This window comes from Schistocerca serialis, chromosome 4 (genome assembly GCF_023864345.2).
Source record: "Schistocerca serialis cubense isolate TAMUIC-IGC-003099 chromosome 4, iqSchSeri2.2, whole genome shotgun sequence".
In the NCBI taxonomy this organism is placed as follows: Eukaryota; Metazoa; Arthropoda; class Insecta; order Orthoptera; family Acrididae; genus Schistocerca; species Schistocerca serialis.
In genome coordinates, this window is record NC_064641.1 from 51,939,536 (window position 1) to 52,083,714 (window position 144,179).

Here is a 144,179-nt window from a genome sequence, read left to right on the forward strand (position 1 = left end):
TAGTATCATGGGGCCAGACTCTTCAGATCCGACTGTGATAACGCATTTAAGATAGAAGATACTCTATCAACGGACGGGATCTCGCACCCTATGCTATCTGTATGACTTCCAAAGTCCACAATTGTTTAATTTATTTCAGATCTTTGTGTTGCCACTTATTTCGGAAGCTTATCTCCGACTTTCTAACATCAAATGGCTCTGAGCGCTATGGGACTTAACTTCTGAGGTCATCAGTCCCCTAGAACTTAGAACTACTTAAACCTAAGTAACCTAAGGACTGCCCGCGGCAGCATTCGAACCTGCGACCGTAGCGGTCGCGCTGTTCCAGACTGTAGCCCACAGAACCGCTCGGCCACTCCGGCCGGCTTCGGACATCAGACTTTTCGCTTTGTACATATTAAATTCCCTGGTTCCACAGTTAGCTCCACTGCATTCGTATTTTTCACAGCTGTGATTAAAGCGAAGTCAGTTTGTTTAGGGTGGCTTCGTTCTGACCTAAGAGTATCTACAGAAATTGTACAATGTAACTTGGTCCTTAACTCCCGGCATCGTCAGTCTTTCAGTGTTCATACTCGAATAGTTATCTTAAATGCGCCGTTGTGGACGAGCGGTTCTAGGAGCTTCAGTCCGGAACCGCGCGACTGCTACGGTCGCAGGTTCGAATCCTACCTCGGGCATGGATGTGTGTGATGTCCTTAGGTTAGTTAGGTTTAAGTAGTTCTAAGTTCTAGGGGACTGATGACCTCAGATGTAAGTCCCATAATGCTCAGAGCTATTTGAACCATTTATCTCAAATGCGGTATTGTGTAGCCGTTTGTTCTTGTAATTATTATCATGCACGTTCCCATAAGCACCTGTGCATAGACTGCCCAGAAATCACCAACAAATACGACTTCCTGTCGTATTTATTGAAACGCCACTTAACCTAAAAACACAAACTAGTAATAGCTGTGTGTCGTGGAAGTTGTCCTTTAACTGCACAGTCTCCCCAAAGATCTTTCACTACTCCTGGCCGCGCACGCGCAGCAGTGAGCAGTACAGTTTCGAAGCTTAAGTTTCGCAAGTGTCTCCGTGTACACTGGGCTTACAGTAACGAGTTCCTAAACACCCAACATTTTTAATGGTGAGCTCTACGATCTGTCTTGTGGCAGTTCTTCGTCTAGCAGAGTGCACTATCTGCTGGGTGTGACGCGCGCAGCTGCGCTCTCGTGACGTCACCGGCGGGCAGTCCCCTGATTGGCGGCAGCCTCGTGGCGGCACACAGTGGCGGGAAACGGGAAGCGGGCCGACAGAGCTCCGTGCGCCTCCGGCCGGGCTGGACCAAGTGTTCCACGTTCACAATGGCGCCGCCTGTGCTGCCGCTTGCGTGTGCTCTGCTGACGCTGCTGCAGCGGACGACAGCACAGTCGCCCTTCTACACGGTGCCGCCGCCACTCATCGAGGCCCTCAGCCCGAGGGGACTCCGCATATCCATACCAGGTAAACTACCTGTTATATCTACTAGTATACCTGCGTGAGGCCGTTCAGTCAGCGAGCACGCTTCACTATCTGCTAGTTGTAATACTACCCTTCACTGCCAAATCTGATATCACTACAGACTTACTTAGTTTAGTTTTCGTGAGCTTGCATAGTATTTAATTCGTAAAAAATGAAATTTCGTCCGTTCGTTGCTTAGTGACCGACCACGTTCCTATTCTGTTGCACCTTCAGTGGGCATTACCTTCCATTCCGAAAAAATCAATAACAAACTTAAAAAGTGGTAAATATAATAATGTAGGATTTTTTGGCGAGCTTCATTGATGAAATCTTCTGTAGCTTGTGGTAACGTAGTCATGAATTAATATTTCAAAGAGTTTCCTACTCACCTTCAGCTGAAGGTGAAGAGTAATTTGTTGGAAACATGGCTTCAGGATGACACTGGCTGATAACCGTAGAAAATTTCATCAACTGGCTGGTGTTCTGTGCACGTTGTGTGACGAAAGGGGAAGTTATTTTCTTTGAAAACAAATATTATGAAGTTATATGTACGCTGTGTATGACAATAGTATCTAAACAAGAATTTACGCTGCAAGAAGTCACGTATCGGAAATTTTGTGCTGCTCGTTTACACAGTCAGCGTTTCTGTCAGGCTGTCCCCATAATACCACCACCTTAAATCTGCTTCCGTTGGGGTCCCTAAGGCAATGTTATAGTGTTATGGTACTCAGAAGTAGCTAGTTTGAGTCCTGGTGGTGGAAGAACCTTCTATTCCCAGTATTTGGCAATGAGAGAAGAGGTCGTGGCACAGAGTGCCTCATGACTAAAGTCGACACCTTTGTCGTCAATTAAATCCTATATCTCCCCGCAGCATTTAGTACTGTTGCTGACAGATTGGAACAGTAAAGCTTTTTGCTTCTTATGGGGGAAACTCCACACCACGCCCTCATCAGATTTAGTGATAAGATGGATTAGTGGACAGCTCGTCGAAAATTGAACACAGATCATAAAAACGGGAAGGTGTACTGAACTGTGAAAAAAGCAATATAGAAAGAGTGATCGGCCCAAGTCAAGATATGCGGCATCGAGCTAAGGCGAGTAGCCACGGCGTCGTAGTTATGTGGTCAGTGTTGGACTGCCAAGCGGGCGATCGGTGTTCAAATCTCCCTCGAAACCCCCCCCCCCCCCCCCTCCACCCCACCCCGCAGAATCATCAACTTCCATCCGCTCATTGACGTGTCTGTTCCCTGAATTCAAATTTGTGTCTGTCGTGGTGTACCGTTCGTCTGCAACACAGAGGTGTAAGGAATGGAACTCCAGACGTACGTACCTCCTGTTTGTTCCACAGAAGTACCATATTTTGTCTCTTGCGCTTCGTTTTGGAAGTTTCATCTCTTGAATTCCTTTGTTGTAACATAGTTCACACCCGTCTGTTTTCATTTCCGTGAGAGGTCTATGCAGCATCTCACCTGCTCTCAATTTTATCACATTTACTTGCGACAATCATATATTCTTACCACGTGACTCATACTCTGTAGCCAAGGTATAGTATGGCAATTGCCAAGACTACAGGAAGAGAATATTCACGTCAATAACCAGACGGGAAAGTTCATAATTTTGTGAAAAAATATGTATGAGGTAATTCTGAACACGGATCTGGCGCTTAGCAGTCTAACAACGTGATCACACAACCACAATAACATGGCTTTCCAGGGTCTCTCAACGTTGCTAATGCTGAGCTTGGACCGTTAACTGTTTCTATTTTGCTTTTATTTTTTATTTATTTATTTATTTATTTATTTATTTTTTTTTTACAGTTTAGTATACCATCTTTCTGTTTTCATGCTTGATCTGTGTTCATTGTTTGACGGGCTATGCACTATTTCACCACTAACTCTCGGAGGGAGGCCATGGGGTGTTTCCCATTCTTATAAGGAGTAGGCTGTGTCCTCTCGCTTCTCTACCTTCATCACCGTTGACAACACAAATACGACACTACTGTGTAAACTGTGATTGACTTTGATACTCATTCCTTTTTGTAGAGAACTTCCATTGTTGCTGAACTACTTCTATCGTTTCGGAAGTGTTCTGTTACGCTTCACTTCAAATGTATCTGTGTAGTTTTCGTGATGGAAGAGACAGCAAATCTGCAAACCACGAATGCTTTTTCTCAACTTTGGATTCTAGGCCTCGTATATGTCAACAGTAGGAAGAACGTCAGCTGGTTGGCCTATGCTCGGTGCATGTTTTTTGCTTCATTCACACGGCTGGATAATTGAATCTTATTAAGTTGTACGTGCTCTATTTACCGAGCGAGGTGTCGAAGGAGGAAGACACGGGAGTCGCATTCGGGAGAACAGTCGTCCTCTTCAAGGGTAGAGAGATGAGTTTACAAGTGTTATTTGCCAAATGAGCGAATATATTACTATATAAGTAGTTCTCATAACCAGAAGCTTCCATGAGTGACCTGAAAAATAACAAATTAGACATTTGTTACGGTGTGCAGTGAAATTATTTTTCTTTTTTTTTCAGTTCAAGTAGCCCAGCTATTTACCCTATAACATACTGTTATCTAGCCTATTTAGAAACTACATAATTATTTGACACGTTTTCAGTGAATTTTCGAGACATCTCTCTCTTCCTTCTGCATCATATGTTGGCACACCGAATAAGATATAATACTCAGTTTTTGACAAGTGAAACTAAGTCTTGGAGTGAGGATGCTCATAACAATTTAATGGTACTCTTAATACATTTTTGAGCTTCATAATTAGCGCTAAATTAGTGGGTCAACAGAAACCCCCGATCTTACTCGTCGGCTTTGACCCGTGACGTAAGCGTGTTGTGGTGTGTGACGTCATTACGGCGCGGAGTTTGGTTTGTGATTGTGGGGTGTTTGTCGTGACCTCTGGTGGTGTGTTCATGGTTTACGTTTGTTTGGTTTGTTGGGGTCAGTTTGCTGTTGCTCAGTGGTGAGTGCTGTGTTCGTGGTTTTGAAGCGGAATTTGTATTAGTGAGTTAACGGTTTTGTGTGATGGTTAATGTAATGGTAATTGCTGTACGTCGGGTGAGTTTGTTATTGAGTGTATTCGGTTTGATTTTTGTATTGGTGGATGGGATCGGGAGATTCTGTTGAGCTATATAGGTCAAGGGAAGTGTTCGATCCTAATTTATGGGATCGGGAGCTGTTGTAGATGTATGTAGGTTTAAGGGAAGTGTTTTTTGAGTTTTGTATCGGGGGATGTGATCGGGAGGTTCTGTTGAGCTATATAGGTCAAGGGAAGTGTTCGATCCTAATTTATGGGATCGGGAGTTACTGTAGATCTATGTAGGTCAAGGGAAGTGTCTGATTCTGGATAAGAATGTGTTTTTTGGTATTTGGTCAGTTTCGTGATGTTGATTTCTTTCGTCGTTTTGCGTGGTTTTGTATGGCGGTCGGTGGCTACATTTGTGTATATTTAGTTTCTCCCCACCCAAAAACCCCCAATTTCCCACGCTTGTCCCGTTAGAGTCATTAGGCTTTTTGTGAAACCTGTGTATTTCAGTGTTTATGATACGTACGCGATGTTTTTATATCCGCCATATTGGAATTGTCGTTTATGGTCGTTTCCGCCATATTTGTGACGTCATGGGTCAAAGCCGACGGGTAAGATCGGACGCTTCTGTATTTCCAAATTAGTAATAGACCAGGAATTTATACTCTGTATACAAATAATCAATTATAGAATGATTAGCTGCAGACAGTGTTTTCTTCTATCAGGTAACCAATGTACACTCGTCTTGGCTTGAATTTACGTGGCTGGCGTGGCTCGATGTCTTCTTATCTTGGAATTTCTAGAAGAACGTTTCTTTGAAGGTGTCTTGCGATTTGTAGATCTTAAGCTGCCGAGCAAGGTTCATAACACCTGTTGAAACGGAAAAATATCCAGTCCAATAACGGTCTTACGGAGTTTGGGCTGCTAATTGTATATGGTAATTGGAACATCAGACTAGTAAGTGGTTGAGATATGCCAGTTCTGAATGAAGATTCTGTGGAGTTGTGTAGGGTAGCACTCGTGTCCATTTTGTATTCTTGTTATTGATGTTGTGAATTTCACGTTCGTTTTGGAATGAACGATTGACTCCTTGCAAAGTCTCGTCCTCTGGTAATCTGAGAGGTTTTCCAGAACCGGGGCCATTCGTCGAACGCTTCCTTTCTCTTTCACAACTTCAAAATCTAAGTGATGTAGACGTATAGAAGAGTCCTCTCTTCGTTGGTAGTACTCTTTGCTAATTATTTGACGAATCAATGGTCTACAGCCTTTATTATCTTTTTGAAACGGATAACTACAGCTTACACTGTCAGCTAATAAGTATATTGTCGGACATAAAGGATACTTAACTTGTTGAAAAAACATGCTGTTAGCTCATTGGTCAGCTATTTCATTATCTATGAACCTGGTATGCTCTTTGACTAACAAGACGCAATCTTATGTGCTGATTGGTAAACTGATGAATCACTGTAGTACTAGCTCCTTTTAATTTGCAGTTTCTCTTCATGTTTCCAAACAGTGTCACTGCAGATCGCTACAAGCATCGTACATTGCCGTATTTTTCAGGACGCTCATGTGAACTTAGTCAGTTACAGAGAAAGTCAATTGCTTAGGTAGCTCGATAGATGAGAAGGTAAAGATTATTCATGGCGGAACAAATCACGCGTTTGAGGATCATCACCTACTGCAACGCTTGTTGTTGTATCTAATAAATTTGTAAATATTTTAGGTTATGAAGTCACGTTGTGCAGAAATTGCTTGGCCAATTGTGTTGTGTGACGCCAAAACTTGGCGCAGATGCTGCAGTTGTTAAGAAGTAAGATCCCCAAGAAACTGGACAAATACCAAGATAAATTTTCACCTTCTCTTATCTTTATAATGTGGTTAACTACAATTTTACATTTGTTACTTGCAATCATGCCTGGCCTCTGGCCAGCTAATGCCGGCATTGATTACGTTACTCCAGTCAACGAGGGAAAGTTAGGGGAAAATACTCGTGTAGTCGCAAATTTTTGTACAGTGGTAGGTGGGAGTGTCGTGAACAAGAAACTAAAAAATCTGACGGATAATGGGTGATCGCGGGGAGGGGGGAAGCAGACATTCAAGGTCTCTTTCCCAGTTTTTCTTGAATAATTCGGAAACCGAAGCTTCCCTCGAAAATCTTTCCTAATACGAAATTAAACTGCATTAAACTTCCCACAAAAAAGCTGCTGTTTATTTTTTCTCGAGGACTAATAGTTTCTGCGTTGCAGGGGATGGAAAAATAGATTAATAAATTGTTTTAGAAGTATACAATTATTGCATAAAATGGGTTAAGAACAAATATTAAACGTACCACAGCTAAGTGCAGCAGAACTGTTCTAAGGGATAAATTGTGTTCTGAGTGCATAACAGGGTGGAGCGTAAAGTCGCGAGGTAAGGTAGGTCGCCGTGTTATATTACTGAAAACTGAAGAGCGAGCAGATGAATCCTCTCTCTCTCTCTCTCTCTCTCTCTCTCTCTCTCTTGCACTGTCACAAAAAGCAACTATAGGGTGTTTCATAAAGTTATGTTGATAATAGTCAATAATAATAACGCAAGAAACGCATATAAACAGAATCTGCTAAAATCTCTGCACGAGGTTCTACATTGCTACAGGGAAATTGATTCTTGGTCACCCTGTAAGGCAGCTGTAGTGTTCTTCCGAGAGAGGCTGTTTCCCCCAGCGTCAGCGCTGCTCGCTTTTTAGTTTAGAGACTGACTATACCTCTCCATTTTCTGTGCAGCTCTCATGTGAGTAGACCCCCCCTGCGGGTCCGGGGTAAGAATAGGCCCGAGGTATTCCTGCCTGTCGTAAGAGGCGACTAAAAAGAGTTTCAACCGTTTCGACCTTCCATGTGATGGTCCCCCTTGGGGTTTGACCTCCATTTTTCAAAATTCTACAGAAGTACGAGCCTTTTGAGAAAGGACGCCTTATGTGGTGTATCACTGGTCCTCAGTGCACTAAGACCTTGGCACTCAGCATTGTAACGGCGTTGTAACCGTACCCACTATTCCTCAAATTGGGCCTAAACGCCTGATGGGTTGTACAAGTTACGCCCATAGTGCGTCCCCATCTGCACCTACGATCATGATGGACTTTCCATGGCACCCTAAATCCAGCACGGTAGCCAGCCCGTTGTGGTGGGGTCGTCATGTACCCTCTAGGTTGTAGCCCCCTGACAACACAGGGATCGTACTGCCGATACCTGAGCTGCACCCTCCCCACGTCGGCCAAGGAGTAGATGCCCGTCTCCTTGGGGCATCAGGACTCCCGGCAATGGTCATCCTGCCAGGTGGCCCTTGCTGAGGCTGGGTGGCGCCCGTGGGGAGAGCCCATGGTCAGAGTGGGTGGTATCGGGGTGGACGTTTCGCAGATGAAATGTCAACATGTATCAGGTCGCTCTGCGGCCGAGTCTTTTAAAAAGAAAGGTACTGTCTCTGGTTCTGGTTCTCCTGCCCTTTCCCCCTTGGCCACTCCCTGGGAGGAAGGACAGGCCCGCTGGCTTGAGGCGAAGTACTTCCCCCGCTATTTAGTCTGTTCCCAGACCGATGAGGGACATTTGCCACCTCCAAGCCCATGTTCTTTGTTCAGCACATCGAGGACATCTTCGGGGAAATCGAGGCTCTCAGTAAAATGCGTTGAGGGTCCGTTCTTATAAAGACCACCTCCGCCACACAGTCGGTGGCGCTCCAGGCGAGCGACTGACTAGGGGACATCCCAGTGTCCATTGTCATGCATCTGGCACTGTATAGGACGCAGGGGGTTATTTTTCATCGTTGCATCGACACCGGGGCCTTTATCCTCGTCTTCGAGGGGGACGTACTCCCGGAGAAGGTAAAGGTGATGTGCTACCGGTGCGATGTGCGACCTTACGTCCCGCCTCCTATGCGCTGCTTTCGGTGTTTGCACTTTGGGCACATGTCGCACGGTGTGAGGTTGAGCCCCTTTGTGGCGATTGTGGACGTCCGCTTCATGAGGAACATACATGCACCCCACCACCTCGGTGCGTTAATTGTCCTGGCATCCACTCGCCTAGATCTTTAGACTGCCCCACTTATCAGAAGGAGAAGAAGATTCAAGAACTCAAAACTTTGGATCGTCTCTCTTATTCTGAGGCCAGGAAGAAGTATGACCGCCTCCATCCCGTGCCATTGACAACTTCGTTTGCCTCAGTCGTGTCCACTCCTTCCACAGTATCCTCACCCCTATCCTGTCCCCCCTCCACCTCCTCACCCCATCCGGGGTCTATGCCTCCGCCTCCCAAATCCCACCCTTCCAAATCCTCCTCCCTCGCGGCCCCTGCCCTCTCTGCCCCAGGGGCCACCCTTCCCCCTCCTCCCCCCCCTGCCACCTGAGAAGTGATCCTCTTCTCAGGCGTCTATCGGGGAAACGTTCTGGACTCCGGATTCCGAGGTCCGGCGTTCCAAAACGGACCCCACGCGTGAGGACCTTCTTCGGGTCCCACCCACCATCGCTGTGCCTCCTCGGACTTCCAAGAAGGCCTCCAAGAAGAAGTCTTTATCCCCCTCTCCACCCCGGCGCGATTCGTCTGACGCTCCATCCGTGAGTCACTGCTCCCGGCCGTCCTCAGTTTCGCCGGGACACTCTGTTGCCAGGCACTCAGCTGGCCTCTCATCGGCAAATGATGCTGCCCCTCCTACGCAACCCAGGACAGCGGCTGCAGCTGGCGACGACTCGATGGAACAGGATCCGCCTCCCGCCGGTTGTAGCGTTGTTCTCTCGAAACCTGGCCCTCCACGGCCGTCGAGATGACCAGCTCTTCCCCCGTCTCGTTCCCCCCTTTTTTCTGACGAGCGATGGCTTTGTTACATTGGAACATAAGAGGTATTCGATCTAATTGGGAGGAATTACAGCTGCTCCTCCGCCTGCACTGTCCACTCGTCCTTGGTCTCCAGGAAACCAAGTTGCGCCCAACTGACCGTATTGCTTTTACCCACTATACCTCGGTGCGGTATGACCTCGCCACTGTGGATGGTATTCCAGCTCATGGTGGGGTCATGTTGCTCGTTCGGGACGATGTCTATTACCATCCCATCCCATTGACCACCCCACTCCAAGCAATAGCTGTCTGTATTACTCTTTCTGCCTTTACTTTTTCTGTTTGTACTGTCTACACTCCATCGTCATCCACAGTTAGTCGGGCTGACATGATGCACCTGATTGTTCAGCTTCCTCCGCCGTTTTTATTGTTTGGCGACTTCAATGCCCATCATCCCCTTTGGGGCTCTCCTGCATCCTGTCAGAGAGGCTCCCTCTTGGCGGATGTCTTCAACCATCTCAGTCTTGTCTGCCTCAATAGTGGCGCCCCGACTTTCCTCTTGGACTCTATTCATACCTACTCCCACTTGGACCTTTCGATCTGTTCTACCACTCTTGCCCGTTGGTTCGAGTGGTATGTCCTTTCTGACACCTATTCGAGCGACCATTTCCCCTGTGTCGTTCGTCTCCTGCACCACACCCCATCCCCATGTCCTTCGAGCTGGAACATACCAAAAGCTGACTGGGGACTTTACTCCTCCCTGGCGACCTTTCCGGACCACGATTTTCCCAGTCGTGACAGTCAGGTCGAATACCTCATGGCTATTATCATCAATGCTGCCAAACATTCCATTCCTCATACTACCTCTTCTTCACGTCGCGTTTCTGTCCCCTGGTGGAATGAGGCTTATAGAGATGCTATCTGTGCTCGACGATGTGCTTTACGCACCTTTCGACGCCATCCTACATTGGCGAATTGTATTGGATACAAACGACTCCGAGCGCAATGCCGTAGAGTCATCAAAGACAGCAAAAAAGCTTGTTGGGCCTCTTTCACCAGCTCCTTTAACAGTTTTACTCCCTCTTCTGTCGTTTGGGGTGGCCTGCGCCGGCTGTCGGGCATTACGGCCCACTCCTAGGTACCTGGCCTGACCTCAGGTAATGAGGTCCTTGTTGATCCTGTGACTGTCTCCAACGCCTTTGGCCGCATTTTCGCAGAGGTTTCAAGCTCCGCCCATTACCACCCTGCCTTCCTTCCCAGGAAAGAGGCAGAAGAGGCTCGGCGACCTTCCTTCCACTCGCTGAATCTGGAAACTTATAATGCCCCCTTTACTATGCGGGAACTCGAACGTGCACTTGCACTGTCCCGGTCCCCTGCTCCGGGGCCAGATGCCATTCACGTTCAGATGCTGGCACACCTTTCTCCGGCAGGCAAAAGCTTCCTTCTTCGTACCTACAATCGCGTCTGGACCGAAGGTCAGGTCCCCATGCGTTGGCGTGACGCCGTCGTTGTTCCTATACCCAAACCTGGGAAGGATAGACACCTTCCTTCTAGTTACCGCCCCATTTCTCTTCAAGCTGTGTCTGTAAGGTGATGGAGCGCATGGTTAACGCTCGGTTAGTCTGCATTCTTGAATCTCGACAGCTACTTACCAATGTTCAATGCGGCTTTCGTCGCCGCCGCTCCGCTGTTGACCACCTTGTGGCCTTGTCGACATTCATCATGAACAACTTTTTGCGAAAGCGCCAAACGGTCGCCGTGTTCTTCGATTTGGAGAAGGCTTATGATACCTGTTGGAGAGGAGGTATCCTCCGCACTCTGCACAGGTGGGGTCTACGCGGTCGCCTGCCCCTTTTTATTGATTCCTTTTTAACTGATCGACAGTTTAGGGTACGTGTGGGTTCCGTATTGTCCAACATCTTCCTCCAGGAGAACGGAGTGCCTCAGGGCTCTGTCTTGAGCGTAGCCCTTTTTGCCATCGCGATCAATCCAATTATGGATTGCATTCCACCTAATGTCTCAGGCTCTCTCTTTGTCGATCACTTCGCAATCTACTGCAGTGCCCAGAGAACATGCCTCCTGGAGCGCTGCCTTCAGCGTTGTCTAGACAGCCTATACTCATGGAGTGTGGCAAATGGCTTCCGGTTCTCTGAAGAGAAGACGGTTTGTATCAACTTTTGGCGATATAAAGCGTTCCTTCCGCCATCCTTACATCTCAGTCCCATTGTTCTCCCATTCGTGGAAACAACTAAGTTTCTATGGCTCACATTGGACAGGAATCTTTGTTGGTCTCCGCACGTCTCTTATTTGGCAGCCCATTGTACACGTTCCCTTAATGTCCTGAGAGTTCTTAGTGGTTCATCTTGGGGAGCGGATTGCACTGTCCTGCTTCGCTTGTACCTGTCCATAGTCCGATCGAAGCTGGATTATGGGAGCTTCGTCTATTCGTCTGTGCGCCCATCCCTCTTACACCGTCTCAACTCCATCCACCATCGGGGGTTACGTCTTGCGACCGGAGCCTTCTTCACTAGTCCCGTCGAGAGTCTTTATGCTGAAGCTGTCGAATTACCATTGACCTACCGGCGCGACGTACTGCTGTGTCGGTATGCCTGCCGGCTGTTGTCAATGCCCGACCACCCCACTTATCAGTCCTTTTTCGCCGATTCTCTCGACTGTCAGTACGGGTTGTATGTGTCTGCCCTGCTGCCCCCTGGAGTCCGCTTCCGTCGCCTGCTTCGACAATTGGATTTTGCCCTCCCTACCACCTTCAGAGAGGATGAGAGCCTGACACCACCTTGGCTCCAGGCTCCGGTTCATATTTATCTCGACCTCAGCTCGCTCCCGAAGGAGGGTACTCCTGCTGCAGTGTATTGCTCACGGTTTGTCGAACTTCGTGTGCGACATGCTGGTCACACCTTTATTTACACCGATGGCTCCAAAACTGACGATGGTGTCGGCTGTGCCTTTGTCGTCGGGGCAGTCACCTGTAAATACCGGCTCCTCGACCAATGTTCCAGCTTTACGGCCGAGCTTTTTGCTCTTCATCAGGCCGTTCAGTATGCCCGCCGCCACCGCCATTCATCGTATGTACTCTGCTCTGATTCACTCAGTGCTCTTCAGAGCCTTGGAGCTCCCTATCCGGTCCATCCCTTGGTGCAACGGATCCAGCAGTCCCTCCATTCTTTTGCTGATGATGGCCCTCCTGTCAGCTTTCTGTGGGTTCCCGGACATGTAGGAGTGCCTGGGAATGAGGCTGCTGATGCTGCAGCCAAGGCTGCAGTCCTCCTACCTCGGCCAGCCTCCCATTGTGTCCCGTCATCTGACGTTAGTGGGGTTGTTTGTAAGAGGCTTGTGTCGTTGTGGTGGGATACTTGGTCATCACTTCAAGGAAACAAGCTCCGGGCAGTAAAACCGTTCCCAACTGCTTGGACAACCTCCTCCCGACCATCTCGGCGAGAAGAGGTCCTTCTGACCAGGTTGCGGATTGGGCATTGCCGGTTTAGCCACCGCTACCTGCTCTCCAGTGACCCAGCCCCGCAGTGCCCTCGTGGTCAAGCATTAACAGTGCCCCATGTTTTATTGTCATGTCCCCACTTTAGTCAGTCTCGTGTTGTCCTGTCCCTGCCATCTACTTTACCGGATATTTTAGCTGATGACGCTTGAGCAGCTGCTCGTGTTCTTCGTTTTATAACTTTGACTGGCTTGTCCAAAGACATCTAACTATTTTCCTTATTTTATCTGCCTCTTTGTAAGGACTTTGTGGTATGTCCCCCCTCCCCTTGATTTTTATTAGATTCCATGTGCTCTAGCAATTGTGACTGGGTGCTAATGACCTCAGTAGTTGAGCGCCCTTAAACCCCAACAAAAAAAATGTGAGTAGACAAAATAACTTGAATGGGCTGGAATACATTGATCGCAGCTTGATAAGATTGAAATGCATCACTCCAGCCTTAACTGTGCCAAAACCTTAAGAGACCAGTAGGCTTGCATTGACTCTCTATGTAACAAAGTAAGCAGCCTAGGTGTCATTGAACTTTATGTATTTCAACTGAAGTCCAGCAATGCGTTACAGCAGATCTGACCATTGTTGTTGTTGTGGTCTTCAGTCCTGAGACTGGTTTGATGCAGCTCTCCATGCTACTCTATCCTGTGCAAGCTTTTTCATCTCCTAGTACGTACTGCAACCTACATCCTTCTGAATCTGCTTAGTGTATTCATCTCTTTGTCTCCCTGTACGATTTTTACCCTCCACGCTGCCCTCCAATACTAAATTTGTGATCCCTTGATGCCTCAGAACATGTCCTACCAACCGATCCCTTCTTCTGGTCAAGTTGTGCCACAAACTTCTCTTCTCCCCAATCCTATTCAATACTTCCTCATTAGTTATGTGATCTACCCATCTAATCTTCAGTATTCTTCTGTAGCACTACATTTCGAAAGCTTCTATTCTCTTCTTGTCCAAACTATTTATCGTCCGTGTTTCACTTCCATACATGGCTACACTCCATACAAATACTTTCAGAAACAACTTCCTGACACTTAAATCAATACTGGATGTTAACAAATTTCTCTTCTTCAGAAACGCTTTCCTTGCCATTGCCGGCCTACATTTTATATCCTCTCTACTTCGACCATCATCAGTTATTTTGCTCCCCAAATAGCAAAACTCCTTTACTACTTTAAGTGCCTCATTTCCTAATCTAATTCCCTCAGCATCAACCGACTTAATTAGACTACATTCCATTATCCTTGTTTTGCTTTTGTTAATGTTCATCTTATATCCTCCTTTCAAGACACTGTCCATTCCATTCAACTGTTCTTCCAAGTCCTTTGCTGTCTCTGACAGAATTACAATGTCATCGGCGAACCTCAAAGTTTTTATTTCTTCTCCATGAATTTTAATACCTACTCCGAATTTTTCTTTTGTTTCCCTTACTGCTTGCTCAATATACAGATTGAACAACATTGGGGAGAGGCTACAACCCTGTCTTACTCTCTTCCCAACCACTGCTTCCCTTTCATGTCCCTCGACTCTTATAACTGCCATCTGGTTTCTGTACAAATTGTAAATAGCCTTTCGCTCCCTGTATTTGACACCTGCCACCTTTAGAATTTGAAAGAGAGTATTCCAGTCAACATTGTCAAAAGCATTCTCTAAGTCTACAAATGCTAGAAACGTAGGTTTGCCTTTCCTTAATCTTTCTTGTAAGATAAGTCGTAAGGTCAGTATTGCCTCACGTGTTCCAGTGTTTCTACAGAATCCAAGCTGATCTTCCCCGAGGTTGGCTTCTACTAGTTTTTCCATTCGTCTGTAAAGAATTCGTGTTAGTATTTTGCAGCTGTGACTTATTAAAGTGATAGTTCGGTAATTTTCACATCTGTCAACACCTGCTTTCTTTGGGATTGGAATTATTACATTCTTCTTGAAGACTGAGGGAATTTCGCCTGTTTCATACATCTTGCTCACCAGATGGTAGAGTTTTGTCAGGACTGGCTCTACCAAGGCCGTCAGTAGTTCCAATGAAATGTTGTCTACTCCGGGGGCCTTGTTTCGACTCAGGTCTTTCAGTGCTGTGTCGAACTCTTCACGCAGTATCATATCTCCCATTTCATCTTCATCTACATCCTCTTCCATTTCCATAATATTGTCCTCAAGTACATCGCCCTTGTATAGACCCTCTATATACTCCTTCCACCTTTCTGCTTTCCCTTCTTTGCTTAGAACTGGGTTTCCATCTGCTCTTGATATTCATACAAGTCGTTCTCTTATCTCCAAAGGTCTCTTTAATTTTCCTGTAGGCGGTATCTATCTTACCCCTAGTGAGATAGGCCTCTACATCCTTACATTTGTCCTCTAGCCATCCCTGCTTAGCCATTTTGCACTTCCTGTCGATCTCATTTTTGAGACGTTTGTATTCCTTTTTGCCTGCTTCATTTACTGCATTTTTATATTTTCTCCTTTCAGCAATTAAATTCAATATTTCTTCTGTTACCCAAGGATTTCTACTAGCTCTCGTCTTTTTACCTACTTGATCGTCTGCTGCCTTCACTACTTCATCCCTCAGAGCTACCCATTCTTCTTCTACTGTATTTATTTCCCCCATTCCTGTCAATTGTTCCCTTATGCTCTCCCTGAAACTCTGTACAACCTCTGGTTCTTTCAGTTTATCGAGGTCCCATCTCCTTAAATTCCCACCTTTTTGCAGTTTCTTCAGTTTTAGTCTACAGTTCATAACCAATAGATTGTGGTCAGAGTCCACATCTGCCCCTGGAAATGTCTTACAATTTAAAACCTGGTTCCTAAATCTCTGTCTTACCATTATATAATCTATCTGATACCTTTTAGTATCTCCAGGGTTATTCCATGTATACAACCATCTTTCATGATTCTTAAACCAAGTGTTAGTTATGATTATATTGTGCTCTGTGCAAAATTCTACCAGGCGGCTTCCTCTTTCATTTCTTAGCCCCAATCCATATTCACCTACTATGTTTCCTTCTCTCCCTTTTCCTACACTCGAATTCCAGTCACCCATGACTATTAAATTTTCGTCTCCCTTCACAATCTGAATAATTTCTTTTATTTCATCATACATTTCTTCAATTTCTTAGTCATTTGCAGAGCCAGTTGGCATATAAACTTGTACTACTGTTGTAGGTGTGGGCTTCGTATCTATCTTGGTCACAATAATGCGTTCACTATGCTGTTTGTAGTAGCTTACCCGTATTCCTATTTTCCTATTCATTATTAAACCTACTCCTGCATTATGTCTATTTGATTTTGTATTTATAACCCTGTATTCACCTGACCAAAAGTCTTTCTTCCTGCCACCGAACTTCACTAATTCCCACTATATCTAACTTCAACCTATCCATTTCCCTTTTTAAATTTTCTAACCTACCTGCCCGATTAAGGGATCTTACATTCCACGCTCCGATCCGTAGAACGCCAGTTTTCTTTCTCCTGATAACGACATCCTCTTGAGTAGTCCCTGCCCGGAGATCCGAATGGGGGACTATTTTACCTCTGGAATATTTTACCCAAGAGGACGCCATCATTTAATCACACAGTAAAGCTACATGCCCTCGGGAAAAATTACGGCTGTAGTTTCCCCTTGCTTTCAGCCGTTCGCAGTACCAGCACAGCAAGGCCGTTTTGGTTATTGTTAAAAGCCCAGATCAGTCAATCATCCAGACTGTTGCCCTTGCAACTACTGAAAAGGCTGCTGCCCCTCTTCAGGAACCACACGTTTGTCTGGCCTCTCAACAGATACCCCTCCGTTGTGGTTGCACCTACGGTACGGCTATCTGTATCGCTGAGGCACGCAAGCCTCCCCACCAACGGCAAGGTCCATGGTTCATGGGGAGGGGATCTGACCATGAACAGTCTTATTCCATCAGACACCTTGCAAGACATACTGTGTATATACGGTAAGTGGTTCCATTCAGCGCAGCCCACTCTGCAAGTGCCAGCAGTTTGTGAATGGAGGGCGTGTATCAGTAACAGTTGATGGTGAGATAAGTGCAATAACTTTCTGGCCATTCATTAGTTCACCACCAAGTGAGTACAACAATTACCCATGTTACCAACAGATAAGAGCAAGAAATCACATTTATCAGTACAGTCCATTTCTCACCAACATAACGTAGATCACCGACATCATCACACTTACAAATTTTAAATTTTATTTATTAGCATTTGGCCGTCGACTTAAAGCCATCCATCTATTCACAAGTTACGCACTTCCCAACCATTGTTTGTAGGAACGTATTTTACGTAAAGTTCACTTAATAACTGAAAATAAGCACTGAATAAACTGAAAATAACTCCACTATGTAAATACTAGCTCACTGAGGTTGTTTTGAATACTTCCATAAGTGAACTGGATTGGGAATGCTGGGGAGGTATAGTCTGTTCGTAAACTGAAAAGTGAGTAGCATTCATGGTGGAAAAGTTGTCCCAGAAGATCGCTACGACTGCCGTACAAAATGGCAAGGAATCAGTTTACCATCTAGTAATGCAGAACAGAGTGCAGAGATTTACATAGAATCTGTCCAGATGCGACCTGAGTTAACTTAGCATCTCGTATCTGCCACGCCTGAGACTGTGTCGCCAGTAATTCACAAGGCGATCTGCTGAAAGATCAGTATAACTTCGTGAAACGCTGTGTAGTTGCTTTTTGTGACGTAGTGCGGTGAAGAGAATGGGGATGCGCCTGCTCTCTGCAGTTTGCGGACGTACACCACTTGATCAAAAGTATCCGGACACCTAGCTGAAAATGACTTAAAAGTTCGTGGCGCCCTCCATCGGTAATACTGGAATTCAGTATGGTGTTGGCCCACCCTTATCCTTGATGACAGCTTGCACTGACGCAGGCATACGTTCAGTCAGGTGCTGGAAGGTTTCTTGGGGAATGGCAGCCCATTCTTCACGGAGTGCTGCACTGAGGAGAGGTATCGATGTCTGTCGGTGGGACCTGGCACGAAGTCGGCGTTCCAAAACATTCCAAAGGTGTTTTATAGGATTATGGTAAGGACTTTGTGCAGTCCAGTCTATTACAGGGATGTTATTGTCGTGTAACCACTCCGCAACAGGCTGCACATTATGAACAGGTGCTCAATCGTGTTTAAAGACGCTATCGCCACCCCCGAATTGCTCTTCAACAGTGGGAAGCAAGAAGGTGCTTAAAACATCAATGTAGGCCTGTGATGTGACAGTGCCTCGCAAAACGACACGGGGTACATGCCCCCTCCATGAAAAACACCACCAAACCGTAACAGGCCGGCCGCGGTGGCCGTGCGATTCTGGCGCTTCAGTCTGGAACCGCGAGCCGCTACGGTCGCAGGTTCGAATCCTGCCTCGGGCATGGGTGTGTGTGATGTCCTTAGGTTAGTTAGGTTTAAGTAGTTGTAAGTTCTAGGGGACTTATGACCTAAGATGTTGAGTTCCACAGTGCTCAGAGCCATTTGAACCATTTTTGAAACCGTAACACCACCGCTTCCGAATTATGTTGGCACCTACGCAGTTTGGCGGATGACGTTCACGGGACATTCGCCATACCCACACAGTCATCTGATCGCCATATTGTGTACTGTGATTCGTCACTCCACCCAACGTTTTCCTAATGTTCAATCGTCCAATGTTCACGTTCCTTACATCAAGGGAGGCGTCGTTTGGCATTTACCAGCGTAATGAGTGGCTTATAGGCAGTCGCTAGACCATGAAATTAGTTTCCTCACCTCCCGCCTAACTGTCACAGTACTTGCCGTGATTTCTGATGTAGTCTGGAATTCCTGTGTAATGGTCTGGATAGATGTCTGCCTATTACACATTACGACCCTCTTCAACTGTCGGCGGTCTCCGTCAGTCAACAGACGAGGTCGGGCTGTACGCTTTTGTGCTGTACGTGTCCCTTCAAGTTTCCACTTCACTATCACATCGGAAACAGTGGACCTAGGAGTGTTTAGGACTATGGAAATCTCGCGTATGAAACAAGTGACACCCACTCACCTGACCACGTAGGAAGTCCGCGAATTTCGCGGAGCCGCCCCATTCTTCTTTCCCGATTTCTAGTGGCTACTGAGGTCGCTGATATGGAGCACCTGGCAGTAGGCGGCAGCACAATGCATCTAATATGAAAAAGTATGTTTTTGTGGGTGTCCGGATACTTGTGATCACATAGTGTACGAATGAGGGAAGTGCATGATCATAATCCGGCAACGTACCATTCGTCACACTTCTGTCCCACATTTCTGACCCTACTAAACCTCCAGAAAATAATTTATCCCTTAATGCGGGTCTAGTGCACTTGGATGTGGTGCATACATTTAATGTTTATCATTAACTCACTTGATTCGACAATAAACGTTATGTACCATTACAATGATCTGCGGTTTTTCATCCCCTACAGCGCGGAAACTACAGAACTAGAGAAATTATGAGTAGTATCTTTTTTTGTAGGAAATCTAGTGCATTTTAATTTTATACTGGGAAAAGTTTTCGCTGAAACTTGCTGATTTAGTTATTAAAAGAAAACTTTAAAAAGTCATCTTTCAACAACCCCCTCCATCCCCTCAGTCACAAACCACCCGTCAGGATTTTTAGTATGTCACTCCTACCAAGGTACAAAAATTTTCTAATACTGATTTTTCCATCTGTTCTAATTTGCTTGGTCTCTGTTGACTGGATTTCGTACTAAATACAATAAGCAACTATTGTGTACTCGTATTTATTACAATCAAAATAAGCTTACATAAAGTAGTATCAATATAAAACACAAGACGGAGAAAAGGGGAAAAACATAAGAGAAATTTCGGTATCCTATCGAATATCCTGCACCAACTTCTTTTACGAAATATTTTCAACACTTAGAAAACATAAAATTTACTGGTGTTAAAGCGACTACAAACGTAGCAGAAGGCATCAAGATTAGGTTCCGTCGATGATGTCATTAGAGGCTGAGCATTAGTTCGGGGTTTGGGGAAGGATAGGGAACGACATGGGTAGTATCCTTTCGATAGGAACCATTCTAACATTTGCATTAAAGTATTTAGGAAAACCTAAAACACGTATGGCCGGACGGGAATTTGAGCAGCCGTCCTCCAGAATGAGTGTTCACTGGGCCACCTCGTTCGCTCCCAATTTTGACAAAGTGTCGCTGTTTGGTCTTGGTTCCACCAGCTCCTGGACCTATATGAGGTCTTTTTTTTTAAAAAAAAAGTTAGCGCACTGCTCAGTATCTGCTTAAAGGAGGATTCCACACGATACCGACACGGGCATCAGGCACACGTACTCCAGAGGTGTCCCTTTTTTAGCGGATGTCATATTAGGATTCATCGAACAAATATGGTGTTGGCTCGGTCAGTAACTGGATTGTGGCAGTTCCCTATCCATTTCAACCCATAGAGGCAGAAGGCCCGTCACCCTCTGTCGCCTCCAGACAATGGAAGGCACCTGAGCGGCGTGAATGCTGTCCTTGGAACACAGCTACGAGGCTCTTCATCGTTTGCCGTTCGTCGTAACGAAGTGTCGTGTGGTAGGATATAAGGGTCTGCAGGGATTCCTGCAGCTCCGAAGATAGTCAATGTGGTCAAGCACACATTGAGCAAGCTGTAGATCTAAAAACAAGGTAGTCTTTATAAATGGTAAATCAGCAGACGTTTTCAAACAACTTTTCTGCCAGTTTGGTTGTTCCTTTATAGATTTCTTAGGCGGAAGTATGCTACAGGCATCGAAGTTAATTTCTGACTACTGCTTGTCTCCCATACCGTACTGTTCAGTGATGCGTATCGTAAGTGACATGGACATGTGTTAAATCGCTGAACTGCTCTTCTCACGAACTATTCAATGCCAATATATATCTTATTGTTACAGAATGCTTAAAACTAACGGATAACAAACACTTTGCGTGTCCGCGGACCACAATTACGACCTCTGTGATGTGGATCGTATTCTTTATTATACAATATTATAATACATTTTCCCATCGAAAACTATCTCATCACGTTGACAGTTTACGTGATAGTGTTTTACATTGTTTTAAGCAAATGTTCCTTTTTCTCATATGATTTTACATTTGATACGTAAAAGTTTTCATTATCAATCAGGTACCTACAACTTGCAGAAAATCGTTATACAGTGGAACCTCGCATAACGAGCACGTCCCATAATGCGCAGTTCGCATAACGAGAAAACAAATCATAAAAAAATTACTCGCTTAACGAACTGTTTCGCATAACAAGTAACGACGATTTAGTGTGACGCCACCAGCCGTTCGCATACGGCTGGGGGAACGTTCAACAATACGAACACCCTTCGCTGTCGGCAGCAACATATGCACAGTGTCTTCAGTGCGTACCGCAGTCTGGGTTTAGCGCTCTTTCTGCTACCATCTCTAGAGTGCAGCTTGTGATCTCTCATTTACCTGAACTTGTGTTCACGGTGTTCCTTGTGTGCAAATTTTAGTAACCTTCGTAGAAATGTCGCCGAAGATAAAACCGCAAGAAGACGACCATAAGAGAAAGAAAATGACCTCAGAAATAAAACGTAAAATCATTGAAAAACGCGAACATGGTGTGAGCATTGCTGATGTAGCACGCACATACAATCGGTCAACATCAACTATTTGCACCATCCTCGAGAACAAGGACAAGATTACCGAGATCGATGCTTCAAAGGCAGTGAAAAGTATTTAAACAACAGATAAATATAAAGCAATTGCAAGGAGCCATTATTAACGAGAGCATCACGTGTGAGAAGGCGGGAACGATTTTCACCGACCTCGTTAAGGAAACACCAGGATCATTAACGGCCGAAGAAATGTTTAACGGTAGCTGTGGGTGGTTTGAGGAGTTTAAGACCCGGCATCCACAGCATAGTTAGCCACGACGAAGCAGCCAGCTCCGACACAAAGGCAGCAGGGAACTTCATCTGAGGGTCATCTGCCGCAACAGGTTTTTAATTGTGACGAGACAGGCCTGTTCTGGAAAAAAGACGTCGAAGCGTACCTTTTTAACAGCAGAGGAGAATGCATTGCCCGGTCACAAGCCAATGCATGACTGTCTCACACTGCTATTCCGTGCCAATGCAACTGGCGATTTGAAAACTAAACCGCTGCTTGTTTACCATTCAGAAACTCCACGAGCCTCCAATAATTGTAAAGTCCAGAAGAGCACGTTCAATGCGATGTGGAGGTCCAACAACAAAGTTTGGGTGACACGTGATCTTTTTTGTGATTGGATCATTTTTTTCGATGAAAAAATATTTGCTTGAGATGAATCTGCCACGCCATGTCTTGTTATGGACAACACTTCTGCCCATTCTCCAGGCCTACAAGACCACTATCTAGAAGAATTTCAATTCATCAAGGTTCAGTTTCTGCCTCCCAATATCGCTGCATTACTCCAGCAGAATATTTCTAACTGTAAGAAGCTCCATACTAAAGCGCTCTTTGAGCATTGCTTTGAGTTGACTGAAGATACCAATGTCACTCTGAGAGTTTTGGAAATATCACTTCAACATCGTTGGCTGTTTAAAGGCGATCGAAAAGGCGTGGGAAGGGGTTACCAAGAGAACTCCCACTTCTGCTTGGAAGAAGCTTTGGCCAGAGTGCATTGTCAAATGTGACTCGGGCATTTGAATCAGTACCTGAGGAGCCTGTAGTCAACAAGATTGTGTCATTGGTCAAGAGCATGGGACTAGAAAGGGATAACAATGATATCGATGAGCTTGTGGAAGATCACAGCCAGAAATGACCACCGAGGAGCTTATGGAGTTGTAGTGTGTTTCACAGCAGGAAGTTACGGAAAGGAGCTTGCGGAGGCGGATACAGCAAAGCAGCAATCTCCTGCCGCAACAAAAGAAATGCTGAGAGCATGGGAATCGGTTCCCTTATACATTGAAAACCCCCCATGGACCATGGACCTTGCCGTTGGTGGGGAGGCTTGCGTGCCTCAACGATACAGATAGCCGTACCGTAGGTGCAACCACAACGGGGGAGTATCTGTTGAGAGGCCAGACAAACGTGTGGTTCCTGAAGAGGGGCAGCAGCCTTTTCAGTAGTTGCAGGGGCAGCAGTCTGGATGATTGACTGATTTGGCCTTGTAACACTAACCAAAACAGCCTTGCTGTGCTGGTACTGCAAATGGCTGAAAGCAAGGGGAAACTACGGCCGTAATTTTTCTCGAGGGCATGCAGCTTCACTATATGATTAAATGATGATGGCGTCCTCTTGGGTAAAATATTCCGGAGGTAAAATAGTCCCCCATTCGGATCTCCGGGCGGGGACTACTCAAGAGGACGTCATTATCAGGAAAAAGAAAACTGGCGTTCTACGGATCGGAGCGTGAAATGTAAGATCCCTTAATCGGGCAGGTAGGTTAGAAAATTTAAAAAGGGAAATGGATAGGTTGAAGTTAAAGTGGGATTTAGTGAAGTTCGGTGGCAGAAAGAGAGACACTTTTGGTCAGGTGAATACAGGGTTATAAATACAAAATCAAATAGGGGTAATGCAGGAGTAGGTTTAATAATGAATAAAAAATAGAAGTGCGGGTAAGCTACTACAAACAGCATAGTGAACACATTATTGTGGCTAAGATAGACACGAAGCCCACACCTACTACAGCAGTACAAGTTTATATGCCAACTAGCTCTGCAGATGACGAAGAGATTGATGAAATGTATGATGAGATAAAAGAAATAATTCAGGTAGTGAAGGGAGACGAAAATTTAATAGTCATGGGTGACTGGAATTCGAGAGAAGGAAAAGGGAGAGAAGGAAACACAGTAGGTGAATATGGATTGGGGCTAAGAAATGAAAGAGGAAGCCGCCTGGTAGAGTTTCGCATCATAGCTAACACTTGGTTCAAGAATCATGAAAGAAGGTTGTATACATGAAAGAATCGTGGAGATACTAGAAGGTATCAGATGGATTATATAATGGTAAGACAGAGGTTTAGGAACCAGGTTTTAAATTGCAAGATATTTCCAGGGGCAGATGTGGACTCTGACCACAATCTATTGGTTATGAACTGTAGATTAAAACTGAAGAAACTGCAAAAAGGTGGGAATGTAAGGAGATGGGACCTGGATAAACTGAAAGAACCAGAGGTTGTACAGAGATTCAGGGAGAGCATAAGGGAAAAATTGACAGGAATGGGGGAAAGAAATACAGTAGAAGAAGAATGGGTAGCTCTGAGGGATGAAGTAGTGAAGGCAGCAGAGGATCAAGTAGGTAAAAAGACGAGGGCTAGTAGAAATCCTTGGGTAACAGAAGAAATATTGAATTTAATTGATGAAAGGAGAAAATATAAAAATGCAGTAAATGAAGCAGGCAAAAAGGAATACAAACGTCTCAAAAATGAGATCGACAGGAAGTCAGAATGGCTAAGCAGGGATGGCTAGAGGGCAAATGTAAGGATGTAAAGGCTTATCTCACTAGGGGTAAGATAGATACTGCCTACAGGAAAATTAAAGAAACCTTTGGAGAAAAGAGTACCACTTGTACAAATATCAAGAGCTCAGATGGAAACCCAGTTCTAAGCAAAGAAGGGAAAGCAGAAAGGTGGAAGGAGTATATAGAGGGTCTATACAAGAGCGATGTACTTGAGGACAATATTATAGAAATGAAAGAGGATGTAGATGAAGATGAAATGGGAGATACGATACTGCGTGAAGAGTTCGACAGAGCACTGAAAGACCTGAGTCGAAACAAGGCCCTAGGAGTAGACAACATTCCATTAGAACTACTGACGGCCTTTTTAGAGCCAGTCCTGACAAAACTCTACCATCTGATGAGCAAGATGTATGAGACAGCCGAAATACCCTCAGACTTCAAGAAGAATATAATAATTCCAATTCCAAAGAAAGCAGGCGTTGACAGATGTGAAAATTACCTAACTATCAGTTTAATAAGTCACAGCTGCAAAATACTAACACGAATTCTTTACAGACGAATTGAAATACTGGTAGAAGCCGACCTCGGGGAAGATCAGTTTGGATTACGTAGAAATATTGGAACACGTGAGGCAATACTGACCTTACGACTTATCTTAAAAGGAAGATTAAGGAAAGGTAAACCTACGTTTCTAGCATTTGTAGACTTAGAGAAAGCTTTTGACAATGTTGACTGGAATACTCTTTCAAATTCTGAAGGTGGCAGGTGTCAAATACAGGGAGCGAAAGGCTATTTACAATTTGTACAGAAACCAGATGGCAGTTATACGAGTCGAGGGGCATGAAAGGGAAGCAGTGGTTGGGAAGGGAGTGAGACAGGGTTGTAGCCTCTCCCCGATGTTATTCAATCTGTATATTGAGCAAGCAGTAAAGGAAACAAAAGAAAAGTACGGAGTAGGTATTTAAATCCATGGAGAAGAAATAAAAACTTTGAGGTTCGCCGATGACATTGTAATTCTGTCAGTGACAGCAAATGACTTGGAAGAACAGTTGAACAGAATGGACAGTGTTTTGAAAGCAGAATATAAGATGAACATCAACAAAATCAAAACAAGGATAATGGAATGTAGTCGAATTAAGACGGGTGATGCTGAGGGAATTAGATTAGGAAATGAGACACTTAAAGTAGTAAAGGAGTTTTGCTATTTGGGGAGCAAAATAACTGATGATGGTCGAAGTAGGGAAGATATAAATTGTAGACTGGCAATGGCAAAGAAATCGTTTCTGAAGAAGAGAAATTTGTTAACATCGAGTATTGATTTAAGTGTCAGGAAGTCGTTTCTGAAAGTATTTGTATGGAGTGTAGCCATGTATGGAAGTGAAACATGGACGATAAATAGTTTGGACAAGAAGAGAATAGAAGCTTTCGAAATGTGGTGCTACAGAAGAATGCTGAAGATTAGATGGGTAGATCACATAACTAATGATGAAGTATTGAATAGAATTGGGGAGGAGTTTGTGGCACAACTTGACAAGAAGAAGGGACCGGTTAGTAGGACATGTTCTGAGGCATCAAGGGATCACAAATTTAGCATTGGAGGGCAGCGTGGAGGGTAAAAATCGTAGAGGGAGACCAAGAGATGAATACACTAAGCAGATTCAGAAGGAGGTAGGTTGCAGTAGGTACTGGGAGATGAAGCTTGCACAGGATAGGGTAGCATGGAGAGCTGCATCAAACCAGTCTCAGGACTGAAGACCACAACAACAACATACATTGAAAATCATCACCTCAATGAAGCCGAGGCTATGCGCGCTATAAATTTATTTGAAGATAACGCTGTGTCGCATTTTCGCTAAGTGTTGAATCGTCGGCAGAAACAAATGATTATACATAGCTTTCTAGTAAAAAAGTAGTCATGCATCGTGAATAATCAAGTACATAATACTATATGTATATATATATATATATAAAGCAGATATATATATAAAATCATTTTCTTTGAATCAGTGGCATGAATAAGATAAAACTTTTAGTACTCTTTCTGCATGGAAAGCACTATCGTATTTTACATTAATTTATATGGGATAAATTGCTTCACTTAACGAGTGTTTCGCACTGCGGGTAAGATTCTGGAATGAATTATGCTCTCTCTGCGAAGTTCCACTGTTTTCGAGCAGTGCACGATACATAGTTTCCTCGCTACGCACGGCATGCTGTGTACTAAGTAATGATCGTCAGCCAGCGTTCTTTCAGAATCTGTCTGCTCTTCCATTACTCAACTGTACACCCCTCAGCAGCTCCTCATCCCTGCACGCCTGTACAAGACGAAATAAAATGTTCTTTTTTATATTTTATTTTCGTGGAATCAACTACATACCAAATATCTACAGAAAGAAATGAAATGTGTTCGGAGTATCCAAATGAACCGGATTACTTTGTTCATCCATCCATATTAACGTTTTTCTTGATTTCCGTAAACCGCGTAAGGTAAAACCATGATTATATCCACGGGTTTGAGCAGAGTCACTAGTGACCTTGTCATCGACGAGACGTTAAATTCGAATATTCGTTGCTTTCACAGTTTGCCGTTGTAGTATACTGTTCACTAAGTTCTATGTTCGGGCGTTAAATTGATTGAAAAGCAGAGAATATTTGCGTAAACAAATAAGCGTAAGGGCAAATACACGAAAAGATTAAATTAATTCAGAAGCAGGATCGTATCTACTGAATTAAGAAAAAAATGTTAAAATGTTTATCCTTACATAAAAACGGGTAATCCGTCAAAGTCGCCTGTGCATATTCCCGTTGATAATATCGGCATCGTAGAAGAAAATACACACATAAAAAAAAGTTTTGCGTCACCCCGGTACACAGAATTCCTGAAGATACACGTTGACTGTGGATGCTGTATCACAGACACAGTCCCTCAGACTGTTCAGGGATGTCACTAAACTCGCCCAAAGGTGAAAGCTATGCTTGAGCAGCGCCTATTAGACAGAGGGGGTCCGACAGCCGATCAGTTCGTCATTCCACCAAGAATGAGGTACACGGCTCGTCTTGTCTGTAGTTCAGACATGCCTAGGACGGTCAATACCGCGGTTCGATCGCGCCTGCATTGTTACTTTGTTCCAGGAAGGGCTCTCAACAAGGGAAGTATCCAGGCGTCTCGGAGTGAACCAAAGCGATGTTTTTCGGGCATGGAGGAGAGACAGACAGACACACAGACACAGACAGACAGAGAGAGAGAGAGAGAGAGAGAGAGAGAGAACTGTCGATGACATGCCTCGCTCAGGCCGCCCAAGGGCTATTACTGCAGTGGATGACCGCTACTCACGAATTATAGCTCGGAGGAACCCTGACACCAACGCCACCATGTTGAATAATGCTCTTCGTGCACCCACAGGACGTCGTGTTAAGACTCAAACTGTGCGCAGTAGGCTGCACGATGCACAACTTCACTCCCGACGTCCATGGCGAGGTCCATATTTGCAACCACGACACCATGCAGCACGGTACAGATGAGCCCAACAACATGCCGAATGGACCGATCAGGATTGGCATCACGTTCTCTTCACCGATGAGTATCGCATATGCCTTCAACCAGACAATCGTCGGAGACGTGTTTGGAGGCAATCCGGTCAGGCTGAACGCCTTCGACACACTGTCCAGCGAGTGCAGCAAGGTGGAGGTTCCCTGCTGTTTTGGGGTGGCATTATGTGGGGCCGACGTACGCCGCTGAAGCTCATGAAAGGCGCCGTAATGGTTGTGCAATGTTCTACCATTGGGCACTTAAAATACTGTTCTTGCTACACCTCGCTCTACGAGGTATATGGTGATGCAGACATCTGATTTCAAATTTAGCACCGGGCTTGTGAAACCGCCCAGCATCATGGTAGCGTACCCATCTCCACCTCCAGCTGTGTAACATACCACCAAACTTTCGCCTCACGGAGTGAAGTCACCAGCTACCCAGCTGGCAGGCTGGAAAGGACAGAAGGGACTCTCCTGTGAAGACTCCCTGTGTTCCTCCAGCCAGCAACCATCTGAGTCTTCCTCTGCCACCCGGTAAGGCTCCTAGAAGTCAAACAAAGGTAAATTGTCTTCTTCACCGACTCGAAGATCCTCTTCGATGGTGTCGCCACTTGATATCCTCGCCCAGCCGACCTTCGAGTTGCTGGTGTGCATTACCAGCCGTTGTCCTGCCCTGGACTCCGCAGCCCAACAAAGGAGAATACTGACGCTTCTGCAGACTTAACGGAGCAGGATTGTCCAGCCTCTGTGCCCTGTAGCAGCGAGTCTTCGAAGGCTTCCTCTCGGCTGCCACCGAAGTGACACCCTTTCATTTTTTAATCGCCATGGCTCGCCTCCAGTGGGACGTTCGCAGTCTTCTATCCAACAAAGAGGATTTCCGGCTGCTCTTAGAATCGCAGCGTCCACTTGTTCTCTGCCTTCAGGAAACAAAAGTGCACCTTCACGACTGCTTTGAGCTCTCGCATTTCTTCCCGGTCCGTTTTGACCTACCCTCTTTGAGGACGGCATTCCATCTCATGGGGGAGTCATTCTGTTCATGCAGTATGACGTTCATAGTCAACCCATCTCCCTGACTATCCGCCGTCAAGCTGTTGCAGTTTACTTTTTCCTTCCTCACTTGATCTCTTCCCTTTGCAGAATTTACATCCCTCAGTCATTCGATGTCGCCAGGGCAGCTACCTCACCCCATTCTGCTGCTCAGTGACTGTAATGCACACCATCCCCTTTGGGGTTCTCCCAGAACCTGTCCGAGAGGTGCCCTCTTCGCTGATGTCAATCAACTTAACCTCTTCTGCCTAAACACAGGAGCTCCCATATTCCTTTCAGACTTCAAGCACACCTATTCCCATTTGGACCTATCCTTCTGCACAGCTCAGCTTGCCCATCGTCTCTACTGGTCCGTTCTCTCCGACACGTACTTGAGTGATCATTTCCCATGTGCTAACCGTTTACTGACTCCTAAGCCACCTACGTGCACACACAAATGGCAGCTTACTAAGGCTGACTGGAGGTTCTATTCCTTCCTGGCGACCTTCGATGAACAAAATTTCTCAGCTGTCATGATCAGGGAGAATATCTTACAAACGTTATCTTCACCGCTGCAGAACGTTCCACTCCTCGCACTTCCTCTTTACCACACCGTGTCCTGATCGCTTGGTAGACAGAGGCGTGTCGCGACGCAATTTGCTCGCGGAGACGTGCTCTCCTTTTTCTAACTATCATCAACGGTAACAAACTGCATTCGTTATAAACAGTTTCGTGCACAGTGTCGTCGCGTTCTTTGGGATAGCAAAAAAGCTATCTGGATTTCGTCCTCTAGTTCCGTTAACAGTTCCACTCCCTCTTCCGTAATTAGGGTCAACCTCCCGCGCTCGCTGGGACTAAGAAGCATTTCCCAAGTCCCGGTCTGACACTAGCAGACAATGTCATCGTGGACCGTATTGCTGTCTCCAACACCTCGGGCCGGCATTTTGTGGAGATTTCGAGCTCCTCCCACTGACCCTGCCTTCCTCTATCGGAAACGAGCGGAGGACGCTCGGGCGATACCTTTTTGTCAGAACAGTGCGTGCTGCAATGCCGCCTTTACCACGAGGGAGCTAGATCATGCGCTCACTTCTTCCCGATCTTCCGCCCCAGGGCCAGACGATGTTCACGTTCAGATGCTGCAGCACATTTCTCTTGCCGGCAAGCACTTTCTGCTTCATACGTACAGACATCTGGGCAGAGGGCACATTTCCCAGACGCTGCAGTGAAGCCACTGTCATATCCATACCTAAGCCTGGTACGGACAAACACTTTCCTTCTAGCTACCGCCCTATTTCTCCCACCAACTGTGTTTGCAGGGTGATGGAACGTATGATTCATGCGTGGCTGGTATGGTGGCTCGAGTCTCGCAATTTACTAACCACTGCACAGTGGCTTTCGAGCGCGCCGTTCTGCAGTTGACCATCTCGTCACTTTGTCCGCCATGTCATGCATGGCTTTCTGCGTAAATACCAAACTGTGGCCTACACCACCTCCATACTCAATACATGTGAGGCTTCTGCGGCCGCCTGCCCCTTTTTGTTCAGGAATTTTTAAAAGACAGTGTTTTCAAGGTATATATGGGTTCTGAATTGTCATACACCTTTATCCAGAAAAACGGTGTGCCTCAGGGTTCCGTCCTGAGTGTCGCCTTCTTTGCTGTCGCCATTAACCCTGTAATGGCCTGTCTTCCGCCGGGCATCTCCGGCTTCTTTTTCTTTGACGATTTTGCCATCTGTGGCAGTTCTCCACGGACTTGTCCCATTGAGCGGCATCTTCAGCGATGTCTCGATCGTCTTTACTCATGGAGTACCGACATCAGCTTTCGTTTCACAAAACCGTTCGTATGAATTTCTGCGAGTACAGTTGGTTTGTTCCACCGTCTTTACGTCTTGGGTCTGTCGCTCTTCCGTTCGTTGAAACTACGAAGTTCCTGGGGCTCATGCTCGATAGGAAACTTTATTGGTCCTCCCACATGTCTTACCTGGCAGCTCGCTGAGCGGTCCCTCAACATCCTGTATGTCCTCAGTGATACTTCCTGGGGAGCAGACGGAAACATCCTCCTCCGTTTGTGCTGGTCCCTTGCGCGTTAGAAACTAGACTCTGGGTGTTTCGTATAAGCATCTGCACGTCCGTCGCTCTTACTCCATCTCAATACTATCGACCAGTCATCCGTTTGGTCACTGATGCCTTCTACACGCCCAGTTGAGTCTACATGCAGAAACTTCCGAAATACTGCTGTCCTACCGCTGTAACCTTCTCCTCAGCAGATATGCATGCCGTTTGTCTGCCATACGTGGCCACGCATCCTATGCCTCCTTCAACGACTCCTTTAGTCGCCAGTGTGGGGTGTATCCCTCTTCCGTTACCTCGTGGAGGTCGCTGTCGGCTCTTGCTCCAGCAGCTTAACTTCACGCTACCTGCAGCTTTCCTGGTGACTAAACCCTTCACCACCTTGGCTTCTTGCGGCGGCCCGTGTTCACCTTGGCCTTCTTTCGCTTTCTAAGGAGACTACTCCAGCCTCGCTGTATCGCCTCCAGTTCCACGACCTTCGCACGGAACTTCGCGATAGTACCTTTGTGTATACTGGTGGATCTCGGACAGACCGTGGTATCGGGTGTGCCTTAGTCATTAGCGCCGACGTTTTACGGTATCGATTTCCGGAACGCTGCTCGTTGTTTATAGCAGAGTTCTTCGACCTGTATCAGCCCATGCAGTACATCCGGCGACACAGGCTTTTAAACTGCGTCATCCACTCCGACTCTATGTGCCCTTCAAAGCCTCTGTGTAGTGTACACCGTACATCCCTTAGTGCAACGAGTCCAGGAAAGCTGTCACCTACTCTCTCTTGATGGAGCGACTGTGGTGTTTATGTGGGCTCCCGGTGACGTCGGTCTGACAGGAAAGGAGGCCACTGACACTGCTGCCAAGGCTGCAGTCCTTGTACCTCAGCCCGCTAGTTCTTACATTCCTCCCGATGTGTTGCCGTCTGTCAGCAGGTGGTGTCACTTCGATATCACCACTGGTCCTCCCGTCATAGGAACAATCTCCGGGCTAAGCCTCTCCCAGCTTTTTGGACGACCTCATCTCGGCCCTTGCGCCGTTAGGTCATACCACGTCGTGGGTATCGGGCACTGTCTTTTTAGCCATCGCCGTTTATGCGGTGCCCCACCACTTTGTACTCATTGCGCTCAACCTTTGACGGTTTGCCATTTCCTGACGGAATGCCCTTTTTTAGTTTGTGTTATCGGCCGTTTTAGCGAGCGACACGCGGTGTGTCGACTGCGTTTGTTTTTATCCGTCGAAGCAATAAGGCGAAGGCCATTTTTAGTTCATGACCTCCGTCTCTCTGTGGGGGTATTTTATAGATCTTTCTCCACGTCCCTGTTTTTAGTTGTCTTATCTTCCGTCGATTGAGATTAACGTGTAGTCGTTTACAACTCCTCTCCTTGTCTTCGTGTTCTACAGTTCTGACTTGGGCCCGTATGATCCTAGTTGTTTTGCGCCCTAAAACAAACAAGATACAAGGGTAAATAGGAGTAAGAAATCAAAGAAAATAGTTACTGTAAGGAGCTACCGGAGACAACGGGACCTGCATACCAAAATATTAGGAACATATTCCTGGACAACTTCCGAAATTTTGCCGAAAATCGGTTACACACTGTAGATCAGTGAGCGCGGCATAGAAAACCTGAAGAAACCTGTTACAGGAAAGGCCACAGGACCTGATGGGGTACCAATTAGATTGCGTATAAAAAATGTGGGAGACCCATTCCCTCTCCCCCCTCCCCCCCCACAAAGTCTATCATAGGTGACCAGTGTCTCCTACTTGAATGGAACCGGCGCACGTCATTCTGGTCTTTACTCATTGTCGCAGAGCAGATGCACAAAACCACTAGACCTGACTCCCTGATCTCGTACTTTCATGGACACCGAACAACTCCCTTCTAGGAACGAACGCGGACTTCGCAGGCAACTGTTGTGAGGACACCAGTTTGCTCTGCTCGTCTCGGAATCGATAAGGGTTTGGAAAGCCGAGTGTTGTTTGTCGCCGTGTTTTCTTGTCTTTCGGAAAGTACTGAGTGACTAACAAACTGGACGTGTGTAGGTAGTCGTTTTGACCGATCGAGCAACGAACTTTCATAGTCGGGATGTCGGGCAGGTGGAACCACCAGACAGCCGACCACTCCCTCATCTTCCACCCCCACGCCCCGCACCGCCCAGCAAATTGTGATGTGCAGTGCTCTTCCGCCAACCGCCAAGCAAAACTTCGTATCTTGTCTTTGCGCGCGTGATTAAATGCTGTTTTAATGTACACGTCGTGCGGGTTGTACGGTGGTATTAAGCAGATGGAAATAAGATACTTTCTCACTTTTTTATCGAATCCACAATGGTTGTGTGTGGCACATAGGGAGAATAAGTCAGTCGACCTTCTGTATCTCTGTTTTTAGGCATTTGTTTCCAAAATACCGACATTCAACAGACGTTAATTCATAAAATATGCTTGCTTCGTAAATGATAAAAAAAATCCAACCTGTATCCAAGGCTCCCGCTATGAAGAGCAAAGTGTGGACTCTTTTCACAGTTCTAACATTTGCTAAATGTTTCAGTCTGTATGTATCTGTTGTATTTATTATATCATGTGCGCCATCACCATGTGCATGCAGTCTTTCTTCTTCGAATTTGAAATGAGTTTCTTAAACTCACAGATCTACATCTACATGGATATTCTGCAAATCACATTTAAGTGCCTGTCAGATGGTTCATCGAACCACGTTCACAATTCTCTATTCCAGTCTCGTATAGCGCGCGGAAAGGACGAACACCTATATCTTTCCGTGCGATCTCTGATTTCCCTTATTTTATCGCGGTGATCGTTTCTCCCTAGGTAGGTACGTGCCAAGAAAATATTTTCGCATTCGACGGAGAAAATTGTTTGGAATTTCGTGAGAAGATTCCGTCGCGACGGAAAACGCCTTTGTTTTAATTATGTCCACCCCAAACTCTGTACCATTTCAGAGACACTCTCTCGCCTATTTCGCGATAATACAAAACGTGCTGCCCTGCTTTGAACTTTTTGCATGTACTTCGTCAATCCTATCCGGTAAGACTCCCACACTGTGCAGAAGTATTCTAAAAGAGGACGGACAAGCGTAGTGTAGGCAGTCTCCTTAGTAGGTCTGTTACATTTTTAAAGTGTCCTGCCAATAAAACGCAGTCTGTGGTTAGACTCCCCCACAAAATTTTCTGTGTGTTCCTTCCAATTTAAGTTGTTCATAATTGTAATACCTAGGTACTTAGTTGAACTTACGGCTTTTAGATTAGACTGATTTATCGTGTAACCGAAGTTTAACGAATTCCTTTTAGCACCCATGTAGATGACCTCACACTTTTCGTTATTTAGGTCAACTGCCAATTTTCGCACCATTCAGATATCTTTTCTACAACGTTTTGCAATTTGTCTTGATATTCTGATGACTTTTAGCCGATAAATGACTGCGTCATTTGCAAACAACCTAAGACGGCTGCTCAGATTGTCTCCCAAATCGTTCATATAGATAAGGAACAGCAGGTCACCTTTTATTCTACATACATAGTTAAATTGACGTTTACACGAAAGTTTAAAGTTTTATTTATTTTGCTTCACGTTAAGGTTTCAGGAATCATTTTGGTTAATTATCGTGGGGATCTAATAGAACTGAATTTTGAGGTCTTCTTAACTTCTCCCAGTGGCTAGAAATCATAATGTAGCTAGCAGCCTCCCGTCACAGCCTACAGCCTCTTCCATGACCGTATTCTTTTTAGTTAGGAATGGACTGATGTGTTCAGCTGGAAACGCATAATTCATCCGTTCTTAGATAATTATGGTACGAAAATCATCGACTTTCATCTGCTTAAGTAACAGAACATGGGTAAACTTCTTTCCTTGCATTATTCACTTCTTTGCCCATAGCCTTCCCTCGTTTTTTTTTTTTTTTTTTTTTTTTGCCCTTGTTACCTCTAAAACATTCAAGGTAAATCCCCTTTCTTGTTTTACTTTAAAACAGTGTGCTCTCGTAGAACACGAACTCAATGAATGTAAGAAACAAAACATGGTGGCGCAGTAATCGCAGAGTGCAGTTGGTCCGGACTTGTGTAGGCTGCCACGGATTTGGTAGGTCCGTCGGTCGGTGGGTTGATAGATTGGTGCGCGTGTAGGGGCGTTGCCACACAGTTCCGCAGCGTCGTCTGTCCCGCTTACGGGATGTGTTTGGACTGAAGAGTTCGGTGGAAACAGAACTCTGTGCACCGTCGTTCATCAGCCTACGTCAGAGGCGAAAGTAGTGCGCGCTGTGCTTAAAGGTGGTGTGGTGGGCCAGTTATTACTCTTCACTGTGAATAGGCGTGTCATTATTAATATCCAAAACTGACACGGGTGAAATTGCACGTTAGCAGAAACAAGAGCTTTCCAGGAAACGTGGATCAGCAACAAGCCGTTTACGCGATAATTGTAAATCTGCGGTTAGGATCCGCCACAGACTTCATTATGTAATAACGTCCTAGTTAGTCGAAATGTGTTTGAAATATAAACTTTTTCAGTTAAGTCCTCGTATAATTGAGCGTATAACTCTATATCTAAAGCGACAAAATTGATAGGTGGGTCAGGGCCGATAGCTTGGCCTTTAAGATCACCTGACCTTAAGCCTCTGGTTAAATCTGTTTGGGGAATCTTAAAAATGAAATGTACAGCACTGCCGTTGAGACACATTTAAGGACTGGAGCAAGGGATTGTAAAGCTTTGTGAAGATTTACACGATGATAGATTCGTAGGTCACTGCAGAGAAAGAATATGGGATTGTGGGTCCGCCTTGATGCAAAACACTTTTGTTATTTATTCATTCCCAAAATAGTTTCAGCGACAATATCGCCATAAGCAGTGGGTTCTTTGATTCTAAAACATGCAAAAATAGCATACTTACTGAGATTGTAAATCGTTACATGCTTACTGTTTGGTTCCAAATACTGTTTTCTGCGAATAAATTCATAGCACCTTATTATACGTCACAGCATGGTTTGTACGATTGTTGCTGCTGTTTCCGGCGTACTTCCTGCTTTTCTTTGTCGTTGCCGTTTTTCTCGGCGTACATCATGGCACCGGCAGTTGTACAAATGACAGTAAATAAATGTCAGCGTTATGCAATTGGGATTGTGGTAGTGTTGTGGATTGTACTAGGTTGTTACGTAGTTTGTCATGTAGTCACGTTTGTTAGACGGCTTGCAGCTACTTTTAGACACGGAAAAACAAACTTAGGACCATTTTCTTCTATTGTTAGTTTTCGGAAAAAACTGTTGCTGTGTTTCAGGATGTGTAGATCATTTGCGATATTAGTGGCATTGTGGTTTTTGTTAACTATTTTATAAAATGCACAACACCGTGCTGTCTGCGACGTCATTAATTCTGTTGCCGGTTATGGTCTTGAACCATCATCATCGCAGTTGTACAACATAGAAAAGTGGACAATGTGACAATGCGAAACAAGATCAAAACAGGAAAAACCGCTAAATCAATCGAAATACAAAAGTTATCGCAGATGTATTACATGTCATACATACTTTGACATACGTTACCACTGGAAACCATAATTGCCAGTAAAAATGAAAAATTGTAGCAAGATGAAATATGATGGCCCATTGACAAAATAACATGTGATGCATAGCAGTACAAGCGAGAGAGCCTCAGAGTCGAAGATAACAGCCTTGAGCAAATCCAAAGAAGTTGCCAATAAACGCTTCTGTGGTAATCAGGTTACAAAACTGAAGTATTAAGTTCTAAACTTGCTTGATATTACATAAAAACATTAATAAAATAAAGTGAGAGTAACAGGATTGATGAATGTAAGATACACAATATTTTACTATACAGTCAGAAATGTAAGCATGTATAATACAAGCTACAGAGCAGTCCATGAAATTAGAATCATTCAAACTGTCTGTCTGTCTGTGTGTGTGTGTGTGTGTGTGTGTGTGTGTGTGTGTGTGTGTGTGTGTGTGTGTGTAGAAACATGGTGTGCATCTAAACTGTTAAACATTTGCTAAAAGAATGTCATTCAATGTCTACACATTACATATTTTATATTCTTACATGAACTACAGATGAATGGCCTCACATTGTGTTCAGTGATTAATCGTGGTTGTGCACTATTCCGGATGGTCATCATCGGTGAGAATGACGACGACCTCGGGAGAGGCCTCTTTGTTAGACTGTTTTGGAGAGGCAGAACGGTATTACCCATGGCGTCGTGGTGTGGGGCAGCTACTGTGTATGACACCAGGACACAGCTGGTAGTGAATGAGGGAACATTGGCAGCACAACAGTACGTCACGGGCGACCTGTGTCCTCACGGTACGTCTAACGCGACAGCATCGTGGTACCATTTTTCAACAGGAAACGCTCGTTCACACGTGGCACATGTGTGTATGAATTGTCTGGGTGATGCTGAGGTAGTCCCGTTGCGAACAATATTGCCTTACCTGTCACCAATAGAGTATATGGGATCAACTCCGACGTAAACTCTGTTCTACATCTACACCCATACTCCGCAAGCCACCTGACGATGGGTGGCGGAGGGTACCTTGAGTACCTCTATCGGTTCTCCCTTCTATTCCAGTCTCATATTGTTCGTGGAAAGAAGGATTGTCGGTATGCTTCTGTGCGGGCTCTAATCTCTCTGATTTTATCCTCATAGTCTCTTCGCGAGATATACGTAGGAGGTAGCAATATACTGCTTGACTCCTCGGTGAAGAATTGTTCTCGAAACTTCAACAAAAGCCCGTATCGAGCTACTGAGCGTCTCTCCTGCCGAGTCTTCCACTGGAGTTCATCTGTCATCTCCGTAACGCTTTCGCGATTACTAAATGATCCTGTAACGAAGCGCGCTGCTCTACATCTACATCTATACTCCGCGAGCCACCTTACGGTGTGTGGCGGAGGGTACTTATTGTACCACTATCTGATCCCCCCGTCCCTGTTCCATTCACGAATTGTGCGTGGGAAGAACGACTGCTTGTAAGTCTCCGTATTTGCTCTAATTTCTCGGATCTTTTCGTTGTGATCATTACGCGAGATATATGTGGGCGGTAGTAATATGTTGCCCATCTCTTCCCGGAATGTGCTCTCTCGTAATTTCGATAATAAACCTCTCCGTATTGCGTAACGCCTTTCTTGAAGTGTCCGCCACTGGAGCTTGTTCAGCATCTCCGTAACGCTCTCGCGCTGACTAAATGTCCCCATGACGAATCGCGCTGCTTTTCGCTGGATCATGTCTATCTCTTCTATTAATCCAACCTGGTAAGGGTCCCATACTGATGAGCAATACTCAAGAATCGGACGAACAAGCGTTTTGTAAGCTACTTCTTTCGTCGATGAGTCACATTTTCTTAGAATTCTTCCTATGAATCTCAACCTGGCGCCTGCTTTTCCCACTATTTGTTTTATCTGATCATTCCACTTCAGATCGCTCCGGATAGTAACTCCTAAGTATTTTACGGTCGTTACCGCTTCCAATGATTTACCACCTATGGCATAATCGTACTGGAATGGATTTCTGCCCCTATGTATGCGCATTATATTACATTTATCTACGTTTAGGGAAAGCTGCCAGCTGTCGCACCATGCATTAATCCTCTGCAGGTCCTCCTGGAGTACGTACGAGTCTTCTGATGTTGCTACTTTCTTGTAGACAACCGTGTCATCTGCAAATAGCCTCACGGAGCTACCGATGTTGTCAACTAAGTCATTTATGTATATTGTAAACAATAAAGGTCCTATCACGCTTCCCTGCGGTACTCCCGAAATTACCTCTACATCTGCAGATTTTGAACCGTTAAGAATGACATGTTGTGTTCTTTCTTCTAGGAAATCCTGAATCCAATCACAAACCTGGTCCGATATTCCGTAAGCTCGTATTTTTTTCACTAAACGTAAGTGCGGAACCGTATCAAATGCCTTCCTGAAGTCCAGGAATACGGCATCAATCTGCTCGCCAGTGTCTACGGCACTGTGAATTTCTTGGGCAAATAGGGCGAGCTGAGTTTCACATGATCTCTGTTTGCGGAATCCATGTTGGTTATGATGAAGGAGATTTGTATTATCTAAGAACGTCATAATACGAGAACACAAAACATGTTCCATTATTCTACAACAGATTGACGTAAGCGAAATAGGCCTATAATTATTCGCATCTGATTTATGACCCTTCTTGAAAATGGGAACGACCTGCGCTTTCTTCCAGTCGCTAGGTACTTTACGTTCTTCCAGCGATCTACGATAAATTGCTGATAGAAAGGGGGCAAGTTCTTTAGCATAATCACTGTAGAATCTTAAGGGTATCTCGTCTGGTCCGGATGCTTTTCCGCTACTAAGTGATAGCAGTTGTTTTTCAATTCCGATATCGTTTATTTCAATATTTTCCATTTTGGCGTCCGTGCGACGGCTGAAGTCAGGGACCGTGTTACGATTTTCCGCAGTGAAACAGTTTCGGAACACTGAATTCAGTATTTCTGCCTTTCTTCGGTCGTCCTCTGTTTCGGTGCCATCGTGGTCAACGAGTAACTGAATAGGGGATTTAGATCCGCTTACCGATTTTACATATGACCAAAACTTTTTAGGGTTCTTGTTTAGATTGTTTGCCAATGTTTTATGTTCGAATTCGTTGAATGCTTCTCTCATTGCTCTCTTTACGCTCTTTTTCGCTTCGTTCAGCTTTTCCTTATCAGCTGTGATTCGACTACTCTTAAACCTATGATGAAGCTTTCTTTGTTTCCGTAGTACCTTTCGTACATGATTGTTATACCACGGTGGATCTTTCCCCTCGCTTTGGACCTTAGTCGGTACGAACTTATCTAAGGCGTACTGGACGATGTTTCTGAATTTTTTCCATTTTTGTTCCACATCCTCTTCCTCAGAAATGAACGTTTGATGGTGGTCACTCAGATATTCTGCGATTTGTGCCCTATCACTCTTGTTAAGCAAATATATTTTCCTTCCTTTCTTGGCATTTCTTATTACACTTGTAGTCATTGATGCAACCACTGACTTATGATCACTGATACCCTCTTCTACATTCACGGAGTCGAAAAGTTCCGGTCTATTTGTTGCTATGAGGTCTAAAACGTTAGCTTCACGAGTTGGTTCTCTAACTATCTGCTCGAAGTAATTCTCGGACAAGGCAGTCAGGATGTCACAAGAGTCTCTGTCCCTGGCTCCAGTTCTGATTGTGTGACTATCCCATTCTATACCTGGTAGATTGAAGTCTCCCCCTATTACAATAGTATGATCACGAAACTTCTTCACGACGTTCTGCAGGTTCTCTCTGAGGCGCTCAACTACTACGGTTGATGATGCAGGTGGTCTATAGAAGCATCCGACTATCATATCTGACCCACCTTTGATACTTAACTTAACCCAGATTATTTCACATTCGCATTCGCTAATAACTTCACTGGATATTATTGAATTCTTTACTGCTATAAATACTCCTCCACCATTGGCGTTTATCCTATCCTTGCGGTATATATTCCATTCTGTGTCTAGGATTTCGTTACTGTTCACTTCCGGTTTTAACCAACTTTCCGTTCCTAATACTATATGCGCACTATTTCCTTCAATAAGAGATACTAATTCAGGAACCTTGCCCTGGATACTCCTGCAGTTTACCAATATTGCGTTAACTTTTCCTGTTTTTGGTCTCTGAGGACGGACGTTCTTTATCAACGATGATAATGTCCTCTCTGGTAAGCCGTCAGGTATTTTATCGTTTCGCCCAAGGGGGGGTCCCTCTAACCTAAAAAACCCCCGTGTGCACGCCACACGTACTCTGCTACCCTAGTAGCTGCTTCCGGTGTGTAGTGCACGCCTGACCTGTCTAGGGGGGCCCTACAGTTCTCCACCCAATAACGGAGGTCGATGAATTTGCAACCATTATAGTCGCAGAGTCGTCTGAGCCTCTGGTTTAGACCCTCCACACGGCTCCAAACCAGAGGACCGCGATCGACTCTGGGCACTATGCTGCAGATATTAAGCTCAGCTTGCACTCCGCGTGCGATGCTGGTTGTCTTCACCAAATCAGCCAGCCGCCGGAAGGAACCAAGGATGGCCTCAGAACCCAAGCGGCAGGCGTCATTCGTTCCGACATGTGCTACTATCTGCAGCCGGTCACACCCAGTGCGTTCAATAGCTGCCGGAAGGGCCTCCTCCACATTACGGACGAGACCCCCCGGCAAGCACACCGAGTGCACACTGGCATTCTTCCCCGACCTACCCGCTATTTTCCTGAGGGGCTCCATAACCCGCCTAACGTTGGAGCTCCCTATAACTAATAGGCCCGCCCTCTGTGACTGTCGGGACCTTGCCGGAGAATCGGCCACTGGCCCAACAGGCGAGGCATCCTGTGGTGGCTCGGAAACGATGTCATCACCACTAGGAAGCACCCCGTACCTGTTGGAAAGGGGTAAGGCAGCTGCCACGCGGCCAGATCCCACCTTCGCCTTTCGGCCAGGCACGCGCGAGCCCACCACTGTCCGCCATTCACCCTGGAGTGATGGCTGACCGGTAAGATGCTCACTGCCGGAAGACGCAGCGACATCAGGGGTTCCATGTGATTCCAAGGCCACCGAAGTAGGCATAGGTCTCACCACAGTTGCCCCAACGCCACTACGAGCCGACGCCTGCGCCTCGAGCTCGATGAGCCTAACAGACAAAGCCTCCACCTGCCCCCGAAGAGTGACCAATTCTCCTTGCGTCCGCTCACAACAACCACAGTCCCTACACATGACTATGTTTACCCTACTCTATACGGTGACAAATTCCCAAGATAATCTTCTGATGAGCTACTCTGATAATCAAGAAACACTCACTGAAATACGAGACGCGAAAACTACGCTAGGTTTTCCCAGAAAAACTATTTAAAAGCTAAGCGCAGCAAATAAGTACAAAAACGCTTTATACAAACAGTACTCGCTGCTGCTGGTGCTCTCGCTCTGGCTGTCACAAGACAACTGCTGATTCAAGTGACTAGTGGCTAACGGCCGCGAAACAAACAAAAGACGGTTTTAGGGCGCTTTCTGTTCTAAACGATCAAGAAAACACTAAGAAAGCTAACACGAAAACTACGTAAAGTTTTATCAAGAACTGTTAGTTACTATGCAGAGCAGATAAACACAAATAGAATCCCTTCCTTAGTGGAAGGTCGTAAACAAAATGCAAAATAAACGCTTTATACAAACAGTACTCGCTGCTGCTGGTGCTCTCGCTCTGGCTATCACAAGACAACAAGACTCCGTTGGATCTTCTCCATCTCTTCTATCAACCCTATCTAGTACGGATCCCACACTACTGAGCAGTATTCAAGCATTGGGCGAACAAGCGTACTGTAACCTACTTCCTTTGTTTTCGGATTGCATTTCCTTAGGACTCTTCCAATGAATCTGTCTAGCATCCGCTTTACCGACGATCAAATTTATATGATCATTCCATTTTTAATCACTCCTAATGCGTACTCCCAGATAATTTATGGAACTAACTGCTTCCAGTTGCTGGCCCGCTATATTGTAGCTAAATGATAAGGGATCTTTCTTTCTATGTATTCGCAGCACATTACACTTGTCTACATTGAGATTCAATTGCCATTCCCTGCTCCATGCGTCAATTCGTTGTAGATCCTCCTGCATTTCAGTACAATTTTCCATTGTTACAACCTTTCGATATACTACAGCATCATCAGCAAAAATCCTCATTGAACTTCCGATGTCATCCACAAGGTCATTCATGTATATTGTGAGTAGCAACGGTCCTACGACACTCCCCTGCGGCACACCTGAAGTCACTCTTACTTCGGAAGACTTCTCTCCATTGAGAATGACATGCTGCGTTCTGCTATGTAGGAACTCTCCAATCCAATCACACAATTGGTCTGATAGTCCATATGCTCTTACTTTGTTCATTAAACGACTGTGGGGAACTATATCAAACGCCTTGCGGAAATCGAGAAACAGGGTATCTACCTGGGAACCCGTGTCTATGGCCCTCGGAGTCTTGTGGACGAATAGCGCTAGCTGAGTTTCACACGATCGTCTTTTTCGAAACCCATGCTGATTCCTACAGAGTAGATTTCTAGTCTCCAGAAAAGTCATTATACTCGAACATAATACGTGTTACAAAATTCTACAACTGATCGACGTTAGAGATATAGGTCTATAGTTCTGCACATCTGTTCGACGTCCCTTCTTGAAAACTGGGATGACCTGTGCCCTTTTAAAATCCTTTGGAACGCTTCACTCTTCTAGACCTACGGTACACCTGAGGCGTAGCGCCGTATAACGATCCTGCCTTGGAGGCGGTTAAGTCGGAGATGTCTCAGAGCTGGATAGTGACAGATGACGCGAGTTTATGTATCAGCCGATAGAGGACAGTATTGGATAGGGGAACTGTTATTTTAGTTTCGATTGTGCCCACTAGAGTGCACTAAAGTAACTGAATGTGTTTCATAAACTGTTCTAGTATTTTCATTAAGTGTTATTATGTCTTTTTGTGTATGTAAAATGTTGTAAATGTGTTTTAGCAGTATGAATGATGTGTGAGTGTGGTTTAAGGTTAATATGTAGATAATTGTTTGAGTTACGTAGCAGGATATGGTGTGGGAACATTTCGAAGAAGTATGGATTTGGACAAAGGGGTTTTTTGTAGAATAGATTTATAAAGTAAGTTTATGGTAAAGAGAAAGTTAATTCAGGTATAAATAACAATAGTAAATAACTACGCATAAGCAAAACTTCAGCATATTAGATAATTACGTCTGTAAAGAGTGCAGTCGTGAGGTTTACTATTTTGCGATTGGTTATTGATGAAAAGCGGGAACTGATGCAGAAGAATGTTGTTTTGCTATTGGCTGTTAAGTAAACTGACCAATGGTAAAGCAATATTCTTCGCGCGCTTTTCTCTGCTGGTAGAGAAGACTTAGTGTTCTAGAGAAGTCGTCGGAGCCTAGTCATGAAAGAGATCAGATGAGGGTAGTAGTAGTTCCGATGGAAATGATATGTTGCCGGATCTAGTAGTGTTTTATACATCAAAAGTGTTGGAAAGTGACGGCATAATTATTCTGATGTGTGTATAGAAATTTCGGAATTTTTAAGTGAATTTTGTGACGAGAAAAGACATATTCCGCTTGGCGTATTGAGCAGGTCGGTGGCTAAAAACTGTGACTGCATTAGGTACCGACAGACGTTATATTTGGCGAACATTCTCAATCAAAAACAATCATTATTTTTGCCGCTATTACGTTTTCGGGAAATGCAACTCCATAAACTTACTAACCTGAGTGAAAGGTATTGTGAGTGACTGTGTTAAGACTAGCACGGGCTTGGCCGTGATACTTGTTCACCTAAGTTTCAGAATATATTAATTGAGGACAAAATTTCCAACGTTTCATTTCGTGTTTCTCCCGAATCGTAGATTAGTGACTTTAATTGCAGCCTGGTTCACGTCGAAGTACAGTAGGTTTCACTCGGCTTTCCTACTGATGATCTGCTGAGACAATGTTCACAGGTAGGTGCAGGTTCGTCGCAAGGGGACGGAAAGAACCGCGCCGCCGCACACCGCTGCAAGAAGGGCGGCAAGTTCCTTCGCGTACTCTGTGTAAAATCGAACTGGTTTCCCATCAGGTCCGGCGGCCTTTCCTCTTTTGAGCGATTTTGTTTCTCTATCCCTCTGTCAGCTATTTCGATATCTACCATTTTGTCATCTGTGCGACAATCTAAAGAAGTAACTACAGTGCAGTCTTCCTCTGTGAAACAGCTTTGGAAAAAGACCTTCAGTATTTCGGCGTTTAGTCTGTCATCCTCTGTTTCAGCACCATTTTGATCAGTGTGTCTGGACATTTTGTTTTGATCCACCTACCGCTTTGAGATAAGACCAAAATTTCTCAGGATTTTCTGCCAAGTCAGTACATAGAACTTTATTTTCGAATTCATTGAACGCCTCTCGCATAGCCCTCCTCTCACTACGTTTCGCTTCGTGTAATTTTTGTTTGTCTGCAAGGCTTTGGCTATGTTTATGTTTGCTGTGAAGTTCCCTTTGCTTCTGCAGAAGTTTTCTAACTCGGTTGTTGTACCACGGTGGCTCTTTTCCATCTCTTACGATCTTGCTCGGCACATACTCATCTAACGCATATTGTACGATGGTTTTGAACTTTGTCCACTGATCCTCAACACTATCTGTACTTGAGACAAAACTTTTGTGTTGAGCCGTCACGTACTCTGAAATCTGCTTTTTGTCACTTTTGCTAAACAGAAAAATCTTCCTACCTTTCTTAATATTTCTATTTACCACTGAAATCATCGATGCAGTAACCGCTTTATGATCGCTGATTCCCTGTTCTGCGTCAACTGTTTCAAATAGTTCGGGTCTGCTTGCCACCAAAAGGTCTAATATGTTATCGCCACGAGTCGGTTCTCTGTTTAACTGCTCAAGGTAGTTTTCAGATAAAGCACTTTAAAAAAATTCAATGGCTTCTTTGTCCCTGCCACCCGTTATGAACGTTTGAGTCTCCCAGTCTATAACCGACAAATTAAAATCTCCACCCAGAACTATAACATGGTGGGGAAATCTACTCGAAATATTTTCCAAATTATCCTTCACGTGCTCAGCCACAACAGCTGCAGAGCCAGGGGGCGTGTAAGACATCCAATTACCATGTCTGAGCCTGCTTTAACCGTGACCTTCACCCAAATCATTTCACATTTCGGATCTCCATCAATTTCCTTCGATACTATTGCACTTCTTTTCGCTATAAACACGCCTCCCGCTTCACTGTCCAGCCTCTCTCTGCGGTATACATTCCAATCTGAGTTTAGAATTTCATTACTGTTTACATCGGGTTTCAGCCAACTTTCTGTCCCTAGTACTATGTGGGCATTGTGATCGTTTATTAATAGAGAGCAGTTCTGAGACCTTTCTATAGATGCTACTGCAGTTTACTATTAGCACATTAATATTGTTACTCCCTGTTGCATTTTGCCTACTCCTACCTTGCCGCGTCTCAGGAGGCGTCTTGTCGGGCCTAGGGAGGGAATTCTCTGACCTAAAAATCCCGCATGTGCACTCCACAGGTACTCCGCTACCCTTTTAGCCGCTTCCTGCGTGTAGTGCACGCCTGACCTATTCAGCGGGACCCTACCTTTCTCCACCCGATAGCGGAGGTCGAGAAATTTGCACCCCAGGTCTCCGTAGAATCGCCTGAGCCTCTGGTTTAAGCCTTCCACTCGGCTCCAAACCAGAGGACCGCGATCGGTTCTGGGAACGATACTACAAATAGTTAGCTCAGATTCCACCCCGCGAGCGAGGCTTTCCGCCTTCACCAATTCTGCCAACCGCATGTACGACCTGAGGATGACCTCTGAACCCAGACGGCAGGAGTCATTGGTGCCGACATGAGCAACAATTTGCAGTCGGGTGCACCCAGTGCTCTCTATCGCCGCCGGCAGGGCCTCCTCCACATCTCGGATGAGACCCCCCGGCAAGCAGACAGAGTGAACATTGGCCTTCTTCTCCGACCTTTCCGCTATTTCCCTAAGGGACTCCATCACCCGCCTAACGTTGGAGCTCCCAAAACTAATAAACCCCTTCCCCCGTGTGCCAGCTCGGACCTTGCTGAAGGAGCGGCCACATGTCCACTCACAGGCAGAGCGGGCGACGCCACACGGCCAGCCTCCACATTGACCCTCCGCCTCGTGCGCCGCGAACGTCGCTGAACCCGCAATTTCCACTTGGGGAGAGGGTGGCCCAACCGCGCCCGGTACCCGCGAAGATGTCTCGACAACAGGGACAGTGGGTGAAGCATGTAACACCTGGGGTGTACCTTGCGACGCACCAGACTCCCAACTGCCGTTACACTCCGAGGCAGCAGCCTGAAGACGGCTGACGCGGCCATCAACACGTTCAGCTGTTCGCGAACAGTGGCCAGCTCCTCCTGCGTCCATACACAGCAGTCACACATCCTATCCATCCTAAGAAATCAATTTACTGTGGAGAGTTAATCAACTTTTAATTAGACTGCTAATTCACTGAAGGCGGCTGATAGTTGACTAAACTGTGGTTACTAGGCACTTCTTGTAGAAAACAATGAAAATAGCACTACCTGTCTCTGGACTGTATTCAAAACAAACACGAGCACTACTGGCACTATGGCTGACTAAAGGTACTCTCTCTGACTGTATTCAAAACAACCACGAAATCTATGGAACACTATTACTAGTACTCGACGATTAAAACTTCCTAAAAGCAAAAACACACAGAAGGTGACAAGTAAGAAAAATACAGTTAATACTTAAATTAACGTAGCTCGCTGCACAGCAGACGTGAAGCAGGCGTCAGTTACGACGACACTGTTCCAGTGCCAGTATCAGTAATTGCTTCATCTTGCCTCAGGAATGGATACCATAGCATACCCAATCGCTAATCGAGGTTGTGTGGGTGTGCATGCGAGAGAGAGGAAGGAAACTGAGTTTTTCGGATTAGATCAATGATGAGGTAACAAACTGGAAGTGTGACTATAGAACACTTGTAGCTATTAAATTTTCTTTCGTTTTTCTTACTTTCTTACGACACAATTATACAAGCGTTTCACAATGCCGTAACGGGATTTGACCAGCCAGTTACCACCTTCAGACAACAGGCACGTTCTGCAATGGGTGACAGATGACAATACATTGTGTCCTAGCTTTGTGTCGAAGAAACTATTTATGAAATTACAATGAAATGAACACCCTTAGCTGCCTACAGGCGTTGACATACTTCAACGGGGATAGATGAAAATGTGTGCCCCAACCGGGACTCGAACCCGGGATCTCCTGCTCACATGGCAGACGCTCTATCCATCTGAGCCACCAAGGACACAGCCCCCTGCGGGTTCGGGGGTAAGAATAGGCCCGCGGTATTCCTGCCTGTCGTAAGAGGCGACTAAAAGGAGTCTCAAACGTTTTGGCCTTAATGTGATGGTCCCCATTAGGGTTTGACCTCCATTTTTCCAAATTCCACAGAAGTACGAGCCTTTTGGGGAAGGACACCTTACGTGGTGCACCATCAGTCCTCTGTGCCCTACGACCTTGGCACTCTTGATCGTCTTTGCGTCGTACCTGCACCCTCCATCCCTCATTTTGGGCATAGACACCTGATGTATTGTGTAAGTACCGCCCTTAGTGCGTCACCACCAGCACCTACGATCACTATGGACTACCCATGGCACCCAAAATCCAGCACGGTAGCCAGCCCGTTGTGGTGGGGTCGTCATGTACCCTCTAGGTTGTAGCCCCCTGACAACACAGGGATCGTACTGCCGATGCCTGAGCTGACACCTCCCCACGTAAGCCAAGGAGTAGATGCTCGTCTCTCTGGGGCATCGGGACTCCCAGCAACGGCCATCCTGCCAGGTGGCCTTTGCTGTGGCTGGGTGGCGCCCGTGGGGAGAGCACCTGGTCGGAATGGGTGGCATCGGGGCGGATGCCCCGCAATGAAGCGGGTGAAATCTCAATCTGGTGGTCGTCCGACCGCCAATGTCTCTAAGCATGGTAAGGTGGAATTTAACGCTGTGACATATAACCCGAAGTCGTTCCCTTCCCTAGCCACACCATGGGAGGAACGTAGGGCTGCAGACAGACAGGAGCCGTATTCGCCACGATACCTTGTATGCAGCAGAACTGATGGGGATTCGTTTTTGGGGACTAAGCCTCTTTTCTTCGTGCACAATCTCGAAGATAAGTTTGGGGAAGTGGCATCTCTTTCCAAAATGAGGAGCGGGGCCATTTTGATACAAGCAGCTTCATCTGCGCAGTCCCAGGCATTACTCGCCTGTGAGAAGCTCGGTGACATCCCCGTCACTGTCACTCCCCATAAGTCCTTAAATTTGGTCCAGGGGATTATTTTTCATAAAGATCTTCTGCTACAGTCTGATGACGAGCTACGTGAGAACCTGGCACGACGAGGTGTACACTTTGTCCGTCGTGTCTTTCGGGGGCCGAAGGATAATAGGGTCGCTACCGGTGCTTTCATCCTGGCCTTTGAGGGCGACTGCTTGCCTGAGAAAGTCAAGGTCATGATATACCGGTGCGATGTCAAGCCCTATGTCCCGCCCCCTATGCGATGCTTCCAGTGCTGGAAATTCGGACACATGTCCTCCAGGTGCACTTCCAGCCCCACGTGTCGTGATTGTGGACGACCTCCACATCCTAATGCTCCATGTGCTCCGCCTCCCACCTGCGTTAACTGTGGGGAGCATCATTCTCCCTGCTCACCAGACTGTGCAGTCTATCAACGAGAGCGGAAGATACAAGAAATTAAGACCTTGGACCGTTTAAGTTACCAAGAGGCGAAGAAGAAATTAGAACGACTCAACCCCACACCTATGTTGAGGAGTTATGCTACTGTCACACTGCCGCCACCAGCTCCTGCACAGACTCCCTTCTCTGTTGGCCCACAGAGAAATCAGGTAACGTCTGCCCCACAGGCCGCTCTCTCTTCCACTGCTCCCAAAACACCGAGTTTGGGAGCAGTGTGCCCCAAGCAACCGGGGACGTTGGTCCCCACGTCTCAGCCGGAGCGGCGACAGCCCTCTCCGGCTCCTCAGCCGGGGAAGCGACAGCTCCCTCCGGCTGCTCAGCCGGGGATGCAACAGCCTCCTCCGGCCTCACTTGTTCGGAAGGGATCCCTTGGGGGCGTCCCTTCCAAGGACTTCCCCAGTGTCTCACAAGACACTAGCCAGTGGCTGAAGAAGCCACCAGCTGCTGGTCGAAGGGCTTCACGCTCTTCCTCTGTTCCTGATGATGCGTCAGGAAAGCCCTCCCAGCATGACAACCCTCCTCCCAAAGACAAGAGAGAGAAAAGGAAGCTCTCCAAGAAGGCTAAGGACCCAGTGGTTCCCGCACCAACGCTCCCTGTCAGCTCAGCCTCTGAGGACGAGGTCGAGCTCTTTGCGTCCCCTGATGACCTGGATCTCGCCGTCTCCTCAGAAACGATGGCCGTAGTGACGTCCGTCGCTCAGTCGGTGGTAGCATGTGACCCTGCCAAGTAATTTGCCTTTTCAGTGCCTGCATGCCCCTACCGGACACGCTTTGTACAATCCTCCAGTGGAATTGTGGCGGTTATTTTAGCCATCTCCCTGAGCTACGACAGCTCCTAAGCCTGACACCTGCTTTCTGCATTGCCCTCCAAGAAACTTGGTTCCCGGCAATGCGGACCCCTGTTCTTCGTGGATACAGGGGCTATTACTGCAACCGTAGCACTTACAATTGTGTGTCAGGTGGAGCCTGCGTGTATGTCCTTACCTCTGTATATAGTGCTCCTGTGCCCCTTCAAACATCATTGGAAGCTGTGGCTGTCCATGTAAGGACTACCCAGGACATAACCGTCTGCAGTGTCTATCTCCCTCCAGGTGGTACAGTCTCCCTGACCGAATTGGCTGCGCTTGTCGCCCAACTCCCCACGCCTTTTCTTCTCCTGGGGGATTTTAACGCCCACAATCCCCTGTGGGGTGGAACGAAGGTTACTGGCCCAACTCGACCTCTGCCTCTTAAACTCTGGCGCCGCCACACATTTCAGTGTGGCGCATGGCACGTTCTCGGCCATAGATCTGTCGTTGTGCAGCCCAGGGCTTGTACCATCGGTCCACTGGAGAGTCCACGAGGACTTGTGTGGTAGTGACCATTTTCCGATCTTCCTTTCACTACCACAGCGTCACTCCTTTGCGCGCTCGCCTAGATGGGCATTTAGCAAGGCAAACTGGGACACGTTCTGCTCTGCTGCCACTGTTGACTCTCTCCCCCATGGTACCATCGATGTGGCGGTTGAGACACTGACTGCAGCGATTGTTTCCGCTGCGGAACGTACCATTCCTCGTTCGTTCGGGTGCCCCCAGCGAAAGTCGGTGCCTTGGTGGTCTCCAGAGGTCGCTGCCGCCATTAAAGAACGTCGGCGGGCTCTTCAGCGACATAAGCGGCACCCGTCTTTGGAGAACCTCATTTTATTCAAACGTCTCCGTGCTCAGGTACGGAGGCTTATCAAACGGCGGAAACAGGAGTGTTGGGAGAGGTACGTTTCCAAGATTGGTTCCCGTACTTCCCCCTCCCAGGTGTGGCTGACGATTCGGCGCATCTTTGGATTGCAGTACTCTACAGGTGTCCCAGGGCTTACCATCAACGGGGCAGTATCCACCGATGCCGATGCAATCGCCGAGCATTTCGCTCAGCACTATGTTCGGGCCTCTGCGTCGGGGAATTACCCGCCTGCGTTTCGCGCGCTCAAACGCCGGGAGGAAGGCAAACGGCTTTCTTTCGCTTCTCGCCACCCTGAGGCGTATAACGCCCCATTTAGTTTGTGGGAACTCCAGAGCGCCCTGGCACAGTGCCCCGATACAGCCTCTGGGCCAGATGGCGTCCACAATCAGATGCTAAAACACCTGTCCCCGGACTGTCAGCGATGTGTTCTTGCCATCTTCAACCGCCTATGGGGTGATGGTGTCTTTCCGTCGCAGTGGCGAGAAAGTACCATCATTCCGGTGCTGAAGCCTGGTAAGGACCCGCTTACTGTGGATAGTTATCGGCCCATTAGCTTAACCAATACTCTGTGCAAGCTGCTGGAACGCATGGTGAGTCGACGGCTGTGTTGGCTGCTCGAGTCTCGGGGTCTCCTGGCTCCATGCCAGAGCGGCTTCCGTCAGGGCCGTTCCACCGCCGATACTTTGGTCCTCCTTGAGTCTGCAATCCGCACTGCTTTTTCCAGGCGCCAACACCTCGTCTCAGTCTTTTTCGACCTCTCCAGAGCATATGACACGACGTGGCGGCACCATATTCTCGCCACGTTGCACGGGTGGGGTCTCCGGGGCTCTCTCTCCATTTGTATTCAGAATTTTTTATCTGTTCGGACATTCCGCGTTTTAATTGGCACATCCCATAGTTCACTTCATATCCAGGAGAACGGCGTTCCACAGGGCTCTGTATTGAGCGTGCCCCTTTTCCTTGTGGCCATTAATGGCCTTGCAGCAGCAGTAGGGTCGTCTGTCTCGCCCACGTTATATGCTGACGATTTCTGCATCTTTTTCAGCTCCTCCACCATTGGCGTTGCAGAACGTCGGTTGCAGGGAGCCATACGCAAGGCGCAGGCGTGGGCCCTAGCCCATGGGTTTCAGTTTTCTCCTGCGAAGACTTGTGTTATGCACTTTTGTCGGCGTCGCACTGTCCATCCCCACCCTGAGCTTTATCTTCAGGATGCTAAGCTCAGGGTTGTTGACACTTACCGTTTTCTGGGATTGCTGTTCGATGCCCGGCTTACTTGGCTTCCACATATTCGTGAGCTCAAGCGTCAGTGCTGGCAGCATCTGAATGCCCTCCGCTGCCTCAGCAACACAACTTGGGGTGCAGACCGTAACACGCTGCTGCAGCTCTACAAAGCCCTTGTGCTGTCCCGACTGGATTATGGGAGTGTGGCGTATGGCTCAGCGTCGCACTCAGCGTTGCAACTGCTGGACCCCATTCACCACTGTGGGGTTCGACAGGCGACAGGAGCATTCCGCACCAGTCCTGTTAATAGCCTACTTGCTGAGGCTGGGGTTCCTCCGCTCTACATTCGGCGTCAACAACTCTTAGCCAACTATGCTGCCCATGTCCGTTGTTCTCCCCGTCACCCTAACTACCGTCTCCTTTTCACCGATGCGGCAGTCCATCTTCCACGCCGGCGGCCGCGATCAGGCCATGCAATTGGGATCCGTGTTCAGTCCCTGCTTAGTGAACTCGAGTCTTTGCCTCTTCCATCTGCTTTTCAGGTCCGCCCACATACACCACCTTGGTGTATCCGTCGGCCGCAGCTTCAGCTGGACCTCTCCCAATGGCAAAAGGATTCAGTTCCTTCTGCAGTCTTGCGCCGCCAATTTCTTGCTCTCCTCGACGAATCCCGTGACTCGGAGGTTATCTATACCGATGGCTCGATGGTTGATGGCCGTGTGGGGTACGCTTATGCTCATGCGGACTATGTCGACCAGCGCTCCTTGCCGGACGGCTGCAGTGTTTACACTGCAGAGCTAACAGCTATCTTTCGTGCCCTTGAGCGTGTTCGTACCAGCACTGGCGAGTCTTTTGTCATTTGCAGTGACTCTCTCAGTAGTCTCCAGGCTCTTGACCAGTGCTACCCACGCCATCCCATTGTTGTCGCCATCCAGGAGTCCGTTCATGCTCTTGAACAACGTGGCCGTTCAGTGGTGTTCATATGGACCCCGGGACACGTTGGGATAGCAGGCAACAAACACGCCGACAAGTTAGCTAAAGAAGCCACCCGCAAACTGCCGTTGGAGATCGGCCTCCCGGCAACTGATCTCCGATCGGTGTTACGCCGTCGGGTCTTTGGGATGTGGGCCGACGAATGGCGCACCCTGTCTGTATCCAACAAGCTGCGGCGTGTAAAGGAGGCCACGACTGTGTGGGGTTCCTCCATGCGGGCCTCTCGGAGGGACTCTGTGGTTCTCTGTAGGCTCCGCATTGGTCACTCTTGGCTGACGCATGGTCATGTGCTGCGTCGAGAGGACCCCCCTCATTGTCGCTGTGGTGCGCTTATGACGGTGGCCCATATATTGTTGGACTGTCCTCTTTTAACCGCCCTCAGGCGAACTTTTAATCTCCAGGGTGCTTTATCATCTCTCTTAGGTGACAATGCCTCTATGGCAGATCGGGTTTTAAGTTTTATTCGCGCAAGCGGCTTTTATAGGTCCATTTAAATTTTTTTTTTAACATCACCCTCTTTTGAGCTCTCTCTTTTACTTAGTTTTGTGTTGTGATTCGACTCCGCCCTAAACTTTTAGGCTGGAGGTTTTAACGTGTTGCAGAGTGGCTGGCTCATCCTATTATTTTCGTGATCAGCCAGCCACAGTTCTCTGCTGTGCAGTTTTAATTCCTTCTGCCTTTGTTCTCTATGTCGTTTTTGTTGCTGTGCTCTGTTTTCCATGTTGTCTTACAATGGACCATGGGGCTTTTCTTCCCCTGGAGTTTTTCTTTTAGTGCTTCGCTTGACTGGTGGATAGTTCCCCTGTGCTCTGTGTTTTTATGAAACAAGGGACCGATGACCTTTGTAGTTTGGTCCCTTTAATCTTTAACCCAACCAACCAACCAAGGACACAGAGGATAGCGCGACTGCAGTGATCTATCTCTGGCACGCCTCCCGCGATATCCACATTCTCAACGTATTGTCCCGCACTACATTCGTAGTGCCCCCGCCCATTATACTCATTACTTGCGGCGCGTTGCCGATTCCCGTAAGAGTTCGGGCACTGCTTGTGCATTCGCACAGAAGAAGAAGAAGAAGAAGAAGAAGATGGTCAAGTGGCCGGTGAGCCTTGACTATATACACTCCTGGATATGGAAAAAAGAACACATTGACACCGGTGTGTCAGACCCACCATACTTGCTCCGGACACTGCGAGAGGGCTGTACAAGCAATGATCACACACACGGCACGGCGGACACACCAGGAACCGCGGTGTTGGCCGTCGAATGGCTCTAGCTGCGCAACATTTGTGCACCGCCGCCGTCAGTATCAGCCAGTTTGCCGTGGCATACGGAGCTCCATCGCAGTCTTTAACACTGGTAGCATGCCGCGACAGCGTGGACGTGAACCGTATGTGCAGTTGACGGACTTTGAGCGAGGGCGTATAGTGGGCATGCGGGAGGCCGGGTGGACGTACCGCCGAATTGCTCAACACGTGGGGCGTGAGGACTCCACAGTACATCGATGTTGTCGCCAGTGGTCGGCGGAAGGTGCACGTGCCCGTCGACCTGGGACCGGACCGCAGCGACGCACGGATGCACGCCAAGACCGTAGGATCCTACGCAGTGCCGTAGGGGACCGCACCGCCACTTCCCAGCAAATTAGGGACACTGTTGCTCCTGGGGTATCGGCGAGGACCATTCGCAACCGTCTCCATGAAGCTGGGCTACGGTCCCGCACGCCGTTAGGCCGTCTTCCGCTCACGCCCCAACATTGTGCAGCCCGCCTCCAGTGGTGTCGCGACAGGCGTGAATCAAGGGACGAATGGAGACGTGTCGTCTTCAGCGATGAGAGTCGCTTCTGCCTTGGTGCCAATGATGGTCGTATGCGTGTTTGGCGCCGTGCAGGTGAGCGCCACAATCAGGACTGCATACGACCGAGGCACACAGGGCCAACACCCGGCATCATGGTGTGGGGAGCGATCTCCTACACTGGCCGTACACCACTGGTGATCGTCGAGGGGACACTGAATAGTGCACGGTACGTCCAAACCGTCATCGAACCCATCGTTCTACCATTCCTAGACCGCCAAGAGAACTTGCTGTTCCAACAGGACAATGCACGTCCGCATGTATCCCGTGCCACCCAACGTGCTCTAGAAGGTGTAAGTCAACTACCCTGGCCAGCAAGATCTCCGGATCTGTCCCCCATTGAGCATGTTTGGGACTGGATGAAGCGTCGTCTCACGCGGTCTGCACGTCCAGCACGAACGCTGGTCCAACTGAGGCGCCAGGTGGAAATGGCATGGCAAGCCGTTCCACAGGACTACATCCAGCATCTCTACGATCGTCTCCATGGGAGAATAGCAGCCTGCATTGCTGCGAAAGGTGGATATACACTGTACTAGTGCCGACACTGTGCATGCTCTGTTGCCTGTGTCTATGTGCCTGTGGTTCTGTCAGTGTGATCATGTGATGTATCTGACCCCAGGAATGTGTCAATAAAGTTTCCCCTTCCTGGGACAATGAATTCACGGTGTTCTTATTTCAATTTCCAGGAGTGTATTTACTAAGATGGTATCTGTTCTTTCGGACATGTCCGAAAGACATATATTAGTAAACATATATATATATATATATATGTATATATGTATATATATAGCTCACTGGCCACTTGACCATCTTCTTCTTCTGTGCGAATTTTCGGGGCACACATTTTCATCTGTCCCCGTTGACGTATGTCAACGCCTGTAAGCAGCTAAGGGTGTTCATTTCATTGTAATTTCATTCTAACGAACGTCTTGGTCACCGATGACCGAAAGAACAGATACCATCTTAGTAGAAACCATTTATGTTGTCGCTTTGCTACAAATTGGTTTTCTTTCCTCACACCGTTGTCAGCAAAATTTTGGTGTAGTGTCCTCGGACAGATGCACATTACAGATTTACATCACTGACATCAGTGTGTTGCCTAATAATGGAACACGTTTAGTATTCGTGTATTATTACGATTTTTAGAACTAGTGTCCCCTATTGCAATCAAAATAGACTCCGCAAGCAGCGGTTCTGTGAAACCCGGTTCGTATGGTATGAAGGGCCGAGGATAATGGCGCCCCGGTTGATGCAGTGTTCCTTAACATTTGATAAAAGTTCAAGCTTTCGCCTAATGAACAAAATGAGAGATTACGGAATATCGAACTAGCTTCGTGACTGGACCAAGGCTTTAGTAGAAAATACTCAACGCGGCTAAATAGTCAGCTGTAAAAGTAACTACGGGGAAGTACAGAGCTTAACTGTTCACAGTAAATTTTCCCCCGAATTGGTGGACAATGTCGGATGTTTCGTGAGGCTGTTAGTCAATGATGATATAGTCTATAGGAGAACAGAGACGCCAGAAAACTGTACGAAATGCAGGAAAACTTGCAGAGGACCGATGCTTGGTGCAGGGATTTGCAGTTCACCCTTAACGTAAATAAATGTAACTTACTGTGCATAAGTAGGCAGTGGGACACATTACCGTCAAATGCGTATACCTCGGCCGCCTTCTATGAAAGTACTATTTGCAATAATTAACTTGGCTATGCCTTGTCCAGCAGATGTCTTTCCTTCTGTTTGCTTATCAATCGACCATGCCTGGGAGGACTGCGTGAGGAATAAACTTAATTGAATTTATTTCCTGTTACCTCATATCAGCGATCTGTTACCGTTTAGCTCTGTGATGTATGACAATGCAGTTAATTGCAGTGGATGTGAGTTCGTGGGATCAGTGACGTTTTCATGATCCTTGTTATAGAAGTGTGGGAACATACGTTGAATATTTTCTTTAAAATCTGGCTCGTAGCGCGACCGAACCGGAGACAACAGTTCGTCGCGTTCTTTTTAAAAATACATCTTCCGATTCGTCAGTCAGACGTAGGCACGGACGCTGCAATTTCCCACCGAACTCTCGTACGGAATACTGCTCGGTAAATTAGTGGTAGGTTGAATAATGGGCACTGACGTCACGAAGTTCTTTCTTTCGACGATTGGGTGATGGCCACCCTCGCTCCAGAAGACTGCACCACAGCACAACGCCTGAAATCTTTTAGAAAGCAATTTGTTACAGTAAGGCGGGGTCTGACGCTGTCGAAACATTAGCTGCTGCCGCTGCCGCCGCCAAGTTCACTTAGGATAAAAAATTTTGGTTAGGAATCCGGTTGGTTGTTTACATTTAGTATTGTACATAATCCGTGCATTAATTAAATTCAGTTGTCTAGGGAGTTACGTAACTAAATATCGCGTGTGTAAATTTTTATCCATTTTCAATTTAGTTTTGGAAGGGCGACTTGGTTTTTCGTTAGCCACTTCCGTAAGGATTCCGTCATTGATCCTGAGATCCTGGGTAATATGGATGACAGGCACCAGGCGGATTCCACATTTGCAGATTTCCGTAAATCATTTGACACGGTGCGACACTGCCGACTTTTAACGAAGGGACAAGCTGACGGAATGGGTTCAAAGTAAGAGTTACTCGAAGCCTTCTGTCACAGAACCCTGTATGTTGTCTCGACGGCGAGTGTTCCTCAGATAAGGGTAACGCCACGAGTGCCTGAGGAAAGTGTGATAGGACCACTGTAATTTTCTGTATACATAAATGATATGGCGGACAGGGTAAGCAGCAGCCTTCGGCTGACTGCTGATGATACTGTGGTGTATGGGAAGCTGTCGTTGAGTGACTGCAGGAGGGTGCAAGAAGACGTGGACAAAACTTCTAGTTGCTTTTGTGAGTGGCAGCTAGCTATAAATGTAGAAAAATGTAAGTTAATGAAGATAAACAGGAAAAAACAACCCGTAATGTGCGGATACAGCGTCCGTAGTGTGCTTTTTGACACAATCACGTCTGTTAAATGTCTAGGCGTAACGGTGCAAGGAACGCGAGACTTCAGTTTACTGGGAGAACTTTAGGAAAGTGTGGTTCCTCTGTAAAGGAGACCACATATAGGACATTAGTGTGACCCATTGTTGCATAATGTTCGTGTGTATCAGATCTGCACCGGGTCGGATTAAAGGAAGACATCGAAACAATTCAGAGGCGGGCGGCTAGATTTGTTACCGGTAGGTTCGAACACACAAGTGTTAAAAATTTGCTTCAGGAACCCAAATGGGGATCACTGGAGGAAAGGAGACATTCTTTTCGAGAAGCGCTATTGAGAAAATTTAGAGAACCAGCATTTGAAGCTGACTGCAGAACGATTCTACTGTCGCCATCTTAGATTTCACGTAACGACCATAAAGATAAGATCAGAGAGATTAGAGTTCAGATGGAGGCATACAGTTAGTTTTCTTCCCTCGTTCTATCTGCGAATGGAACAGGAAAGGAAATGACATGGCTAGTAGTGGTACAGGGTACCCTCTGCCACGCACTATACGGTGGTATACGGAGTATTTATGTAGATGTAGAGGGTGCTCTATAGATTTATTTGAGCAGACCTCCATAGGGGGCTCACGGTTCTTCCGCAAGTTCATGCGTGGCGCACATGCGACCATTGCAGTCCTTCCCAGACTGCATTTCCTTCTCCGTCCCCTCCTTCCCAGTCCTTGCTCCTTTCTCTCCAGCACCTCCTTCCTATCTGTGTGTTCTTGCTTACGCCGACGTGGCTATCAGCCTGGTTTCCTGTATTCCTTGTGGTTGTGTCACGCTTGCCTTTTTCATCCTTTTTGGCGGTTTTGGTGCTCCTTTGGGGACTGACGTAGACTTCTAAATTTTATGTCTGTATGTGAGCCATTTGGGGAAGAACTCCGACCCCAGAATCCACAGCGTGGTTTCTTCTCCCTCCCTCCTTCCTTCGTCTCTTCCTTATCTGTCGTAGCTCCCATCTGCCCTGCTGGGTCACTAGCACGTGTAGCCAGTCCATGAGGACTGTTATGTACCCATCCGTCTGAGCCCCATGACAAAACAGGGATCACACTTACGATACTAGAGCTGTTGACTTCCCGTGCATGCCTAGAAATGGTTGCTTGGCATTCTGGAGCATTGGAACTCCTGGTAACAGTCGCCGTGCCAGACAGTTCTTGCTGTGGCTGGGTGGTCCCCATGAGAAAAGCCTGTTATCAGAACGGGTGCTTCGTATATGAAACGTATCAAGCTCCAGAAAACAGCCCATTCTTCAGTGGCTGTCTCAGGTTGGTAATGGCTTATTTAATGTTTCTTCTTATGACCCTGCGACTCTCCCTTCCCTGGCAACGCCCAGGGAGACGGGCCAGGGAGCTGAAACACTTTCATTGTTACCTGTCTACACTAGAACGCATGGGACCACGTTCACCGCCACAAAGCCGTTATTTTTTGTGGAAGATACTGAAATGTAGAGTCTCTCTGTAAGATATGCTCAGGTTCACTGTTGATAAAAACTACCTCTAGAGCCCTTCGTGCTTGTGATCATCTTGGCGGAGTCCTGGTGTCCATTACTCCTCACCTGTGTTTAACTATGGTTCATGGAGTCATTTTTCATTGGGATGTCACGTAAACCCCACCGCGCACCCCTTTTACTATATATGCAGTTTATATGGCACAATATTATATTAATTTTATATTGCATATTCTTGCGAGCACGACAGATAAAATAAGATTCTCACTATTAGTTTTGCAGTTGAAAATAGTTTGACTTTATGCACTTTGACCTATTACGTGGCGATACGGACAACACTGAAATATTTCCTGCTGTGGACGTACGATCTTTAATTTGCAAACTATTTTTATAATAACACTGATCTGGCTTGTTAGATATGGAACATGGTATCATTACTGTAACTAATTAAGGAATAAAACAAAGATGCCCTTCGCTACTTTCATCTCTTGAATGCACTGAAAATTTCTCTTATTACCTGTACTGAAGTTACAGTATGTTATGTACGCTAATGGGATTTTTTTATACATTAACATTATTAACTGCCACGACTAACATGACAGCATGAAACACAAAAAAAAAATGAAATTTAGTTTTTATGTTATTAGCCTGAGCAGGTTTTGCACAGCAGTCTTTGATCACACCCAATTAAAATTTTATCACTCATGAATTATTTACGTAACTGATAAAATAATAGCAGCTGCCCATGTCCACCTGAAAATGACATAATAAAATCGACAATTTCATTTGAAGTCTCCAGGAAGATGAAAGAGAGAATTTAAATGTACCGTTACACGCCCGCTATATTGCGGGAAAACTGCTTTCATTCACTTTAATTTGAATTTGCCGCGGCAGCTGCTCCCGCTATCGCTGCACGGCTCTGCGTCATGAAAAATTTCTGATATGCTGAAAACTGCTAAGAATGTGTAATGAAATCTTGCACAAGCTAGCAATAAATTATTACACGTAATAATTTTAACAATTTCTATATTCAAAAAATCGACATAAATTGAAAGTACACACCTTTTACAAATATCAGTCTCCAATGGCGTCTTTCTCGATAAAAGAACAAACGAAGGCTACCTAAGCATTCAAGCAAGCGTCACAGGCTCTTACAACTTCAACGGCTACAAGAAGACAGACAGCAATGTTTCAACCTCCACTATTTATAGGCAATTTAATATGCATCTATGTAATTTTTTCTAATGGTCGTCAGCTTCGATACATACATTCGCCGATCACAGACGTTATTTGTGAAATATGAATACATAAATATTGCAGAAACTTAAAAATGAACAATTATTTCCTTTTGTACATAATCTACAACCATTCATACAGTAATGAAATAATAATACGGATAAATGTTTATTATTTTTTATACACTCCTGGAAATGGAAAAAAGAACACATTGACACCGGTGTGTCAGACCCACCATACTTGCTCCGGACACTGCGAGAGGGCTGTACAAGCAATGATCACACGCACGGCACAGCGGACACACCAGGAACCGCGGTGTTGGCCGTCGAATGGCGCTAGCTGCGCAGCATTTGTGCACCGCCGCCGTCAGTGTCAGCCAGTTTGCCGTGGCATACGGAGCTCCATCGCAGTCTTTAACACTGGTAGCATGCCGCGACAGCGTGGACGTGAACCGTACGTGCAGTTGACGGACTTTGAGCGAGGGCGTATAGTGGGCATGCGGGAGGCCGGGTGGACGTACCGCCGAATTGCTCAACACGTAGGGCGTGAGGTCTCCACAGTACATCGATGTTGTCGCCAGTGGTCGGCGGAAGGTGCACGTGCCCGTCGACCTGGGACCGGACCGCAGCGACGCACGGATGCACGCCAAGACCGTAGGATCCTACGCAGTGCCGTAGGGGACCGCACCGCCACTTCCCAGCAAATTAGGGACACTGTTGCTCCTGGGGTATCGGCGAGGACCATTCGCAACCGTCTCCATGAAGCTGGGCTACAGTCCCGCACACCGTTAGGCCGTCTTCCGCTCACGCCCCAACATCGTGCAGCCCGCCTCCAGTGGTGTCGCGACAGGCGTGAATGGAGGGACGAATGGAGACGTGTCGTCTTCAGCGATGAGAGTCGCTTCTGCCTTGGTGCCAATGATGGTCGTATGCGTGTTTGGCGCCGTGCAGGTGAGCGCCACAATCAGGACTGCATACGACCGAGGCACACAGGGCCAACACCCGGCATCATGGTGTGGGGAGCGATCTCCTACACTGGCCGTACACCACTGGTGATCGTCGAGGGGACACTGCATAGTGCACGGTACATCCAAACCGTCATCGAACCCATCGTTCTACCATTCCTAGACCGCCAAGGGAACTTGCTGTTCCAACAGGACAATGCACGTCCGCATGTATCCCGTGCCACCCAACGTGCTCTAGAAGGTGTAAGTCAACTACCCTGGCCAGCAAGATCTCCGGATCTGTCCCCCATTGAGCATGTTTGGGACTGGATGAAGCGTCGTCTCACGCGGTCTGCACGTCCAGCACGAACGCTGGTCCAACTGAGGCGCCAGGTGGAAATGGCATGGCAAGCCGTTCCACAGGACTACATCCAGCATCTCTACGATCGTCTCCATGGGAGAATAGCAGCCTGCATTGCTGCGAAAGGTGGATATACACTGTACTAGTGCCGACACTGTGCATGCTCTGTTGCCTGTGTCTATGTGCCTGTGGTTCTGTCAGTGTGATCATGTGATGTACCTGACCCCAGGAATGTGTCAATAAAGTTTCCCCTTCCTGGGACAATGAATTCACGGTGTTCTTATTTCAATTTCCAGGAGTGTATTATAACGATTTTGTAAATGTCTTGCTAGAAGACGTCACAGATGTCATCCTTAAAACTGATGAACTCGGGGCCAACATGGAACAACAGGGTGTTAGTTTTGTTCACAAATGTCGGAAGGACAATCGCACCAACACTGGTACCTTCATTCTGGCATCTTGCGGAGGTAGCCTCCCGGAGAGGATCGACGTTCTGTGTAACTGATGTGATGTGAAGCCATGGGGTGTTTTCGGTGCTTGCGTTTAGGGCTCATGTCCTCCCGCTGTTCAGCAGATCCTCTATATAGTGACTGTGGACACCCTCTCTGAGTGGAGCCCCTTGCGTTCCGTTGCCTGCGAGTGATGATATGACTATCTGTCTCCTCACCAAGTTGCCTGTCTTGTAAGGAAGAAAAGATACAGGAGTAAAAGTCCCTTGATCTTTCATCCTATACTGAGGCTCGTCAGAAATATAACGATCGTTTCTGCTGCGGAAAACACGATAGGTTGTTCTTTAGGGTGACCCTGGCGTAAGTCAGTACCTTGGTGGTCGCCGGAAATCGCTGAGGCCATTAAAGAGCGTCGGCGAGCTCTACAGCGACGTAAGTGGCACTTTTCTCTAAAGCACCTAATAGCTTTTAAACGGCTCCGTGTCCGCCTTCGCAAGCTTATAAAACGACGGAAACAGTAGTGCTGGGAGAGGTACGTCTCGACCATTGGGTGCCATAAGTCACCTTCAAAGTCTGAACGAAGATCAGACTTGTTCGTGGGTACCAGACCCTGACCAGTGTTACTGGCATTAACATGAATGGCTTGTTATTACCGACGCAAACTCAATTGCCGAGCACTTTGCTGAGCACTGTGCTCGAACCTCCGCGTCAGGGAACTATCCCCCACCATTTTGCGCCCTCAGACAGCAGATGGAAAGGAAGGCCGTCTAGTTCACTGAACGTCACAATGAACCCTATAATGCTCCATTTACAGAATGAGAGTTCCTCAGCGTCCTTGCACGTTGGTAAGTCGGCGGTTATGTCGGGTCCTGGAATCGCGTGGCCTACTGGCTACATGTCAGGGGGGGATTTCGCAAGGGTCACTCTACTATTGATAATCTAGTTTCCCTTGAATGTGCCATCTGAACAGCCTTTTCCAGGCGCCAACACCTGGTTGCTGTTTTTCTTTTTTTTTTTTTTTTTTTTTTTTTTTTTTTTTTTTTAAATTTACGAAAAGCTTACGACACAACCTGGCGACATCATGTCCTTGCCATAGTACATGAGTGGGGTCTCTGGGGCCCACGCCCGATTGTACCCAAAATTTGCGAATGGCGCCTACAGAGAGGCATCCACAAGGCGCAGACATAGGCCCTAGCCCATGGCTTCCAGTTTTCAACCGCAAAGTTGTGTGTCATACACTTCTGTCGGCGTCGTACCGTTCATCCGGAACTAGAACTTTGCCTTAATGACGATCCATTCACGGTAGTAGTGGAGACATTCGATTCTTAAGACTGATTGACGTGGCTTCCTCATCTTAGTCAGCTGAAGCGGAAGTGCTGGCAGCACCTCGGTGCTCTCCGCTGCCTGAGCAACACCAACTCGGGTGCAGATAGCTCTACGCTGCTGAAGCTTTACAGAGCCCTTGCTCAATCCCGCCTTGAATATGAGAGTCTGGTTTATGGTTCGGCGGCGCCCTCGTCGTTGCGTTTGCTCTACCCAGTGCACCACTGTGGCGTTCGGTTGGCAATAGAAGCTTCTCTGAAGAGTCCAGTGACCAGCGTTCTGGTGGAGGCTGGAGTCCCTCCGTTGAAGGTTACGCGTGCACAACTGCTCGCCAGTTACGTAGTGCACATTCGTAGTTCTCCTGAGCATCCGAGTTACAGTCTCCTTTTCCCACCAACAGCGGTTCATCTCCCGCATCGGAGGCCCAGGTCAGGTTATGATTGCGGTTCGATCTCTTCTGTTTGGCGTGGAGTCTGTGCCTTTACTACATATATTCGAGGTCCAGTCACGTACATCTCCATTGTGTACACCTAGGCCGAAGCTTAGTCTGGACTTTTCACATGGTCCTAAGGACTCAGTAAACACTGCAGCTGTCTGTCACTTTCTCACGATTCTTGATGTACCGGGACCATGAAATGGTTTACAGTGACGGCTCGATGGCTGATGATCACGTTGGCTTCACGTGTGTTCATGGAGTAAATATTGAACAGCCCTCCTTGCCAGATGGCTGCAGTGTTTTCACTACAGAGCTGGCGGCCGTTTCTCGTGCTCCTGAGGGCATCCGCTCATGCCCTGGATAGTCGTTCCTCCTGTATACTGACTCCTTGAGCAGCCTACAAGCTATCGAACAGTGCTACCCCTGCCATCCTTTGGTAGCGACCATCCAGGAGTCCATTTATGCCTTGGATCGGTCCAGTCATTCCGTGCTGTTTGTGTGTACCCTAGGCTACGTCGGAGTCACAGGGAATGAACTTGCCGACAGGCTGGCCGAACAGGCTACACGGAAACCTATTCTGGAGATAGGCATCCTATAACTGACCTGCGATCATTATTCCGCCGCAGGGTTTTTCATCTTCGGGAGACTGAATGGCATAATCTCAGTGCACACAACAAACTGCTTGCTCTTGAGGAGACTAAGAATGTGTAGAAGACCTCCATGTGGGCCACTCGCAGGGACTCTGTGGTTCTCTGCCGGCTCCACATTGGCCACACGTGGCTAACACATGGCTACCTCCTCTGTCGCGAGGACCTGCCTCGGTGTCGCTGTGGCTGGCATATGACTGTCGTCCACATCTTGCTGGTCTGCCCACTTTCCGCCGCACAGCGGCGGACTTCTGACCTTCCCAGTACCCTACTTTCGGTGTTGGGCGACAATGCCTGAATAGCAGATTTATTTTTACGTTTTATTCGTGAGAAGGGGCTTTTATCGTACCATCTAAGGGTGGGCATTTAGCCTTCTCTCTGAGGTCGCCACCCTCCCTCCATTTTAACTCTGTCGCACTTTGCAGTTGTTTTTCCTTGTGGTCGTCTTCTCCCTGCAAATGTTCATCTCGCCTTGTCTTTTTGGGGTGGACATTTTAATGTGCTGCAGAGTGGCTGGCTAATGCTCTTTTATTATTGCGATCAGCCAGCCCACACCATCTGCTCTATGGTTTTAATACGTTCTTCTGCTTTTCCTTGTGGTGTATGTTTTCCCCATTTTTTGTTCATTCCATTCGTTTCCTTTTTACGTGTGGTGTTTCTGTACCTTGAGCCTTTCTTTCGTCAGGAAAAAAGGGAATGATGACCCTGCAGTTTGGTCCCTTTATATCCCAAACTAACCAACCAACCAACCAAGGGTACACACATCGATGTAGAACATCAGCAAAATACTGGTCTCGGGTTCAAGTGGATAATGGTTCATATACACTATTGGTCATTCGGACATGTGTATCTTTAAATTTCTCTAAATTATTTCAGGCGAATGGTTGTATGGATCCGAAAGCAATATCGTGAACTCTTCCCTCTTTGCCTCGCAAAATGATTGTGTTAATTTCCCAGTTTTCTTGACTTCCTTCTAATAATTTACGTTCGTTTTCTACTGTTAAAAGAATCTGATGGATCTCGTAGATGACGCTACAATATCCTTAAGGGTTGTTAATGTTAAGTATTTGTATGATTTTGTTGACACTAAAACGTCATCTCGCGTATGTAGGCGAAGACTATTTCTTTAAGTTTAGAGATGTTACATTTCTCTACATATGGAAGCAGTGGTGAATCTTCAATCTGCTTAAATACTTTTGATACCTAACGATATCACTTTAATTTGCGTGTACTACAACATTTCTACCTGTTTTTCCTCTGCAATAACATTGTGGCCAGCACATGGAACGAGCGAGACGAGTTACCAGAAAATAAAATAATGGCAAACTGACTAAAACCGTCAAGATTAGTGAGCATCTAATCTCTCGAAATAAATATGGATTTTAAAAAAAAACTGATTCCGTCGCCAGAAATGGCGGTCGTCTACCGTTGGGGCTCAGGTGCACAAATCAGTGACAGGAGAACTCAGAACCGACTATGACGTCACACCTAGTGTGAACCTACCCCAGTTTGGCAGACGTTTACTTTCAATGATACGACCACAGCTGTGAATAACGAAGCTCTTGGGCTGTACGTAAACATACTACTGCTGTCAGAAGTTGTAAACAATGTCCGCTTTAAGTAGCTCCCGTTGTTTAGTGTTACAATCAGCCGCGCGTAAAGGAGGCCACTGAATGACTCGACCCGGCCGCTGGTCTTGCCGATTGTGACGTCACATCTGGAGCAAGCACGTCATCAGTAGCACGTAAAGCTTTGCGTCAGGGTCGTTGCCTTCAAGGCCTTCTACTCCGCTAGCCAAGGGGCTCCCCCTTTCCCCACTGCTTCCACACACTCCAGCGTCACTGGGAGTTCCGTGCCCGTCCGTAGTAAGAACGTTGTCTTGCACAGCCATTACCAAGCACTAAAAACAGTTTAAATATGATGATTCAGTCTCTGTCCTCTTCTGACGCAAAGCAGGAGCTGCTGTCCATGCGGGAAATGCTCTCTCTGTGAAAACTCTATATCCCGTTTGTGACGGTTTGTGTACCGGGTAATTACGTAATGGGGTTTCTATATTTCACTGTACGAATTATCTTCCTCAATGCCTTACAGACTACAAAGGAAACAGTATATACAGGGTGGTCCATTGATAGTGACTGGGCCAAATATATCACGAAATAAGCGTCAAACGAAAAAACTACGAAGAACGAAACTTGTCTAGCTTGAAGGGGGAAACCAGATGGCGCTATGGTTGGCCCGCTAGATGGCGCTGCCGTAGGTCAAACGGATATCAACTGCGTTTGTTTAAATAGGAACCTCCATTTTTATTACATATTCGTGTAGTACGTAAAGAAATATGAATGTTTTAGTTGGACCACTTTCTTCACTTTGTGATAGATGGCGCTGTAATAGTCACAAACGTGTAAGTACGTGGTATTACGTAACATTCCGCCAGTGCGGACGGTATTTGCTTCGTGATACGTTACCCGTGTTAAAATGGACCGTTTACCAATTGTTGTAAAGGTCGATATCGTGCTGATGTATGGCTATTGTGAACAAAATGCCCAACGGGCGCGTGCTATGTATGTTGCTCGGTATCCTGGACGACATCACCCAAGTGTCCGGACCGTTCGCCGGATAGTTACGTTATTTAAGGAAACAGGAAGTGTTCAGCCACTTGTGAAACGGCAACCACGACCTGCAACAAATGATGATGCCCAAGTAGGTGTTTTAGCTGCTGTTGCGACTAATCCGCACATCAGTAGCAGACAAATTGCGCGAGAATCTGGAATCTCAAAAACGTCAGTGTTGAGAATGCTACATCAACAACGATTGCACCCGTACGATATTTCTATGCACCAGGAATTGCATGGCGACGAGTTTGAATGTGTACAGTTCTGCCATTGGGCACAAGAGAAATTACGGGACGATGACAGATTTCACCAACAGCGGTAACGTAAACCGGCATAATATGCAGTATTGGGGAACTGAAAATCCATGGTGGCTGCGACAAGAGGAACGTCAGCGACCTTGGCGGGTTAATGTATGGTGCAGCATTATGTCAGGAAGCATAATTGGCCCCCATTTTATCGATGGCAGTCTAAATGGTGCAATGTATGCTAAAAAAAATGGTTCAAATGGCTCTGAGCACTATGGGACTCAACTGCTGAGGTCATAAGTCCCCCAGAACTTAGAACTACTTAAACCTAACTAACCTAAGGACATCACACACATCCATGCCCGAGGCAGGATTCGAACCCGCGACCGTAGCGGTTGCGCGGTTCCGGACTGTAGCGCCTAGAACCGCTTGGCCACTCCGGCCGGCTGCAATGTATGCTGATTTCCTACGTAATGTTCTACCGATGTTACTAAAAGATAGTTCACTGCATGACAGAATGGCGATGTACTACCAACATGATGGATGTTCGGCACATAGCTCGCGTGCGGTTGAAGCGGTATTGAATAGCATATTTCATGACAGGTGGATTGGTGGTCGAAGCACCGTACCATGGCCCGCACGTTCACCGGATCTGACGTCCCCGGAATTCTTTCTGTGGGGAAAGTTGAAGGATATTTGCTATCGTGATCCACCTACAACGCCTGACAACATGAGTCAGCGCATTGTGAATGCATGTGCGAACATTACGGAAGGCGAACTACTCGCTGTTGAGAGGAATGTCGTTACACGTATTGCCAAATGCACTGAGGTTAACGACATAACGTTGAGCATTTATTGCATTAATGTGGTATTTACAGATAATCACGCTGTAACAGCATGCGTTCTCAGAAATAAGTTCACAAAGGTACATGTATCACATTGGAACAACCGAAATAAAATGTTCAAAACGTACCTACGTTCTGTATTTTAACTTAAAAAACCTACTTGTTACCAACTGTTTGCCTAAAATTGTGGGCCATATGTTTGTGACTATTACAGCGCCATCTTTCGCAAAGCGAAAAAAGTGGCCCAACTAAAACATTCATATTTCTTTACGTACTACACGAATATGTAATAAAAATGGAGGTTCCTATTTAAAAAAACGGTTGATATCCGTTTGACCTATGGCAGCGCCGTCTAGCGGGCCAACCATAGCGCCATCTGGTTTCACTCTTCAAGCTAGACAAGTTTCGTTGTTTGTAGTTTTATCGTTTGACGCTTATTTCGTGAGATATATGGCCCGGTCACGATCAATGGACCATCCTGTAGATGTTAGATCTGTAGATCTGGCTGAATAAACGTTTCAGATAATTCTGTCCCCCAAACTAAATTTCTCGCGTGTTCTCTACTACTTGTTAGACGATTTGATGAATTGACATTGTATACTGAGTATTTAGTTCATATTTATAAATTGTCAAAATCGGTTTATCTCAGAGTGATTAAATGACATGCTTTCGCGTGTTGAGCCAAGTTGTTGATTCGATTTTATGTTCAATATCTTGATGGCCGACCAATCGTCGTCGGGTGCTGCGAGCTGTATTTTTATCCAAGCAAACTGTGAAGTATTGATATCGTGCTGCTATTTATAACTAAGGTCGACTCGGCGCATATTTCCCTTTCGCTTCCAGGTCTAAATATTAATTAATCAACGGCTGTTATTCTCCGCTGGCATTAATACACACTTCTGTATTTTTTTTAACGGCAAAGCCTCTTCTCTAGTGCAAATATAGACGAAGTTGTGGAACAGAGATGAGGTGCATGATCTTCGATATTGTGCTCATATGGAGATTAGTTCCGGATGAAGACACACAGTGTCTAACGAGAAGGTGGTGAAAAGTGACAGTGGAGATAAACGGAGAGGACACTAGGCGGTGGTGACGACCCGACGCGGGCTGGGTATGACAGGCTATAAGCACGGCGGTGCAGATGATGGGGCTGCGGCAAGAGCAGGGCGCCTGCAGCGAAATAGTGCTCTTCCTTTTTCGGCTGTGCAATTTTCGTTTCCTGTGCTGTTCGTGCTCTTATTCACAAAAGTAGATAAACTTTCCTTCTCTCGCCCATTCTACATCTATATCTGTACTCCGCAAGCCAGGATACGGTGTGTCGCGGAGTTTACCCACTTCTTCCATTTGCCCCCCTTAGTATTACAGTCGTGAAGTGTAAACCGGAAGAAAATTGTCGGCAGGTCGGGCCCGAATTTTTGTAATTTTTGCGTCGTGGTAATTACAGAAGAAGGGTGTTGGAGGCAGTAATATATTTCTTCACTCACTTTGCAACATGGGCTGTCGGAATTTCCTGAGAGAGCAAAGCACTTCCTGCAATTTTGCTTCGTGTGGTTAACACTGACGCGATATTTTGTCAATGATTTGTTCCATCGAACATGGCTTAATGCTGAAACGCGTACGTATTAAAGAAATATGATAAATGCTTGTTGTCAAGACCACAGTTTTATTATAAATTTCTCTTAATTTGATGATTTATGTCACTCGGATCCATTCCCGTACGTGTTTTGTTTTTGATATTGTCCAGCCTTGTGACACACATGGAGAATCCCAACTTTTTCGTTTATATTCGAAGCAGCGCTTGTTCACATTTTGTTGATGTACAACATTATCAGTAATACAGAGCCGCCGTGAGGATGATTGGCCTATGAACATTCATCTTAAGAAGGATGGTCACTTTCTTCTCACGCAGCACTCCATTGACTTGGCGCCAGTTATCAATACTCATGCTAGATTATCTGGGAATATCTGATGGTACCATCTTATGAAAGAGCCCAAGTATATTTTGATGAGTGGTTGGTTCTCTGACGACGGCACCGCTGATCTGAGGTTCGCAGTATTCCAAACAGTTTTTTTGACGGTTAACCAACAACTTTAACGGTTCTTTCAGCACAGGGTGCTATTTTCAAGATCTTAGTGGTTTCGGTCAACTGGGAACACGAAGCAGCATATAATTTCGTTAGTTCAAGGATACTGATATTCATATGTACTTCAGGAGTCGGCAAGTAATCTTAGATGGGGACTAGATACTTCTGAAAATTTGTATCGAGGTCCCCATAAAAGCAGCTCATATTCCTGATTAATATTTTAATTTACACTCAGAAAATATAAACAACAGCAGGTAGGTATAACTGTATTAGAAAAGCGATAGGAGAAATTACTTTTGCGGTCTTAAGCCAGTTTTTTAAAGTTTGGTTCACGCGGGGAGGGGGTTATGCGAAAAGCGTCTTCAAGGAAGGTGGGCGACTATTAATCTTGAGAGAGAATGGTTCTTCAAAACATTCATTTTCAGAAATGAATTACATAAATGGTTGTAGCTCCGTCGTACCTCAAATTAGGAAAAATCTTATTTTCTGATGGCGATTAGTTTCGGACATCTACGTCCATTTTCAAACCATACGTATCGTGTGACAGTGAAAGCCTGTGTATAAAAACAGCCCTTGCAGTGACGAACAAAGCAGCACTATGGCTGGTTCAACAGGCCTTACTAGCGGAAAGCTTTATTTGTAGCAGTCTTATTCTTCTGCCTATCTGCGACTCGGAATCTCTGCTTAGGGTGAGTAGCAACTGTCCTTTTCATAATATTGTTACATTCCGTCCTGGATTTTCCATTTTTGGATTTCTTTTTCAAAGATATCCAGCTTGTGACGGAAAGAAGACACGTATTGTATCAGCTCGCATATCAATTTCCCATTTCGGTGTAGCTCGGTACTGAGCGCTTCTGAACATTCATAATGTCTTTCAAGAAAGCTAGAGACCGAATACTGCGTTCGTTTGGTAGGAACTCCAGACACGCCCTAGCTTCTTGTCTACTTTTTCTTTTGTTTGCCAACGACGTTCAATCACTTGACCTTTACTTAGCCAGCGAACATGGTTGTGATGCAATGAGTCAGAATGCGACGGATCACACTCGGATAGAAACTCTTAGTACTGTCTGTGCTGCAGAGCAGAACCTCATAAAATTGATCAACCTGATCTAGCCATTACTTATCAGAGTGGTACTAAGTTTTCCACGAAGATCTGCCTTGTGTATTAGGCGAAGATAAGATAGTAGCCCAGCATTCTTATCCTCGATTTTCTTTACTAGTCACTTTCCATTGGTGATCATCGCAGGGGGGCCTGTCTTGTCGTTAAACGACAATATTACTAGCAGTTCGTTCCTACAAAATTTACTTTAAATATACAAAATTCGCATAAAAGTGGACATTTGTTCTTCATTAAAAATGTCAAAAGATTCATAAGTGCTATGGCGTGGCAAGGCGTCTTTCACAGAAGTTCGAGCAAACTACTTTTACTGTCAGCAGCCAATGTTTCGGTTCTTCTTGTATTGTTTGCTGCTGACAATAAATACGATAAATTGAGGAAACAACGTCCTTTCTCTTTTCAAAAAGTGCCCCCATCACTTCCAACATAATTTCTTTTCCTATCTGAGCCTGGAGATGGCTTCTGGTGTTCATTAAGCGCGCCATTTTGCATAGCCGTGCTGTTTTCGCAAGAAGGTAGATACGCCTACAGATTTCTTTGACGAAATTTTTACAGAACTGTTGATGAGATGTTCGGTAGCGTCACTTTAAATTGGCACATTTAAGACAAGCGACAGTTACCTTTCATATGAAGCAAACTGGAACAGCTCCAAGCCTACCACGCAGCGTAAAAAAACTGTTCAATCCACACAGTTAAAAACTTCCTGTTTTCACTATTACCTTAACAAATTTTGGGAGGATCCTTATCGATGGAAAGAAACGTTATAAGCTTCTTGTTAAGACCAATTGACTGCTCCGTACGAAGTCAATCACTCTTGACGAAGTGACGATAAATTTTGTCTTTCATTTAGATTCGTTCTTTATAAAGATACGGCCGGCCAGCACAAAGTGCGTGCCGACTCGCTGTAGAGGAGTGGCTTCCATGTCACAGGTCGCTGCCGCCGTGTACAGCCCGCACTGAACACGATGGCCGATGCACAGTGACCAATTTTCGACCAAAGCGCTGGGCAGTTCATTCGTTTGTTCGGAAGCGGAGGCAGACAAGTGTTTTCCACATTTCCGCCGGTCAGAGATGACAGAATCGAGGCGCGCACCCTGCAATATTTCTCAAACGTTTTACAGAAACTAATGGGTAAAAAAATAAATCATTATTGCTTTACTTACAGCTTTATATGTCACGTTTATGATGTGCCCATCATTTCGTAAATGGTCATAGTTATTGTGATATTTACGTGAAAGTAAGACACTGCGCGAGATTCTGAAAAGTGTGCAATGAAAGAGAGGTCGCTATGATTCTGCATTTCGTACATATTGCATATGTTGTTTTGTACGAAATTCAAATAACGTAACTGAATTTTTCTTTAGTCTAGGGTAGGGACGTCTGTCACCAATGTCGAGAAAACTGATCTGATGTAGCACACTCATTTGCGATAGCCCCGCGCCAGCGGTAAAGCCAGAGTGAAATGTTCACAACATTCCTCATATTTCACAAATGGTTTCACATATCGAAATGAGATTTTTGGCAAATACAGTATGCAAAGAGAAGAGTATTTTACCATATCGTTATTATCTAAAACTTCATTGTTTTATTCCAACAAATACAAACTTTATTGGTGAAAGAATGCAATTTTTAAGGGCCATCGATGGCTGATGAAGTGAGAAATGCTATGGGTTTTGGAACAACGTATGTGAACACATTAGACTTTTTGTACCGAGCATTTGTTTTTCATAAGCTACTGCCTTTACTTTTCCTCAGTTTCCCACTTAATAAATTTAATAAACCACTGTTCCTGAAGTCTTCCGCAATGGTCTGCAAGACGGTCTGCAAGACATGTAAGTGAAGTGAGGCAGTGTAAACACTGGTGTGTGCAAATTCGGCATGACAACCAGGGATGTGTAAGTTTTACTGAAAATTCGCCACTCATGACGCTTCTCTGAAAATGACAAATGGTTAACAAGCCAGGCGAAAATAAATCGCTACACTTTCGACAGAATTATTTTTAGATACTGAAGAAAGTAGAGGTGACAGTAGATCTTCATAAATGGTTACGATGCAAATGTGGGCATGGAGGAGCCCCACTTAATATTTACAAAAAAAATGTGCGCTTAGGCTTCAGTTTAGAGCGGCGTTTCCCCTAAAGCGCTCGGCGTTTCCCCTAAAGCGCTCTGCGTTTCCCCTTATATATTTAATATATAGTTATATATTACATATATTTAAAAAATATCTGTCCGAATGTTTATTAGAGTATCGTGTAAATATAGGAAATAAATGGGTCAAGAACTTCCCGAGAGTTTTGGTAACAACGTTAAACTAAAACTTGGAGTACAGATAAAAGAGTTCTGTCCTTTTATCCAGTCAGATTTTTTAATTTCCCTAAAAAGTATCTGCTACTGTTTCCCTTAATCTTGTCCTGTGGCTCTATTTGCCAGTGGCTATCAACCACTGTATGGGAGTAGACGGATCCTGGGTTGATGTTAGTGATGTATTTGGTAATAGTTGGACTGATTGCTGGATGGTCAGTGTTCTGTATTACACATGGCGGGGCAAAAAATTGATAGTGGCCTCCCCTCTCCCCTCCCCTGCGACCGCTTGAGATAGGACTACAAAAATCTAAAAATCGGTCGGTTTTAAAAATAAGCTCGTTCTGTAGCACCCATCTGTCTGAAGAATTTCATGTATAATACATGGGTCAGAGGAAATGTAAGAGAGGTTATTTGGTCCTATATGTGCCAAAATGGTGTCGCACCTCTTCACAGAGCATTCTTCTATCGCACGTCACTGTATTTCGCTCTGTAGAATTCAAACGTGTAATTTTTTGTAATGGGAGCCATCAAACCTATATCAAGGACAGTGGAAATTAAAATGTCCTGTGGTGCCTCTCCTGCTCCCAGTCAGCCGGTTTGACATCCGAACCCCTTTAAAAAAATCTCAATAGTGGGTGGGATTATTTATGATCAGGAGAATAAAACTCTTCTGAAAGTTTTTTCTTTATTGCCTATTACCTATTAAGTTTCTCTTTCGTGTGACACACAAATTAAAGGTGGGAAACTTAAAAGCAATAAAGACTAGAGGCAAGCAAGACAGTACACATTTCTTGAATCCTTAGGTCCCAGAATTTTTTTTGCGCACTAATCTTGTTACGGCTTTAAACGGAGTGCTTTCCTTACTGCAAAAGGATCTATTACCTCATCAAAGTTCATTAAACGTTTTGCTACATGGAGAATCAAAATGTCGCTGTTTAATTCCGAAAAAGCTGTTAATACGAATAGTACCCAAGATGGGTGTGGTATGGTTTCTCGATTTGATTGCCTCTATTATGTTACTGTCTGCTAGATAAAACGAAATAGGCCTTTATAATATTGCAGCAGTTGTAATACTCGGAAAATATGCGAGACTGTTTTGGTACAAACTCATTTTTATCTACCTCATTTACATAAATAATACGACAGAATATTATTCACTAAGAACCAATATCAAATGCCTATTAGACCTACTAGAAGCAAAAAGTCTTACATGAGGAAACAGTTTCATATTTCATTCGTATGCTCTAGTTTCTCAAGCTGGGCCTGGACTATTTCAACGCTCGTGACATTATAGAGATCGGAAATGGTGGTAGGACGAAATATTTGTATAAATCTGGAATGGTCATGTTCTCTCATATAATTTGTGTGATGTCCCCGTTTCTTCTTCCTTGTTCTAATAAACAATCTTGTCAAAATTTATTCTCCGGTTAACTTCACCAACCATGCCAGAATCACCGCTTTAGTTATCCAGCGTTTATTCTCCGGTTAAGCGTTATTACATGCTCGTACAACGCGTTTTCCGCGCTACTCCGAGAATAGAAGTAAGCAGATGCTAAGAGGGGACAACTGGCCCTTAGTAACTCGCGATGTGGCAAAAAATTTTCTGTCAATTTCATTTTCTTGGATACACCGAGAAGATAATAGAATCTTACTCGTTATTCCAGTTAGTCGTTCAAATATATGTCATGTAAATCTAGGGATTTCGCTAATAATTGTAACAACGCTTATCATTTGCACATCCAATCAACAACATAAACAGATGCAGTGTGGATTCCCCTGGTATAGACGTCACATACATTATGGACACATTCAAAAATTAACTTCAGATTCGTTCAGATGGCAATTTAGAATGTGTTCAAAAACCAACAGGGATGCGTTTCAAAATCATACGAACAATCGATAGATCGACGTGCGCTGGATGCTAGGCGCTTTGTGAAACAATGTACTTCAACAATACAAATTTGGCCCCTGCCCCCCCCCCCCCCCCCCCCACCTTGAAAGTGCCGCCCGGGGCAGGTACCCCGCTTTGCCGCCACCACCCCTCCCTCTACATTTGGGCCTGCACAAGAATAGTTAGTTAAGAAAAATTAATATTATACTTGATTTTACTGTTATAATCCAACTGAAACTCTGATGAGGTTCAAAGTGTAGGTGGCATTCTGTTGAAAGATACTCCACAAATGTTTAATCTTTGTTTTCTGGTCTCCATCTAATGGTTGCAGAACACCAGAAAAGTTTTTCTATGTTTTATAATGAAGCAATCATTCGTTTGTAACGAAACACCTCTTACACCACCACCACCAACAACAACAACAACATTTAGCTCCAGCTAGGACGTGAGCACGCAATTGGTTGCAGACGAGCTGGGCATCGAGCTGTTCGCGGTGCACGCCAACATCAACAAGCCGATGGGCCTGCTGGAGGCGGGCCAGATCTCGGTGGACATCACCAAGCCCAAGGCCGGCCGCTGGGTCTATGAGGACCGCCGCGTGCGCCTCAAGCCCGGTGACGTCATCAACTACTGGCTGTACGTGCAGGCCGACGGCCTGGGCTACCGCCGGGACGACCAGAGCTTCACAGTTAAAGGTGAGCGGAGGGAGGCACCGGTTCGTGCGTCTCTGACTGCTCCATGTAGTACGAGGAAACGCCCTAAACGTTGGCTGTTCCATTTCTTTTCACAGCATAGACTTTTGTTTGTTGTAATTAGTCAGAAAACATGTCTGATGCAGCTCTCGTTGCTAGAATATTGTGTGCAAGTTCCTTCATCTCTGCATAAATATCTCTCTCTCTCTCTCTCTCTCTCTCTCTCTCTCTCTCTCTCTCTCTCTCTCTCTCTCTCTCTCTCTGCCCCCCCCCCCCCCACCCACGCCCGCCGCCCTCTCTTCCCTCCAGGACTAAACTGACGATTCCTTGATGCCTCAGATCCTATCCCATCAACTGCTCATCTGCTTTAGTAAAGTTAAACCATAAATCTCTTCTCCAGTTCTGTCTGTGTAATAAGCTGATCCACACACATCTAATGTTTATTTTTTTTAAAACACAATACAGGCTATTACAAATGATTGAAGCGATTTCATAAATTCACTGTAGCTCCATTCATTGACATATGGTCACGACACACTACAGATACGTAGAAAAACTCATAAAGTTTTGTTCGGCTGAAGCCGCACTTTGTTTCTGCCGCCAGAGCGCTCGAGAGCGCAGTGAGACAAAATGGCGACATGAGCCGAGAAAGCGTATGTCGTGCTTGAAATGCACTCACATCAGTCAGTCATAACAGTGCAACGACACTTCAGGGCGAAGTGCAACAAAGATCCACCAACTGCTAACTCCATTCGGCGATGGTATGCGCAGTTTAAAGCTTCTGGATGCCTCTGTAAGGGGAAATCAACGGGTCGGCCTGCAGTGAGCGAAGAAACGGTTGAACGCGTGCGGGCAAGTTTCACGCGTAGCCCGCGGAAGTCTACGAATAAAGCAAGCAGGGAGCTAAACGTACCACAGCCGACGGTTTGGAAAATCTTACGGAAAAGGCTAAAGCAGAAGCCTTACCGTTTACAATTGCTACAAGCCCTGACACCCGATGACAAAAGTCAAACGCTTTGAATTTTCGGCGCGTACTCTGTGTAAAATCGAACTGGTATCCCATCAGGTCCAGCAGCCTTTCCTCTTTTGAGCGATTTTAATTGGTTTTCTATCCCCCTGTCATCTATTTCGATATCTACCACTTTATCATCTGTGCGACAATCTAGAGAAGGAACTACAGTGCAGTCTTCAGCTGTGAAACAGTTTTGGAAAAAGAGTTTTAGTATTTCGGCCTTTAGTCTGTCATCCTCTGTTTCAGTACCATTTTGGTCACAGTGTGTCTGGACATTTTGTTTTGAACCACCTACCGCTTTGACATAAGACCAAAATTTCTTAGGATTTTCTGCCAAGTCAGTAAATAGAACTTTATTTTCGAATATATTGAACGCCTCTCGCATAGCCCTCCTCACATTTCGCTTCGTGTAATTTTGTCTGCAAGGCCTTGGCTGTGTTTGTTTGCTGTGAAATTCCCTTTGCTTCCGCAATAGTTTCCTAATTCGGTTGTTGCACCACGGTGGCTCTTTTCCATCTCTTACGATCTTTTTTTTTTTTTAGGAATATCTGCTCGTAACAAATTTCTCTTTTGAACAAAATTCCTTTTCTGTTGACAGTCCATATTAGCCTCTACGTTCCTGCTGTTGTCAGGCAGTTTCCTGCACAAGTAGCAAAACTCGGCTACTGCCTAGTGTCTTCCTTCCTAATTTCCTGATCTGATTCCGTCAGCATCATCTGATTTGACGCAACTCCGTTATCTTTATCAACATTATATCATAGAATCTTTTCAGGCCATCATCAAGCCCAGTCAACTAATCTGAAAAATCCTTTGCCATCTAACAGAATAACCGTGTCATTGGATACTCTCATATTTCATTTCTTCTCCCTGAATTTTGAATCTCTCTCCAAATTTCTTCATGATTTCGTTTACTGCGTGCTCGATGTATGAATTCAGAAGCATGGAGGATAGACTAAAACTCATTCATTCCTTTCTCACCTACTGGCTTCCCTTACCTGCCCCTTGACTATATTGGGTGCGTTCTAATTTCTGTGAAAATTGTAAATAACCTTTTCCTCTCTGATGTTTTATCTCTGTTAATTTCAGAGAATACATTTCCGTCGTCATTGCCCAGAATCATCTAAATGTACAAAAAACGGACTGTAGTAATTATTCTCAGAATTAGTAAGTCAGATTGAGACTCTGCCTTCTAGGACAAACGTCATGTCACAGAATGTTTCGCTTTCGTGTATTTCACGCTCAAGGCACTCTATTTATTTAAGAAAGACATTGTAAAAGACAATCATGCAGTGACTAATGGTAATTTGTATCTTTCTTCTGGAACCTGGGACTGAAAAAGTCTCAAAACTAAAATGTCTTGCATTAACACTGTACATAACTTGAATTATATTCCTGCAACTGCCACACCTAATACTTTTAGTTGATACTAACTACAAATGCTGGGCTATAGTTCACATTTGAAAGATAATAAGTGCAACTTACAGGTTAAGAAATTTTTTTATTACTAGACCGTCTTCTCTCAATATTTCTTCTTTTCCTGTTTGTTCATAAGCTAAAAACAGTAGGATAATATTGCTCAAAAATATAAGAAATGTTTAAACCATACCTCTATTAAAAGGAGCCAAACTTAACGAATAATTTGTCACATTATTCTACACATACAGTGTATGCAAGAATGTGAATATGATGATTGACTGTATATACCCTGAATAATGTTATTTTATCGGGTGCTTTGACACATTATAGAATCAAATTAATGCATGTAGAATTGATGTTTATGTAAATTTTACCTCACAATTTTGTGAATTTCAACAGAGTAAAATTAAGTTACATAGTTTTGTTTCCTTGTTCTTGGTACTACGAGACGACTGCGCTTGTAATTATAAAGATCAGATCGAATTTGAAATGTAATTAGTTTCGTTAAAGTCTCTTCCTTCCATTAGCCTCAAACGAAAGGTTATCTTAATAAAGATGGCGTAAGAGGATGTTAAAAATGTCGCGTGACGAGCATGAAGTGTAGTGTATGTAGCTTTAGGAGGTCAATTTGAGGTCATTTCCTGGCTTGACATTCCATCAGTTCCTTTTATCGTTGGTTTAGACTTCCCTACATCACTGTGGTATGTTGTAAACAGTTGCCGTTTATGACGTTCAATACAACCATAAATATAGTACATTGCAAATAATGTAAGTGCAGATGAATTTAATCATTAATAATTTATTTCGTTTATCTCGTCGGATATGTTGTTTCGTGTAAAACTATGATGTTGTTCATTTACTGTTAGGTGATAAACTGAAGCAGCTGTAAAACGTAGAAAACGTAATCGATGAGAATGGCCATGTAGAATTAAAACAGGAAAAGAGAAGATTGTGATTGAAAGTGGCGTATTATTAACAAAAATACCCACAGGCTGGTAGGTTACAGCCAGAGAGCACCTGACAAAATGTTTGTTGATAAATGCAATTAATACGTATTCGTGCACAACTTAATATCCATAGCGAGCACGACACTGAAATTGGCCGCTGGCGGCTCCAGGCTGTAGCTGTGTGACGCGTCAGCTGTTGCCCTGTTGCAGAGCTGGTGTCGCCAGAGGCGCCCCCTGAGGCGGCGGCGGCGGCTGAGGCTGCCCCCCTTCCAGGTGGTCCTCCAGGCCCCCCTGGTCCCCCAGGCTTCCCAGGCCCCCCTGGACCTCCTGGGGCACCCGGCCTGCCTGGACCACCTGGCCCACCTGCGGCTGCCGTCCCACCAGGCCTGGGACCACTGCGCCCGAGGCCACCTGCCGCGGCCTTCCCGACACCACCGATGCAGACGACGACACCGGCCTACCCGACAGAGCCGTGTGCACAGGTAACTTACTTGGAGAGACTGCCTTACTGTACCGCCTCTCAGCTGCTACTAGTGGTGGGCACGAAATCATGTATCTGTTAGAAATCACGGTGATTGAGAAGTCAGATATCGCAATAACAACTTCACCGAATCTAACTGCAATTTCAGTCACAGCAGTTGCAAGTATCATTTCACATTCAACTCTGTGAGCTATCTGTTGGCCGAATTCCGTACTGGTTTTTGCCATTTCAGTGACAAGTCGCGGCTAGAAGTCGCGAGTAGCATCTAAAAAGCACAGTTAACAGTGCCATCTGTTGGCCAAAGTTCGTACTATGCTCATCTTTGCGACATGTTATCGAGCCCCACTGCGATTTCTGTGACAAGTAGCAACTAAGAGTCGCAAGTAGCAACTGAGAGTCGCAAGTAGCAGTGCCATCTGTTGGCCAAAGTTTGTACTACGCTCATCTCTGTAACATGCTATAGAGTCCAACTGCGATTTCCGTGAGAAGACGCAACTGATTCGCAAGTAGGAACTAAAAAGCGCAGTTAACATTCTTTCCCTAGTGCCATCTGTTGACCGACATACATACTTCGTTATGAGAGCCTTGTGCCTCATGAGATCGATGTGCTGTGTGTGCATACAAAGGGTTTATTTCAATAGTGGTACAAGTCCTTTTTGTTCATTTTGAGATACAGAGCCGTAAAGTTAAATGAGCGCTTAAAAATCTGAAGTTAAGATACCAGAGATATTCAAGCATATGGCTTCTTGCTAGAGATGAACCTTTATTTATGTTTGTTTGGATCATTAATTTCAGAAGCATTATAGACAGAAAAGTGGAGGTAATGGACTTGTACCACTATTGAAATAAGCCCTTCATATTATATGACGACATGCACATTCAGCATCAGTTATGGTTGGTCAAACAGAGCTGTGACTCTGAATGTATTATATCAATAAGAAGCAACATTGCCTTTTTCTCCTGAAAATATCAAGTAAAATAACAAATGTGTTAGATTCTGCTTCCAATATGACAGTTTTGGTTAATACTCCACATGCCTACAGGAATTTGCAATGTTAACACAGCAGAACTCAGACACCTGTATAAATATAATGAAATGAAAACAGTATTATTGAGTCATATGAACGCCTCACTTTTGTTCCGACACAGTTAAAGACTCTCGAGAAAAGTTTTACACCTGGTCTTCTACATGGCAACTTCACAACAAGAACTATTTGCCGACACTACTACCACCTACATAAGTTTTTCCTGTATTACTTTCAAGTAACGCACTTAAGCTATTACTGATTTAACTGGAAGATCTGTACTTCCCACTTTCATATCAACAGCCTCAAAATGCATATTGTAGACTTCGGGATATGTTACAGGTCAGTGCCGCACCAAGACTGTGGAGAAAGGGGGGGGGGGGTGGCATGTCACTCTCCAACAACTTTTTACCAATAAATAAGTGGCGGAAAATTCACGGGTATAGGACAGCTTAACATGTGGAAAATGAGATTTTCATTATTCACTCACTGTATTTAACATTTATTATTCATTTAAAATCGCACAACTACTTCAATAAAACAGTTTAATCACTCATCTGCACACTTACTTCATAATTATGGCACTTTTAAACTGCAAATTCTCTAAGAGCTGTCTTGAATCTTCACTAGTCTCTCTCAACAGCCTTATTGTGGATAGATACGTACAGTAACCAGTAATCAGTCGGAACTGAGTCTGCAAAATCACAAGGATTATTAAACATTTTTGCTGGTACTAATTACAAGCAATATAATTGACAGAATAGATTGCTAATATTTGCTGTAATGAAAGCCACTCAATGGGGTGTATTTCACATATGCAAGAACGATCTCACTTAAATAATTAAGTTCATCGAAACAATTTGAAACTAATCTCTCGTCTGACGAAAACGGTCTAAAGACGCAGTGGCAACTCCATATCTGTTGACAATGATATTTTGAGTTATCACTCTACTGAGTGACTGAAATGTATTTCGGGTACCTGTGAGTGTAACAATATGTTAGAATTCATTTTCTAAACACGAACTATTACGGTACTGTATGGCTAGTTACATATTAATTACACTATTAATATTTTCGCAGTTGTTTAACACAAAATTAAAGCCAACAGAAGAACAAACGTAAAACATACTTACTAATGACAGGTTTGTTGAGATGCAATTTTCTGTGTGGGGAGATGTAACTTTTTCATGCGGTCGCAGAAATCGCAGGAGTCGCAGAAATCGCGGAAGTAGAGTGCGGAGGGATCATAGAGTAAATATCTCTGGAGTGAGCATTGCGTTCTGCGCATGTTGTCAACATTAAACCAGACTGTCACGTGTTTTCGCGACTTCGCGTACCACTGCTGATCATAACAATTTTTCTCGAACGTCGTTACAGACGATGAAACATAGGTTCATCACTTCGAACCCGAAACAAAACGGCAATCCATCGAATGGTGCCACACCATCACTCCTCTGGAGAAATAGTTCAAAGTCGCACCCTCAGGCGGTAAAGGAACTCTGAAGGAGTTACTGTTGGAGGTCCTCCCTCACGGTGCAACGAACAACTCTGAAGTGTGTTACGCCACTCTCTTCAATTCCTTGAAACTACTCCTCTATGACAGCACATGTCCTCAAACAAGCCTGTACACGCAAGAGGAGTTCACAAAGCTTCACTGGACTCTACTTTCACATCCATCCTACAGCCCAGAACTCGCACCCTCCAACTTTGAAACGTGTTTCATACAACAGACATAAAGTAGATTTGTCCCAACACGCACTGAGGTGACAAGTCATCGGACAGCGATATTCACATATACAGATGACTATAATATAGCGTACACAAGGTATAAAAGGGCAGCGCGTTGGTTGATCTGTAATTTTGAACACAGGTGATTCATGTGAAGAGGTTTCCGACCTGATGATAACCGCACGACGGGAATTGAGTCTTCGAATGCGGAATGGTAGTTGGAGCAAGATGCTTAGGACATTCCATTTTGGAAATCGTTAGTGAATTCAGTATTCAGAGATCCACAGTGACAAGAGTGCCGAGAATACAAAATTTCAGGTACTACCTCTCACCAAGGACAATGCATTGACCGACGGTCTTTACTTAACGACCGAGATCAACGGCGTTTGGGTAGAGTTGTCAGTACTAAGACAGGCGACACTGCGTTAAATAACTGCAGAAATCAATGTGGGACGTATGACGAACGTATCCGTTAGAACAGTGCGGCGAAATTTAGCGTCAATGGGCTGTGGGAGCATGTGAAAGACGCGAGTGCCTTCGCTAATAGCAGGAAATCGCCTGCAGCAGCTTGTGACCATATCTGTTGGACCACAGAAGACTGGAAAACCTTGGCCTGGTCAGAGGCTGCCAGATTTCAGTTCGGAAGAGCTGATTGTATAGTTTGTGTAGCACAGATCCCACGAAGCCATGGACTGAAATTGTCAACAAGCTGTAATTTCTTCCAGGAAGGAATATAATAAAAATCTCGCTAGGGTCTTACCATCAACTGGGCTCATAAGCTTAAAAGGGCTGAAAAATAGTGACACCAAAGCCCACAAACTTCCAAAACACCGTGAAAACAAATACTTAACCTTAGAAACAAGTGATTTTACTTGCCTAATAATTTAAAAACAAACGCTTAAAAGAACCCGGATAAGATGTCGGCCTATAATGTTGCTATGCGGGCCAACTCTGCACATTTCATAACAATAACATTAACCATGGCAAATTTTTTGAGAGAGAACGCTGGCCAGCAGATTAAGAAAAGTTACTTAAAAATCACACAGAGCAGACAGGCCAATACACTATTCCTAAAAACACGGAGTCAAGTAACAAGGTATGCATGACGACTCAAAGGACATAAATACACATATGTTCAAACAGCTTGCGGAGTGGGAAATTGGTGTACAGAGCTGAACAACTAGTTGCGCACATCATCAGCGAACTTTGCTTTTGCCCAGTCCTGGCGAAGAAGAGTGGATGACGACCCGGAAAAGACGTGCGTTGCTCCAAGTACTGCTGCTGGCGCTCCCGACTCTACACTGTGCGAAAACTAGCCATTAACTGCCTTCCCCGCTCTCTTCAGAGGCCTCTCTCTCTTTTTACAAGCGATAGATGCGACTCTAGCGGCCGCTTTCGAAGACTAGGCGAGGCAGCAATAATCGCCCAAAGGTGTAATCCGCGGCCCCTGGTGGGACGCGAGCTAAACGTTATCGATAGTGAAATGAGCCGCCACGGCTCATAGTCAGTTCATTAACAAAATGGTTCAAATGGCTCTGAGCACTATGGGACTTAACATCTATGGTCATCAGTCCCCTAGAACTTAGAACTACTTAAACCTAACCAACCTAAGGACAGCATACAACACCCAGTCATCACGAGGCAGAGAAATTCCCTGACCCCGCCGGGAATCGAACCCGGGAACCCGGGCGCGGGAAGCGAGAACGCTACCGCACGACCACGAGCTGCCGACAGTTCATTAACACTACAGTTTCTACCTGTACAAATACTATACACACACAAAAAGTTTATGCATCAGCCAGGTTCCCAGAATCCCTGAAGATAGACGTTGACTATCGATATTGTATCACACAGTCCCTTTGACTATTCAGAGATGTCACTAAACCCGCCCAAAGATGTAAACAACCATGCATGAGCAGCGCCTGTTAGACGGACGGGGTCCGAAAGCCGATCAGTTTGTCATTCCACCAGGAATGAGGTACACGGCTCTTGTCTGTAGTTCAACCATGCCTAGTCGGTCTATACCGCGGTTCGATCGCGACCGCATTGTTACTTCATGCCAGGAAGGGCTCTCAACAAGGGAAGTGCCCCGGTGTGTCGGAGTGAACCAAAGCGATGTTGTTCGGACATGGAGGAGATATAGAAAGGAACTGTCGATGACACGCCTCGCTCAGGCCGGCCAAAGGCTACTACTGCAATGAATGACCTCTACCTACGGATTATGGCTCGGAGGAACCCTGACAGCAACGCCATTATGTTGTATAATAGTTTTCATGCAGCCACAGGACGTCATGTTACGTCTCAAACTGTGCGAATAGGCCTGCATGATGTGCCACTTCACTCCCAACGTCCATGACGAGGCCCATCTTCACAACCACGTCACCATGCAGCGCGGTACAGATGGGCCCAACAACATGCCGAATGGACCACTCAGGGATGGCATCACGTTATCTTCACTGATGAGTGTCGCATATGGCTTCAACCAGACAATCGTCGGAGACGTATTTGGAGGCAACCTGTGCAGGCTGAACGCCTTAGAAACATTGTCCAGCGAGTGCAGCAAGGTGGTTCCCTGCTGTTTTGGGGTGCCATAATGTGGAGCCGACGTACGCCGCTGGTGGTCATGGAAGGCGTCATAATGGCTGTACGATACTTGAAGACCATCCTCCGACCGATGGTGCAACCATATCGGCAGCATGTTGGCGATGATTGTCTTCAAGGACGACAATTCGCCACCCCCCCCCCCCCACGCCCTCGCCCCCCCCTCCCCCATCGTGCGCATCTTGTGAATGACTTCCTTCAGGATAACATCAATCGACTAGAGTGGCCAGCACGTTCTCCAGACATAAGCCCTATCGAAATGCCTGGAATAGATTGAAAAGGGTTGTTTATGGATGACATGACCCACTAACCACTCTAAGGTTGGTTGTTGGTTGTTTTTGGGGAAGGAGACCAGACAGCGAGGTCATCGGTCTCATCGGATTAGGGAAGGACGGGGAAAGGAAGTCGGCCGTGCCCTTTGAAAGGAACCATCCCGGCATTTGCCTGGAGCGATTTAGGGAAATCACGGAAAACCTAAATCAGGATGGCCGGACGCGGGACTGAACCGTTGTCCTCCCAAATGCGAGTCCAGTGTCTAAAACCACTCTAAGGGATCTACGCCGAATCGCCGTTGAGGAGTGGGACAGTCTGGAGCAACAGTGCCTTGATGAACTTGTGGATAGTAGGCCACGACGAATACAGGCATGCACCACAGCAATAGGACGTGCAACTGGGGATTAAAGGTACCGGTGTGTACAGCAATCTGGACCACCACCTCTGAAGGTCTCGCTGTATGGTGGTAAAACATGTGATGTGTGTTTTTCATGAGCCATAAAAAGGGCGGGAATGATGTTTATGTTGATATCTCTTTCAATTTTCTGTACATATTCAGGAACTCTCGGAACCGAGGTGATACAAAACTTTTATTGATGTGTGTATTTTCGACGATAGGTGACCATTTCACGACACACTATACAAAAATTAGAAATAGCAATACATCTGTTTTATTTGGTTACAAAGCAGGAAATATTCCCTAATGAAGTATTGAATATTATTAGCTTATACCTTTGCAGTATAAATCGCTAAACCCATTGACTGACTTAAACATATTGTGCTAAACAAGTTACACTGATATTAGTTAAGGTTTCTCAGCTATACACAAATTGATAAAATGTAATTAATCAAACTGATGTGCACGTCGAAATCCATAAAGAAGGTATAAGTAAATAGTTGTTAATTGACTCTGAGCACTTTGGGACTTAACAGCTATGGTCATCAGTCCCATAGCACTTAGAACTACTTAAACCTAACTAACCTAATGACATCACACAACACCCAGTCATCACGAGGCAGCGAAAATCCCTGACCCCGCCGGGAATCGAACCCGGGAACCCGGGCGCGGGAAGCGAGAACGCTACCGCACGACCACGAGCTGCGGACTATAAGTAAGTATATCTTATAGTACATACAAAAATTAAAAGTACGCCTCTAAGAATAAAATGCTAAAACACACATCAAGTGAGTACTGCACAGACATACTATATTGTATGGAGAAAATTACTGGTGGAAGTGATGAACAGACAAGAGGTGCAACGTGAGCGGGAGGAATGCATAAATGCATTGTGAGGAGTGGGGTACAGTTGTAACATTAATAACAAGCATATTACCTTACGGCGAGGGAAAAATTTGTTAACGGGCTGCCGTTACTTTAACAAGGGTGAATAATGGAACTATATTTGATCATTAAGGACTAAGTCGCTATTCTGTGAGTGGTGTTATTGATATAATCGTAGCCGCGCGGGATTTGCCGAGCGGTGTCAGGCGCTGCAGTCATGGACTGTGTGGCTGGTCCCGTCGGAGGTTGGAGCCCTCCCTCGGGCATGGGTGTGTGTGTTTGTCCTTAGGATAATTTAGGGTAAGTAGTGTGTAAGCTTAGGGACTGAGGACCTTTGCAGTTAGGTCCCATAAGATTTCACACACATTTTTTTTGATATAATCGAAACTTAATCCTTAATGATCAAATATAGCTTCACTCTTCACCTTTGCTAAAGTAGAAGCATCAAGTTACGAATTTTTATTCCTCGCCATAAGATAATAAGTTTGTTGTAAATAGTATAACTGTCTCCCATTCCACATAATGCATTGACTCCTTTCGCCCTTCTGATCCTCCCCCTTTCGCCTGTTACAGTTTCACCGGTAGTTTTGGCCGTACAACATAACAGTATGTGCCAGTATACGCTTGGTGTACTGTAGCGTCGCCCCAGACATAAAGAAATCTCACGGTACTGACCAGTCTTTTCTGGAAGTTGCCTTGCTTCTCAAGCAAATGTTCGAATTGACAATCCCCTCCCGTATCTTCTCCTCTGACGTATTGTCAGCTCGCTAATTTATATATAGAAAGCATCAGGTTGGATGAGAAAGGAACTTCTCCCTCTTAGTTTCCAATCGTCAATCATCCCAGTACACGATTTGATTTCTTTTAAAAAGCAAGCGAAATAAAATATGTGCACTTGAAATTACACTCACAGTCGAATTTACTTGTAAATTGAATTCTAAAATCAATTATAAAAATCGAAAAGAAATTTAGTGGATATGTCGTACTGAATTATTTACTGAAAAATGATATCCCTGACATCGCAGGATCGATAACAAATTGGGCTGGATGATTTGGGTGAATTCGGCACTATTCAGTGGTCACACAGTCAAGCCGAGGTGAACAGCGCCCGTGTGATGTATTGTACATGATGCCCATAATTCACGCTCCAGTTTCAAAACACAGCAAAACTAGAATCACCGCTCAGAATGACGTCAAATTTGACCAGCATATTATTCACCCAGAAACAAATTACGTAATGGAACAAAGGAACATTTAACGAAAATTGAACCGGTTGAAGGCGCTGTAAGCGTCAGAGTGCGCACAGAAATAGACGCGCGGTCCACGTTTGTTTCCTCACTTTGAGTCACACACCCAACGTGACTTGTCCCCTTGAAGGGCCGCGCGGAGCTGGTAAAGCTTTTTTACAAGAACAGTGACTGCACCACAGGCCCTCCAGAAGTTCCATACACTTAAGGGCATGAAAAAGCCATTGGTCCAACGTGTGTTAAGTGACTCAAGAAAATGATTACAAAACTCTTTACGTGCAATATTGCAGAGGGAGGAAAGCAGTTAGTCCGACGTCTGTGGAAGATGGGGCCACAGCATTGCACGAGGGCTCGAGCCGTGATGTGCGAACATGCAGTGCATGGGAATCGCCCGCACGTTGCAGTATTTTACATTGCTCTCCTCACAAAATAATCTTAAGTTCAGGAGTTGCTTCCTGTTGACTTGCCAGCTAGATAAAAGTTCTCTCTCGAATTTCTTGCTTGGATGGAAACGGACAGTGAATGGCCATGGAACATTCTGTAGGCAGACGAAGCCCATTTCTATCTCCATGGAGATGCCAATACGCAGAATTGCTGAATACTGGCAACGGGAAATCCACGCGCACATCAACCGGTACCACTTCACTCTGCAGACGTGACTGTGTGGTGCGGGTTGACGGCATCATTTATCGTAGGGCCGCATTTTTCGAGGTGGTGAGTCCTGCGGATCCGTTTATCTGTACCGTCTCTGGCAAATGCTATGCGAGTCTTCTGTGCACCATTATATTCCAACCATTAAACAAAAACTGCGAAGACGCACCGCACCGGGGACAAAAAGAGGAAATGGGGCAAATACTGCTATAGAGTGCGAGGGGTCACGACGAAACTCTCCATCTGCTGTATCGTCCAGGTATGACTTCTCGCAATGACCAAGGTAGATACCACGTTGTACCGTGTAGTGTTCTATCATCGTCTTGTAATTTTAGCTTCTCTCACCCGTGATGATCCAGCTGCGTGGAGGGTCGTGGAACGCACTCCACAAATAATTTGAAAAATATTGTCGATATTTTGGGTTACGGAGGATCTTGCAATGTCGTTCCTGTAAGTAGTTCCAAAAGTGTAAAGTGTCCTTATGGCCTTCTTGAAACAAATAAAGCACAGCGTGTCCACGAAGCCACGTCACGGCATTAGTTTTCGTGCGCGGGTAATACTTCTCATCCGGGAATAAGGTCGATACGATTCGGCGTCACTCGAAGGAAGTATGCTGACATTTGCTTCACTAAGTGCCACACTGCCATAGACTCGCCACAGCTAAGACGGTGTTCATCGTTGTCTTGAACGCCACAGCTCGTGCACGTGGGTGAGTCTACCATGTGGATCGCATGTAGCCGTGATCTGGACACCTGCTTACCGTTGAGAGTGATATACCACATCACCGTGACGTCAGTGTCCAGTTTTGTCCTCCGCACTACTCGCCAGTTGACGTTCGGGTGCTTCCTCTCCGCGACGTTATCGGGTCGTCCACGTTGCAGGACCCGATAAACCGTTTTGACGTCGCCAGTTCAGTCGCTGGTAAGGCAAGTCGAACGTAACTGAGTTAGAGGTAAAAAGACACCGATGTAGAAGAGCGAGGAGGGCACATGGTGTATCGGCACAGGTGGCAACAGGGAGGGCGGTGCTAGTTCTTCTACTAACAAACTCGTCAGACTGTCCAGACGGTGGTGCCATAGTTTGACTAACGTGCTCACAAATAGGGCGACCGCTCTGCCATGAATGTGATAAAGGCCAAGCCCTCGCCGATCCGGGGGAGGTGTGAGAGTCTCATATTTGATCTTGAAAAGCATTCCTGAACTCACGAAGGACCTAAAATCCGCAAGTATAAGGCGAGCTAACATCACCAGTATGGGTATGCGTGACGTTAAATGTGTTGACATATTGGGTCCGTTGGACGATGTCCAGGGCTCGTAGGCGGTTGTTAGCAATCCCAGTAAGAACATTTAGTAAAAGCCGTCGAAAGTTGAGCAGCGGTTCGTCGTATATCGTCTGTAAAATCGATGCCGAGACATTTCAAAGTATCTCTGAGCTGTAAGGAGGTGACACTGTTCAGACAATACGACCCCGATGTTCGTCGCCACTGATTTTGCAACGTTGATAAGACTACCAGTGGCCATGCTATATGTCGCTATCCAATTGAGTGCGCTAGCGGTGTCGTCGCCGTTGCGGATGACAATCACCAGGTCGTCAGCGTACGCTTTACATCGGAAAGTGTGGCCTCGTAACGGCATACCCGTTAGTCGTTGGTGCAGGCTGCATAGGGGTGCTTCCATGGCCACAGCGTAAAGTGAAGTGAACAGAGGGCAGCCTTGGCGTATCGATCGAGAAATGGTGAGGGGCTGCGTAGGTCGGCCGTTGACGACCACCTGGGACGTCGCGCCACGGAGTAGTCGCATGACGACAGTGACGAATGGCTGTGGGTATCGCATATGTTGGGGGACCGCTTCCAAATAGTCGTGGTCCACTCGGTCGAAAGCTTGATTGAAATCGATTGCCGCCAGTGTACCCTTCAGACGGCATACCTTCGCCAGTGAGATAAAGACACGATTTTCACTGAGTGATGTTTGAATATTATTGTCGGCTCCTAATGACGTTTGATAGGGCGAGATATCGTTTCGTAAGGTCTGGCGTATCCGCGCCGCTAACAGTCGAGAAATGATCTTAGTCACAGTTCAATAACGTCAACGGGCGGTAGTCCCGCAGCCGTGAGCCACCGGACGGTTTGTGAATGGGAATAATCATCCCTTCCACAAGGGCCGCAGGGAGCGGCACTTCCGGGGATAGTAGTTCGCGACAGATGTCCGTCCATCGGGTGGCTAATAAATACGAGGTGCATTCAAGTTCTAAGGCCTCCGATTTTTTTTTTTTTTTTCTAATTAACTACTCACCCGAAATCGATGAAACTGGCGTTACTTCTCGACGTAATCGCCCTGCAGACGTACACATTTTTCACAACGCTGACGCCATGATTCCATGGCAGCGGCGAAGGCTTCTTTAGGAGTCTGTTTTGACCACTGGAAAATCGTTGAGGCAATAGAAGCACGGCTGGTGAATGTGCGGCCACGGAGAGTGTCTTTCATTGTTGGAAAAAGCCAAGTCACTAGGAGCCAGGTCAGGTGAGTAGGGAGTATGAGGAATCACTTCAAAGTTATCACGAAGAAACTGTTGCGTAACGTTAGCTCCATGTGTGGGTGCGTTGTCTTGGTGATACAGCACACGCGCAGCCCTTCCCGGACGTTTTTGTTGCAGTGCAGGAAGGAATTTGTTCTTCAAAACATTTTCGTAGGATGCACCTGTTACCGTAGTGCCCTTTGGAACGCAATGGGTAAGGATTACGCCCTCGCTGTCCCAGAACATGGACACCATCATTTTTTCAGCACTGGTGGTTATCCGAAATTGTTTTGGTGGCGGTGAATCTGTATGCTTCCATTGAGCTGACTGGCGCTTTATTTCTGGATTGAAAAATGGCATCCACGTCTCATCCATTGACACAACTGACGAAAAGAAAGTCCCATTCATGCTGTCGTTGCGCGTCAACATTGCTTGGCAACATGCCACTCGGGCAGCCATGTGGTCGTCCGTCAGCATTCGTGGCACCCACCTGGATGACACTTTTCGCATTTTCAGGTCGTCATACAGGATTGTGTGCACAGAACCCACAGAAATGCCAACTCTGGAGGCGATCTGTTCAACAGTCATTCGGCGATCCCCCAAAACAATTCTCTCCACTTTCTCGATCATGTCGTCAGATCGGCTTGTGCGAGCCCGAGGTTGTTTCGGTTTGTTGTCACACGATGTTCTGCCTTCATGAAACTGTCGCACCCACGAACGCACTTTCGACACATCCATAACTCCATCACCACATGTCTCCTTCAACTGTCGATGAATTTCAATTGGTTTCACACCACGCAAATTCAGAAAACGAATGATTGCACGCTGTTCAAGTAAGGAAAACGTCGCCATTTTAAGTATTTAAAACAGTTCTCATTCTCGCCGCTGGCGGTAAAATTCCATCTGCCGTACAGTGCTGCCATCTCTGGGACGTATTGACAATGAACGCAGCCTCATTTTAAAACAATGCCCATGTTTCTATCTCTTTCCAGTCTGGAGAAAAAAAATCGGAGGCCTTAGAATTTGAATGCACCTCGTATTGAAAAGTTCGGTAAAATTCCAAGGGGAGGCCATCAGGACCCGGAGACTCGTTGATAGCTCCTTTTCCAGTGGCGTCGATCACTACTTCTTCCATAATTCCTTCCATCAAGGCAGCTTCCACTGCCGGGGTGACGGTCTGAGAGACGTCCTCCTGTACTGTCGGACCAGAGGTCTGAGCGGAATAGAGCTGGGAATAATGATCGCGCAAGGATGGGGCCCCTCCACGCCCGCACCAACGTGGTGACCAACACAAAAGTTCTACTGTCACCTCCGTATACATGTTAGTTTTGAATCAGGCGTCACAGGATGCAGGCTGTGATGTTATCAATGCGTCTGGGTAAGACTACTCATTAACATGGTCCATCAGGAGATAGAAGTGGTCGAAAACGATCGAAGGGTAGCGGTTGTAAGAGCAGAGGAAAAAAAGTGCCAAGGCCAGCGCCAAGGGAAAAAAACCTCTGCGACAGTAGGACGGGTAGTAAGGGCAGTAGCGGCTTGCTATCTGCGACAGTGCATGCAAGGTGTGGTTGTGTTAGTTCGAGGTATCGTGCATCGTTACCTTTGTCGTTGTTGGAGCTTGTTTCGGCGCTTGCTGCAGTTGCTGCGTCCCTGCAACAGTTCAAGGTCGTTGTGGATTAGTGGGCGATCGGTCATAGATCGGCTCACGGACTGTGTAGAGGGGGTGTGTGTGGCTGGTTTGCGTGCTGTGTACAGTACGGTTTCCCTGCGGTTGCCTGTTTTTCGGCTAATCGCACATCTGGGTTTCCAGTAATAACTGTGTTGCAGGGGCTCGCCAGTACTGTCGTGTTAGCGTTCTATAGACCATAGATGTTCAGTTCCTAGCCAGTAATGTCTTTGGTCTGTTATGCTTCCATCTATGGTTGTGGTCGTAGTTACCCAGAGAAAGGATAAACGGGTTGCGCGAGTGTCTCGTGTTATTGTACAGTCGTGTAGAGAGTTTTTGGAATACCTGCAAGATAGTATCTAGCCGGTATTCCCGGTGAAGGTCCGCGATGCGTGTGTAGCGCGGAGCGTTGCTTATGATTTTGAGTACTTTGTTCTGTATGAGCTGCAGACGGCGCAGGCGAGTTGGCGCAGCGTATCCCCGACAGGGGCTGCGTACGTCATCAGGGGTCTAATAAGTGTCATGTACATGGACCTAGACACCCTCCTGTTTAGTGTGCTACGCCTGTTAAGCATAGGGTAGAGTTGTTTGAGCCTCGCGTTAGCTTTGTTGGTCACGTGTTGAATGTGGTCCCCCCAGAGTAGTTTCCTGTCCAGCCAGACACCGAGGTATTTGACCTTCTCGCGGAAACGTATTGTGCGTGTGTGTAGTGTTATTGGGTTGCAGTGCTGATGTTTGCGCAGTTGCTTCGGTCTTCTAGTGAACAGAACGGCCTCGCACTTGTCGACGTTTACTCTAACACGCCATTTCACCAGCCAAGACTCCGCCGTTCTGAGTGCGGTCTGTAGTCGTGAGTTAATGTTAGACGGCTTCCAATCTTGCACAAGGATGGCAGTGTCATCCGCGTAGATTGCTACCGTCGTGTTATGTGTAGCTGGGAGGTCGTTGATGTAGAGGTTAAACAGTAAGGGCCCTAGGATACTTCCTTGGGGTTGGGGTACTCCTGCCTGTATACCATGTCGTGTCGATTGTTTGCCCTGCACGTCAGTGTTGAAACTCCTGTCCGTGAGATATGAGTGTATGAGACTTACGAGCCCGTCGGGGAACCCTGCGTCACTGAGTTTGCGTATTAGGCCGTTGTGCCATAGACGATCGAAAGCCTTTTCGATGTCCAGGAACACCGCCCCAGTTGCCTTGCTTGTGTTGTATCCGTGTGTTATGTATTCAACGACGCGGAGGAGTTGTTGTGTTGTTGAGTGGTGATTCCTGAAACCGAATTGCTCCGGTCTCAGGGTGTCGTTTGTGATGCAGTGCCTGGTGAGTCGTTTTAATATTACCTTCTCAACGATCTTGCTGAGCGCGCTCAGCAGACTGATGGGTCGGTAATTTTGTGGGAGGGAGTGGTCTTTCCCCGGCTTCCTGAACATCAGGACCTTGGCCGTCTTCCAAAAGGCGGGGAAGTGTTTGTGTTTGAGTATGGCATTCGTAATGTGTGCTAGGTAGTCTACAGCTTTGTCCGTGAACTCCTGGAGGACACGGTTTTGAATGCCATCGTGACCAGGGGCCTTCCTAGCGGTGGTATGCATGATGGCCCATTTGATTTCTGCTGTACTAGCTTGTCGGATGTTGTTGCGCGCTGGTTGGGCCAAGATGCGTGTGACCTCCTGGTCCGTATCAAGTGTGAATGCTGGGTCTGAGGGATCCAGGTTCGGTGTGAATGACGCTGCGAGTGTGAGGGCCATCAGTTCCGCTTTTTCTTCCGCAGAATATGCTGGTCCGTCTGGCCCTTGTAACGTGGGGGTGTACAGTTTCTCCCTGGTGAAGTGTCGGGCTAGCTGCCACACGCCAGGCCGCGTGGTGTCTAGCCCTTCGAGTTTCTGGTCCCACTGTTGTGTCTTGAATGTTTGTATTTTTTCCCGGATTATACCCTGGAGCCTGTTAATGTGCCATTTGAAGTGCTGGCGCCTGGTACGCTGCCAGTGTCTCCTGAGGCGGGTCCTCATTGAGATTAGGCCCAGGATATCCTGGGGCAGGGCAGCACTGTGTTGTTGTGGCGTGCGGATTGGTATGGTGTTGGCTATTGCGTCCTGGACGGCGCCGGTGAGGGTTTCGACTGCCTCGTCAATTTGGGCTGTCTCGTTAATCGCGTGGGTTGGTGGGATGCGACTGTCAAGCGTTTCCTTGAACTGGGTCCAATTCGCGCGCCTGTAGTCTAACATCCTGCGTTGTTCCATGTTCTGCGGTGTTTCATCAATGTACAGTATAACGGGTTGGTGATTTGAGGGCAGATAGTTTTCAACGGCAACGTTGAGTGTCGTTGTTATGCCCTTGATGAGGGCCATGTCTAACACGTCTGGTCTGTGTCCCCTCCGGTAGGGAATGTGCGTCGGTTCGGTCGGCGCTAGTGTGATGTAGTTTCGTCCTAGTGCATGTTCGTAGAGTTTCTTGCCGTTAGAGTTTCGTATTCGTGAGTTCCAGTCCGGGTGTTTTGCGTTAAGATCTCCAGCGGCTATTACGCGCGGTGATATGTTGAGTATTGTGCTGATGTCGCGTGTTTTGATGTTTTTAGGGCTGTTGTATACTGACACCAGTGTAGTGTAGGCTCCGTTGAACATGACCCTGACGGCGGTTGCCTCTAGTTTTTCGAGTTCGGGGAGCACTATGTTTGTGTGTTCTATGTCTTTGTGTATGATGATGGCTGTTCCGCCGTGACCGGAGCCGTCCGGTCGGTCGGTACGATAGACGCAGTAGCCGGTGAAGTTTAGTTGGTTGCGTGGTTTGATCTTAGTTTCGCTCAGCAGTGCGATAAGGATACCCTTACGCTCCATGAACGCGGCGAATACCGCCCTTTTGTTATTGATCCCGTCTGCATTCCAGAACAGGATCTGTGTCAGTGTCTGGTTGTTTGCGATGGGGGCGAGGTGTGGTGTGTTATCCATGTATGTGTGTAAACAGTGTGGTGAACGCTGTTTGTATGGCAGCCCAGTACTGCCCGGGTTTGGCAGTCGTGAGCTGTGTGAAGAGTGTGGCGACGGCCGCCCAGATCTTGTGAAGGATCTGGGTGGTCGTGTGACGGGGGAATAGTGTTTCCAATAAACCCCCAGATGTTGTGTCGGCGTTGTGTGTGTCGGCCTGTGGCTCAGTTGTGGTGTTGGCGGCCGCTGGTGCGGGTGTTGGCGTTATGGATGGGCTGGCGCTTGTGTTGTTGTTATGTGGAACATTTTGAGGTGCCTGTGTATTAGATGTGGTGGGGGGAGGAGTAGTGTGTGTGCTGGTGTCGCTGGCTTGCTGACTGTGTGTCTGTGTGGCATTGTTTTGTTGTCGCTGGGTGTTTTGTTGTGGTGCGCGTGTGTTCCCGCTCCTGTTTCCACGTGTTCGCCTACGCCTTCTCTGGGTTTTTGGTTCTGGGGTTCCCTGTGTTAGTGTGTTTTCTTGTGTGTCATGTGTAGGTTCGCAGGCAGTGGCTACAGGGGGTAGGGTCGTGTTTTTTCTGGGGGCTGGTGTTGGTACCGGTGTGGGTGCAGTGTCGTGTGTTGGCTGAGACGATTATGTTGCTGTCGCAGCGGTTGTGATAGGTGTGTGTGCTGGGCGCAGAGGTTCCGCGGCCTGCACTGCTCCTCCAGGGCGTGTAGCCATGGCGAACGAGACTCCGTTCCTGACAGGGTTTGGTGCGGGCCTTGGTCGTGTTATGACGTTGGGTGGCTTCGACTGTTGGTTTTTGCGCCTCTGCGCCTCTCTGTATACGTTGCAGGCCCTGTAGTTGGCCGCATGGGCTTGGCCACAGTTGGCGCAACGGCGTATGTTTTCGTGTATTAGTGTACAAGCGTTGGATGCGTGTTTGCCAGCGCATCCGCGGCAACGGGGTACCAGGCCGCAGCGGAGGCCCGAATGACCGAACCGCTGGCAGTTGTTACATTGTTGGGGGACCTGTGGCGGTTCGTAGGTTTCTACCCTTACGTCCATCCGCAGAAGGCTTTTTATCTGCAGAAGGCCGCGGGAGGCGGCCGTGTCGGCCATCTCGACTGGGGTAGTGTGGTAGACGGTGGTGGGAGCGGAAGCCTGTCATCCTGGAAGCACTTGCAGTCGAATCCAAGGAAGATGAGCGCCGCTTGTACTGTGTTGTTTGGGGTACTGGGGTCCACTCCCTTTACCACGTACTGCTGTGTCCGTTCTTCGGCGGTCCTGTACGTATAGTGTTCGATTTCCTTTTCTTTGAGGAAGATAAGGAGATCTTTATATTCACTGTTAGTTGAGACGTACAGTGAGGCCCTATCCCCAGAGTACTTCGTGTGTAGCGTGCAAGGTGAGTGCCTTTCCGCGAATGTTGTGTTGAGGACGCTGAGGTCCCTGTAGTTCTGGATTACGACTGGGGGAAAACCAGTCTTCTGTTGTGCGGGCGTAGCTGCGGTTGGTACTTGTGTGGTGTTGCTGACCGCAGGTCGGGTCGTGTTTGTTGTTGTATTGGTGTTCCTAACCGGAAGCGCGGGTTTTGGTGTAGGTAGCAGCGCCTTTCGGCTACCTTGCGAGTGTGGTTGCTCGCTTGTTTGCGTGGTGTTTCTCTGTTTGCGTCGTGGGCCCTCCACCTGCCAGGGCCCAATGTAGTGTTGTTCTGTGTCCGCATCTGCGGCTGCCGGTTCCGCCGTTGGAGTCGGCTGCCGCAGTGGGACAGTGGTGAATGAGTCACCAGATGCAGGTGAATGTAGTGTTATGTGCAGTGTACTTGTCCGCGTGGGGGACTCACTTGGTCCGCAGAGGTCGGTTATCAATCGACGCTGGCTCAGCAGTTCCTGCGCTTGCGCAGCGATCTGCCGGTCCTTGTCGGCCAACACCTCCTCAACGGCGGCAAGCGGGACGCTGACGTCGACGGGAACAGCCGACTCTCGCGCCTCTTTAGCTGCAGCTTTGCTGCGGGTTAGGGCGGGGGAAACACCGGCGGAATCTGCCATCGTGTGTTTGCAGGAGCTTTATTTGGTATGGGTGGGCACGACAATTATGCTTTTTCTGACAAGAAAAGGCTAATAGTAGGTCCTACAGAAGAGGGGGAATGCCCTACGGCCTAGCGTGCGCCGTTGGTGCAGTGGCGCGGCACCTAAAGGAGGTGCGGAGGAAGAGAAGTGGCCTACAGTACGCGGGGTGGTCCGACGTGAACGGGCCCCTGGCACTGGTCAACCCTAACACAGAACGAGAGAGTCTCGCTAGGTTTGTAACCGAAGTTACGGGTTACTGTGAGTCAGTGACTCTTGACGACAATAGAGCTTCTCCGCGAGCTACGCGGCTTTTCGACGAAAGGGAGCAAGCTCAACCTTCCGCCGATCCACCGAGCGCTACTGGCGCCTCGAAAGGAACTCTCTGTAGAGCAGAGCGGTCAGCGAGGCCTAAACCCCAATAGCTACCGTTGCACCGGCCGTCACCGGCTGAGAGCTCCTTCCGCTACGACGGCAGGAGCGCGTCTTGCGCGGGAATAATGATCGTAGAACGCTGTGTTTATGTCTTGTTGCGTGGTGAAGCGACGGCCGTCCTCCGTGTCGAAGCATATCATCGCTCGTTGCCATCGTTTACGTTCACGAAGTACGTGGAACATCGACGGGCGTTCGCTCGGTATCCGATCCTGCGCCCTCGAGCGGATAACCACCCCCTCTAGGTGGTGTCGCATATTAACGATGATCTGACCCTTAGCACGGTGGACCGCAGTTTGTCGTTCCGGAGACGGCGCCATAGCATCGCAATCGCGCAATACCCTGAAGTAAAAGTCGAGTGTGTGTCTACGCCAAGCAACGTGGTCGCGACCGTAGGTTATCAACGTTCGCCTCAGTGCCGGTTTGGCGCAGTCCAACCACCAGCGGATCGTTGTGGGACATGCACGGAAGCGATTTTCACACGAATGCCACGTATCCTCAATAGCTTGGCGGCAATCCGGGTACGACAATTGAGCGATGTTTAATTTCCACGGGCTGCGGCTACTTCACACTAATTGCCGCCGCCGCTGAGTGGTCCGAGAAAGCTGCAGGCCACAGTTCCGCATCCTGTGTTCCAGCGGCGAGAGAGTGTGTGACATAAATCCGGTCGATGCGACTGGAAGTGACTCGTGAAGTGTGTGAATCCCGGTCGGTGGCCTTGAAGATGTCCCACCATCTGCAGGTCTCGAATTAGAGTCTCGAGTTCCGGGTACGGATTATGTCGTGGAAGTTGGTCTCTGGGTGGCGGTACGCAATTGTAGTCACCTCCAAACACCAGATGGTCGTGACGGCCTTGGAAGAGCTGGGCGACGTCTTCCGCAAAGAATCGTGAACGTTCGCGACGCTTGTCCGTCCCGGAAGGTGCGTAGATATTGATAAGGCGGACACCTAGTACTGTGAGTGCCGTTCCTCTTGCCCCGGGCAGAAAGAGGATATCATCCGCCACTGTCCCTTCCCGAAGAAGTACAGCGACACCGCTGCCTGTGGAGGAAGCTGGAGAGACGCAAGCATTGTAACCGTACATGCCTGGGAAGTCGTCGACGTACACTTCCTGGAGAAGGGCTATATCGATGGAAGCAGAATTCAACTTATCTTGAAGCAAGGATAACTTAGCGCGCGTCCGTATATTGTTGATGTTTATAGTCGGAACGCGATAAGTTTGAGGTTTATCCATAGCACCCGTGTTGGCCATCAACACCCTTGTGAGGCTGTCTTGTCACTGTATCTGATGGCGGGAAAAGATCAACACTGGTGGGGTAAATTCCCGCGCGTGTCGTCCGACAAGATGGGCAAGGAGTTTTCCTCACGGTCATCAGCCCAGTCGCCATGAAATACCATCGGCTGTTCGTGGCTGCTGCGGCACTCTGCGCTGACTCCATCGGCTCTACTGGCTGGGAATCGGCGGCGGCTGTCTGGTTGTGATCCTGCTGTTCTGTGGGGTCGGAGGACTGAAGGTGTCACCATGGCGATCTGTTGGGTGGGATGTTACTGCGGCCTCTGTACCGCCGGTACCGTCGTTTGAGTGACCACAGTCCATGTCAGACGATCGCTGCAAACACTCGTCCGATGGAGCACGCCGCCGTCTCTTGTGTTTCCGCGGGGAACGCTGTTTATGGACGTGTGTTTCAGTATCCGAATGTGGGTGGATTTCTTCAGCTGCTCCGGTGTCTGGTAGAAAAGCCGCTGTCGGCACAACCCGTGGGTCAATTTACATCCTGGCATCCATGCCTTCTTGCATGGTCGGTCGGTGATTATCTTCAGGTGGGGGCGCCGTTGTATAGTCCGGATCCGGTACTGCAGAATCCATCATGGTCTCGCTATCGGGGGCGGCTATCGGACTAATGTGGTCAGCATCGGAAAGGGTTCCTGCCCGTGTAACTTCTGCATAATTCAGAGGAAGGGTCGTCACTGTAGAAGAGGTCATAGATTCACCTGTCGGGATTTGAGTAAGCCATCGTCGGAGACAATCCGACAGGACGTGCCCTTCTTGGCCACAACCGGAGCTAGTGCGTGGCTGACCGTCATACATAATGATCGCCCTACATCCGCCGATGACAAGATATATTGGTACATGTTTGGTCAGTTCAATTTTGATCTGTCGTACCCCATTAAGAACGGGGTACGTGGTAAAGGTGGTCCATTTTTCGGCCATATGGCTGACCACTGCCGTAATGCTGGAAAGCCGCGGTGACTACGTCCGGTGATACTTCGAAAGGGAGTTCGAAAACGCGTATCGTGCGGAGGCTAAACCCCGCGCGATCGATAAAGACCGCCCCAATATGGGCATCAGAATGTTTGAATTTAAGATCGTTCGCATGTGCGCGCACAATTCTGTTGCACACCTCGTCATTTACTAACTCGTCGTAGACAACACTGCTCGTGATAGAGAGGTGGATACCAATTATGTCCCGCAGTTCAATTTTAACGTCGTCCACTTCAAAAGCTCGCGGTCGTGCATGATCGGGTTGAAAACTGATCTTGATGCTGGTTTGTCTGTGTGAATGTGCCATGTTGCGTCGGTAGTGATGGACTCTAAACTAGCGACAACCAAGTAGTAAACAACTACGGGCACTCGCGACCGAGCGGACGGGACGTAAACAAGATGTCCTCGCCGCACCGCTGCGGAAAGCAGACTGACGACTTAACCACGACGCCGTAGTTCCGCCACTGTGCTCGTTGCTCTCTATCAGGCTGTTCAGTGTATCCGCCGCCATCGTCATTCTCCCTGTGCCATCTGCTCTGATTCTTTGAGCGCCATTCAGAGTCTCCGTGACACATATTCGGACCACCCTCTCGTGCAACGAATTCAACGGCCCCTTCTGGGCGCTAATGACCATTGAAGTTGTGCGCCCTAAAACCACAAAAAAAGGCCCCTTCAGTCGCTAGCTGATACCGGCGCTCGTGTCCTTTTTTTGTGGATTCCTGGCCACTTTGGTGTGCCTGGGAACGAAGCTGCTGATGCTGCGGCCGAGGCTGCTGCCCTCCTGCCTCGGACAGCTTCCTTTTGTGTCCCATCAACTGATTTTAGTGGGGTTGTTTGTCGGGGCGTTTCATCATTGTGGCATGAGGCTTGGTCCTCTCTCCATGAAAATAAGCTTAGGGCCATCAAACCCATCCCGACGGCTTGGACGACCTCCTCACGCCCTTCCCGATGAGAGGAGGTCATTTTGGCCAGGTTGCGGATTGAGCATTGCCGATTTAGCCAGCGCTACCTGTTGTCCAGTGACCCCGCCCATCAGTGCCCCTGTGGTCATCCATTGACGGTGCGCCATATTTTATTGACTTGTCCCCGTTTTATTCACTCTCGTGTTGTCCTGTGTCTGCCGTCTACCTTACAGGAACTTTTAGCTGATGACGCTTGAGCAGCTGCTCGTATCCTTAGTTTTATTACATTGACGGACTTGTCCAAAAAGATCTCTTTTATTTCGTTTATCTGCGTCTTTGTGAGTACTTTCTGGTGTTGCCCCCCTTGCGTTTTTCTACGTTGTTAGCGCACTAACGTTTGTGACTGGGCTCTAATGGCCTACTTGAGCGCCCTAAACAAGAAAACTGCTTGGACCGCTCATTGTTTTTTTTTTCTTTTTTTTTCCACAGTTCAGTACATCTTCTTCCTGCTTTCACGCTTGATGTGTGTTCAGTATTTGATGGGCTATTCGCTGGACCATCTTACCACAAAATTTGAGGGGGGTGCGAGGGGGAGTTTACCCTCTTGTAAGCTAGTTTTGAAACTGGAACTTGTATTATGGACAGTCTGTACAACTGTTGTTTTCTATGCAATTGGACTGCACCGCTTTCACGACCATTACCGAGCAACAACCCTTTCTTTCTTCTAGATGTAGTTGTTCCCAACCTGTCACTGACTCGTTGCTACGAGTCTGGTGCATGCCACTGGGGTGAGAGTTGTGATGTGTGTTGTTTGTGTGTGGCCAGAGGTGCGAGGACCCTGAGCTGGCGCGTCAGGAGCTGCAGCAGTCGCGGCAGCTGCACGAGCTGCGGGTGATGCACGAGGAGGAGCTGCACCGGCTGCGGCTGCAGAACCAGGAGGCGCTGCACCAGGAGCGGCTGCGGCTGCTTCGGGAGGGCTGCGCGATCCAGCCGCGGGCCGAAGCCGCCGCCGGCGCGACCACTCCCGAGAACGCAGTCTGGCGCAGCCGCCGCGGCCTGCCGCCGTCCTAGACATACGCCACGCCACATACTGGCCAGCTCTCAAAACAAGTCTCTCACCCCTCCACCAAAGGGCTCAACTCCACCAGCTGCTCCAGTTCACGCGCATGACAGCCATTCAGATGAAACTGCCAATGCAATAGAGAAGGGCGATATTTAACGTAACGATGAACCTAACACTGTTACTGAAACATACTTAAGTAAATAATAAGTTAAATTTTTAATACGGTTATACAAAAGTGGGTTATCACCTATCACCTCATTTTTGGATATCAATGAGAAACTAGTATGGTTTTTAGTGCTCTTGTTCCTGCAGTTTAGACAAATCGGGAACAGCCACCCTCAGGCTTCAGTCCTGCAACATGTTACGCACAGATACGCCCGCCCGGGATAGATGTATTAGACACAGATATGCTCGCCCGGGATAAGTGTTACTCCTGACCGGAACATAGTCGTTCCTTCTTTAACAGTTAACATGGTCGAACTGTCATGTGCACACTCGTTCCACCACACAAGCGGTGCAACCATTACAGCCTGGAAGCCGTAACACCTTTACAGTTAGAAGAGTAAAATATTTCCTTTAGGCAGTGCTCAACATATTCAATGTTTTTAGAGATGGGCGTCACAGAACTAATGAAAGTTGTTGTATTGAATTTTTATTCACAGACAACTAGATTAAATTTTCTAATGTCGAGAAATCGGGAGAGGTCTGTTTTAGTTGCTAAAAACTTTCGAAAGACAGAATCGCATAAATATTTCCTTACTTAAAACACTCAGTTTCTATAGACGGCGGTACGCTTAAGTCTTCAAAAATTTTTGTTATAAAACGTGTTCATTATTTCCGAAACCTCTCGCCAAATTATGTTAGTGGATAAAATGTAGCCCGTTATGCTAAGGTTTTTCATACACAAAACATTTAAAATCAAAAAGTGCACCCTACGCCTGGCCATGTCCATATATTTAGCGCTAACAGACGATTGTTCTCATAAATCTAATACAGTATACAATAAAATGTACAGTAGCACATCTCTTTACGTTAGCTGGACATGTTCTAATCATTGCACGTCCACCTTAAGGCATGTCTTATAACAAAAATTTTTGAAGACCTGAAGACCGAAAGTTTTTATCGAAGACAGCTAGTTTAAGTGACCATCTTCAACACAAGACTACATCAAGTTTAAGGAAGGTTCTCTGTCATCAAACAGTTCGTATTCTTTGACCAGACAGTAGGTGCAACACAGTAATTGACTGTCATCTTTTGACTTGTTGGTGGCTGATGGAAAAGATGGTACACGAACGAGCACGTAACAGAGGCTGCAGCTAAAAACAAACATGAATTTCGCGCCGAGCAACCGTCCTTAAATTTAATGTAGCATTGATTTGAAACTCACTGTCTGTGAATAACATGCTCATTTTACAACAGCTTTGAATGGTTCCATGATGCCATTCCTTACCTGAAAGTGCGTTGTGCGATCTCTACTGCAGTCCCTTTCTCGCGTCTTATGCACATGTTATACCGTAAGGAAGTATATAAATTTTACATAAATTTTTTATGTTAAGAGTGGTTGTCAACAAAGAATAAAGGAAAACTCTCGTCTCTTTCAGAAAAATATATCCACAGCCAAAGTAAAAACATTACACGAGCATTATTTGTCATCAAGCGTTGTTTAAAAACTATTGTAACCAGACACAACATCTGGAAAGAAATGAAGTACCAATTAATTTGTCGTTCACAATATTGTCGCTCTACTCAAGTAAGAAGCATGCGGAAATTGTTCTGTTTTTAAATTTTAAGTTGAACTTTGGATTAAGCAAGGATACATTGTCTGATAAAAATGCAAATTAAAAATTGTATCTTATTGTTTTCGAGTCATCATCAGCCTTGTAACTGTATGATGCTGCCTGCCCCGAGTTCCTCTGCTTATGCCAACCTCTTCATCTCAGAGTAGCACTTAAACTATGTCGTCAATTATTTGCTGGATGTATTCAGTCTGTTTCCCTCCACAGTTTTTACCCTCTATAGCTCCCTGTAGTAGCATGGAAGTTATTCCCTGATGTATTAACAGATTCCCTGTCATCCTATCACTTCTTGTCACTCTTCTCCATATGTTACTTTCCTCGAAAATTCTATGGAGAAACTCCTCACCCCTCACCTTATCATTCCACTCAGTTTTCGACATTCTTCTACAGCACATCTCAATTTCTTTACTAGTTTTCCAACTGTCCATGTTTCACTACCATGCAATGCTCCAAACAGTCAGAAGAGTCTTCCTCAAATTAAGATTTATGTTCGATAATAATATATTTCTCTTGCTCAGGAATGACCTTTTTTCCAGTACTAGTTCGCTTTTTGTGTCCTCTTTACTCCGCCATGGGTTATTTTGGTGCCTAGGTAGCAATTCCTTAACTTCGTGATCCACAATTCTGATACGTTTATCGCTGTTCTCATTCCTGCTACTTCCCATTACTTTTGTCTTTCTTCTGTTTACTCTCAATGCATATTCTGTACTCGTTAAACAGTTCATTCCATGAAACACATCCTCACGTCCACTGAGGATAGCAGTGTCTCAGCGAATCTTAATATTCATATCCTTTCACGTTGAATTTTAATCCCATTCTTGAACCTTTATTTTATTTTCGTCATTGCTTCTTCAGTGTATAAATTGAACAGCAGTGGCGAAAGACACCCTTTTTAATCCCTACAAGCAGCGGCGAAAGACACCCTTTTTAATCCCTACAAGCAGCGGCGAAAGACACCCTTTTTAATGCCTACACTTCGGTCTAAGTCTTCAACTCTTATTGTTCCCTCTTGGTTCTTGCACATTTTGTATATTACTGGTCTTTTTCATTGCTTACCCCTATTTTGCTCAAGATGTAGAACACCTCGTACCATTTTAAATTGTTGCACGTTTCTTCCAAGTCGACGAATCCTATGAACGTGTCTTGATTTTTCTTCACTCGTGCTTCCATTATCAACCACACCGTCAGAACTGCCTCTCTGGTATCTTTACATTTGTTAAAGCCAAACCTATCATTTAACACTTCCTCAATTTTCTTTTTCATTCTTCTGTATATTATTATTGTCCGCAACTCAGATGCATGAGCTAATAAGCTGATTGCGCAGTTATTCTCGGACTTGTCGGCTCTTGGTTCCTTCGGAACTGTGTGTATGATGCTTTTCCGAACATCTGATGGTACATCGCCAGACTCGTACATGCTTAATACCAACGTGAATAGTCATTTTGTTGCGACTTTCCTGAGTGAGTTTAGAAATCTGATAGCATGTTATCAATGCTTTCCGCCTTATTTGTTCTTAAATCTCGCAATGCTCTTCAAATTTTGATTCTAATATTGGATCCACTATCTCTTCGATATCGACTCCTGTTTCTTCTTCAATCACATTAGAGAAGTCTTCACCCTCGTAGCGACCTCCAATATACTCTTTTCACCTATCCGCTCTCTCCTCTGCATTTAACTGTGGGATTCTCATAGCACTCTTAATGTTACAGCCTTTGCTTTCAATTTCACCGAAGGTTGTTTTGACTTTTCTGTATGCTGCGTCAGTCTTTCCGATAATCAGTCCTTTTCATTTCTTCATATTTTTCATGTAGTCGTTTCGCCTTAGCTTCCACACACATCCTTAACCAACCGTAATTCTGTCAGTAGCAGAATGGTCAACACGGCAGACCCTCATGGGTTGAATCCGGGTTCTATTCCTGGTAACGCCAAGGATTTCTTCTTCGTGGGGGGCGAGTGGGTTGCACTCAACCTCGTGATGTCAATTGTGGAGCTACCTAATTGGGCGGTAGCGGCTCAAAGGTCGGAAAGTCTACAACGGCTGGGAGTGTGGGGTGCTAACCCAATACCCCTCAAGTACCGCATCCGATGAGCCATTGGGGATGACACGGCGGTCGGCCGACTACCACATGGTCTTCAGGGCCTGATCTCGGGTTTCCTTTTTCCAATAATGTGAGCTATTTTGCTGATTTCTATGTACTTCACGACCTACATGGAACCTATTAATAGGTTTCTGGAACCCATTATCTGGTTGGAAAGCAACAGTGTACCCTATTACTCGTAATGAGCATTTCAGGCTGTCCCTACAATGCAGCAGCTATATTCTATTCAACGCAAGTTTAATACTATCGTAAACAATGCAATATGTTTTTGTTTTTTTGCGTTACTGGACTCTTGTAGTCACGTACTGTCACATAATCGACTAAGGACTGTGGTGCACTACTGCGGCCATGGCCATAGCCAACGACTGGCCAAGGGAGCAGCTGCTACGACCAGGGCTGTAGCAGCCCGCCACAGTTGGCAGTCGAACAGCTGCAGCTCGGTAGCACTCTGGAAGATACGGAAATTGCTACGGCTGTATATCTCTGGAATAAACACACCAAACTAAACAAGGAAAAAAATGTGGCCACATCATACATTACGTTACAGTAATACCAGTTACATTACATTCCGTAATGATGTGGAATGTGAGTTTAAAATAATTTCTTTACATGATGTTTTTTTCCTGCAATTACTACTTCATATCCATAAAATTCATCTATTGAATAGAAGGAACTATCCTTCAGAAATTCTTTTGTTTTAAAATGCTTGTTAGCTATCTGTCACACTTTTAATATTATCTGGTAAATGACCAAAGACTTTTGTGGCAGCATAATTCATTCCGTGCCAAAGTCAGATTTAACCCAGAACAGTGAAGATGATTCTTTTTTCTAGTACTGCAGCTATGCTCTTCGCCATTCGTTTTGAGTGTGGATGAGTTATTAATAACAAGTTTCATAAGTGAATATACGTATTGTGAAGGTACTTTGAATATCCCTAGTTCCTTAAATAAATGTCTGCAGGGTGATCCCAGGAGGGCTCTCCTATTGTTCCGATTACACGCTTTTGTGCAATGAATACTTTTTGCCTTAATGGTGAATTACCCCAAAATATGACGCTATATGAAAGTAGTGAATAAAAATAGGCATAGTAGGCTAATTTACTGATGTTTATCACCAAAATTTGCAATAACCCTAATAGCCAAAGTAGCTGACTTCAAACATTTCAGAAGATCATCGTGTTTACTCCAGTTCAATTTCTCATCAATGCATACACCCAGAAAATTTGAATTTTCTGCCTTAGCAACAGACTTGTGTTCATAGTCTATATTTATCCACAGTTTTACGCCATTTACTGTACAGAACTGTATACACTGTGTTTTCTCAAAATTTAATGAGTCCATTACAGAGAAACACTTAACAATTTCCTGAAAGACATTATTTAAAATTTCCTCAGCTAATTCTTGTTTGTTGGGTTAATTACGACACTTGTATAATCAGCAAAAGAAATTAGTTTTGCATCTTCATGAATATAGAGTGGCAAGTCATTAATAAATATTAACATCATAAAGGACCCAGATTGGAACCCTGTGGGACACCATTCGTGATACCTCCCCAGTTAGGGGATTATGCTTATTTTTGCAGAATACCTGTACTATTAATTTCAGCCTTCTGCATACTTCCAGTTAAATATGAATTTAATCATTTGTGCACTGTCTCGCTCATACCACAATACTTAAGCTTATCTAGAAGAATTTCATGATTGCGTGAATCAAAAGCCTTTGAGAGTTCAAAAAATATCCCAAAGTGTGATGTTCAGTTACTCAATGCATTTAATATTTGATCAGTGAAGGCATACATAGCATTTTCTGTTGAAAAGCCTTTCTGAAAACCGAATTGACGTTTTGTTAGTAGATCATTTTTACAGATATTTGATGCTACTCTTGAATACATTACTTTTTCAAGAATTTTGGAAAAACCTGTCAGAAGTGAAATTGGGTGTTAACTGCTAGAATCAGACCTGTCCCCTTTTTGTGATGGTTTAACAATAGCACATTTCAGTCTACTTGGAAAACTGCCCAGTTTCGGTGAGTTACTACATATGTGGCTGAGAATCCTACCTAACTGTTGTAAATGCCATCAATTTCATGTGAGCTTTCACTTTTGAGTGAATTTATTGTTTCCCTTATTTCAGTAGGAGAGGTGGGTTGAATTTCAGTTTTATCAAATCGCATTGGTATTGCCTCTTTCATATACAGCCTTGCATTTTCTAATGCATAGCTGGATCCTATTTTCTCTACAACACTTAAAAATGCTTATTAAAAACGTTTTCTACTTCAGACTTTTTGTCAACAAACTTTTCATTGAGTTTGATAGAAATACAGATTTCCTGTGCTCTCGGTTGCCCTATTTCCCTTTTAACAATATTCCAAATTGCTTTAACTTTTATTATCAGAAGTGACGATCTCAAACATAATACAACTACTTCTGGGCTTTATAATAACCGTTTTAAAATGGTGCAGTAGTTTTTATAATGTTCGACTGTTTCTGGATCATAACGTCTCCTAACTATATCTTTCCCTATTGTGTTTACGAGATGCTTTTATCGCTTTAGTAAGCCATGGCTTTTTAGGTGGTTTCCTACATTTATGTTTCATTATTTTCTTACATTTGTTTCATTGTTTTCTTAGGGAAACTGTTTTCAAATATACTCTCGAAGGTATTATGAAATAGGTTAAATTTGCGTCCGGTTCCCTGTATCACTCATCCAAATATAACAGTTGCAAGCTTTCCCTAAAATTTGCAATTGTTAAATCGTTAACAGAACGAATTATTTTGGAGGACTGTTTTGCGTTACTGTATGGAGCTATGTCATATACTGTTACTTTTAGTGATTGACACGAAAGTAGAATCCTCATTGCCACGGCCGTTGACTGTCTCCAGCGGGGGCTGCGGGCTGTGATTCGCCCGCCTCTCGGCTTCGTTGCCATGTACGTATGGCGCGGTGGGTCAGAGCAGCTTTGACGTGTGTTCGGTGGTGAACAACAATGTAGGAGTAACGGCCTACTTGTAGTACTCCTCCGGTCGGTGTGCATATAGGGCGGAAAGACATTCGTAAACAATCGAAAATTTTCATATCGGCTTTACCGGTACTTAAGTTTTTTACTGGTCTGGCCGACAATGAAGTAGTGAGGAATAACTTAAATTTTGCGCAAATTCATAAAATTACTGCTAAAGCGTGTGGTGTCTCAGTCAACTGTAGGCCGAATTAACAAATATGTGTCATTGGGAGAATCTACAGACATGAATGTTTAGATTCTGCAAGAAAGGGATACGAATGTGAACGGAAATCAACCGACTTTGACGGTTTTTATAAGAAGCTATTACGTAGAACTGTACTTGGATATTAAGACAGAGGAGAGTATCCAATGGCTAAAAAATACAGGCTGACCTCCGTGAAAAAATTACTCGGGCTCAGAGGCATCCGTTTTTCGTCTTCTCCGCTCCCTTGGTTTCCGATTCAAGAAGTGTAATGACGGACGGAATTCTTAATTGAACGCAGAGACATTGCAGTAGCAAGAGCGAAGTTTTTGCGTACAATGCACTTCTTGCGTGCTGCAGATACCAGGCCTGTAGTGTACTTGGATAAAACTTTGGTTTCACAAAAGCACATTAACAAGGAAACGAGGATTTGAAAGCGCCTACTGGTAGAGGTGACAGATTAATCATCGCCCACGCTGGTTCATTAGCCACAGGCTTCTTATCAGAGGCCAAGCTTGTTTTTCGTGGTAGGAAAACTTCTTGTCAATCCGATCACCATTAAGAAATGAAGTTGTTAAGAATTGGTTTATTCGAGTGTTGCCTGCGCTGGAACAAGGGCCAATTATCGTGATGGATAACACCAGCTACCACTCCATTCAGATAGAAAAGCTGCCACGTTCAGATTAGATTAGATTAATTCTAGTTCCATGGATCATCAATATATTTCGTAATGATGTGGAACGAGTCACATTTTCAATACATGACATAATTAAGTTAATTTAACAACATAATTAAGTTGAAATAACAACTTTATTTTTTGTTTTTTAATTTTTTATATTTTTTGGTTTGTTTTTTCTTTTTTCTTAATTTATATTGGCGCAAGGCAGATATTATGGAGTGGTTAAATAGAAAGAATGTTTCATTTTAAATCGATGAAACTAAGGCTGAACTCCCGTCTAAGGAAGAAATCATAGATGCCAAAAAGTCTTGCGAATTAGATCAACTGGCAAACGAAATGGGACACAAGGCGGTACGTCTACCACCGTATAAATGCCAGTATAACCCCATTGAACTGATATGAGCTCAACTAAAGTGAGAAGTAGTGAAAAGAAATACTAATTTCAAACTTGCTGATCACGAGAAGCTAACACACGAAGCCCTTGACAATGTTACTCAGCAGGACTGGGAGAGGTGCGTAAAACATGCAGAAGTATTGCAAGAAACTGATTTCTTGAAACAGGGTTTAAGAGACACCATAGTGGGATCTGTGATACACCTAGCTGAAACAAGCGACTGTGAATCTGAAGGCACGGACCCAGAAGATCCTTCAGTGCCGTATATGTACACTCCTAGAAATGGAAAACAGAACACATTGACACCGGTGTGTCAGACCCACCATACTTGCTCCGGACACTGCGAGAGGGCTGTACAAGCAATGATCACACGCACGGCACAGCGGACACACCAGGAACCGCGGTGTTGGCCGTCGAATGGCGCTAGCTGCGCAGCATTTGTGCACCGCCGCCGTCAGTGTCAGCCAGTTTGCCTTGGCATACGGAGCTCCATCGCAGTCTTTAACACTGGTAGCATGCCGCGACAGCGTGGACGTGAACCATATGTGCAGTTGACGGACTTTGAGCGAGGGCGTATAGTGGGCATGCGGGAGGGCGGGTGGACGTACCACCGAATTGCTCAACACGTTGGGCGTGAGGTCTCCACAGTACATCGATGTTGTCGCCAGTGGTCGGCGGAAGGTGCACGTGCCCGTCGACCTGGGACCGGACCGCAGCGACGCACGGATGCACGCCAAGACCGTAGGATCCTACGCAGTGCCGTAGGGGACCGCACTGCCACTTCCCAGCAAATTAGGGACACTGTTGCTCCTGGGGTATCGGCGAGGACCATTCGCAACCGTCTCCATGAAGCTGGGCTACGGTCCCGCACACCGTTAGGCCGTCTTCCGCTCACGCCCCAACATCGTGCAGCCCGCCTCCAGTGGTGTCGCGACAGGCGTGAATGGAGGGACGAATGGAGACGTGTCGTCTTCAGCGATGAGAGTCGCTTCTGCCTTGGTGCCAATGATGGTCGTATGTGTGTTTGGCGCCGTGCAGGTGAGCGCCACAATCAGGACTGCATACGACCGAGGCACACAGGGCCAACACCCGGCATCATGGTGTGGGGAGCGATCTCCTACACTGGCCGTACACCACTGGTGATCGTCGAGGGGACACTGAATAGTGCACGGTACATCCAAACCGTCATCGAACCCATCGTTCTACCATTCCTAGACCGGCAAGGGAACTTGCTGTTCCAACAGGACAATGCACGTCCGCATGTATCCCGTGCCACCCAACGTGCTCTAGAAGGTGTAAGTCAACTACCCTGGCCAGCAAGATCTCCGGATCTGTCCCCCATTGAGCATGTTTGGGACTGGATGAAGCGTCGTCTCACGCGGTCTGCACGTCCAGCACGAACGCTGGTCCTACTGAGGCGCCAGGTGGAAATGGCATGGCAAGCCGTTCCACAGGACTACATCCAGCATCTCTACGATCGTCTCCATGGGAGAATAGCAGCCTGCATTGCTGCGAAAGGTGGATATACACTGTACTAGTGCCGACATTGTGCATGCTCTGTTGCCTGTGTCTATGTGCCTGTGGTTCTGTCAGTGTGATCATGTGATGTATCTGACCCCAGGAATGTGTCAATAAAGTTTCCCCTTCCTGGGACAATGAATTCACGGGGTTCTTATTTCAATTTCCAGGAGTGTAAAAAGCTGACTTGATTTAATGTTTGTCTTTTCTTTTCAGTTATAGAGGACATGCTACAAATGTTTTTCCCTTACAGTATTAAAATAAGATTTTAAATTCTGCATTAATTAACAACAGTTTTTGTTAGAATCCTATATCGAGTGTCTTTACATTCGGATATAATCTTACTGCATTCGGTTTACTTGTACATTCGAAATTTCGCTCCTTTTCTTCATAGAAAGATTTACTTGCTTTTCGTAGTAAGGGTAATGCAGTTCATAAAATGACAAAACGTTGTGGTGCTTCTGTATCGACTGTATATCTAAACAGTGCAGTAAGATCAGAACAGTCCCAGCACCAATTCTGATTCTCCGAGAAGAGCATAGAAATCTATGATATTTGACGACTTTTACAAAAAGCTAGAACGTAGAATTGTGTTACTTTAGTATGATAGAGGATAATATCCGGTGGCTAGAGAAATACAGGATAAATAAAACTGATTATTCTGCAGTCACTTAAATGCACTGTCTCCTCCACCAACTTGGTTTTTAATTCAGAAACTGTAATGATGGACGAAATACTTAACACAAGCCAGGGACATTGCAGTAGTAAGAACGTTTTGTGTGATGGATGCAATGACGAAGGATATGTATTAGCAGCTAGTGAAATATTTTCGGGAAGTAGGGAATATTCTCGGTCATATTAAAGTGAGCCGTCCGAACAAAACTCTTGGCGACGGCCTACGACGACTCGCGCACGGAATATCGCGGAAGTAATTTGCCTTGTACGTGGTACGATACAATAATGTTTGAAATGTCACCAAAAATAATTTTGTAGTTTTCTTAACTTTTTAGCGGGAAGTTTCTTCGCAGTCCTACAGAACGAAAATTCATCAGCAGCTACGTTTTTCACTACGCAGTCGGCAAAGTTTCACACCTCTTATAATATTTAATTTTCTTATCTCAGAATACTTTTGTTTCCGAAATATGACGTAGCATATGCATCTGTAAAGTATGAAGATGTTCATTTTTTTCAGTCGCATTACATTAGTGATTCTGTTATTACGACAGGTTGAAGTAAAAAGTTATTTTCCTTCAAAATTTCTTGTAGCGTTAGTTTTTTTCCTAGCAGCTAGTGAGAATTTCCTTTTGGAAAGTACTCCATCATATTCTAGATTAAAAACAGAGTTGTGCAATATTTTTTAATTTTTACGAACATTTGAAATTACCACTATAAAAAAGAAACTGGCAATGGTGTAAGACTGCGAGATGACAGGCCACTATAGCTGTGCATCACGATCAGCGAGACCATTCTTAACAGGGTAAATGTCTGATTACATTTATCTCGCTCTATGAAAATGTTATCTATCAGTGTGCTGCTTTACTGTACTACCCGAGTAGGAAAATCAGTAACTGATGTCAAATTGAAAGAACCAAGTGATACTTACAGGTCATTCTTTCTATCAGACTCTTTCAGAAGATATACATTGAAATCCCCACAAACAATAATTTGCTTTCCTCTGTCTGACAGGTAGTATAACAAAGAATCCAAGTTTAAAAAAATAGCTGAAAATGATGATCTATACGCAGCTACAATTATAAAAGTACCATTATTTAGTTTAATCTAACATGGACGTACTTCTATATGTCGCTCTACACAAGATTTCTTAGTTTCTAAATTTTTCACACTTTTTGAATAAAACAAAAAGTATTCAACTGTCGGCGTTCCCAGTCTAGGCGTTTCTGCGAGTGCACATTGGAGGCAATGGCAAATACATGGATCTTTACAACCGACTGAATGTAGCCGCTGATGTCGATGTAGACATTGTTAATGCATGTTCTTTTCTACAGAACAATGCACGAAACGGAGATGGTGGATAATTTATGGATATACCGTATGGATTTCCTCCTTTTCATGTTGATGACGAATACAAAGTGATAGATTCAGTTCACACTACAGAAATGAGAAACGTATTGACCGATTAGTTTGCAGATGATGGCGCTTTGTCATGGCAGCTGGATCACATTCTGTGAATTGTGTGTCTGTGTTGGGGTACTAAAATGTGAAAGAACATACACAATGGGTTTTGTTCCTGCGGTGGTCATTACCCCCCAGTTTCTCTCTTTAGATTTCTATCTACATGCTCTTCGGATGGCAAGTCCCACAAAATGGGAGTCTTTCTAAATTTTATAATTATTTTCCGTGTTTAAATCCTTGATGACAGACAGATCCTTTCATAGAAACGCAGCAACAAACAAACTGAATAACCATTCAAATTATCATAAAAGCTATCAAAAAGTCAAGAAAGATGAAATGTTTCCAATAGGCGCTTAGTTGTATGAACGTGTTTTATTCGCAACGTAAGTATAACGTATCTTCATGTTTCTTAAAAATACAAATCACTGTGTGAAATTTCTGAAATGGTAGAAATACAGAACAATAGTGCTAGCATTCAACAAAAAAGAATAAGTACTCACAGTGGTTATGTTTCCATAGTGTGGATGGACAATTACTGAGTCCCAGCTTTCGGGAAGTTATCGACGGTAAGAGTCAAAGCACATTGGTGGATTGTCATAAAACTGAGTATATCGAAAAGATGTATAGCATGTCTGCTGAATGTGCCAGGCCTCGAAAAAAGCGGGAAAAAATGAATGTGTCAATATTGTGAACGGGGATAAAATGCTTAAAAATTATTGAATGCCAAACACTGTGGCTCTGTATGTTTACCATTTCAAAAATTTCACACAGTGCTGTCTGTTCTTGACAGATAAACCTGAAGATGCGTCTATCCTGACAAAGCATTTTCATACAGATTTGCGGCTTTTGGAAACAGCTCTCACTTTTTTGTTATAATTTTTATAATTTGAATGGCTAATGAGTTATTCACAATACCTGTGAGCTGTCATTACCCTCCCCAGAACGTTCTTTGTAACAAATAATGAAACACACAAATCCGCTGCAGTTGGAACCGCTCTGATAGCTGGCCGCACACTGCCGGTCTAGCCTGTGCGCTGGTACTCGCAGCTGCAAACAACTTTGGGAACAGAGAGGCTCCGCGCATGACAAGATGCTGGCCGGACCCAGCACCTGACCGCAGTCGGCAGCTTGCACGTGGCACGTTCGCCTTGGTCTCATCCGACCAGCCGCAAGTGTGGTCCTGGCACTATTGCGCCACTGCCTGCGACTACATGGATACGTTCACGCTCCAACCTCGTGGCTCGCACGTGCCCCCCCCCCCCCTTCTCTCTCTCTCTCTCTCTCTCTCTCTCTCTCTCTCTCTCTCTCTCTCTCGAACGTGATAAAAGAGCGTATTGTAGAGATATCAGCATATACTGCAGTGATGTGGGGTCGATTAATTAACACATCAAGATATTCAAGTGCCTTTGACCGCACAGAACCTTTCACAAACTCTCCACATTTTCCTATGTACACAATTGTCGTTCTCTCATGTTGCCTGGGCTGGATGGCTCGCTCGTGTACTGATTAATTGCCGTGAACTTAAGGCCCTCAGCACAAACTCCTATTGAACTCATTTCTGCAGTCTTTCGCGTCTGTATTGACGGTCTTTTTTTTGTTCTAAAATGTTCTCTAAACCAATTAGTGTGGGGTCTTGCCCACTCGTTGATAATAGGGTGCATAAGGGATCAGGCGCTCTCGGAATGTTATACAATAATTCAAACAAATAACATCAGTAGTTTTATTTCTAGAAAGCAAATTGACAATACTTAACTCTGATTATAGCAAATGTCGCTAGCGAAATGAGACATGAAAACAGCAAAATTCTTTCTATACACAATCTGATAGCGTAGCACAGATGTCCGATGCAGACTGGGCTGATCTGAGCGGCCGGGGCTGGCAGGAGCGGCGCTTATATTCACATCTTGTAGGGGGCCGCTCCTTGCGCGGCGCGGTCCAATTCCGCGTACCATTGGCCGACGTTTCCTCACCGCCTACTCTGGTCTTGCGTTCCGCATCTTCGTTCCGGCGCTTGTGGCTACACCAGAACAATTAGCACAGTTAGATCAGGATCCTTTATAATATATTTCCTTGTCTGTAAGTCACTGCTTGATACGAAAAATCTTCAGTCATTTCGAAAGCGCATACATGCGACAACGACATGGGCACGACTGGCGAGGCAATCGTGAATGCAACCCTAGTGTAAACTACAGCACACTCGGTTACTGTCGTCGTTCGTAGTATGCATCCACCAGGCGTTGTAACAGCACTGGAAATCGACCCTTCCAACAGATTAGCTACTTTTTGTTGTTACAGCGCGAATGACTCATGGACACATGCTGAAGCATTAAAAGCCGTCAGCGTTTTTGCTATTTCGTGTGCTGTCGTCTCTAATGAGATGTGGATCAGTAGGTATGTGGATCGGTAGGTATGTGGATCGGTAGGTATGTAATTTTCCCAGCTCGATATTGAGTGAACAGGAATGGACACACGCACTCAGGCTGTGCACTCGTTAGACAATCGTTCGCAGGTATCAGCCATAGAACAATACTTACAGAAATTAATATAAATAAATACTGAGTTACGTACAGACTTGAGCGCAAAAGTCACAAACGCGTCCATTATTCTCGGCCATTTAGAGCGAAGTCTCAATACCTCAGACCAAATAGTCACTACACATTCAAACGACGTCGAAAATTTGCACACTAACTTGAAAACACAGTTGACAGGTGCAACCGATGAATGAGATAAAAAATTTAGCAATACGTACCATCAGCTAGATAAAAAAACTTCCTAGTATGAGTGAAGATCAAGGTCAAAGTGCACTTATAGCTGAGGAACTTGCAACGACGTGAAATGTGAAATTGATAGTAGTTAGAGTTTTGGGGAAAATTTAAGTGTGTGTCGAAAGTAAAGGCAAATGGGAGATGGAGGTGATGTATTTGTTCGCAGTAGACAAGGAACTCCAATCCACCGAGGTAGAAATTGAAGCTACTTGTGAGATTGTTTGGGCAAGACGCAATATCAGGGGTGAGCATAAAATGATTATTGGATCCTCCTATCGCCCGCCAGACTCATCTCCGGATGTAACAGAAAATTTTAGAGAAAAACCTCAGCTGACTTGTACGTAATTTCCCCAATCAATCGTAATCATCGGTCGAGACTTAACCATCTAACAATTAGGAAAATGACAGGTTTGTTAGTGGTGGGCGAGATAAGACATAATGTGAACCTTTACTAGATGCCTTCTCTGAAATCTACCTAGACGAGATAGTTAGGAAACTCATTCACGATGGAGGTGTATTGGATCTAATGGCAACAAACAGACTTGACCTCTTTGAGGATGTCCACATCGAAACTTGTATCAGTGACCATGACGCAGTTGTGGCAACAATGATTACCAAAGTACAAAGGCAACTAGAACAAGCAGAAAATATATGTTCAGTAAACTAGACAAAAAAGAGTCAGAAGTGTCATATCTCAGTAAGCAACTTAAAACTTTCGGCACAGGGCAGGAACATGTAGAGGAACTCTGGCTCAAGTTTAAAAGAGTACTTGATCATGAACTGCATAGATACGTACCCAGTAGAACAGTTCATAATGGTATACAGTCACTGTAATGAAACTCCTGAAGAAACAGTTTACTGCATAATAGGTGTAAAACAAAGCGTAGGGTAATAAATAGAGAGATGCTATATGAAACACATTTGCCTGTCAAGAGAGCAATGCGTGAAGCCTTCATCCACTACACAATAGTGTCAAGCGATCTTTCGAAGAAAACCAAGAAATTCTGATTGTCTGTAAAGGCTGTTAGTGGCACCGAAGTTGGTGATTAGTTCCTAACGAATGAGACAGGAACTGAAATTGAGGGTAAAAAAGCAAAATCTGAAATGCTTTACTCCGTTTTCAAATGTTTCTTTACAATGGAAAACCCAGGAGAATTGCCCCAATTTATTCCTCGTACCACTGAAAAACGAAGGAAATAAGTATTAGTGTCAGTAGTGATGGGAAACAATTGAATTGTTAAAACTGAACAAAGCTCCAAATCTGTCAGATTCTATACTGAATTTGCGCCTGAGTTAGCCCCCCCTCTTCTAACTATAATCTATCGTAGATCCCTTGAACAATAAACCATGCCCACTTCCAGGAAAAGACACAGGTCACATCCATCGTCAGGAAGGGTAATAGAAATGATCCACAAAATTACTGTCAAATATCCTTCACATGGATTTGTTGCAGAATCTTAGAATATAATCTGAGCTCAAACAAATGAGGTGTCTTGACCCAGAATGACCTCCTCAATGCCAACAAGGATGGATTTCGAAAGCATCGGTCATGTGAAACCCAATTCGCACTTTCCTCACGCGACGTACTGAAAGCTTTGGATCAAGGCAACCAGGTAGATGCAGTGTTTGATTTCTGAAAAGCATTTCACTCAGTACTGCAGCTAAGCTTATTGTCAAAAGTGTCATCATATGGGGTAGCGAGTGAAATTTGTGACTGGATTAAGGACTTTTTGAAGGGAGGACACAGCAAGTTGTCTTCGATGGAGAGTCATCATCAGATGTGAAAGTAACTTCAGGTGAGCCCCAGGGAAGCGTGTTGGGACCATTGCTGTTCATGTATATTAATGAACTCGAAGATTATGTTAATGCTAAAATCAGGCTCTTTGCAGGTGATGCAGTTAGCTATAGTGAAGTAATGTCCGGAAGAAGCAGTATAAATATGCGTCATATCTTGATAAGATTTCAATGTGGTGCGGACATTGGCAACTTAGTCTAAATGTTAAAATGTGTAAAATTTTGCACTCCACAAAACAAAAAAAATACAGTATCGTACAACTACATTATCAATGAGTCACTGTTGGTATCAGCCAGCTCATAAAAATAACTGGGTATAAGGTCGTGGGTAAAGCAGGTGGTAGCTTTGGTTTATTGGTAGAACACCGGGGAAGTGCAATTAGTCTACAAAGGAGATTGCTTACAAACCAATCGTGCAAACGGTTCTAAAATATTGCTCAACTGTGTGGGACTCGTACCAGACAGGACTAACAGGAGATATTGAACATACACAGAGAAGGGCAGCACTAATGGTCACAGGTTTGTTTAGTCCGTAGAATGTTACAGATACTGAAGGAACTGAATTGGGAGAGACTTAAGACAGACGTACAGTATAACGAGAAAGTCTGTTAAAAAGTTTCAAGAACCGGCTTTAAATGATTACTGTACGAATACACTATGTATCGCCCACATAGGGACCGTGAGGATAAGATAAAAATAATTACTGCACGCACAGACAAATTTTTGTTGAAAACAATAGACTGGCTGGGTGAGATTAAGATATGTGAACACAAAATAAGCAGTCTTGCATATGCGGATGACTTAGTTATGATGGCAGATTCGATTGAAAGTTTGCAAAGTAATATTTCAGAGCTAGATCAGAAATGTAAGGACTATGGTATGAAGATTAGCATCTCCAAAACGAAAGTAATGTCAGTGGGAAAGAAATACAAACGGATTGAGTGCGAAATAGGAGGAACAAAGTTAGAACAGGTGGACGGTTTCAAGTACTTAGGATGCATATTCTCACAGGATGGCAACATAGTGAAAGAACTGGAAGCGAGGTGTAGCAAAACTAATGCAGTGAGCGCTCAGCTGCGATCTACTCTCTTCTGCAAGAAGGAAGTCAGTACCAAGACTAAGTTATCTGTGCACCGTTCAATCTTTCGACCAACTTTGTTGTATGGGAGCGAAAGCTGGGTGGATTCAGGTTACCTTATCAACAAGGTTGAGGTTACAGATATGAAAGTAGCTAGGATGATTGCAGGTACTAGTAGATGGGAACAATGGCAGGAGGGTGTCCACAATGAGGAAATCAAAGAAAAACTGGGAATGAACTCTATAGATGAAGCAGTCAGGGCGAACAGGCTTAGATGGTGGGGTCATGTTACACGCATGGGAGAAGCAAGGTTACCCAAGAGACTCATGGGTTCAGCAGTAGAGGGTAGGAGGAGTCGGGGTAGACCAAGGAGAAGGTACCTGGATTCGGTTAAGAATGATTTTGAAGTAATAGGTTTAACATCAGAAGAGGCACTAATGTTAGCACTGAATAGGGGATCATGGAGGAATTTTATAAGGGGGCTATGCTCCAGACTGAACGCTGAAAGGCATAATCAGTCTTAAATGATGATGATGATGATGATGATGATGATGATGATGATGATGATGATGATGATGATGATGATGATGATGATGATGATGATGACAAATTCAAACAATCTCTCCTCCAGCGCTCTATACGTGAATGGAAGAGGTAGAAACCCTAATAACTGGTACAACTGCCATGTACCTCACGGTGGTTTACAGAGTATAGATATAGATGCAGAATCGCATTCCCCAGCTAATCAAACCAGAAAAGCAGTCGCGTGAGCATTGTTTCGCCAACGTCAGATTACGGCGATAGTGAAGGAGAACAGTTCGCAAACAATTAAACGTATGTGCCAGTGTCACCATATCTAACACTGCCGCCCACGAAGAGGCGTTGGACGGTGTCGCAATCTGATGTATTGCCTGGCCTATCGTCAGTCATAATAGACGAGGGTCTAATAAAACAGACAGTTCCTAGGTTTCTCACAAGAATCCAAGAAAACACGACCCGTTGTCTTTGTGAGAGCTTTTAGAAACGTTTTACCTCGCTATTGGTCCGAAATGCAAAAGATTCCGTTCGTTGTTGGTTACATACAAAGTGAAGCCGAAGAGGCAGACAATTGTCGAACATGAAAAGTGTGGTGTCACCGCCAGACACCACACATGCTAGGTGGTAGCCTTTAAATCGGCTGCGGTCCGTTAGTATACGTCGGACCCGCGTGTCGCCACTATCAGTGATTGCAGACCGAGCACCGCCACACGGTAGGTCTAGAGAGACTTCCTAGCACTCGCCCCAGTTGTACAACCGACTTTGCTAGCGATGGTTCACTGACAAAATACGCTCTCATTTGCCGAGACGATAGCTTAGCATAGCCTTCAGCTACGTCATTTGCTACGACCTAGCAAGGCGCCATTATCAGTTACTATTGATATTGATTCATGTACCGTCAAGACCGACGTTCTTCATAAATGGATTAAAGTTAAGTATTCCACAAGCTACGTCCTTTTTCCTATATTCTAATTTCCTTGTCCTGTTCCAGGCCTCACGCCAGCCTGCGTGAGCTAAAACGCGTGCCTTTCGGCCTCCTCCTAGTAACACGGTGTTGGCTCTCCTGCCAACCAAAACAAAAAGAATTTGAACAGGCCGTCCTAGAGAAAAACCAGTCACAGGGAATTCAGGGTACCGTGGCTCACCATCAAGAAATAACGGTAGTGGCTGGAATACTTGATGTGGTACCGGTGATAACAGACAACGAGGGTAATAGAAACGTGAATGAACACCCACACTTAAATAAGTTATGAAAACAACGGCTATGGGAGCTGCATCAACCAAAATCAGCAAAACGCTCCCCCCCCCCCCCCCCCCCCAATAACGCGCAGAATAGAACATGTCAAAATACCGATCACGTTGTGAACAAGTAGAAGTGACTGGCAGGAGCGGCTGCACACCGTCTGCCCAGACGATAAGCGGCAATCTGTCGGCCTAGTCCCCCGCCGCCGACCGAAAACGATAGTTGGGTCGGGACGCTAATAAACAATTATTTAAGGTATAATAAGGAAGCGATAAGTGAAATTTTTGGAGCTAAGCACACACACACAGATAAGGCAAATGACGTGAAAGGAATAAACTATGAAGTTTTTTTTCTTCTTCTTCTTCTTCTTCTTCTTCTTTCTTCACCAGTCTACTGACTGGTTTGATGCGGCCCGCCACGAATACCTTTCCTGTGCTAACCTCTTCATCTCAGAGTAGCACTTGCAACCTACGTCCTCAATTATTTGCTTGACGTATTCCAATCTGTCTTCCTCTACAGTTTTTGCCCTCTACAGCTCCCTCTAGTACCATGGAAGTCATTCCCTCATGTCTTAGCAGATGTCCTATCATCTTGTCCCTTCTCCTTATCAGTGTTTTCCACATATTCCTTTCCTCTCCGATTCTGCGTAGAACCTCCTCATTCCTTACCATATAAGTCCACCTAATTTTCAACATTCGTCTATAGCACCACATCTCAAATGCTTCGATTCTCTTCTCTTCTCTTCCGGTTTTCCCACAGTCCATATTTCACTCCCATACAATGCTGTACTCCAGACGTACATCCTCAGAAATTTCTTCCTCAAATTAAGGCCGGTATTTGATATTAGTAGACTTCTCTTGGCCAGAAATGCCTTTTTTGCCATTGCTACTCTGCTTTCGATGTCCTCCTTGCTCCGTCCGTCATTGGTTATTTTACTGCCTAGGTAGCAGAATTCCTTAACTTCATTGACTTCGTGACCATCAATCCTGATGTTAAGTTTCTCGCTGTTCTCATTTCTACTCATTTTCATTACCTTCGTCTTTCTCCGATTTACTCTCAAACCATTCTGTGTACTCATTAGACTGTTCATTCCGTTCAGCAGATCATTTAATTCTTCTTCACTTTCACTCAGGATAGCAATGTCATCAGCGAATCGTATCATTGATATCCTTTCACCTTGTATTTTAATTCCACTCCTGAACCTTTCTTTTATTTCCATCATTGCTTCCTCGATGTACAGATTGAAGAGTAGGGGCGAAAGGCTACAGCCTTGTCTTACACCCTTTTTAATAGGAGCAAACTCATCAGCAGGTTTTACATCAATCGAACTGATGCACGAGAAGTATAAATTAGGTTAATCCACCATCTAAATTTCCGAATAAAGAGATACTGTTAAAAGAAAAGGTTAGACAACCATTAATAACGTTGCAAGCAAAGGCACAAGCTAGAAAAAGTGTCATGAAAGAAAAAGTAGTACAACTACTTTTCTCGTCGGACAGGAGATGCCACTGTGCACACATCTTCCATCTACCAAACGCAAAAAGCTTAAAAAAATGGCAGTTGCTGAAGGATCATACATTATGCACAGAATAGCACAGCAGGGATGCTATTTGCCGATCAACCAAAAAACAGGGAAAATACGTGAATGACATCCACATAAAGATATCAAAGAATTCGTATGCTAAACAAGAGATCAATCGCCTCAGCCACTTCAGCGTCTGTAGCGATTATGGGAAAAAATCTATAATCATTACAGAAATTTGGAAGTCTATCTGATAGTAAGAAATGAAAACACTTCTAGGATGTTTTTTTGCCTAACTATATGCAAACTACTACTTTTGAAACAAATTAGACTAGTTACAAGCCAAGGTCGGTATGAAGATTCTTTGAAATTTATTACCAAAATTTTGTTACTCTACTCAGAGCGAAATGACAATATGCAAACTGTACTTTGAATAAATATTTGGAAACAGCGAATATGAACGACAACAATACAGTAATGCAGCCTGCGCTTCGCCCAGCACGAGGGGCCGAGTTAGCTGAGCTACAGGTGGTATACCTCTCCCACTTGTGACGTACTGTAGCTTGCAGTGGCCATATTCGTGCATGTGTGTTATTCCCAACGCGCTACTGCACCGCTTAACGAAGAATGGTTGAATAAATGAAACACAGTGCGTTGCTCAAACATTAAATATTGAAAATAAAAATACAATTGCACAAAGGAAATACTATGAACAAATTGCATTAAATAAACACCAACACATATGTAACAAAAAATTACGGAAAAATCGATCAAGTGAGGTAGCAGTTTTTCCATTTTATGTACACAGCTAGTTATAGGAACGAAGGGTACACTTGATAAACCGTATTGCTAGCAAATGTATTAACCATAAGAATAAACATGTACACTGAAGTTCGAAAGAAACTGGTATAGTATTCAAATACAGAGAGATGTAAACGGGCAGAATACGGCGCTGCGGTCGGCAACGTCTGTATAAGACAAGTAGTGTCTGACACAGTTGTTAGATCTCTTACTGCTGCTACAATGGCAGGTTATCAAGATTCAAGAGAGTTCGAACGTGGTGTTATAATCGGCGCACGAGCGATGGGACGCGCCATCTCGGAGGTAGCGGTAAAGCAGGGATTTTCCCGTACGACCAGTTCACGAGTGTACCGTGAATATCAGGAACCCGGTAAAAGATCACATCTCCGACACCGCCGAGGCGGAAAAAAGATCGTGCTAGAACGGGACCGATGAGAATCGTAAAACGTGACAGAAGTGCAACCCTTCCGCAAATTGCTGCAGATTTAAATGCTGGGCCATCAACAAATGACAGCGTGCGAACCATTCAACGAAACATCATCGATATGGGCTTCCAGAGCCGAAAGCCTACTTTTCTACCCTTGATGGCTGCTCGACACAAAGCCTCACGCCTCGCTGGGGCCCTCAACACCGACATTGGACTGTTGAAGTTTTGAAACACGTTGCCTGGTCGGACGAGTCTCGCTTCAAATTGTATCGAGCGGATGGACCGGTACGGGTATGGAGACAACTCATGAATCCATGGACCCTGCATGTCTGCAGGGGACTGTTCAGGCTGGTTGAGGCTGTGTAATGGTGTGGCAGTGTGCAGTTGGAGTGATACGGGAACCCTAATACGTCTAGATACGACTCTGACAGGTGACACATCCTGTCTGATCACCTGCATTCTTCGATGTCCATTGTGCATTCGGTCGGACTTAGGCAATTCCAGCAGGACAATGCGACACCTAACGCGTCCAGAATTGCTAGAGTGGCTCCAGGAACTCTCTTCTGAGTTTAAACACTTCCGCTGGCCAACAAACTCCACAGACATGAACATAATTGAGCATGACTGGTAAGCCTTGCAACGTGCTGTTCAGAAGAGATCTCCACCCCCTCGTACTCTTACGATTTATGGACAGCCCTGCAGTAATCATGGTGTGAATTCTCTCCAGCACTGCCTCAGACATTAGTCGAGTCCATCCTACTTCGAGTTAGGGCACTTCTGCGTGCTCGCGGGGGGTCCTACCCTATATTATCAGGTTTACCAGTTTCTTTGCCTCTTCAGTTTCTTATGAGTATTATTACTGCACACTTGGTATTTTATACACAGGTTTTGCTAGTATGAAGTATTTTATCTAATTATATGTCCATTCTACCATATCATTCTGAGACAAACTTCAAAAGCAACTTCACACATACGACCGTACGTAGACGTAGGACTATGCACAAGGAGAAAGGTATATCAGAATAAGAAGCTATATACAGAAGAAAATATTTACACGGAAAGAGCTATGATTGCGTGCGAGGAAAGAAATGTTTACTGAAAGGTTACAATTATAGTAAAGTAATAAATAAAACAAATGTTAACAAGTAAGCTTCGAAGAAGAAAAAGCTAATGAATATAGTGACAGAACCAACATTATGTACGATTTACATTACACTATTTACAGCTACTTACAATAACGAAGGACTACGCTATTCATACATATATAAAACTACAACCGATTAAGGTATGATAATTGTACAATAGTTTGCACTATTCTATTGAAAATTACCTGTCCATTAAAGCGAATACGAAAAACTAATGTACTGCATGCGAGGGAAATAAAAAGAAAAGAAAAATTCGTCTGATAAAATGGCAAAAACTTTGCATAGTTAGCAACTACATGTCTCATGGTAAGTAAAGGTTCATTACGGCGAATAAGCAGTATTTACAAAAACACAGTACAGCAGGCAAATCACTGTCAAACAGAGCGTGAGGAAGTACGAAATATTGATAAACATATACTCTGAGGGGTAGAAGACCAAACGTTATCAGCAAAAATATTACATGTACCCATTTGTACTTTGTGTGCGTATGTGTGAATGAACACTGTGACTGACCTATGGGCAGTTATGCGTAATTAAGAAGTTATGTACTAATAAGAATTTTGTAGGAAATGATACAAAGTAGGACGCCCTGCTTGGTGAAAGAACTGAATTGAAGGTGGAATGTACCTCCCACATTAGTTTATAAGTTACGTATAATTGGGATTATGTGTGAATTTATGGAAAAGAGGATAAGTCGATACATTTATCCAGAATGAGATTTTCACTATGCAGCGCAGTGTACGCTGATGTGAAACTTCCTGGCAGATTAAAACTGTGTTCGCAGAAGAGCTTCTTTAAGGTTTGGAAGGTAGGAGACGAGGTAGTGGCAGAATTCAAGCTGTGAAGACGAGGCGTGAGTCGTGCTTGGGTAGCTCAGATGGTAGAGCACTTGCCCGCGAAAGGCAAAGGTCCCGAGTTCGAGACTCGGTCCGGCACACCGTTTTAATCTGCCACGAAGTTTCACATCAGCGCGCACTCCACTGCAGAGTGAAAAATCTCATTCTGGAAACATCCCCCAGGCAGTGGCTAAAATGTCTCCGCAATATCCTTACTTCCAGGAGTGCTAGTTCTGCAAGGTTCGCATAAGAGCGTCTGTGAGGTTTGGAAGATAGGAGACAAGGTGCTGGCAGAATTGAATCTGTGAAGACGGGTTGTGTGTCGTGCTTGGGTAACTCAGATGATAGAGCACTTGCCCGCGAAAGGCAAAGGTCCCGAGTTCGAGTCTCGGTCCGGCACTAAGTTAGGATACATTTATATTCAGTACGTCGAAAGAGCTAAACATGAGTGCAGCTCTGTCAGCTGAGGAGTAGTAATAAGTACAGTGTATCTCACATGAACTTAGCCTAAGTATTAAGCGATTAGGTAAAACTTTGTGTGCTATGTCCACTGAAATACATAGATGGTTACGCAAGCCACATCTGAGGGTAAATTAAGGGGAGGTTTACTATCTTTGGCCCGAAAAAAAGCATGTTCTTTGAGAATTTCTTTCTCGGGATGTGTTATACGAGTAGATACCAATGTCGAATCTGGTCAAAATGTTTATTGATATTTCCTCTACAAACTGGACTTTTTTTGAGACCGGAAATGTCGAAGAGCAAAGGCCGTCAGAACGAAACACAATTTCGATGTAGACCATCCATGCGCGGTATGTCACAGGTCAGCCGGCTCGTCTGAAATCAAAACTGAGTTGAAGTTAGCGAAGTATATAAGATTCTTTAGGAACTGTACCTCGCTTAAGTTACTTGGTCCATGGGAAACAAAATGGCGGCAATTTGATAAAAATAGTGTTTTCATCGATTTTTCGACTTCGTCGGCCAAATAAAAATATTTATAGTTGATGGATCGGAATAAAAGTGGTACAACTCCTAGACAATTTAGTTAGCTTCGTCGAAAACAAAGAATCATGCCAATCGGTTCAGTAGATTTGAAGTTACCATATTGCGTGATAAAAAAAAGTCATTTCGAGGAAAACGCGTTTGAAGTTTTGACTACATATAAATGCAATATTATACAACGTACATTTAATCTGCTATTCCGGGTCCATAAACTAGTCCTTCCTCATAAAGGGCGTTCTGCTCGATCTGGACCATCCTGCGCTGCTCCAGAGCCGCTCATACGGCCGGTCCCAAGAGGTTTTCGGCCGCTTGAATCCGGTGGGCTTCCGAATGCTTGGCGAACTGCGTCGAATAGAGTCCCAGGGTGACGTCGGTCGCTGTGATGGTCTCCAGAATTGCTGAATACCCTTCGTTGAAGCTGCCCACTGCCAAGAAAGTCACAATCTCCACAGTCTTCACACCAGAATGCAAATGCTTGGGGGCTAACTTCCAAACACACGCGCTCAGACTTTCATTTGAATTTTGTGTGTTTCCTCCCAAGTACCGGTACAATAACTAGTCCTCCAAAAGAAAAAAAACTGGTGCGTGTAAAAGGCCGATTACAGGCAGGTGCATTTCTTTTGTTCAACCACGAATAACAAACATTTCCGTTCCGTATTCGGAAAAACTGTTTCAGTGGTGGGTTCTAAACACTTTTATGGATCCAAAAATGCAATTAAGAAAACGATTTTTTGAACCTAAAGATAGTAAACCTCCCCTTAAGTTCACTTTGTACAAAGAGTAATACAAAACTAACATTGTAGAAACGCTTAAACACACTATTCAAACACAGAGTTACCAGTGAAGCTGAACATAAAATGCAATGAAAACGTATATATATATATATATATATATATATATATATATATATATATATATATATATATATATATATATATATATATATATATATATATATATATATATATACCGGTTTGTAGCATGCAGAGACGGTTTCAACAGTGATGAGCTGAGTGAAAAATATATTAAAAAAGGATTTTGAGACATAGAGGAGTAGAAACGTTATGCTGTGAGCAGAAGATGAATTTACAGACAGTATTTTACCCGTGCTCGTAGCAAGTAGTTTGTTTAAACAGATACTAGTATAAGTGAATTCGTGATGTTCATCTTAAACAGAAGTTGCTTGATAGAGTTCCTTTGTTTTTCCTCACCGTTATCTCTTGATTGTGTTGCTGATAGTGTTAGTTTTCAGGTTATTATGGAAGATATAAAAACTTTGAGCAGTAAATTGTTCACTCACTCACTGAAAGAAATAAAAGGGAGAAAATTTTCTTAGAGCTAAAAACAAAGGTGGCAGGAAAAATTAATTACGAGGAATCTCGAATTAGAAGAGAAATAACGTCGGTGAAGAAACAACACCGCGAAAGTGCCAAAACAAGAATTTTACAGGAGAGGCAAAACCTGTCTAGAATACCTGATACGTTTCATAACAGCACGAAATTTGCATTATTGCACTACTACGATATTCCGGATCGTAACAAAAAGTGAAAAAATACTATTTAGAAAACTTAATTATGGCAATACACGGAATTTTCTCAGTATTTTTGGAGGAGGACGAATAATGTTATTTACACGGTATTTGTTTTCAGTCTCCTGTATGACTTACCGATTTTAAATTGTTTTTGTTGCTGAAAAACAGTAACAACATCGTTTTGAAAAGACTTCATGGAAACAAATTCAAATACGCACGTGGTTCAAATAGGCCTCATACTGTCTGTAGATTTCTTCAGGAAAAAAACAGCCAAACGGAGAACTACATCGCACTGTCACTCTTTAAACAGTAACGTCCAAGACGATGATAAGTCGTAAGGAATGTTATCACAATAGCAATGAAAATCCTTAGGAATAACGGCTTTATGTTTTTGTAAATGATCTCATTTGGATTTCTTGATTATCAGTCTTTCTTTGTCTATGTAGTTTCAGGAAGTAAACTTTTCTTTAAATGTTTCTCGGACGTCTTGGTATTTCTTGCCACACTTCGCTTAAAGTGCTCTTGTAGTAAATAATGTCTGGACGGTACTGCATTCCCCTCATGCCTGTAACTGTTGGCTCGGTGTGAAAAAGGCGTAATATAGGTACTAGACTTCGTAAGGTCATAGCTCTCTTCTCGCCTCTTTAGATACCTAGGCATATTGACGAGAAAGTATAACTTCACGTCCTCTGTGTCTGTACTCGATGGAACTGGGTCACATTCCATCTGAGTATGACCTTTCTCCAAACACTTCCGCGTAATCAGTAATTCTTAACCAATTACTAATCTTAAAAGAGCGTTTGACAATACGTTGTTTTTATTCTATGAGCAGCCATTAGAATACAGAATGACTGGAGCAGACCTTTGCTTAATTGTTTTGGACAGTGTGCTCACAATAAAAGAGGCAAAACTTGATGCAACAAATTAACCTTGCTTTTTACCGAACCTGTAACACACAATGCGTCATGACTTTCTGAATTATACATTGGAAAGTTAAGGATAGCCAATTTTGTTTCATAACAAACTACACTTGCCTGTTAAAACGGTGCTTCTTTCACAATTAGTAAGTCCATGGTGCAGACTGTGCAGAGATTCCGTTGGGCATCTTTCTTATCTAGCTCTTACTGCAACCTTGCTTGCTCTTTCCATTGTACATGCTGCTTCCACGTGTTTTCACTCACGTTTCCAAGCCTGTAACTGCAACACGAGTCGCATTGGTCTTCCTTTGGAGAAAATAAGCTAAGGTTACCCTCTTCGAAATTAAAGGAGGCTAAACTTAATTGTGAAATCTGTTCCTTATTGCATTTTTCGGTGTAGTCCATACAGCTGTTGTCTGCTTTGTACAATAGGCTCAAGATACAGCCAGCTTGCAGGAGGATTTCCTGCATTAATGTGATGGCAGTTTCGGAAGACATTCCAGGATTTTTTTTACCAAGTTTTTCTCATCTTTCTTCTTTATTGGTTTTATTTAGGAACATGAAGATTCTGAATGTAGAATTATCCAGCCAATATCTCACTGTCCATTCTTTGATGCCACAAGTGTGCTGAGATATATTTTTTTAATTTTCTTTTATTTTTTAGTATACTTCATGTTTCTCATATCAATTCTCAAATAATAAACCAGCATGTCTTTTGTTCTGAATTCGCCAGTGATCTTTCCTGGACCTTTGGTTGGAATTATGCCCATAAGATTGGTTACGCAACTCTTCCTCTGATCCCATGACATCGTTTCCCAGAAAGTGTTAAAAATTTCCTGCCTGTCAACAGCAGAAATTTGATGACATTTCCTTTGACCGGATTTATGATCCGCGTTTGAAGTACACATCGGACCTAATTTTCGGGCCTCTCTTCGACGATTATGAGTAATTTTGTCAATTCAACTTCTTTTATATCCATTATACGCTTGTCCGAGCATTCTCCGAGTTTTGTTGGCGTTTTTGATCCATTCTTCAGGGCAGGCTTCAGATTTCCTTTTCCCATCACTGTTTAAGTCACCACAAAATACTTGTCTTCCACTTCAATATCCTCGCTTCCATCAGCTGCCGATAAATTATATGAATTCACTGGTAAAAAATCAGCGCCATCGGGCAGCAATAAATGTGAAGAAGTGCTATCGTCTCCAATGCCAACTGTGACTGCTGTATTATTTTGAGCTTTCTTGGATGCAGTCAGCGAAGTTTCTAGAAGAGAAACGTTTCTAAATCACCTTAAGAGAACCAAAGTTGAATTTCATTGTCATGTATTTACGATAACTGTGGCAGGGAAGGTAAATGATCGACTTCGGTTTATTGGGAGAATTTTAGGAAAGAGTTGTTCACCTGTAAAGGAGACCACATATAGGACACTGGTGAGACCTATTCTTGAATACTGCTCAAGTATTTGGGATCCGAACCAGGTCGGACTGAAGGAAGACGTCGAAGCAATTCGGAAAAGTGGTGGTAGATTTATTACCGGTAGGTTCAACCAAAACGTGTTACGGAGATGCCTCGGCAACTCAAATGGGAATCAATGGAGGTAAGGCGGCATCCTTTTCGGGAAGCACTATTAAGAAAATTCAGAGTACCGGCATTTGAAGCTGATTGCCGAACGATTCTGCTCCCGCCAACATACATCACGTGTAGGACCCACGAGAAATTAGAGCTCTGAGGCGTACAGACGGTCGTTTTTCCGTTGCTCTATTTGCGAGTAGAACGTGAGCGGAGACAAGTAGTGGTACAGAGTACCCTCTGCCGCGCACCTGACGGTAGCTTGCAGTGTGTCTGTGCAGATGAACGACGATTACAGTATCATCAATAACACTAATAGTCACCATAAAAATTACCTGCGTCGTTAGATGGCCCAGGAAAAGTAACAGAAATTAATTCTTCTTCTATGCATGTAACTTCATTGTTACTACTCTTCTCACATATTGTTCGTTCTGTATTTACTGGAGAAGCGATAATCAAGTGGATATTCAAAACATCTTCATCAGAAAGGACTAAAGCGTGCACTAAGTCAAGTGAAATGTGGCGTTATAATAAAGGAGCTGTGGTATTAGTAAATTTTAGAGTTTTTGCGCACTGCTGTTAATGCGAGGTAAATAACAAAACAACCTTCTTACCACTGTCAATCACTCTCAAGAAGAGTTTTCTGCTTTTATGCGCTAAGTTCAGATGAGAAACATTTTCTTCATCAGTAAAGAGATCATCTTGTAAAACGATGTCCATTTTCGGTAACTGAAGGTACAACCAAGGAACCACTTTCGAGCTCTGGGTTGTACGTGGTAAGTAGTAACAATCAGCTGAAGCTGTGCGCACTTCTGAATTTACACGGTGTTGTTTACAATATCCAAAACATTCTAGCTGCGCAGTATTTCATACTTTTGCACTTTCGCGGTAATTCCAGCTATTTTTTCGCTGTGTCGTACACATGGTGCTGTTTTAGTTCATTTTATTTATAGATAATTAAAAGAAATATCGGCATTCTGGCGGTAAGAGTTGATGCGCTGAGGGTCAAGAGTGGGAAACGCAAAATCCACAACCTATTAGTTACCGGGTATTGTTTCTTCACCGAGGATAAGATTTTCTTGTAACTGTGTTTGCATGACTTATTTGTTCCATGTCTTTTAAATATTTTGTAAATATGTGAAAAACCAACGGACGTATTAGGAAGTGCAAATACGTGTGAAAGAATGCTGTGTAAGTTGTGTAACGTACCTCGGATATGTAGAATTGCCACGTCGTGCTTAAAATATAGTGCTGTGCAACGATTCAAGTTCGCAGTCGCCAAGTGATTCAACATCTGCGATGATGAATAGGTGGAACAGTGGTACGTATGTGCTACTGGAGAGGTTAAAGGTCACGATTTCATCCAGACTTAGATGATTCAGCAGGGTCCTTCGGCCTCACGATGCAGTGGAGCCCGTCGTAGCTTGCGGAATCCGTAGGCAAGTGTAAGTAGTTACCCAGAGTGGAGACCGAACTGTTCACACATCATTACTCAATCGAAAAATGCTCTTCGTGGTGCAGAAAATAATAGCGGCGAGTAACTTCTAACAATGGAACCAGCTCACGTCGACGACTCGACAACAGATAAACGAAGGACAGGGAAGATGCAAATTTTCGTTGTAAACTAAATGAGGCACGTGCAACTGTCATAAATATGAATGTGGAAATGGACTGCATGATGTCAGACAAAATTTGTAATAATTTCCTTACATATGTTAAGTATTGATTTATTTGTAATTTTAATATACCAGGCGGTTATAATTAAACTTTCCCTATTTAACACGTTATAAGACGGAAACTAATTACCGTACGAGAACCAAACTTGGTAGCATTAATGTTAAGGATATAGCGAAGAGAGAGAATGCAGAATCAATCCAGTTGAAACACTTTTAATGTGTTGTTATGGTACATTATACCATTATCTACCGGCGCCAATGCCGCTACAAAAGAGGCTCAATACGGCTCCCATCAGCGTCTAGAAGAGTCAGAAAGCACAGGATTGCACAGAAGAACGAAGCATGTCCGTAGGTATGCTGGCTACCTCTCTTGATATGTTGATTCAATTTAGCAAATGTGTGAATGTTCCCCTGGTAAATCCTGTCCTTCAGGTAGTCCCACAACAAGGCATCAGGTGACCGTATTGGTGAAGCATTTGGAAAAGAGCGGATGATAATTAGATCGTTTCCAAATGTGTTTCGGGGAATCAGGTGAACTTCACGAGCGATGTGCGATGGGGCCCCATCTTGCATGAAAACTTGAAAACTGTCGAGTTCAGTGCGTCTCTCTCCTGTAAGGCGAGTATAACATGCTCATTAAGCATATCGTAGCAGCGCTGGCCAGTCACACTGAACGTCTTTGGTCCTTGAGCGCCAACCTGTTCAAAAAAGAATGGGCTAATGATGAATGTAGCCATGAAGCCAAACCATACGGTGACACGTTAACCATACAGAGGAACTTCGTGCGCAGTGACTGAGGGTGAAGATCCCCACACTCGGCAATTCTGTGTGTTCACCTCACCCTTCAGAGAGAAATGAGCTCGTCTGTCCACAGGATGGTCCAGCGCCAGCCCTCGTCAACTTCAATCCTTGCGAGAAAGTGGAGAGCGAAGCCAACACGTCTTTGTGAGTCCTGTGGTGGAAACTGCTGTTCGATACGGATCTTGTACAGATACCATTTGAGAATGGTTCAAAGCATGTTCCGTAACACAGAATGCCCAGTTCTCCAGTTGATTCTAACTTCTTCATCGTGCTCCGCACAGCAGGTGGAAAAAGAGGACCCTTTCGCAATCCTTTCAGCCGGCGATATTCTCGAAGTGCAGCTGCAGCATTACTGTTGTTTTGATAATAGAGCTTCACCAATAACACCCTGCTCCTTTTGTCCAAGCTCATGTTGACTCGTCAACAAGTGCACTGCGACTAATTAGGCGTGTGAAACTACGAATCTCGATGACTGATCATGGCACCTGTTGGTCATAGTTGGAACTAGACGACGGCGCTGTGACGCATGGGGATCATGCACTGCATACTCTGGACATCAATGCTACCAAGTTTGATACTCATACAGTTATCAGTTTCCGTGTTATTACGTTTTAAATACGGAAAGTTTAATTATAACCACCTGGTAGTGTAAGAAAATTTTTGGTAAAATGTGTGACAAAGCATTTGGTAAAAACTAGGTTCCAGCATAGCTGACACAAGTTAGTCAAACAGTATATTAAAGAATGATAGACAAATAGGCCTCCCCAGTTCTCTAAAGCCCTCCAAATCCTCGAACACCACACGCTCCGCCTCGCCTTCCGCATCCACCTTCCGTCCCCCATGCTCATCCTCTACGACCTCATCCCCTTCCCCCACCTTCTCCTTTTCCTTGAACACATCCACACACTATAAATTGTCCGCCGCCTTCATCCCCCTCATCCCCTGACGTCTCCCTTCCTCTCCACCCCCAACCAGTTGCCACGCCTTTACCATTGTGTCCCACCCTCTCTCCATCTCCACACCCTCCATCTCCTTCCCAACGCAACTTCCACCATCTACCCCTCCCGGATGATGAGCTTCGCCCTGACATCTACCCTTCCTACCAACTAACCCCATCTTCCTGCCTCCTCCTCAAGGCTCCCTCTCTTCCCCCTCCCTCCTCCTGAGCGGCTTCCCCCTCCTACTCCCCCTCCCTCTCTTGTGCCCCCTTTCAGTGTCTCTGCACTCCCTCCTGCCCTGTCTTCCCTCTTCATTTCCTGCCCCACGTGTCTCCTGCCTCATAGTGTACCCGCTGACACCCCTACTCTCTTCATCCCGCCACTGCCCCTGCTGCCCCTTGCTCTCCCGTCCTTTTCCATCCTCTCTGACCTTTCCCTCGACAGGTCCCACCTGGCAGTTTTATTCTTCGCTGTGTGTGCTCGAAGTGGGTTTTAAGTGTGTTTTTAATACTGTTGCCGACTTTTAACCTGTGCATGCACATTCAGTGTCTTCTCTGTGTTTTCAGAATCGCCAACTGTGTTTTTTAACTTTCTGGTGACTTTTTTAACTGCCCCCATGGACGTCTCCATGTCAGTGTATTTTTACCTCCATTTTCTCCCCTTACTCTGTTTTTTGTTCCCCTTTTTTATCGCCTTATGTGTGTATCCTTTTATTCTTGTTTTAGTTGTCGTGTCACTCGGCTGAAGAGCGGCGGATTGTGCCGCTGACAGCCCTCCCCTGCCCGTATGGGGCAGGGGAATGAAATCATAATAAAGAAAAAAAATTAGGCCAAAGGCTGAATGGCCAAAACAAAGGTTTCTGACCCTGTGGCCATGAAAGCAGACAACTGCACCTTGCCCCTGTGGGTACAAAATGTAAAATGTATAAATTTGTATACATTAATATAAATAGTAAATTGTGTATTGAGTACTATGTTTATGAATCCACAGCCTTCAGTAGGGAGCAGGTATAGTGGCACTTGCTGGATGTTTCCAAAGAGGTATACGTAAGATAAACGAAGCGAGGCGCTGCAGCAGAGATGCTGTTAGATGTGAGAGGTGTGACTGTCATTTTTAAGGCGGCAGAAAGACGAGTCTGGTGTGTCCTGATGAAGAGAAGATGCGAACATTTTATTAGGCTTTTGGTGCAACATTTTTGTTAATAATAATGGTTTTTGGATTATAGAAATAACATCAAGAAAAATACAGATCCTTTATATCTGACAAACAGCTCATCTCACCATATCGAAATATGATTTTCTTTCATTTAGGCGACAGATCAATTACATACAAAGGATAACAGAGCAAAAGAAAACAGATATGTTTAGAATGTTAGCACAAATTAGAAGATTTTTTTCTGAGAAACATGTTAAGGTAAAAGATTCTGAGAGTCACTTAGATGTAACAAACTACAAATCTTTCAGTGTGAAGCTCTATTGAGTACCTGTGTCAGAGCAAGAGGCAATAAGAAATGAAATGCAAAAAATGTTAGACCAAGGGGAGGATGGGAAGGAGGTGATTGAAATCTGTCACATTTTGCACAACAGTCCGTTACAGGTGATGAGTAAGGTATATTACGAGACATGTCGTTGTTGTTGTTGTTGCTGTGGTGGTTAAGGTGGTGGTCATCTTCAGCTCGAATACTGATTTCATGCAGCACTCCATGGTTGTCGATCATGCACAAGCCTCTGGATAATAACTGCAGTCTACATACATTTGAATGTACTTGTTGTTGTCAAAACTTGTCCCCCCTCTACAATTTGTACCAACTTTTTATTGGAGACTACTTGCCCCCACTACCGGTACTAACGTTGTAAGAGGGTAGTCAGTGTTGAGAACGTGCCACAGCAGCCAGCATGTGAACTAGAAAGAGCATTTATGAACTTTCTTGATGTGCAGGTAGAAGACTGTTAAGCAGGCATTATGAAATAATCCTTTACTGTATATACAGTGCTTTAATTTTCAAAAATACATTTATGTAATGAAACAGATATAAAATTATTCATTATATTGTAAGGAAGTGATATGTACCATTACTGAAAACAAGTTTATAAATAAAACATACGGAAAGCAGAGATATATTCAGAATAGTCAAAGATTAACTCATTTAATTTTGCCACAAACAGTATGTGAACTATCGTTAAATCTGTGATTATGTCTCTTGTTACATAACATCCACTGAAGACACCTCTCATTTAAAAGTTGAATTACATCTGGGAAATTATATCTCAAGTTCCATTTTTAAAACAAAATAAAGTTTTTAAACTACAGACAGATTTCGCTTCTCTTGTAATAAGTCAGATTCTTATGGAATTTTTTTTAATTACAAAAATCTACAATACCACACGATTTTGACTGTGTCTGCAGCCATTTTCAGTAGTACAACATGTAATTCATGTTTCTGAAGTTTAGTAGTTCTCAAGTGAAACTTGGGCTTATATATATATTTTACTGATTGTAGATCGATAGTTTCACATACTAATGGGTTATATCATGAAAATTAGTTTTCCTGTAAATGACATTGAAAGCATGTAAAACATAACTGTATCATTGCTATCCCTATTTAGCAAAGTAAATCTAATTTTATTTAAGATAAATGACACTAACTTTTTTTATTAGTTTACCAATTGTTATTATACCAAGCTAATGACATGGCATAAGATCCATGAATTTAGAAATATTTTATTTATTTTGCTATCTATGTTTTTCATTTTCATAATACTTTCAAAGAATTTATATGTGCAAATTACATTTACTAATTTGTAATTATGTTAAATCTTCAAACACCTAAGTTTATAAATAATTAATTTGAGTCTTGGATTGTTGTGGAAGCTTTCAGAACAAAGCATAGTCGATATTACTTGTTGTTTTGCAGTAATAAGTGTCACTTCATTCACTGAAGAGCAGGACATGAAGCACTTCGGTAGTTATCACTGAACAACTATGTACTAAGTTGTGTAACAATTTTATTAACTTTATAGGTGCAAAGAGTACTTATGATTTTGTGCCTGGAAATAAATGGCAGATACGGGAAAATTAAACAACAAACTTCTGCCTATTCTACTGAAAAGCCCAGGACCTAAAGTTTTTTTTTCTTTTTAAAAAAAAGGTTGTACAGACATTGCAACTCCTGAACAGTGATGCCAACTGCAAGTTAACTAAAATGTTTTAAATTGGCAGAGAGTTTTCTCCTTAAAGTTTTGACTACAATTAGTGCATTGACAGTCATACTCACTAATACACAATACATTGTGGAACTATTATCTGTGAAGATAATAGTTGAGAAAGGAATTTTGTATATTAGGGCTCGTGCTGGGACACAAAGATTTGTTGGCTGAAGTTTTAATATAAAATATATTGTTCAAAAACATACTATAATATGGGAACCATACACTATGTGATTAAAGCAGTGTGTGGAGAAAAGATTCAATAACTGACACCCATTCTGAAAACCATAATTACTCATAGGAAATAACACCAGTACATGAAAACAAAAATTCAAACAAGATCATTGCACAAGACTATAAAGGAAGAGACAAAATAAGTATATAAGAAATTTCAAAATATTTACCCTTGGTGTGAGTGTTTTTTGGAAATTTCTAACATGATGAAAAACAATGAAGAAATTGAGAGTGAAGTGGTGGGAGAGGAACCATGCAAGTTGAAAGAAAGCCAGACCTGAATGAACTGAGTTCAGTATTAGGACAAATTAGCTTTAAATTAGGAAATATGGAATCTCAAATAGAAGAAGTGAAAACTGAAATAAAAACTAATACAAACCCTTTGGAATCTAGAATGGGGGAGACAGAATGAACTGTGAAGGCCAACAGTGAATCAGTTATCACTCAAATCTCAGAATAAAAATCTCTTCAAACAATATGATAAATTATTTTGACAATAAAACCAGCTGTGTTATCAAAGAGTACAATTCAGTTAAGGAAACTAGTGCTGACACAACTCCAACATCTAGAAACTAGCAGTATTGTTGTCATACAAGAAACCAGTGTGGACACAACCTTACCACATATATGTTTACCTGTTGTGGAATGCAGAAAAACTTCATTTAGCACTTATAGGACAGTCAGAAGGATAATATTTAGAAGCACATGAGAATTAAAAGCACAACTTTTTATTTAAGATTTCTGTGCTTTGACACCTGACTATTAACTTGCTTGGACCAAATTCATAAATAATGTAACACTCTCTGTAGTGGATTTCAGTGCGACAGTGATTTCTGAAGTGTTTTGACAAAGTTAGAAGCTACAATGAGGAGAGGACTTCGTAAAATCAGTTTTACTGGTAACATGTTTTGGCAATAATTCACTGAAATTTTAAGAGGAAGTTTACAAATTTTTCATGACAGCATGTTGTGTATCTAACGAACAGAGAATGGTGAAACTGAGGTCAGCTATTGAAACAGTGATAACAAATGAAACTCAGGAAATTGATGGTGAAGAATTGTAATAATAGTACCCTCAGAGGATTACGAACTCTTTGGGTAATTGTATGTGTGCAAACCCATGGCACTGATGCTTGTGCAGTATCATTTCAGTCTTTTCCATGTCTATACTGCCTGTTTCCTTCTACTCATCTGTTAATCTTTGCTTGATTACCTTCTACTGTCAGTCTGTGTTCTACAACCTTAGTACAGGAACCATGTTGATAGTATATAGAGGTCTTATGATAATCTCACCAAAAATGGTTACAGTACTCAGAAAGGTGCATAATCAACTGAAAATTATCTGGGGACTAGAAAGAAATAAGATGCACAACTGTTTACATTGAAAAATCTTTTGATGATGATAAAGCAATATTTTCTCAATTTTGAAATTTTGCCATGTGTAGCACATTATGAAATCTATGTACACAAAAGTTGATAATGAAAGATTTTCATGCTCTTCTGAAAAATAATTTTCTTTTATTCAGTGTTGTATAAACAAAGATGTCGTATTTTGTATGTTGCTGTGCTAAAATAACTAAATATAAATGGTGAGGAAATTTTGGTAACTATTTTGAAAAATCAGACTTGGAAATATTTTAATATTTTGTGATGAAATTCAGCAGTTATTAACATCAAAAAAATATCTAAACTCTAATGAGTGAAAACTCTTGAAGGGAAATGAAATTGTTATATTATTTGAAAGTTGTGTCAATTCTGTTACTGTTGTGTCATTGCGAGAGAAACGTTCAATAGAGTGTGATAGTTCTCAGATCCAAAGAACACTGAATACAGGTAGATGTCTGAAAGATCAGCTGGATTGTAAAATGTTTCTTGGTTTGTGGTATGTGTTGCATTGTCATATATGAGGTTTGGGAAATATGTTCAGTTTGATGTACTGTATTTTATAGTATTGTGAAGATGTTCATGATATTCTGTGACAATGATGTAGAGATGTTGATGTGTTGTTTTGTAATTTTGTTTACTCTCATTTGCAATGGTATGTTGTCTATGGTTTTGAAGAATGACTAAGGTTACTTATGCTACATGTTGAAGTAGTTTTTTCTATGGTTATGCTAATGATATTTATCCAATGCTTAAATGGATCTGACATATTTGTGGTATGTGAATTTTTGTTGAGTACTTTATTGTGATGGCAAGTTTTAAAATGAGAAGGATACTGAAAGGATCTGTAAGAAATAGAAAACATAATGTTGTTACTGACTATAAAAAATTTAACACCCACTGAATAAAGTTTGAAAGTATCTGACATGCTAAATGAAAACTGAACACAGATAAAAATTAGGGGCTTATTCAATGCTAAACAAGAGCATGGACTGTTCTTATTTAAAAATATAGATATTTTAGGGCTGCAATAAATTTTGCAAAGGCAGAGTGAACCTGAGAGATATATTTCACACTTCATAGTATACTGTAAGATTACACAAAGTAGAAACTAGGAATATTTTGTTTTTTCTGTATTACTGTGTACATTTTATTAATTTTGTGTGTGCTGGGGTTGAAGCCAATTTCTTTTTAAATGGAAGTCTATTGTCAACATCTCTTTAACTAAAAAGTAAGTTCTATGCCCATTATTTGAGAAGGGTTCTGTTAATATTTACTCCATTTTCATAAATACATGCTTGTGTTACTTGTCAAAAGACAAGGAATTTTGAGAAATTTTACTGTGTAATGCATTATGGGTTAAACATTACTTTAAAGATATTTTATAGTGATCAAATTCTTTTATTCTTGTCTTGGTGTATGCCAGTTATATAACACAGCTTTAAATGGCGCATAATTAATTAAAATTGAAGTTAATTAATTTTACACCTCAAAACTTGTTGCTGTGATGACCATTTAATTGTCTATGTATGCACATTTTCTTTGGCACTACATTAAACCTGTTGTACAATTACCATTATTTGTTACACTATGTATTTATGATGCTTGTCCAAATTTGACCATTTTTCTGGACTGTTGAAAATATTGAAAAATTCATGATGTTGAGTGAAAATATCAAACAGCTTTAATATTTAAATGATCACGTAGGAAATCCCAGATATACTAACTAGACTAAATATCACTGCTAGACTGAATATCACTATTTCAATTTGCTTTGTCTACTCTGGCATATAAAGGCATCCACATCCAAGTAGTCAGTAAGAACTCACATTGTTTTATATAAAATTGTCAATCAGCCGTCCCCCTTAACAAACAAAAATATGACACAATCGAGACAAGGGGCTAAGTGAGACTTATAATGTCTATGGTAACCAAACGAAGACAAAGGACAATTATTTGTGGAGAAAAAGAAGTTGGGACATATGTTGGGCACCAGGTTCTTTTATATCTTTGTATTCGCAACTGAGTGCAATTACTAACATGTTATATGGACAGTTAACATGTTTAAAATGAAGAAAACAGGGACTGAGTTTTGTAATGTGCAAGTGTAAACAATTTAACCATGATATTAAATGTCATCTCGTTTAGCTGTGGCTGGACGCACAAGTTTTATACAGAATTTGTCTGGAACTAATTTGGAATAGATGGACCCCAGAACACACTTACTAACTACACAATTGAAAATTGATCTGTGCTTAAAATTTGAAATGACTATTTTAATATAATGGACTCTTTCTTATGCAATATGTACTCTGTTTCCTAGTTGAAAATGTTTTTAATGTATACTTTGTAATTTTCTTACTTATGGCAAAAAATCATGTCATTTAACATAAGCTTTGCTAAATTAAAATTTTATTTCTTTAAAATTTACTCTTAAACATTCAAGATTTAAGATTTTAATTGCTTATGATTTTTACAATTCGTTTTCTCAAAGTAAATGTTCTGTAGTCATAATCTCCCAATCGGATCTCCAGGGTAGTCGTTTTGTGAAGAATCCAACAAAAGAAGAGGGTGTGAAAGAAGGAATGAAAAGCAAAATCAAGGTCGAAACTTTAAACATTGCGACATTGAAGGGAAAGAGTCGAGAGATTGTAGACATGGTGCAAAGAAGGAAGATAAATATCCTGTGCTTACAAGAGACTAGGCAGAAGGGTGACAAAGGCAAACTATTGGCAGAAGAATACAAGTTGTTCTATAGCAGTGTGGACAAAGAGTCCTGAAATGGAGTAGGGACTATTGTGGATAAAGATCTAAAAGAGGAATTCTGTGGAGTGGACAGAATCAATGACAGAATTATGGGTGTAAAGCTTACTATCGGAGGAGACGTCATCACAGTTCTAAGTGTGTGTGCACCCCAGACAGGGTGTTCAGAGGAAGAGAACGACGAATTTTGGAAAATCCTAGATGGAGTAACAATGGAAATACCAGACAATGAAAGAGTGATAATTGGGGGAGATTTAAATGGACATGTTGCTGAGAGAAGGAGTAGGGAAGACAGAATTTATGGTGGATGGAGCTATGGAAAAAGAAATGTAGCAGGGAACAAGATTCCAGAATACGCTGTGTCTTTTGACCTAATGATCGCCAACACCAAGGCTAACCAGCCATTGACCTTCTTCTTCTGTGCAGATGCACATATATTGCCCGAACTCTTATTGGACTTGGTAAGATTGTCTGCCGTGGGTATTTAGTGTAATGGGCAGGGGCACTACGAACAAAGTGTGTGGACAGTAAGTTGGGAATGTGGGTCTCACAGGGAGCGTGTAAGGGATAAGTCCCTGCAGTCGCAATATCCTCTGTGCCCTTGATGGTTCAGATGGATAGAGGGTCTACCATGTAAGCAGGAGATCCCGGGTTCGAGTCCTGATCAGAGCACACATTTTCAACTATCCATGTTGATGTATATCAACGCCTGTCGACAGCATAGGGTCTTAATTTAATTATCATTTCAGAAGATAAGTAGGCAAGGTGGTGGTATGTGGAGGTACAGAAAGCGATAAAAGTGAAGAAAGGAAAACAATGGAACTTAAGAGGAAGACAGGAGGATAGGGAAGCCTACAAGACTGCAAAAAATATGGCAAAAAGAGCAGTGGCAAAAGCAAAGGCTGAGGCAATGGAGGAGGCGTATGAAGAGCTGGGAAGAAGACAGAATGGCAGGCAACTTCTACAGATTGCCAAAGCAAGGGATAAGGCGACCAAGCACATATCATCAATGAAGCAGATAAAGGATGAATCAGGTGCAGTATTACATGACCTTGAGAAAATCCTGAATAGGTGGTGGGAGTACTTTGAAAGGCTATTGAATGAGGAAAATGTACAAGAGAAGTATTAAGATGGAGATATACATGAACAAATGACACAAAGTATAAGTAGGA

At 44.7% G+C, this 144,179-nt stretch overlaps 1 protein-coding gene across 1 annotated transcript; it reads left to right on the top strand.

Moving 5' to 3' along the window:
• The first annotated feature begins 1,278 nt into the window (after positions 1-1,278).
• Positions 1,279-103,246, top strand: LOC126473144 (beta-1,3-glucan-binding protein-like). The gene is made up of 4 exons (XM_050100000.1): positions 1,279-1,479; positions 76,335-76,562; positions 80,145-80,416; positions 102,789-103,246. Exons 1-4 carry the CDS (start codon positions 1,341-1,343, stop codon positions 103,032-103,034), a joined length of 885 nt encoding a protein of 294 aa, XP_049955957.1. The 5' UTR covers positions 1,279-1,340; the 3' UTR covers positions 103,035-103,246.
• The last annotated feature ends 40,933 nt before the right edge of the window (positions 103,247-144,179 follow it).

Coding starts and splice junctions, on each gene's coding strand:
- LOC126473144 (XM_050100000.1), top strand. CDS start 1,341: ATGGCGCCGCCTGTGCTGCCGCTTGCGTGTGCTCTGCTGACGCTGCTG. Junction 1,480..76,334: donor ACTCCGCATATCCATACCAG/GTAAACTACCTG, acceptor AATTGGTTGCAG/ACGAGCTGGGCATCGAGCTG. Junction 80,417..102,788: donor CGACAGAGCCGTGTGCACAG/GTAACTTACTTG, acceptor GTGTGTGGCCAG/AGGTGCGAGGACCCTGAGCT.